Source organism: Sipha flava, unplaced genomic scaffold (assembly GCF_003268045.1).
Source record: "Sipha flava isolate LNK unplaced genomic scaffold, YSA_version1 262_pilon_pilon, whole genome shotgun sequence".
NCBI classification, from domain to species: domain Eukaryota; kingdom Metazoa; phylum Arthropoda; class Insecta; order Hemiptera; family Aphididae; genus Sipha; species Sipha flava.
The window spans coordinates 468186-601864 of NW_020272924.1; the positions used below are offsets into that span (position 1 = coordinate 468186).

Sequence of the window (133679 nt, forward strand, 5' to 3'; positions counted from 1 at the left end):
TTTAATATATTGTTTCCTCTTTTTATTATAATGTGTGTAATCCGGGTTGTTTGTTCATCCTTTGCCCTAGGCAGTGTACGTTAAATTGATTGATTATTATAATTTGTTTTTATAGAGTTTTCGGCGCCTACCTTATTGTTATAAGGTATGTCGTGCTCAAACAATTGGTAGCAGAGCGTGTGATTTTAACAGTTACATGTTCTGATGCTTTGGGTGACCACACCACATCACATTATATAATATACGAATATTTTTGGTTTATTGTTTTATCGGGTTAATCAACCATTATGGGAGGTAATAGTAAGCATGATAATCGCGCTACGGCTTATAGAGCCAAAGTACATGTCGAAGTTAAAAGAGATAATGCCGTCATGAATATTGAAAAGTTGTTTGAGTTATCGTCCAAAGCACTTCTCCGGATCTGATTCCGAAATTTTTATTATCTGCTCGTCATGTTGACACATTTTGGTCTCAATTTTCCGTTGAAAACGATGCATTGCTTCTTCTTCCATGACTTCGGCCTTCAAGACCATGTCGTCCAACAGATTTGTCTCCAAGTTTCTCTATCTAAAGCTAACTCCTTCCAATCCAATCCTGGTCTCACTTTCTCTATGTCTTCTTTGATCCTATCTTCCCAGCGTAACCTCGGCCTTCCAAGTGGTCGTTTTCCTTTTGGTGCATTCTCTTGTACTATTTTTATCAATGACCCTGTTTTTCTCTAAGAATGTCCTGCCCACTTGAGTCTTCTTTTGGCGATATCTTCTTTAATGCTTGGTCTTTGATACAAATCCTGAAGTTCCTTGTTTTTACGTATTCTCCATTCACCTGTATGTTCGTCTTTACATGGTCCATAGATTTTTCTCAATACCTTTCTTTCAAACACTAAAAGAGCATTTTCGTCGTTTTTCCTCATGGTCCAAGTTTCTGACCCATATGTCACCACTGGCTTGATAAGTGTCTGGTATATTTGGGACTTCAGATTTTTCGAAATTACTCTAGATTTTAATAACTTTGTCAGGCCAAAATAACATTTATTGGCAGCTTGTAATCTTGCTTTTATTTCCGTACCTATTTCATTCTGCTGTGTAATTAGTGTGCCAAGGTATTTGAACTGCTGCACGCTTTTGAATTTGTAGTTTTCGACTTCCAGGACCTCGTTACGACAGCCTTTTTGTTCATGTCTTTGCACGACCATATACTTAGTTTTCTCTGCGTTAATCTCTAGGCCTACACGTTTAGCAGCATTTATGAGTTGTTTTGATTGTTCTTTGAGTTTATCTTTGCTTTCTGCCATCAAGACTATATCGTCTGCATATGCCAATATTAGTTCCCTAATGGTGCAGAGATCGGTTGGCTTATTTTTGATCGTTGGCATTAGAAACAAGCACGTGCCCAAAATGGCAATACTTTTGCATTGCTGGCCACACAAATCGTTCTGAAACTAAGCGAGCTGTTGCACGTGAACCGTGGTGATTAAAGTTGTGTAACTGATCAAACGCGCAATGCCGAAATCGTTTTGGAAAAAGTCAACGTCCTGTTGACGTGTTGCAATAGAGGCTGGAGATCCAGAAACTGGTACTTTTTCCAAATGCAAGGATGAACCGCTGTTAATCAAATGTTTGAGTCCTTCTGCGTACTGAGATGCAGCGAGAGTTTGGTAGTCTAGCGGGAAAGACATGGCTTCAATACGTAACTTAGTATCAGCGACTATAATGTGTTCGCCTTTCACGTGTTACACGTCAGTGTCAAATTCAGAGATGAATGTCAATTGGTTGAGTTGCGTAGGAGGCATCTTTACTCGGCATTGAGTGAAAGCATATATGAGTGGCTTATGGTTGGCAAAAATAGTACATGGTTGTGTTTCGACTGAAATACTTCGCCGATTCATAGATGTCGAGTAATTCACGATAATTAAACGGTCTGCGCACCTTGTTTTACCGACATTTTTTTCGAGAAAAATGCTATAAGCTTCCAGTTGTCACCGATGATTTGCTGCAGACATGCACCGATAGATTGACTAGACGTGTCAGTAAACAGTCTGAGACGTGCGTCCGGATGAGGATGGGCTAAGAGTGTAGTTGTCGCAAGACTGTCTTTGCAAACAGTGAACGCTTCTTCCAACTCTGGAATCCACTGTATAAATTGGGATTCTTTTGCTTTCGGGCCTTTGAGAATGTCGTGAAGTGGTGCTTGCAGGTCGGTGGTCTTGGGAAAGAACTGACGATAAAAGTTGACCATTCCCAAAAATCGACGTAATCCCTGTATAGACTTTGGCAATGAATACTGCCGTAGGACGCTAACGCATTCCGGTGGCAGGCGAGTGCCATCAGAAGACACTAGGTACCTGAGAAACTTCACCTCAGTAGTACACAAAACTGATTATTGCGAATTAACGATGACACCGTAGTCAGTAAGTCTTCTGAATAAAAGGTGAAATTGTTGTGTGTGGTCCTCTTCCAATTTTGAGAATACCAAAATGTCATCAATATATGCCTAACAGAAGTCCAACCCCTTGGTAACTTTATCTATGAAACTTTGAAAGTTTGTCCAGCATTTCGACATCCGAATGTCATATAAGGGAATTCGTAAAGTCCGAATGGAGTAGTAATGGCTGTTTTACATATTCCATCCGAGTTAACAGGTATTTAATGGTAAGCTTTTACCAGATCAATTGTGGAAAATTTCATGCAGTTAGCCAGATTGTGCGAGAAATCGTGGATGTGTCTCACTAGATACGAATCTGGTATAGTGCGGGCGTTCAGCGCATAGTAATCCCCACAAGGACGTCAGTTGTTTTCTCCTTTCGGTGTTAAATGTAATGGTGAAGACCGCGGGCTATTTGAAGGTCTAGCGGTACCCACCTTGATCATTTACGTGAACTCCTGCTTGGCCATTTTTAGCCTACCTGGAGCTAAACGACGCAGGCGGCAGGCTATTGGCTGTCCTGGTGACGTCAAAATATGGTGCATAGTTTGATGTTTTATTACTCTGGACAATCCGGCGTGTTTTTGTGAGTGTTCACGTTGACGACAATAAAGCTCCATGGGAAACTGCGTCGTAGTCCTACGTCCAAGTCGGGGTGAAGTGTCCCGTAAGCTTTTATGGTACAATTGTTGGCCGCGCTGAGGTTGTAATTGGTGGCTTGTCGGCGATCACGTAGTAACCGTCGAGGGTAACTAGAGAGGTCGGATCCCGAGTCGACTAGAAACTGGCGTTTTATTATTTTATCTGTAACAAACAGGCGGATACTAGAAATTGGGCGATCTGTTGCCGCCACTACTGATTGCCGTTGGAGTTTACCTGGTACTTACAGGGAGCCTTACACTTGGCAGCCTTTTCTCCATAAGTACTATGATATATATAAGAGCAGATTCAATGTCAGATAATATTGACTTTTTCATAGTTTTTTTCTTCTTAGATGATAATTCTGCATAAGATATGAATTTGAAAATTTCATTTTTTTATTTGATTAAGTCACGAACTGTCTGTTGACCCACGCTAAACTCATTTGCAAGTTTTTATACAATTTTCACTATGCCACTGGATGCGTCCCCAGGTTTCGGATAGGGGAAATTCCTACAGATATGTAGGACAGTCCCGAAATAAGCCATACCTTTGGGTTGGACGAATAAGCGGTCGCTGACAAGTTCATCACCGGAGCAGCGATCGACCCCCGGTGCCCCGAAAGATCAGGACCACGGGCGCAGAAAGGACAGGCGTTATGAGGCCAACGGTGCCAGTGGAGGCTAAGTCAGAAAACTAAAATATAATGAACTCTAATAAAATTACAGACGTTATCGTACCAGGGGATTCGGACCACCAGGTACCGGCGGCCTGGTGTGGGAGCACATTCCCGGGTGTCATCATCGCCTGCAATAAGTTACCCAACAAACACGGAAGAAATGAGGCAGGCTTCCGATGCCAGCAACAGTGCTGGTAAAGCAACCATTGGCAGTGTCGAGAAGCAGGGCACTACTCTCGGACGGAAATCCAAGTCGGAGACTATGACTGAATCTACTGGAGAAAACGAAAAGGACTTGAACGCTCGATCGGATTCAGACTCCCTTCAAAGCTCATTTATCTACCTTCACAAGTGCATAGATACCCAGGATAGTGGCTACAAGCTTCTTCTCCAGAAGGCTGTGAAGCTAAAAAAGTGGTCGGTAAAGGTAAGAAGTCCGGAGGTCAAAACCGCCATTGTAGAGGTACTTGATGTGATCGAAGGACTCAAGGGCAGCCGCGAAGACGTGATTGGAGCGTTCAGCACGACGTATCATTGCGTTCTGAAGGGTTGAAACTAGCCCATTTAAAGAACATCGAGATCGGCTGGGCAAGGTGCCGGATTAAGGAGCTGATGCCCAAGCAAGGTTGTGTCAAATGCTCCGCATCGATCATGCAACAGGAGAATGTAGGGGCGAAGAAAAGAGAAGGTGTTTCAGGAGCAAGAAGGTAGGGAAGGGACCCTCATGAAATTGAATGCTTTGTTGGTTTTTGATATCAGTTCTTGAATATGTTGGACTAGTTCATTCTTAGAGCTTAAGATTGATTTTATAGCACTCAAAGAGTCGCTTATGATGGTGAAAGAATTCGAGTTAGAGGAAGAAGCGATTCTTAATGCTTCAAAGATGGCATAAGTTTCCGCTGTGTATATTCCGGTGTCGGAGGGAAGTGAGAATTTGTGATTCTCATTTCCTATGACTACCGCAAAGCCTGTTCCATTGGTGTTTTTGGATGCGTCAGTATATATAAGTGTATTACTGGAGTATTGTTGAGACAGTATTTCAAAGAAGATAAAGCGAATGATAGAGCAGTTGGTGGAGTGTTTATAGTGTTTGGTGAGTTGTGTGTTGATATGGGGAGACCACAGCCAAGGGGGGGGGGATGAAAAATGAATTTTGCTGAATGTTTGTGTTTGGCCAAGCTTTACATTGATCGTTTTGAAGTGTTCAAAAATTGTGTTTCTGTTGTTGTGTGAGTTAGAGGGGAAGGGATTGTGAAGTATACTATTGGATATTTGATTTGGTGTGCTTTTAATTCTTGATATGTATTTGAGAATATGATTATGACGCCTTAGTTCAAGAGGGAGTTCACCGGCATTTTATTGTGTAAATATTTCAAAATTCAGCATACTAATCATGATTTTTCTTCATATATTTGCGCGGAAAAAGATTGCAATAGGTCCTTTCGTTTAATAAATTTTTACAAGAAACATTTGACTACTCACACGTTAACCAAACATAAATTGATTGAGAATATTCAACATTTAAAACATTCAACTTGTTACTATTAGTAATTCTGTAGATAATATAAGTACAATTTCAGAGACAATTCCATCCAGATCTCCCATGCCAGAATCTAGTCCTAATAATTGTTTTTGTGAAAATACTATAGAAAAATGTGTGGCTTCATTATACGCAAACCCTCAAATTCCTCGTAATGTAGTTCAAACTGTAGTTGAAGATATGTTAAATATATTTGATAATGTACATAAAACTTTAAAAACTAAAACTGACAAATTACTTGTAGATGGTCACATTTCTAAAGAATCTTTTGATCATTACATTAATATTTTAGATGAATTTGGACATCCTTTTTCTAATCTTGGTACAGAATACAAACGAATTAAATATTTCACCGAACTTGGCTCATACATTGCACCACGTTAATATGTCATAGGAGAAAGTATGAATGATGTTAAAAAAAAATAATTCTTATTATTTAGTATCTGTCATTTGTACAGAACAAATGATTCCTCTAAGATACGTTTTAAAGAATTTTTTTTTAAATTGAAAATGTATTAACTGATACATTAGAATATATGAATACATGTAAACTTAACGATATAATATTTATAAATTTTGTACAAGGTAGTGTGTGGAAAAAATAAAATTAAAAATCATGAATCTCAAATCGTGTTTCCCTTATTTTTATTTTTTGATGATTTTAAAATTGAGAACCCTTTAGGCAGCCATTTTGGCATACATTAACTTGGAGCTGTATATATATATATATATATATATATATCAATTATATATGTATCAATTCCTTTCATACCTCCTCATCAACAGTCCTCTTTAAGTACAATTTTTTTGGCATTGCTGTTTTTTTGGCATTATTACTGTTTCATACATCAGATAGACAAAAGTTTAGAAATAATATTATTTTTCAACCAATTATTGATGAGTTAAATTTTTAAAAAATGTTGACATTTACATGTATAGGCCGGTAAAAATATTCGCTGCCCCCGACTTGAAACTCTGCGCACGCTTATGCTCAAACTGTTTGAGACACAAAAGAGAATGTGTTTAATTTATTTTTTATATAATATTTAAGTTACCTATTGACTTCTTTAGGTTATCATATGTACAAAGATGTTTTTGAAAACCCTATTTGTGTTCCAAGTAAAACGTATTGTAGATTAAATGCTCAAAAACATTTAAACACATCTTAGGTACTGTTTCATGTCACCCGAAACTCAAAGTGACTTGGAACATTTATTTTTATTTATTTTTTAACCAAGTTATAGTTAAAATTCATTTTTTTTTTATGCAAATGTAGTAATTTATATTGCGCGCCTATACTAGATTTGTTTCAGTTTTAAAAAATTAATATTGAAGATGTAAGAGCCTGGGAAAGTTCAAAATCGTGTTCATTTCACCCTTGTTGACGGTATTTAATATTTATATAGGATAATAATTAAACTTAGAGACTTCTAGTATTTGCATACTTTTTTTAATTATTGTTAAATATAGCAGAGTGCGAAATAAATTCATTTCTCAATGCCATGATATCAGATCTAAAATTTGAATGCGCATATTTTTGCATATTGATAGATTTTGCATGAGAGTGCTTATTTTAATATTATTATGCTTATTTTGCATATTTTGACAAATTTTTCCAAGTTTATTATTTAAAATTAAAAACTATAGATACATATAACTATATATACATCGATCAAAAAAATAATATACTAAGAGGACTTCCAGTAATATGCTACCTCTCATATCTCTTTATAATTTTTGTGTAAGTATAAATAATACTATAATCCCGTATTGACCGTATAACCCGCTGGATATTGACCGAATGTCGATAAAGATAATAGTCGATATAGAATAATAAATTATTTCTTTAGTGTTCAGTTCAGTCGATTATTATTTGTCGTTGTTTTTGCGTCTTGCAACCACACCAGTGGCGTATACAAGGGGGATGTTTGGTGGATATGACACCCCCCTTGAGCCGTATCATATATTACATTATTATAGGAACATAGGTAAATCGTAAATATAATATGAAATATAAAATAATGCACAATACTAATTACATTCAGAGTGATTTTTTTATCGTGAACCAGTTAATATCTAGGGAAGTATTAGGAATTTAAAAATATTTTTTTTTTTAACTTTCTAGGTTTTACTATTCTACACTGTGTTACAATTTTGATAATTTTAACTTCCTCCCTTATTTGATAAAACACATACAGGTTAACATTATCGCGATTGTTGCAGTAATGCGGTATTGTGAATACGCTTTCGACGACGGGGACTATGTGATAATCACGCGTCCGTGGCGACCACATAATAGGTTGCGTAACGTAAAGTGGTATAATGCGTCCGTTACCGCCACAAGCACATAGATAATAAAGCATGACTTTTCATTTATAACTGAGATATGGTTGTATAACTCATCACGGTCTTCAGTTTCGAGTCTGGACTGTGCAGATATATGTAAATCATGACGTCAAATTTTATTTATTTGTTTATTTTAAACTTTAACAGTGTATATTTGAATATTCGACCATTCGAATATCAGTATTCGATGCTAAAATATAATATGTGACGAAAATTATTCGTTTAAGTTTTCGTGCAGCACAAAACGTTTAATAATAATAGGTATTATAGAATTAAATACTGATATTCGAACAGTCAAATATTTGAATTATTAACGGTGAAGCTATTCAAATTCGAATATTCGAATATACATTACATCTCTATTATAGACATTATGTATACATATTAATTAATTAAAATAAAAGTTTTAGTTTGTACATATTATATATAATATTTAATATTTATAATTAACACCCTCCTTCAGAAAATTCTAGCTAGGCCCTGAACCACACAACGTCGAATCATACATAAAACGTCGTACGCGATAATTTGTAACATCGTGTTATGCCGAAATTACAACAGTTTACTAGTAGCCGACTACAAAGTTTTGTTTCGGAATTTAAAAATATATTTAAATCCGATGAACACGTTTTATTTTGTGTACTATTTGGTCATTTTTTTTTTTTTTTTTTTTTTCAATGCATATAAATGGATATTATAATGCATATTTTAATGATTTTAGAAGTATATTTGCATGCATATTTGTGTATTTTTTAGAACTATAAGTCCCTAAGCTTAATAATGATCATAAGGTAAGATTGATAACAATTTGCTTCATCATTGAAAATGATAATACAAGTTTCAACAATGTTTAAGTGTGAAATATCCATTGAACTATATGATAACTGGAATGCTTACTAGCCATATGAACAATATAAATAAAACCGAGCGACCGTGATAAACAAAGATAACAAATATATTAGGTAATGTTTTCTCTCTCTTTGTATATTATTCTATTCAATAATTGAATGTAAATCAAAAATCTTAATTTTTTTTAATTAATTTAATCGGTTTTAATTTAATATTGTATTTTATAATTTGTTTAATACCTAATCAATTTATATATACGAACCTTAGGTTTCATATAATAAAATGGTTAACTATTGTAGTGCCTATATTGCACAAATTCAAGCGATATTAATAAAGGATTAATTTTCCATAAGTTCGTACTTAAATTATTTTAGAATATAATACCTATTTATTATTTGCTATTAAGTTTTTTCATTTTACTTAAAACTTCAATTCTTAGTTTTTTTAATTAAAATACCTGATTATATATTAATACTAATACATTATTATATATTATACAAAGTAAATTATTTTAAAATTACCATTTTGTATTAATTTAAATATTAAAATAAATGTACGTGTGCACCTATGCAGACTGCTTTTATATTGAATAATAATCCAATGTCTACCAACAGCAAACATAATTTTATCCTGTTAAATCTAAAAACCTTTATAAAAAATATATATTTATAGTGATGTTTAATATATTTAATATGAGGGAAACATCTATTCTCTCCAATATAAATGCCACTAACGAATGTCTGTAATTATTAATAATTTTTAGTTTTTTGGTTCAGAAAATTATTTCTATCACTGACACTACATACATTCATTAGTACTTGATATGTGGTAGTTTAAGCCTTCAAGCTTAAAAATAATTATTTGATAACCAGTTTTGTTTTCAAACACATATTGCAACAGATTCACGGTTTTAAATACCTTAAAAATTTTGTTAAATCATTTTTAATTGAAAGCAAAACGATTTTTAAATATATTTTCCTATATAGCAGTACATGTTAAACAAAGAAGGAAACACCTGATTGATATGCTATCTTTTTTTAACACAATCGCTCGGGCAACACTGTCTAGTGAGCGTTCCAGTTATCATATAGTTCAATGGAAATATCATGGAAATAAATATAAACTTTTCTAAAGGGCGCCAATAATTGTACACTTTACCCTATCATTCGAAATAATCTTTCGGGTATATTATCGAATTATTATTTTGATAATCGAAATATCACTCGAAATAATCTCTCTGTTATAAAATAGAATTATTATTTTGATAATCGAGATATCTCAATTACGCTCATCACTAGTTGTCCCCTCGGACTATAGTCACTATAGTGAAGGGCGATTTGAATCGATATTTTTCATGCGATGAATCGATTTTTGGAATCAATCTCTATGGTCCTATCTTTTAAAAGATCGAATCGAACCATTAATTCGATCTCTTATGTGAATAGAATCGTTGATCCGATATTTTATGCGCATTGATTCATTGTTATTTATTGATTCGATTATGAAATACAAATTAAAAAATATTACACATAATACTCGTATATTTTCATCAAATTTTCACCTAGAGCGCAGGCAAAACTGAAAATAATGCCATCAACTGATTAAAGAAAACCGCATATAAAGTGAACCGATCTTTTCATTACGATTTAAATCAATTAACACATCGATTTTTTTCCATGAATCGCCCATCGTTATCACCAACCACGTGCAGACGACGCGTTCCCCAGTCAATTTTCATTCTCCTGCCCTCGCCCCACTATACGACGACAGGGCTAACGCAAACGAGCCTCGTGCAGTGCGTGCGCCATACCAACATGTGTGTCGTCCTATTTGCGCCATTGTCGCCGAGTATTCCTCTTCGCCGGTCGCACGGGCCCACGTCATTCACGACAATAACAGAATAGTGTCGCAGACGTCCGTTTAACCATCGACCCGCCTTGGTCCGTTTGCGGCAGCGCAGTGATACCGAGTGCTGTTGGAAGACTTTCGCCCGAACACGGTTAGCGACTGCACTGGAAAGCGGTTCTGAACGGTGAGCACGTCGATTGACGTTAACATTACTATTACTTTTTTTATCATTACTGCGTTACTGCAACGTGGTTCGCAGCAGTCGTACTAGTATTAGAAACACGATCGAACCGTTGCGTTATTATTTTTTTCACTAAGCGTTACAAAAACAAAAACTTATAATCAAGTTTCAGACATTTTAATTCGTTACATTATAAAACATTCAACAATGTGTATTCAGAATTGTGAGTTATATTTGTATATGAATTGATGACCCAATGTGAATTAAATTGAAATTATCAATATTTGTAATGCTATGGTACAATGTAATCTGTTCGACGTATGCACGATATGGTGACATACTTTTATTTAAATTTATCAATGAAAATAATATGAAATTGCTGTTATAGTAGTGACCATTCTTGTGGCAGCCCCCATTTCCTTCTTGTGATGCATAGGTGAACGGGGTGCAATAACGATAGGTACTGTAAGCTAAAGGCAAGTGGTTGTCAAAAGAACAATGACAAGTTTTACCAATTTACATTAGTTTTTACTTGTATAGCATGATTAACGAGTTTCACATAATCATATAATACTCAATCTTCTTATATTTTTAATTTTTCTGCAACTCTAAAAGGTATTGATTCATAAAAGGTTGGGAAACGTAATCAAAAATTACAATTTAAAGAATTTCTTGCATCCTAAATTCATTGATAAAATGTTTTAAAGTAGTTTACAGTTTAGAATAAAATTACTTTTTACATTTTAGAATTTAAATTATTTTAATTTAATTTATTTAACTTATGTAATAATATCTTGATATAATTGCATATATTCACTATAAATAAATTAAGCTTGTGCACCATCCAATGTGCGTATACTGTTACAGAAAATATTTTTCTTAATCTAGTTTACACACCTAATGTTGTATCTGACATGACATTGGCTACATCATATGACTAAGCTACTATAGGTAAATCAAATAATTGTGCATTCTTTATAGTTAGTAAAATATTATTCAAAATATGCTCAGCCCTTTTACCATTTAAAAAATTATTAAAGCAAAGAAAACATTCTTGTACATTCAAACTGTTGACATATCTAACTCAAATAGATAATTGTTCTTACTTGTAACACGTATTAGTAATACTTTATATTACATAAAAAATAAAATAATTTTTAGTTGAAAAATATATTATTTAAATTATAGAATTTGATATTGGTGAAATAAACAATTATTAAAAAGTAGTTTTTAACCCAAAAACAACATGAAATATAGATTAAAAACAATAAAATTATAACTTGGCTTTATGGCGTATTATTGTATACATTCCAGATTCTTTTACTTTTGTTTAAATATAATCAGTAATGCAGTTAGTATTTAATTTATACAGTTTTGTTAGAGTAGTTAATTTTAGTGTTATAAAATGTCTTAAACTCAGAATCTTGGTCTGAAAAGACTTTACAAATCTCTTTGAATTTTGCTATTAAAAACAAGCTAATTAATAAAATACAATACTAGAAAAACAAATTAGTATTAAAATAAAAAGTAAGGAATAATTTGAACCCTTTTAATTTCATGTTGTTTTTTTTACTTATTTAATAACTATAAAATTACAATAAATAACAACAAACCTTAATTAGAGTTTGCAGATTTTTCATCATACCCACAAAAAACAAGTCCTTAATGGGAGAAAAATGATATAATACTAATTATTTTCTTCATATAGTTCCGATTATTAAAAATGTCTTGCTTATAAGCAGTAGATATTTGAGTTGCTGTACACCCAGTAATTGTTGAAGCTTTATTTTCTTAATAATGCTTTATGCTAGTAAGATGAACAACTGATTTGTTTTGTTTTTCTTACTTAATAGTCAATCTGACAATAGATATTTTTATTAATTTTTATAAATCAATACAATACCTGTCATAAATTGTTTATATGAGAGAGCTTTTTCTAAGCTAAATATTTTAAAGTCTAAACTTTGGGCTAGTTTAAATCAAGGAACGTCTTGGCTGCTTACATTTTATGAGTCTCGAACAAGAAGTATGTATGAAACTTTAGTTCCAGAGAATCGCTAATTAATCTTATGACTGTTTTTGTATGATTCATATTTTTATTTGTTATTTTAAAAATTCCTGGGCATGCCATTGATAATTACAAATACTTTTTGTAATTTTAATAATATCATATTTGAGTATATTTGTGTTTCTTACCTTCATATATTTATTTTGTATGAGTATAAACCAGAAATTTTAAGAAGTATGTTTATAAAAATTATTAATTTTAATATAATTTTTTTTTAAACTTTTCGTAGTTTTTAACAAATCATTTTATTAATAGTAACTTTATTTATGGTACAATTGTTTCTTTGAAAAATATTTTATATATTAATAACATTTTATAATTTCAAGAAAGGCCCATTAATTTTATTCATACACGTACCATACCATATAATTGTAGTCGCGACACTGGGTTAGTGTTTTATTTTTATTAGGGTAACCTTAATTTTTTTTAGTCTTATTAATTTTATGAAATTTTTTGTTATAGTTTTGGAGTTTTAATAAATTTTTATTTATCCACACATATACATGCTACTAATATTAAGTATCTATAAATTAACCATGTTTTTTGATACATTTTATTTCATTAATTTAGATCATTAATATTTAGAATTGACATCACAAATATTTTTGCAGAACAATTGACACCTCAGGATGGAATGCTACGTACGGGTTTGTCTGAATATTTGAATACTAATATTTGTGTTAAATTATGTTTTAGTTTAATAATATTTTGTTACAGAAACACTTAAGAGGAAATGATTATTCCATGATTGAGATAGACGATATGTACTGTAGCAATGGCGATTTAAAACTCACAAACAGAGAAGAGAATTTAATTAGGGGTACAGATATGTTGGCTGCACATCTTATGGAAAAAGCTATTCGGGAAAAAAGCAAATGTGAACGTCAAAAACTTTTTGAGGATATTGAATTTCTGTATTTGAATGCAAATAAAATTGTTATGAATCACATGGTAAATCAATAATGATAATATTTAAATGTTTTAAAAATATATCATTTTAATTTAAAATATTTACAGAATCATTTATTAGGCAGGGCCTTCGTTTGCTTATTAGATAATGAAACGATGAGTGCAGCTGATTTAAAATTATCTAAAATGTTATCGGATGGTTTAGATTGTATACCGTTTACATTTGGAAAATCAATTGATGAAATTGATGTAAGCCGATGTAAAAATAATCTTATCAAACAATGGAAGTTATTGCGTGAAAACAAAGAAAAATCTGAATATATTCGAACAGATATGTCGTATAATTTCTTGCAATTAGGAGAGATTGAAAAAGCAAGATTGGGATTTGAATTAGCTTTAAAGTTAAACTCAAATTGTGTGCTTGCATTAGTAGGTCTTTCGATCACACTGTTAATTAAATCCAGTAAATCCCCACATACTATTAATCTATTTGTAAAATTTTCAAATCAATTGACCATTAAAACCATAAAAATAGAAACTTTATTCAAAATAGCTTTTGATTATTTCAAGCAAGGGAGAAGTAATAAAGCCATACGATATTACAACATTATATTGCAAAGATCAAGGAATTTATTCCGAATAACTAAATGTCTTGATTTTTTGGGTCAAGCTTATGAATTAAAGGTATTATTTGTTATTTTTAAAAACCCTTCACAAAACAAAATTTTAATTTATGACATATTTTAGGGTGACTATAATCGGTCGTTTGAATATTATTATCGAGCAGTTATTATGAATCCTAATGACATTGGATATTCATATTATGGTCTCGCAAAAATGTATATCATTATTTGTTCCTTTCAGAAGGTAATATCATTAAGAAACATATTTTAATTTTAAATAGGTACAGATATGATCAAAATATTTGTGAATTTTAGGCTGAAAAGTGCTTGGAAACATATTTACGTGTGAACCCAAAATGCAATAAATCTAAGGTAAAGCTTAGTTTATTGTATGTGCATTCAAATGTTGAAGATAAAATATACAAAGCTCAGACTTATCTAAAAGAAGTAATTCTTTTAATTTTTTTCTCTAATGTATATACTTTTTAACTAATTTGTTTTCTATATCTTAGGTAGTAAATGAAGTTCCAAACTGTCTGGACGCCTGGGTTGGCTTAGGTTTGATAGCCATAATCAATAAAAAAGAGTTAAATAATATTTATCATAATGTTGTGGTTTTGACACATGGTTACCAATTAACACGCTTCTCAGTTGACTTGATTATTGATATGGCTCTTATATATTTTAAGTAAGATAAATGTAGAAAAAAAATCATTGTATAAATTATAAATATTTATTTTAATTAAAGGTTTGGAGAATATGACTACAGTTGCTCAGTACTTGAATTAGCCGTCAAATTCTTAAAACAATTATCTGGAGTTACTCCTTGTTTATATTATATACATTTGACAAATGTAGCTTGTGGTCGGTTGGTCAATGTTTATTTAGAACTTAAAGAATTTCAAAAGGCAGATAAATTGTTGAAAGAAATGATGCAGAAAAATCCTAAAGATGTTGAACGTATCTATTTAAAATATTTTATCACCTTTTAAAATTCTCTGAACTTGTATAAATGTTATGCTTTATTTTATAGCAATCATAGTATTGGCAAAATTGTTTCAAGTCCGTCACCAAGATAATGAGGCTCGCGAGTATGCTAAAAAAGCATTGCAATTTAATCCAAGATGTCCTGAGGCCCTGAAAATACTTAGAAAATTGAATTTAGAAGATGAAATGGACTTATCTGAGTTTAATGTATGTTTAAAACGTTTTATATATTATTCCAACAACAATATTATTTTTAACTATATGTTTTAAGGAATCTTCATTAAAAAACCTTAAAGATATATTTATTAATTTGAAAGACATGGCAATAGGATCTACAAAAAATATAACTGTATTTAACAAAGATACAGAATTTGATAATTTGGCATTAGAATTTTTTGGAAAATTATTGAATTCTGATCCGGTACGGATCTGGGGCCCTGATATGTTGGGTAAGTAAATATACCTAAAATTCATCTAAAATACTTTCTTCTATTAAAATTAATTAACTCTATGTAAAACGACTTATTTTTCTCAATGAATTCCTTCCTTTATTTTTTCATATACAGTTGCAATTTTATTTTTTCTTATTTAGTCACAACTGAACTTAACTCTGTAGGACTAACTTACCCCCTAGGATGAATTTTTAATTCGAAACCCGTCATACTTCACAAATATAATAATAATTACTTCAGACTAAGCTTTTATTTATTTGTTTATTTACTTAATTATATACATGAAATATTTGATTACATATTAAAAATAATATCTTATGCCATAAGAAATACATTATAGTACGTGATAATTTTTGAATCGTAGACTTGAAATTCTATAATTTTTATTTTTAAATTGTAGATATAATATTAAATAAAAATTAGGGGTTGACTAATATTAATTAACTTGTTTTAAAGTATATTCTAGTGTTAAAAAAAATTCAAAACTATTTCTAAGTTCAATTTGCAGTATTTCTCCTAAAAAATTTAAAAATTAAATAATTTCCCTTCTCAAAATCTTGATGGTAATATTATATTAGATTTTTGGTGGTATTTTGTTTTACTACTTGAAGTTTTACAGTATTTCACTTCACTAAGAATTTGTGATTTATATTCTTATATTCTAATACTGTCTTTATTTTTTAGGTCAACATCTAGCAAACGGTGACATTTTAAGTAAATTGAAAAATACATTTTCTATCGCCGAAAAATCTAATATACTATGCAGTACTTGGATATATTATGCGAAAGATTGCGAAAAAAAAAAACTCTACAATCGGAGTATTAAAATAGTATGTTAATTTTCATAATAATTTAATATACTGTGTTAAATATTTATATAATATGATTTTAGATGAAAGTATGTTTGAAATTATTTTTCTTACATGATACTTTTAAAATTTACCCATTAATCGGATATCAATATATCTTAGCATACAATTTTCAAGATGCCTATAAAATGTTTTTAAAAGTAAGCAAGATAATTAATTGGTGATTATATCTATTAAGAAATATGATTTAATTATATATGAAATTGTATTTTAGGCTTTTATGGCTATTCCTGGTGATTTTAGTATAATTAATTGTATGGCTTTTACAATACAACAAATAGGCAACTTGATTTTAGAAAAAAAAAAATGCACTATGAGAGATGTCCATAAAGCTATGGAAAATATTAAATTAGCAGAGAAGTATGAACAAGTATCTGTTTTTTTTTTTTTAATGCATACATTATTAAAAGGACAAATTTCTTTTGTATTCAGATATTTTACTTTTCTTGTAAGACAAAATGATGTTATGATTCATGGTGTTGCCAACGAAGGACTAGTACTTTGTCAATTAAAGATTAATTTACTACCCATTTATAAACGCCGAGTACGTCTAATGGAAATTAAATTGATGGAATCTAATTCTTAAAGAAGATTGAAAAATTGAGAAACCATTCAAATTCAACAATTTAATATTAAGTTGAAATATTGCAGCTCTTTGAGGACTACACAAAACTCATTTTGTCGAGACACCAAAATGAAAAAAAAAAATTAAAGTCTTCATAATTTGTTCTATTCTAATTATATATAATTGAATGTACTATTTTAAATAATAATAATGTATATAATATAGAAAATAGATATTAATGTATTTATTTATTTATTTACATATATTTTTGTAAATAAAATATTTTAAGAGTATGACAATTTACAATCGGTAGAATAATTAAACAGTTAAAAAAAAAACAGTTAAACAGTTTAGTAAATTTAAAAAAATGTTTAGATAAATATAAAGACATATCTTAATTTAATAATTCAATATCTATTGCGCTTGTGTTTAATTCTGCGTGACAGACTGTTTGAGAAATAATGATAGATGTAAGAACAGGACATAGCCCAGGGCATATTTTTAGGAATAAAAAAAATAATGATATATACTTATACACATTTAGAAAACTGTAGAGATATTTTAAATTTAAAAAAACAGAAAAATAATTAAATAAGTGCAATGTCTAAAAGATGATTTAGATAACGTTCTTAAAATTTATTAGAAATTATTTTAACTCTGGAACTAAAATATCTTGCTCAATCTTGATGGAATTTTTAGAATCCCCTGATAGCTATTTTAATACCTTACTTATTTTATTACCGAAGCGCTTTAAAGTTAAGTTTCCACGTTTGAATTTTCGACAAAAACGTTTTATCCACTCGAGAAAAAAAGCATGGGATGCCGACCAATCTTACTAATTCATGTTATTGGAATAATGTTATAAACTAAAAATACATTTAGTAAATAACATTGCATTGTCAAATTGATTAAAGTATAATTTTTTTTTACATAACCTAGGATCATGGTCAACTGTGTTATAAAAGCGATTCTGAGCATGGCTTGAATCAACAAAACAAATTATTTTTTTCATTATTAATTATTTTAACGTTATTCAAGTTTTGTGTTCACCATTATTGGGAATTAAAACATTATTTAAGATTTAAGTTCAACGTAATTAGAAATTTAAACGTTCGTTTCGTAACAAAATGTTACCCTTTATTTTTTGTATTCCATTTAAATTATTATTGAATTTCATTGTTTAGAGTTAATGGCATCGAAAAAATATTAAAATAATCGGGCAAGCATTCCAAAGTAGACAATACTATCCATCACGAACCCAAAAAAATTTTTTTTTACAAATTAATGGGGGCTCTGCCCCCTATACCTCCTTTAATATTCCTCTATTTACAATAACACACATTTTTTTTATATTTATTTATGAATTATTTAATTATATTATAAAAATGAATGATAGAATTTCACAAATTATGATTAGTATTAATTATAATATAATAAAATAGATAACTTATAAATTCCACGGAAGCAGTGCGAAAGCAGTTCTTCCCGTGGCGTCTTCAATTCAAAAAGGAAAAAATAAGAACTTATAAATCAACTTTAACTTTTAAATAAATACTCTTATTTATTTTAATGGGGGTTCGATAAATTGTGTCCCATAAATAAAATGTAAATATACAGCTAGGTGAATTGCGGCCCAGGTATCTAATCGTTCTAAGCAATAAAACAGCATTAAAATAGATTCAACACATTCATTCTTATCGAAATAACTTATCGGAGTATCCAAGTATTAAATAATTATTTGCGACGTCTTGTTTGTGCGAGTACCGAGTGAAAGACCCGCAAAGCATTGGCAAAACATTGAAGCACACGGGATATTTTTAGATATTTACTTATTTTTCTTTTTTTAATTTTATCTTATATAAGAGATAAACAAAACTTGGACGGATTCCATGTGTGGTACCAGAACTCGGTTTCGTTGAAGAGTGTTCGTCTTTTGAATAAAATATTACAAAAATGAGACAGAAAAGTAATAAAAATGATGGGCTACGACCGGGTTTATCTTAACAAATTATGATTATTAATAATAATGGTAATTTATGTGGTGATATGGTGTCCGAATTGCAGTTGTCTATCGACGCTGGGAAATCACATCCGCGGAGTGCACACTAAAATTTTACACACTGAGATTATTAATATTGCTAAAAAGATCGAACAGATAATGTAAACGTCACAAAGTGATTAATTAATAGATTATATGATCAAGAAGTGTGACATAATTTCTATGCATTTTGTTTATTAATTTAACATAAAAATTGATGAATCGTACCATATGTGGGTTAATTTTGTATTAAAATTCTTCTTGTTAAAATTTATGTTTAAAATGGAATTCTTTATTAGCGAAAAAAATTAAAAAAATAGTGATTATTGATGGTTTTAAGTTTCGATTCCAAGAGCTTCTAAAAAATGATACACAACGTTGATGTTGTTATTTAAAATCGTAAATTTTAATATAATAGAAGAATCTAAAGAATATAATCACCCAAAACCAGAACAAAAATTATTAAATCGACAAAAAATTAGTAAAACTCTTAAAAGATAAACTATTAATGATATTTTGTTAAAACCGTCTATACTTTTACATGTAGAATTAAAAATAATTAAGTAGAAACAATAACTACTAGCGATATGGTATTAATTAAATCAAGTGTTCGTCCAAAACTACCAAATAGCATTTTCGAACTGCACGATTTTGTGTGTATATATGAAATAAAAAATAATAAACAAGATAATTTTTTTATTAGTGAATGACAAAGCTAATGACATAGTTGGATTTTCAACGATATCAAATTTAGAGGTATTTTGCAAAGTACAAAGTATTTATATTGACAGTAAATTTAAATCATGTCAAAAATCATCGTGGAGGTATTAACAAGAAAAAAAAACTAAATAATAATAGTCAAACATCAAAAATCACGACGGCACAATATACTACAGTATAATGGTACAAAAAGAAGGATATATAATAAAATCAAAGACGCCACACGTTACAAGGTGCAACTATAATACCTCAGACGGCTGGGTGTTTGATTGGTTGCGCCCACGCGACTGCCCTTAGGCACGTGCGACGAACACTAGAAACGGTGGTTGACTTTTTCGACAGCAAAATGTAAGTTGCTCGCGAATAAAGCCAGCAATCTTCGTGTACAGCAGACTGATACTGGTTCTCAGCATTTGAATGTCGACTACAAGGAGTACGCAATGTGGTCGCATAGCAAAAACCACATTGAAAGTTGCAGGTGTACTGTCAAACATTTCGGCGACGTAGTAGCTTTTCCGGTCCGACCATATTCATAAAGGTGGTGAGGCCGTAGAAGTTTCTTGAAAGATTGATATATTTACGCTACTGGTCGGACCGGTCGTCGTAAGACAAATTTATCGCTTGAGGAATTAGTAAGACGTTTGCGCGAACAACCAGATTCGATACGTCAAAATCGTTTTGTTTAAATTTTTACCTGTTTAAAATATATAATACACTATTACAATTTTAATATAAAATAATATATATTATACTAGTATATTTTTTTTTACATAAGTGATTAACAAATAATTGAGTAATTATAATATATATAATAAAAATTATATTTAATACTTTTTTTTTATAATAATAAAATTACAATAATGTTTTTTATCAAAAATATAATTGTTTACCTCCAAAACATTTAATTGAATAGATTCACAATTTTCCATACACAATAGTTTATCCTTTTTTATACTAGTAAATGCCTCTAAATACTCAATATGTGGTATATATTCAATATTTCTCTTTAAACATGCAAGGTCTTCATAAATTGCAAACAATTAATCTATCATAAATGAATTTAAAGAATTTATATAGGAATTTAATTTCCTTTTTTAACACATCAAAATTGAACGTAGAAAATAAAAATTATAATTAAATATGTACTAATTGTATCTATTTGTAGGCAACAATGATTTAAAATAATTAATTATGAATTCAATAAAAGCAGTATAATACTGTCGTATACATCGATTGAAACAAAGGCATAGACGTACACACAAAAAATAAAATAAAAGTAAGAAAAACTAAGAAAAACGCTGGCTCACTACCATGACCGTATTACACGGTCACCATAAGATTCCACTTTATTACACATTTCTCTTCTTTTATATCATCAAACTTAACTTAAGAAAATTATTACATACTAATTTACATTTGTTTAATTTTCGCGATATTGTTTTTATGTTATTTTTTTTATATTAACTCTGTTCTAGTAATTATTATACCTCTCGGTTTGTATAATAATGATGAACTAATATTTCTTCTAAAAGCATATACAGCATTTTGAGGTGTCTAGTTTAATAATTGTAATTTGTTATAACTATTTCATTATTATTTCATCTACTACATTATTTTATATATATATATTAGGGTAGTCTAATACATTTTTTTTTTTGAAAACTTAATCTTCTACACTTGATAATTGTTCTAAATAGTTTCAAAATTAGCTCACAAGAAAAAAATAATTTTTTTTTTTTTTGAATCATTCCAAGTCAGTTGAATAATTTAAATAATTTAATTATTAGTAAAATATTGAATAAATGGTTCATGTATAAAATCTTTTTTCTTTTATTATACTAGGCTCGCTGAATCCTGCACCATGGAACGCGCTTTTACAATTAAATTAACATGATATAATAAGATAAAATATAAAAAAAAGGAATTTGCATTGGCTATTAACAGTAATTGCCTAAAAGGCTCATTTTTAATATAATTATTCAAACGAATAAGAACAAATAAACCATGAATGGAAATTTTGTGACAAGGAGGGACCTTGAAGTTCAGTATTGATAATTAAATGATTCGATATGACGAAACAGTAATCCTTTTAAACAATGTATACAAACCATACCCCTGTGTTAACATAATAAAACAAGATCTAATCTCGTAGCAAAGGAGAAGAGTTATGAGGAGGATGTTCAATGTCTCATAAGAAACTAATAGATCTCCAAATAACCATATCATATTCGTATAGGTAGGACTAAAGTTTATAGTTTAAAACAATCAAGAAATGAAGAAGTGTTCAATGCAATTTTAAAAGACTGTGAACATTTATTACCTGAAACCGAAACTGAATCTCCAAAACGCAAGAGAAAGACTACGATAAAATTGAATGAATATATTTTAAGTGAATCATCTGGTACTTATACAAATTATGTCAACGACGATATTAATATTTCATTATTATCTACATTTTATGAAGTTATTGATATAATTATATCTGAGATGGAAACTCGCTTTGAAAAAAATGATGAACTTATTAAAGCTGTTTCTAACATATACGAATTGAATTACGATGATTTTAAAATATTTAATGATCTTAAAATTAATATTCCTTCAAAAGAAGAAATAATTTGTGTGAAAAATTATTTAAAAGAAAATAATATATCTAATAAAAACATCTTATTAGAGCTTTATCAACAACGTAAAGCATTTAAAGCTACATATGAAATGATAGCAGCAGTTGAAGTATTTGGATGTAGCTCGGCAGTTTGTGAATCGACATTTTCCTGCTTAAACAGAGTTGACGATCCTCAAAGGCAATCAATGTCACATAACCGGCTTTCCAACTTAACTTTATTGGCGTTTGAGTCCAAACGGACAGAAAACTTAAACATGGACCTATTATTAACGAACTTCAACAAGCAGAAGAATAGAAAATTGAAGCTGTATTAATTAATATTAAAATGTTCAAAATTTAACCCTGTAACATCAGTGAATATGATGAATATTATAATTATCTATGTAAACTTTAATATAAACTCTAATATAAGTTTTATTTTTATTATTTAGTATTATTCGTTTTGTAACTTTAAAACAAAATATGTTTCATTGTTAATTTATTTTGTAATTCATTGTGTTAATTTAATTAGATGTCAATGTAAATAAATTAAAAATTGCATTAATATTTAATACATTTATATATAATGCCCCCCCAAAAATTTGCTTTGCCCCTCCTGAAAATTTGGTCTGGCTACGGGCCTGGACTAAACTAAAAAATAGTAGTTTAAATGGCAAATCTAAATTAAAATCCCTAGCAAGTCTACTGATAAATTCATTTATATTAAGATAATTTTCAATTAATTATTTAATATATAGTAGAAGCCACTTATTGAGAATAAGGATAATTGATAAAATAGCGTTATTGTAACAAAATGTCTAGAAACGGATCGGCCCTTACAAACATGTATATTAAAAACCCCAAAACCACTCAACAGATCAACCTTGTGTTTCGTATCGAAGTATAAGAACCAACTGAAAGATATTTGAAGTATCAGTGGTTTCATCAAACAATTATGGAAATAAATTCTGACTGTTGAAATTCATTTACTATTATATTTTGACATACTGATAAAATAGAATCCATCAAATCATTTTGAATTGTTTTAAAAGTTCCTCTAAAAATGTAGATTTTTCTTAATAATCACGCAAACTAGAGTCTAAATTAGTACAAAGGTATAGAATTTCATGAAAAACGCCCTGACTTTTTGAAGATATTTTTTCATCACGACCTAATAGTGGTAATTCGTGTTTACCACAAAATTAAAGACAATTTAGAATTTTATCTAGAACATAGTGATTTTTTGTCTACTAATTCGTTATGGCGTTGGATACTTATTTTACAACCAATATCAATTTGATGTCTTATATCGACTTTGCCTAACAAATTCAAGTTTGTCGCATTGTGAATTTGTTTGAATGAATTTTTATGTTTAACAATTTTTGCATTTAGATGTTGCAAATCAGTGACTCCTATTTTAGTCTAAGCTGTTTCACCACCAAAAAGTAAACAAGAAAAAACAAAAAAAAGCTTGTTTTATTTCACATCCACATAACCATTCATTTTTGATATATAATGCTGGATTAAAATTCTAAAAATATTCAATTTTTCCTTTTTTATATTTGGTCTTTAAATCTTTTAACTATGGTAAAGGTCTGCCAACATTTTTCAAGGTTAATTTTTTTTCGAATGATAGTGAAGAAAATTTAATATTTATTAAATTATGAACAGAATTCGACATATTTAACTATTTAAAATTAAAAACAATATATTTTATACATTATATGACAACAATATACGTCTTACTAGTCGCAGGTAGCAGTAGAAAATATAAATTAAAGTAATAATCGCGATAAATAATTGGCAACGCTGTTAATTACTAATAAATTATTAATGATATAGAATTAATATTTTACTATATGGACGACGCTGCCGGTCGTCCAAACCCAAATATAAGATCGCAGCTTAAACGTACCCGTACGCACACGATTCAGCACCTCGCTTTTGCATACGTATTCAGAATATTGCTCGGACGACGCTGCCGGTCGTCCAAACACTGCTCGTGTGTATGTGTGATTAATGTTCGCACACGACTAATGTATTATAATTTAAATATGTTACCATTTAAATTTGTTTTTTAAAAATGTAGAATTAATAATATACAAGTACAATTCATTTTCTTCATTAAATTAATTTTACTAAGGGGTGCGATCGTCCCATCGTCCAAACCACGAGCCGCCACTGGACACCTCCGTATTGTATAAGCTTACATCTTTTTTTGTTTAACATTCAACTCTTGTATTTCATACCACTTTCATCTTGTTATTTTCATTTTTTTTTTATTCTACGAATAAATACTGTAAGATCGATTCTCCAAGTATAATTTGTGTTTACTTATTCGTTCGCCACTGTGTCTGGTTCAGCACACTGACGATTATTATTATTATATATATTTTTATTTTATTGTGCGTCGTGCCGTGTCATCCTGGTCCACGACAATTTCAAGCATAAATTAGTGAAACACATATACTTATGTTAACATTAGGTTAATTTTATGATAAATATTGATTAATAATAATAATTGTATTTATTATTAAAAATGTTATGGTTTAAACTAACAATAAGCATAGGCGTAACTAGGGGGGACTTAGGGGACTAAGCTATGAATTTTAGTTCCCCCTGTCATAATTCTTAGTTTTGCTAACGGTAGCTACATTTTTAATTTTAATTTAAAATATCATTTTATTTTTTTTATTGATATCTTGGAAAAATATTTATTTTTTTTTTGTTATACGTATCATTGTAATACAATGATTGTATGTAAGGTTTTACTACATAAATATTACTTAGAAATTATTAATAAATTAAACATGAAAATAATCGTAAAAGACGTATTATTATTAATAACTTGTGATAACGATTAACGAAATATTAATGAAACGGACTTAAAATCAGAAATTTTGGTAGCAAAAATTGTTATGACAATCAATACCGCTATCGCGATGCAAATTAATTCGGTATTATTAAGATACATTTTTAAAACAATGATAATTTATAATTTGTAGCAGGTGGTAAATGCTAATAAATTGATACGCATTAACACTGCGTAAACTTAACAACACCTTTATGACCTGGCCAACGAATATTTCTCGACTGAATATTGAGCAATAATATTGAGAGTTTTGGGTGAAATGAATATTGAACAAAATATTGATATCATTTTATTGACTCAATACATTGATCGTGTAAGGGCCGCTTAAAGCAAAAATATATTATATGTTCTTGTGAATTGTACATTTGCCATTTTTCACACATTGTTTTTACTCGTGTTAAAAAATTTAAAAAAATCACGAAATCTGCCTATTTTTGGTAGTTAAAAGTGAATAAACATTACAATATGTATACTTATGTAATATTTAAAAAGTTAATATAGTGAAGTAGCTCTTTCTAGCGAACTAAAAAAGTTTACCGGAGCAGCGCTTGTTATAACGTTATAAGCGTTAGAAAATTATATTTTGATTATTATTATATTTTGAAATCAAGTGTTTCCGCGATAAAATCCAAAATCGTTAAAAATGTACTCCACCTCTAAAGAAAATTCATATAAATATTTAGTGAACATTTCAAGTTCCTTACGATTATTATTTTTTGAATTGTATACATTTAAAAAGAAAAATCGTCGAAGTCGGCAGTTAATAAATATTACCGTTTTATTTTTTATTTATTTTTTTTTTTAAATTTTTCATTACTTTTCCGCAATTATTGGAAAAACTGTTAAGAAATTCAAAAAATGACTTCTCTAATCTCCAATGAACCAACTAGACAACATTTTCTATCGAAAACCAACCCTAAAGTTGTTGATGGAATAATTTTTACTTGGATATTTGACATACACAAAACAAATCATGCTAAAATTAATACATTTCTCGTTTCAATCGGAATTTAAAATTATTTTACGAAGTAAAAAATTCGTTTAGTCTTCAAACTCAAATGTCAAACTATCAATTCGTGTCTCGTAAAAAAAAAAAAAAACAATATATATAGCAGTATATCGTGATAATTTATAATAATAATTTAGAAACGATAAAAAAATACCTTAATACACATACATATATAAATACACAATAAAAGGGGGATACCGGCCAAAGTAAAAAAATAATAAATAATAATAATAATACAAACCAAAAATTCATATCATCCTACGCCCGTGTCTTGAGACGTGGTCCCGGAGACACATTGGAAAAATCTTTTCAGCCGCCTATGTTGTTGTTTCAAAGAAAAAAAGAAGACAGACCCGTAGACACAGTCGTGGTGTCTCTCGCCTCGACCACTCTATTTTTGTTTGCATAAACCGGTACCCACGTACAGTGGACATAATTATAATAATAGCGTGCAATTTCGGTCAATTACGCAAAAACGGGTATGGAGATGGCAAAACAACGAGTCAACCGGAATACATCATAATACGTTCGGAGGTGTCTTGATAAAAACTTTTGTGGCTAACTGATTTCTCACCTTACAACGTATTTTAAATTTTTACGGAACGTTTTAAAACTAATTATGTCTTTCTGCATAGACAATCTGCGTAGTCTTTTATACTCACCTTTGACAGTCTATACAAAAGGATAACAAGAACGCATCTCCCTAACTAAAAGAAACTATACTCCTTATATATGATTTTGTGTGTGTTTGTGTGTGCGCGTGTATGTGTGTACGTGTGTATGTAATGTCTTATCTTAAATACTTACGACTTATTATTATATTTAATGGCTATCGAATATTATAATTATTTAATTGTACCTACATTCAATTTTATAAAAATATATGAATGCTTAGGCGCATACAGGTATCATTACACTTATTATGAGACTATTGTCTCATACTCAGTACTCACCAGTCAGAGTAAAAATAATATTTAATATTTATTAATAATATTTATCACAAATTATAATGTTGTAAGTATTATATAGGTAGTATATATTCTAAATAATTTATAATAAAATAATCAAATAATAATAATAATATTAATAGTATAATACTAAAGTCTAAATTAGTATTACCAAGTGCCAACCATATACATATTAACCCATATTTATTAACCTACAAACTACTTTTTTTAGTGAATTATCTGTAACATGTATCTAGGAAAAGAATAAAAAATATAAAAGAACAAATATTTAATTTAAGTATTTAATTATAAAATATAAAATAAATACCATAACATAAAATATTTCAAACTGATACAATATTAATAACTAAATAATAATAATATATAAAATAAATATATTAATAATAATTTGGAAACTGCATCTTGCGTTGAGAAAAAAAAATGTCAGTTAAAACTGTTAATTTATAAATTTAAATTTACATTACTATTTAAAAATACAATATAATCTAAATTTTTGGGGTAAAGTCTATTCCGACGGTCGTTCGTTATTTATCCCGTTTTTGAAAACACGCGTTCTGACGGAACAGAAGTCGCGGGAACACATACATATTTTAATTGGAGCGAATAAAGTTCAGGAAATGTATTTTTGTGTTGTTTCCAAAAGTCTAAAGGGTTTTTTGTTCGATTTAAATAGGGCATTTCTAAATATTGCCGTATTAAGAGAGAAGCCGAGATTCCAGTTGATAAGGTTGTTCTAATTTGGGAAACTTTACTATCAAAGTGTTCCCATAATAAATTAGGTTCTCCGTTGATAGGCATATTAGATGTTTCGTTCTCTTGAGTATTTTTCATTATAGAATTGATTTCATCTGTTATCCATTTCTCCGTATTATTTGCATTATCCACTAACCCAAATCCTGTCTTTTTAAATCTTGGATCTAAAAATGTAGCTTTTGCTACTATTTTATTGCATTCTAATATCCCTAAACGCCTAGCTAAAACTTTGATTGCTGTTTTTTTAAATAAAGTACCTGCTGCTGTTGTAGTCGTTTTGTTTCTCAATGTATATTGAAGTCCTCGTATCAAAGGAATAACTATGGATAGTGTTGGATAATTTTCTCCAGATAACTCAACTGTCATTATTTCAAAAGGTTTTAATAACAGAAGACAGTCAGATATTAATTCCCATTCTAATGCGGTTAAGAAATTTGGAGCATGAGGAAGAAATGTTATTGCGACAGATAACGGTACTTTAATTTGAATTAGTCTTTCTAACATTATCAAACTAGAATTCCATCTAGTACTAACGTCTTGCTTGACTTTTAATTCGAGAACATTCATTTGGTTTTGTATTTCTTTTAATTTTGTAGACGCGGAAACACTATGTTTAAAATGGCCAATCAACGCTCGGCATTATTTTAGCACGTTAAGTAACTCTTCATTTGAATTAATTGCATCATTAACAATTAAATTTAATGTATGCGCAACACATGGATGATGATATTTATGAAGGTGTTCATTTATCGCATTTTTTATATTCGGCCAGTTATCTGAAACTATTGTTACTATTTTGTCTAAAATACCCCACTCAATTAAAATAGCTGAAATTGAAGTAGCAATGTTTGCACTAGTATGTATTTTAATAATTTCTCTTGTTGCTAAAACAGGCGAATATAAACGATCATTAAATACAAAGTGAACCGTAACTGTTAAATAAGCCCTATTGCTATCCGATGTCCACATATCAGTCGTAATTGAAACATTGTTGACACTTCTTAACATAGATTTAAGAATGGTAGCTATCTTATTATATTCATCGGGTAATAATTTCATAGTTAACGTTTTCCTACTATGCGGCTTATACAAAGGCTGTAATTTTTTTGAATACTCCAAAAAACCAATATTATCAACTAATGAAAGTGGTTGATAATTAACAGAAATCATTTTGATTAGACTTTTGTCTATCGAACTTTTTTCTACTTCGGATAATTCATTACCTCTAATCGAACCAAAGAATTTTAATTGGCGAGAACGTTTAGGTATAGGTGAAGTACAGGGGTGCTGTGAACTCGTATTAGAACCTGAATGTTCTGATTGTAAATTAGAACTAATAGAAGGACCGACCGATAATACATCTGAATCTAATTGTTCTTCAGTTTCTATAATAGGGTTAAGGTGTGCAAGATGTTTTTCTTCAAATATTCTTTAGATAAAACAAAAATAAATGCAAGCAAAATAAATAAATTGGAATCAATTAAACGTAATAAAGTAAAAGTGAGAAAAGAAAAGCATTCAATTATTTTTACCATAACATGATTTTTACTACTAATTTTATCATTCGAATGTTTTATTCGATTATTTTATTATTCGAACGATTTTTAAAATAATCGAATTGATTCGATTATTTCATTCGATTATTCCCATCACTAAAATCATTGGTAATACCTACTTATCGTAAAACAAAAAAACAAAAAAATGGAATGTTAATGATCGGTGGATACTGTGGTATAATTAGAATTCCTACTTAAAATTATTCTCCGAATGCAAGACCTGCAACGTTTCATCAATTTATTCTTTATATCATTTATTGATGATTACTTCCAGTATTTAATTTATGTAACCAGGCATACTTAAATAAATATCCATACTAAGTAGTAAGTATGTGGTGTTATGGGCTGGTTCGTTTGAATTCGGTGTTGCTCGTACTTTTTTGATTGTGTCTCAGATTGTGTGTGTTAGCTGAATATGTGCCGATCTCGTTTTTGTTCGAACTTTAAAGGTGCGCCCAAACTTGTTCGTGATACCCACGCGCTGCCGGTGAACGTTCAACCACTGCGCTACGTTTCCGTCCCCATCGATAGTTAGTGTGAACCAATAGCCATTCTATAATTAAAGTATGCCTGATAGTAATCGTTTTGTTTTTCCCTTATGTCACTCCGCGGTAAATCTCAGAGACAGAAACAAAGAGTCGACGGTGTCTTTGAAAACAAAGCCATCAGAACAAGACGACGATGGAACATGATGAGTCACATATTGGATTATTAAAACAACACTATTTGAAACAATAAGGTACTAAGTCATCGAAAAATTCTGGTTATTTGACGATAACCAATGTGTTGTATGTAATTACAATATACTTTATCTTCTGTTGTTACAATCGAAACCAGTCTAACTGTCGGAAGTGTACGAAAATTGAATCAATGTAGACTCACTCACACCTTGATGTTACAGAGATTCCAACAGAAGAAATCTGTAATATGGTTATGAATTCTCAAACAATTTTACACATGCTGTCACTGACGATGAAGAAGAAAAAAGTGAGGTATCCTCATGAAGTAAAGAAATTGTAGAAGCTCTAAGTGTTCTCAGTAGAACAGCCTTGCATCGTGCGGAGGAAAAAGGCTATGGGCAATATTATTCTTACGAAACCATGATCATAAAGTTACTCGACGCAAAACAACAGATAACGATAAATCCATATTTTACTTAGCATTTACATTTTTTTTATAATAAATAAAACGCTTATTAGAAACATACAGTTATATGACATATTTCACCTTGATCCAAAAATGTTCCTAATAAGTGGCTTCTACTTTAATATATATGTATGTGTCCTATCTAGTTAATTTGATTATCATTATTTTGAAAAATACGAAATTATATTAGTCAATACGTGAGCACGGTCTTTGTTAGGTCAATTCAATCAGTACGGCGTAGTTCGGTAATTTTTTTTTCTGCTTTTTGAATTTTTCTTTTTTTGTTTATTACTGTCCAATGACATAAAAATTAATATAGAAAAACAAATTATGTAGGGATAACTTACATATAAATAATAAAGATAAATCTTTAATATATTCTATAAAAAATTTTTTTTTTTATAAATATTTCAATATAAGATTTGTTTTGATGTTTTAGGTATAACAATGATTATTTAATAATAAAAGAAAAAAAATATTTTTGGAAAATGCATATAAAGTTACATTGATGACAATAAATATAAATCTAACTTAGGTTAAAAAATCCAGAAGTATTTATAATTAATAAAGCAAAAATAAAATAAACATAATTGTATTTATCTTAAATAAAACATTGTCAATAAGTATGTTATTGTTAAATATCAATATAAACTACACGATAATTAAGTAAATATAAATAAATATTATGTCACTAAAATCAGGAACTAGAGAAACATGCATGAAGCTTTTCTAGGCAAATGCAATAATTACCTACCTTCAAAAATATATCGTTTAGGCTGATACTTATTTTTTTTTTCATTGGTATAGTTGCCTTCTTCTGAATCCAAAACTCCTATAATTAAAATAATATTACGAAAATAATTAAAAATAAAAATAGATAAGTATGTAGTCAATTTTACTTTTTTCAATAAGTTCAGTGATGCCACTATTATTAGTGTCTAATTCCTTTTTAAATGATTGTAGTTCGTGATCTAATCGATTTAAATATTTTGTCATAAGTTTTTGCATTTGGTTAGCTGCTTGAATTTTATTTTCTAAAAAATAACAAAATTAAAATATAGTATTAACTCTTCATCAGAGTTAAAGTGTTATTAAAACCCAAGTGATACATTTTTTCTGATACTATTAATAATAATTACACTAGGTCAATTTTTTTTTTTAATCTTCAATATAATACACTATTTATAATTTAAAATAGTTTTGGTTGATAATTAACCCTACATTTTACTGTTATTGTGTTATGAATGATTTTAATAAATGGGTATTTCAAATCCTAACACATACCTACATGTATGTTTTTAAATTATTCTATTATTTTTAGTATGTAAAATTACATAATGTAAATTATTTAATATAGATATTGATACACTAGATTAATCAATGATTGCAGAAACGTCAGGAGTCACATATTTTATGAAATTGAGATATTAGTAAAATATGTGACTTGTGGCGTTTCTGCAATCATCAATTCAAATGTTTATTTGCGAACATTTTTGTGATTTCAAATTAAATTACTGATAACGAGTTATTGGAAATCACAATACAAACAATGATATTGATTTTTTAGTAAAATGTTTCCAACTCTGACTAAGAAATGATTTTCAGTTCAGATACTCAATTCGTTATTGCTGATAACGGTACAGACATTGTTGAGCTTTTCTTTAGATTTCTTCATAATTTATTATTAAGCCTTATTGTTTGTCTAGATTTGTTATCATTGATTAATTTAAAAATAAATAACTTTAATATCAGAATTCTGAAACCATTTTACCCTGTATTTTCTAATATAAATTATAATTTAAATTCCCCGGAAAACCTCTTGAAGGTAGCTGGTGACATGTATTCCTTTGATTTTATATAACCTGTCTTTTATCTTTATTATATACATACAACTAAAGATGTTAAAATACGGTATTTTATTTATTTTTTGTATAATACCATATTATACCATATAGAACTTTGCACTACCTTAAGTTATAAGGAATTTGACAAAGGTTATAATCCCATTGTTAATTATGAAACATAAATTATTTTAAAATAGAATAAATGAAAAAAATGGATAAAAAAATAGAAAAAATTAATAAAACACATAATACAAAAATTATTCACCAAATTAATATTTAGTCATGGTATCGATTTGCAATTATGATATAGATAACATACGTATGTATGTTATACATAGAAATACATCTTTTTTAAATAGAAATAAAAATAAATCTATACTTAAAACTTCTATAGTTATATACTATCTCATTGTACCTATATATTTAAAATATTTGAATATTATAATAGTAGGTACAATAAATTGATTTTAGTAATTTTTAACACCTGAATTCTAAATTAACACAATTACAATAATATTGCATATTTTTAATTTTTTTAATAATAGTGTACTTTATTGGAGATCCATTCTATAAGTATAACTAAAAAATTAATAGTTGAGTTACTAAAATAACGGTTTTTTTTTTTTATACTGTTTGTATAAAATAATTTTATACCATATGTATAATACAGTTCTATACCACTGTATAATACAAACCCACATCACTACATACAACATACTTAAAGATTTTTCTTATTATATTAGTTTAAACAGTAATAGGTTATATCATAATTAAAGACCGGATATAATTGCATTAAAAATTTATCAATATTGCAATATAAATATGTTGAAATTGCAATGAAAAATACATTAAAATCATATAGTAAAATCATATCAAATATATTCATTAATTACTTGCTTAAATAATATTATGGGCATTAATATAAAATTTACAAAATATATCATTTTTTTTAATTAAAATTAATAATTATATACATCTCTAAATCATGTTCTTGAAAATTGTATCGTCTGTTACTTAAAATATGTTTATATAATGAAAAAGTATGTTCAACATCTAGACTTGTTATCGATGCATATTTAAAATAATTTAAAAAAGTTGGTGTTATATCTAAATTAACACTTTGATTTCTTGTTATAACCTTAGGGTAAGTTTTAATTGTTTTATATCCTTCATTTTTTTCTAAGGCATATTTTAATTTATCTTTAACTATTTTCCTATTGGGACTAGGAATATTTATCAAAATATTTTCAATTTCACTAAATATGTTTACAATATTAAGTAATTGATTATTTGATTCTTCTAAATTTGTGAATTTTGTGGATAACCCGGATAAATATAATTTTAAAAATGCTAAAATACATTTAAATACATTTAAAAATGTAAGTCATAGTTTTAGTTTTATTTTAAAATTATTTTAGAAATAATAATTTGTATATTTTATCAAAAGAAGTATACAAAATTGCAATAATTGCAAAAATTGTAAAATTGTTGAAATTTACAAAAATTGCATTAATAAATTAAATAGAAAGACTATAATTAATCCGATTCGTATACATATTTGATCAAATTTAATTTACTTGGTATCAATAAAAAGTTGCAATTTCAATTAAATCCGGTCTTAGTCATAATTCTGTATTTTGTTCTTTCTAACTAAATGTTTGTACACATTTTTAACTGTAATAAGACTCTTGTCCATATATTGAATAAATAAATAATTATTTTAAAACAATGTATCATTGATAACGATTAACAGTGGTTATTTTGTATGATTTTTGCTCCTCTTGTATGATTATTATCAATTAAATAATTAAACAAACTTTTATCAATTATTGATCAACTGACGTTTAGTTAACTGTTACATAATATGTTAAATAATAAAAATACAATTTTAAATTAAAAAAAAACGCGAGAATTCAAGTATAATAGGTTTATTTTAAATCACTATTATTTCTTGTGGCAAACGTCCTTTTAACATTTTCCATATGAATATTTTTTTTTCTCTTAGGGCTTTTAGGTTTCTTATAACTGATATACAGTGAATAATCCTCAATATTTTTAATCACCATTTTTAAAGATTATGCGCCTATTTTTTCTGAAATTGTTGATACCAAAAACTCATTTTTTGATTTTTTTGTGGTATACGCCCTTTTAATAAAACACCATCGACATGGTAAAATAAATAATGTGACAAATAGTGCTAAATGATGTCTGAATGCTTGGATTTATTTTTTCACCTAAATATTATTAGTGATATTATGTGTTAGATGTACAAATTTAAAGAATTAACTAAAGAGTTAATTTATTAACAAAAAATGGGTTGAAAAATATTCTTGATAAATTTGGTGTACACAAAAAGTTGATTTTTTTTTTTTTGTTACCTTTTCTTATGCAAACAAGTGAATACTTCATTTTAATAAAAAATTATGTAGTATATAAAGATCTATAAAGGCCAAATACACAAACTTAAAACAAGTTTTGCTTACCAGATTTTTTAATAGCATTTTCACCTTCTTTCATTATAGCTTGAAACTCAGATTTTAATACTCTTGAATTCAGTTGATCTGCATTTGAAAACAATGTTTCTACATCACATTTTACATGGTTCATAGTATCTGAAAATAAGCTTGAATTATAATGAGCATTTCCCGAGTATCTTAAATTTAATTGAGTTTATAATATAATTGAAGGTAAAATGGTTAAAATTAGTCAATACCAATTTACTATTATTTAGCATTTTCTAACTTTTGTAGACTATAACAGCAAGAAACAGTTTAACAAATTAAAATTAAAAGTATAATACTTTTTAAATACAGAAAACTAATTAGTAAAAATAAAAAGTACTGAAATACAGTTATAATTTTACATTATCAATTATCTTTTAAAATTAATAATATAATATTTATTTGGTATATAAATATATGCATAGGCGTAACGTGGAAATGTATTAGGGGGGGGGGGCAAAAATATAATTTCATATCTAATGAAAAGGGTGTCCGAGGCTAAACGCCAGGGTCAGAACCTTTGTGGAGCAGTCAAATCAACAAAAAGAAAATATCGGGAACATCCAACGCCGCTTTAGTGTAGGCATTAATTAAAATTGTATTTAGTTAATATAAGAATGACTTTTAACTGAGATAATAATAAGAATATATGTGAGAAATTGTGAAAAATTGAAATAAATGAAATAAAGAGAATAAAAATATATAATAAATATAAAAATAATAATATAATTTTTTTTAATTTATTAATAAAGTATATGTTAATACAGTAGGACTTGACATAAATAAAACCATCTCCCTTGGAAGTAGCTAATCTATTGTAATTTTAAGTGAAGAGTGCATAGTTGAGTTATTGAGAATTATTGAATTTAAAATGTTATTGAGAATATATAAGATTAATAGAGATTTATAAAAATAAGGAGGTTTATAGTTTAAAAGTACTATTGAAAATATTGGAACGTCACACGCCGCCTTGTGTATAAAAGAAATAAATAATATTTGAATTGAATGAGTATAAAAGAATAAATAATTAAAAGAGAATTATAATTGAAAATTAAAAGAGTATCTCCCTCGTAGTATTGAATTAAAGAAAATAATAAATGAAAATAAAATATTGAGTTATAAAGAGAATAATAATAAATGGGAATAAAATATTGAGAATATTATATGAGAAAATATATGGGAATAATTGAAATAAAAGATTTATATGAATAGAGATAGTGATAGGGAAACACCGTCTCCTTCGGAAGTAGCTACTCCATCGAAAGAAAAATTAAAAGAGAATAAAAAATTGTTAGATAAAGCATTGAAAAATATAGATAAAGAAATAAACTCAAAAGAAAGAATAGGAACTAGAAGTCAATTAGATATTGAACATAAAAAATTAACTTTTGAAAGAAAACCTAGAGAAATAATGACAGACTCAAAGGAAATAATTAATAAAACAAATTCCTCGCTAGAAGCAGCAATAAAAATGTACCAAAATGTAAAACAGAGGAGTATATTTATAATTTTATAAATGCATGTGATTTAGCGGTAAGCGCGGTAGAGGAAAAACATGTATCATTTTTAATAAAATATATTATCACTAGAATAAAAGGGAAAGTATCGCAATTAATAAAATATAGAGATGTAAGCAAGTGGACATACGTAAAAAAATATTTAACAGATTCCTTCAAAGCTCAACACACAGCATCATCGCTGCAAGTAGAGTTAAATTCGGTTAAACAAAAATATAATGAAAGCATTAGTGACTATAATAAAAGAGTAGAAAACTTATATTTTAAATTATGCAATGCAAGTAAAATAGGGAAACAAAAATCAGATATACAACCAATTTGTGATACTTTTAGAGATTTAACTTTAACAGCGTATATTACCGGATTAATTAAATCAATAAAATTAATAGTTAAAGCTAGAAATCCAGACACACTTGAATTAGCAAAACAAATCGCCAAAAATGAAGAGTTAGAATATAAAACAGAAAAAGAAACATATGAAAGATTAAATAAAAATAAAAATAATAATAATTACAAACGTTACAATAAACAAAATTCATATCAAAATAATAATAATAGCATGGTAGGAATAAATAATAATAAAAATATTAAACGTTGTTTTTATGCAATCGGGCAAATCATTTAGCAAGTGAATGTCGAGTTAAATCAAATAACAGCTATAATAATAGACCGCCAAATAGAAATAATTTCACGCGACCGGTTACTAATCATAATTCTAGAATAAAAACTTGTAATTTCTGTAAGAAAAGCGGGCATATCGAAAGTGAATGTTTCACAAAACAAAATAGAAACAAACGTAATAATGAAAGTAATCAAAATAATTCGGGAAACGGATCGGGATCGAATGTAGTTCGCGGAACTCATTCGATAAACCAGATAATAGCCGCGGAACCACCTATCAACATTGCTTCCACATCATCTCAGATATAAAAAATAAACACATAGAATGTTATTCCACTGCTAGTAAAACTAATACTTTAAAATTATTAGTAGATACTGGGAGTGAAATAAGTTTAATAAAAATAAATTGTTTAAAAGGGGAATTAATAGTAGATCAAACTCAAACATTAATATTAAAAGGCATAAATGATCAATTAGTTGAAACCGTAGGAAAAATAACAATTTCAGTCCAAATAGGTAATAAAATTTATCAAGTGGATTTTGATGTAGTATATCCAAATTTTCCTGCATTACAGGACGGTATTTTAGGTAATAAATTTTTAAAGAAAAATAGTGGAACAGTTAACGTATACAATGATACATTAGTGTTAGGAAATAAAATTACGAATGATGAAACAAATAAAATAAATGAAATATTATTAAAACCGAGATCAGAAACAGTAATAGAGATACCGATAGCTGACCAAAGTGTAGAAAAAAAAATGTGTATTTTATTATTAAAAAGGAATGGGTAGTACTTAAGAATACTAAGTATTCAATAAAACAAATTTTGTAAACTTAACATAAGAAATTGAAATTAACATATTATAAATGTATAATTAACAAATATATTATATTCATAATAAGAATGTAAACTATTTTATAGTATATTATTTAATATTATATTCAAATAACTAGTAAGGTTAACTTCATATTGTACTCAATTATCATATAAAAAAAATATATTTATATTGTCAATCATATTATATAAAATGTTTTATAGAAATTATAAGAAAACTAATAATTATGTAAAAATTTCAAATGTTATATTTCAAATGTTATGTGAAATTTAAAAAAAAAACTGTATTAATCTTAAAATAATGTAAACTATATAATATCATGTAAAATGAAAATTAGGGCAGATTGTAAAAGATTTTTATCTGAGGACAGAAATCTTGCTTTTTGCGCGGAGGTGTTACGGACATACATACGTGGTATGTATACGACTCTTACAGATATATATAATGTAGGTTATTGTATGAGAGCATTATATAATACAGCATGTAATATAATATATATGTCCTTGTGAATATTCAGATTTACAGAGAAGACACATAAAACTAAGTGGTTGTTGCAAAAAGCCGAGACAACATAAACAACATGCTATGTAAGGTATTATAAAATTAGATAGTTGAAACTGTTCGAAGGGGATCTAGAATATTAACTATATCCGGGTCAATTATTCCATAAGAACGGGGTATATAAGGTAGTCCGAACAGACCACTCTTTAGATGTGTTTTATACTTGTTTTAGCGAGCACCTCCACGCCAGACCATTTGTTGAATTAATTAATTGTACTTAGAGAAATTTTAATAAAACAGTCTAACTTAATTTGAGCATTTTTATTTGGAACATTCCTAAATCAACACCACCTTTACGGTTGAGCTGACGGCACGCAACAATATAATAAATATATACAAAAAAAGTTTTCTTTTTATTCATCATATATAAAAAAAATAAACAATGATTTTCAATTTAATAATCTCTTCTAACTTTAATTTTCTATTTAATTGGTTGACTATTTGGTATTATATGTTGCTATTATTATATAACATTCAAAGATACAGGGACAAAGAAATATTAGGAATATAACAAACATGCAAAACCAATTATAAATTTCAAAATTATAAACAAGACATTGAAATTACTAACAAAAAAAAACTATTAACTTTAAAAATTAATAAATTATGTCATGAAATCATTTAACCATCAAACAATAATTTTTCATACCTCTAGTAAATTAAAAAAAAAAAACAATGAAAAATTTCTTTTTCTGATATTTAATTTATTTGTAATAAATATGTGTATGAAGAACATTAATTAATTTTAAATAAGGATCATTTATATAAATTGTGAAATTGTTGAATTACATAGTAGTAATATTATCAGAGAGGCCAATAAGGTATATTATTGATATACATTATATATATATTATATGCAGTGCTTGATTATGGAAATTTTCCGCCCTGGGATATTAAAAATGCAGCACCCTTACAAAATTGAAGGTACAGGATGTGTACAAGACTTTTTTTATTTTTCATAAACTTAAGAGCGCCTGGGGAGAGCATACTCACTTGCCCCCATTCTAGATCTAGTACTGACTGAAGGTAGTAAATTCAGAAATAAAGTTGAATAATAAACAAAAATAGTAATAATAATGTACATCATAATAATAATAATAATGTAAGAGTAAAGGTAAACAACATTTCATAGCCTTGAATCCATTAAATGTGTGAGACGCAATGGTGAAAGGGTGGTAAAAAAAAAAAAGACTTAATCGAGAAAATAATTATGTTCGTCGATCAGTGGCGATGTACAAAGCAATTAACGTAACTTTGAAAATCGAAATTAAATAATGAGAAATTCGGGAAACGCAAATGTATTTTGGGTTCGGAGTGCTGAACGTGAAGAACGTCCAATCGTGATCCGTTTGTCGGGGATCACAATGACAGTTCTTGCCGTTCGCGTCACACGTGTCGACTGCGGTCGCGCGCGTAGACTCACCTTCGACTTGCGCGTCCAGGTCCCGTATTTCCTTCAAGCGGTTTTGCATCTCGCGTGGCATCAGTTCGAGCTCTGGCAACGGGCGGAAAAAGCGATAATGGAAAAAGAAAATCAGAAGAAAAAAAAAAAATTGAAAAAAAAAATACTATCAAACACGTCCGCGAGCGGGCTCCACCACCGCCCGCCGTTGCCGATCCCGGGGCGACGACGAGCGAACGCGACCCCCGCCCGGCGGGAGGGAACCACTCACTTTCCATGAAGTCCTCCAGGTAAAACATGGCGACCGTGTACGGGCGCGGCGACGGACGAGACGATCAGCGATCGACGGGAAGTGCTGACTGCGAAAACCGTATGAAACTGCACCCGCGCGGCAGTGCGGTCGAGAACGGAAAACGTGCGGTTTTCCTTATCAGCACCGCCGACGCGACGTCGGCGTACGATCACGTACGCGCGGAAAACCCATTTCCGTAACGACAGCGACTCACTGGCGATGACGTAATTTCGTCCGTAATCCTCCCCGATCATAGATACCGTCGGCTAATAACGCAATGTTGGCGATATTTTTAACATCATTGTCACATGCGATTTCCCTAACGCGGACGCGTACGACTCGTAATTCTAAGTTGTTCATTTTTTCTTTTTTTTTCTATCGATGTGAAACCGTTAAGTGATATTGCGCTCGGTGCGTGTACTCTATTTGTAGCAAAGTTTTTCGATTTAATTGGATGCTTCGTGCGATTAAATGGAACATTTAGTGCAATTGCGTGCAATCGGGGCTCATGATTTGTGTTGGACAAAACGTTGACTGCGATCAAATCGGTTGCTGTATATAATATAGTAAGTGTTAACCGTACGAATTTCTGTTCCCGTCAATGTAATGTTTTACAATGTAGGTACCTAATCCGTTTTATTACCACTGTGTAAACGAGACATAAAGTATACAAAATTGTTATCTTGAACTTATTTTATTTAAAGAATAATATTTATTAGTTTCTGATTTTCGATTGCACCTGTATATATGTGCGGAACTGCTTATAATGTTTTCTACTTGGCAACAACACACAGAGTAATTTTAAATTTTGGAAAATTTCAAGTACGAACCTAAAATAACTATTTCGAAACCATTAAATGTTTAATTAAATTATTACAATCGTTTGATGGAAATTCGTTGAAATATCCAGGGCCGTATCGTAATACGTCCTATACAGTGACAAACCAGGGCCGATTTTGGGGTTTTAACTTCCTCCAATAAAATAAAATTATATTAGTTTTAAATAAAATATTAGAAATTCACACATATTATTTAAACTGCGCATTTAGAATAGGTACACATAATCAAAGTTCAGAGATTCTACGTAATTTGTTGGAAAAACTCATGACTTCAATTATAAATGTATAATTTTATATCGTTTTTTTCATTGAAAAACTGTTGTCTCTAAAATTTTTTAAAAAGGTACAACCACAGAATGTACAACTGTACTAGTACTTTAGGTAAGAATAGTGTTTAGTATAAATTATTATTTATTAGTTATGAACCATATGGTTATTTTTGCTTAGTCTTCAGCCGAAAAGTGAAATATCAACAACAGTTAATATTCAAAATTAATATTTTATATTGTTATGGAAGAAAGCCATGATTTATTTTATTGTTTAAATCTGTGATTATCGCGGCTGGTTCACGACGATGCCGTGCCGCACTATCGCACTAATAATCAACAATAATTGTTAAATATCTATTTTAGTCATTGCACGCCGCATTTCTTCAATAATTTTTATTTCATTCGATAAGTGACCCCACATTGGACACTAGGGACGGGAAAAATTGTTTGAACATCAATATTCGATGAATCTATACATCGATTTTTAAAATATCGATGTGTTCGTTGTATTGATGAAAAACGGTCGATGTTTAAGAACATCGAGGTTTAAAAACATCGAAAAAAATTTTCTTCTCTCTAGAGCTACCATCTGTTGCACACCTTATTATCTGTACAGTGTACTATTTTCTTGATTAAATAATAAATTTAAGAGTTAAAATACTATTGTTTAACTTATATTTTTAATAACATATTAAATACTTATAATCAGGTCACGTAAGTTCATGCATTTGCATGTTTTCTTTGCTACATCGGAAAATATGCTAATCCGTTTCATAACAATGATAATAAAATCTGAAGTTTAATATAGCATGTATTTGTATGTTTTGTGTATATTGGCATATTTGGAATATAGTTGATTTTTTTTGAGTTATTAGTCTTAATTAAGTCTAAATTAATTTAGTTTTTAACTATAATTTTTAATGCTTTTAATGCATTTTTTTATTTTTTAAGACATTTTTTGATCTATTTCTGGAATTACGACTAAAAAAATTGACTTCATTGAAACATAAACATAGTATTAACATTAATTCATTAATTAGCATTAACAGAGTCTATATATTTTATAGATACGTTATGTCAAATTAAAATTTTTACAATTTTTTTTATATATTTATATATATATTTATATATTATATATAATTTTATATACATTTTTATAATTTCACATGTTAATCAAACATTTTTTTTCTGAATTTTTAAAATAATTAATACAAAAATAAAATATTTTAATGTAAATTAATGTTTAAATTAATCTTTTGAATAGGCATTTTTCTAATATTATTAGGATATTTTTTAGACTTTTTAGGTCATAAATGTATTTTTTGATACAGCATTTATTTATCTTTTTAGAGCATTTAAATCCGAGCCCTAATTATAAAATAAATAACCCGAGTGGGTGGTTAACCCCCCCCCAAAAAAAAAAAAAAAACGGGGAAATGTATATTAAAAATCAATAATTTTATGAATTAAGAAAAAAAAAAAAATTTAAATTATGCGGGAAAGTATATAATTTATAATTTTTTTCGTACAAGAAATTTGTAGTTGGTAACATCGTTGGTGACATTAACTCGAATTGTGTGGCAGAAGACCAAACAAAAATTATTACCAACTCCAGCTAATTTCCATTACGTTTTCAACTTAAAAGATTTATTACGAATTTGGGAAGGAATGTTACAGATATGTACAGAAGAGTGTTCAAATAATGCTACCTTATTAAAATTGTGGTGTCATGAAATACAGCGGGTGATATTCGATAAACTCGCGAGTACTATGGACAAAAATTGGTTCACGGAAACTGTCAAAACCAGCTCAGGAGATTTTCTGATACCAGAAATATTTCAATTATTCTCAGATGATATGAGTGCAAATTTGTTTGTGCGTGACGTAGCCGAAGAAACCGGTGATGAGCCTGATGATTATGTATCTGAAAATCCTAAAATATATGAACATATTGACAAGTAAGAATTCAATATTAACAAAATTATTTTAAAATACATTTATTGTATCAACATTTCTGTAAATATAGAAATCTCGAATTAGATAAGTAATAGTTTAAATAGGGATTAGTTGATAAAAAGTGATTGATAAACATTAAATTATACTACACTGTTAAACTATGTAATATTTACATTTTTGAATACTTAAATTTTTAGTTTCGAAGTATTAGAAGCTAGAATGTTAATGTACATGAATCATATGAACGAGGTACTACAAGGATCTTCAATGGATTTAGTATTTTTCAAAGATTGTTTACTCCATCTTGTTATTATATCCATATACTATGAATACCCCGTGTAAACAGTTTACTTGTGGGTGTTGGTGGTTCTGGACGTTAATTTGATTTTTGAAATTCCAAAGTGAAGATGCCAAGGAAATGGAGCTAAATAATTGTGAACCCCGTTTTAATAGCGTCTATAATACGTGGATTATTCTCCCCGGCCCCCTCCGTCCAACAAGCCAAACCATTATATGTTACTGTAACTTACATGTTACTACTATTCATTGAAACGGCGACCGTCGTTGAAATTACTAAAATAGTGTTTCCATTGAAATAACTTTTTATAGGTTTTATATTTTGTGGTCTTAAATTTGTAATAATAAATATAGAAAACGCTATAACATATGTATTTTCAATAAAAATAAAATTATTTCTTTACATTTTTAAATTATTATTATTTATAAGTAGCTGTTTTTTGTTTAAGGAGAGACGCAATATCAAAGTTTCTCCTGACGAGCCGCTCCTGACATCACAAAATTCTATACTTAAACTTTCCAAAAACCGAAATAGAATTCGTAGTTACTGAGAAAATCGTGAACTCGATCAAAGATTTCCTTTTATATTATATATTGAAGAAGAATATGAATATACTTGCATTATAAGCAACACCTTCAATGGTTTAAATTAGGTTTACCACTAATTTATAATTTTGGATATGACCTGTCTTTACACAAGACATTATTGAAATAAACCGTAGGTTATATAATATATGTTATATTTTTTCAGAATTACTAAACGCTATAATATAATATGAAATATTTTATTTTAAATTAGTTGGAATATTATACAGTAAAAGATAAAAAAACAATAAAAGAATACTAAAGGTGGAAAAGATTTTTTTTATTTGTTAGAATCGAATTATTATGTACCGGTTTTTTTTTTTTTTTTTTAAGTGACTCGGTTAGACTAGGGTGCATATTATACCCATGTGACCATTTATCATTGTATGCATTTGGGCATATTTGTCCGTACAAATGGTTGCTGGTAACCTGTATGGATTCACATTTCATTACTAAGAAACCATGAATTTATTTTCTCACTTAGTTTACTTTTATTGTACCTGTAAATCATTCTGTTGTACAAAAACACATTACACGTTTGACAGTTTTTATCCTGTGTCTTTAAATAATATACGATTGAAAAAATATAAATGGAATCTTACGACTGAAGTTCTCATTCTTAATAATGGTCGTCCTGCGAACATAAAATTAAATGATATGATATGATTTGAAGTAAGTAAAATATAAATTTTAATTATAAAAATAAATATTTTTATTTTTTTTTTGTACATATACGAGTATATATATAAAACTTTCAGTACAAGGCTATTACAGCCCGAAAATTAAATAACATATACAATAATGTGAAAAATATTACATAATAACTTATGAGATTAGTTTGTTTGCATAATAACAAAATATATAGGTATAGTGCGATGAACAAATTGTGATGTATTTGAATCTGTCTAGTGGAGATTTGTCAGAAGTAAGGACTTCAGCATCAAAAAAAAAACATAAGTATTAATGTTATTTATTTTTGAGTAGAAACTAATATATTCTGCCTCTATTTTAGACCCATATTTGTATTAAAACAGTGGTATTCAGTACCAGGAAAGTCATGTTTCGGCGTACCTTAAGTATTTACTGGTAGAAATAATATAGTAACATAATAAATAAAAAAAAAATACTTCATATATATTCATAAATAATTTAAAAACTAGTTAGTATCTATTCTCAAGTCAGGGAGGGGGATAGGGGCCGTGGCCCTCTCCCAAACTCGTACCGTATTTATAAAAAATGTATATTATAATATGTACTACCATACGACACGCACAAGTATATAGATAGAGCCATAGAGGTATGACGGTTGAAAGAAGTTTCTCCACACTTTAGAGACTAAAAACCTGGCTTCATTCAATGATGACTGAAGATAGACTATCAGCATTATGTATAATTAATGTATATATTAAAGTAGATATTCTAGATCAAATAGATCATATTATTGATATTTTTGCCAATTTTAAAAATAGACAACTTTAATTTGTGTTGTAAAAATCGTTGTTTTCTTTTTATTATAAGATTTTTTAAAATTATAACTTTGCCCCCTCCCTAACCAAGGTTCTGGAGCCGCCCCTATCTCAAGTGTATTTTAATGACGTATGATCATTTCGCACAGGTAAACGCCGATGCACAAACGATAAATAGTATGGCACTGCGAACGAAATACGTAATTTTGGCGCAAGTGGACAGACGATGCGCAAAAGATGACCGTCCTGTTTTTTGTCCTTTGTGTCAATGATTATTTTGATCGCACATAAATATAAAATATTAACAGCCTATATACTGAGATATGTAGATTGTTCGTAGTATAATAATAATGAAAGATAATTCATTGTAAATAATAGTAACTGTGAACAGGAATATTAAATTACATATCAAATATAGTTAATACATGCTAAGTGAACTTTACACTCCTTTTAATGATTGTTTTACTAATGCTCTGAGATTTCGTGTATTTAATTATTGATTATAATCGCCATAAACACACATTTAACGCATTTATTGATAATAATAATTATTAGGTAGTGATTAATTTTCGGCTTAAAAATACGTACGAGTACGTTTTTCAGCAGGTAACTCGTACATTTGTCAGTAAGTAGTATATTTTCTTTTGAAATGTACAGATAACCTTTTATCCGATACGTACGTAAACTTGATGATTAATCATTACAACGATAATATAATATACATTGTTATATTTGTAATATTTTATGTTATTTATAAATAGTTACTTCCTGTATTTAGTGCGTTCGGGCGTATATCTCAATAAATAAATAATAATATAAATAATAAATAATATTGTATTGTACAATTTGCATTTCAGAAGAATATTGACATTACCATAACCATTTTTTTTTGTGATTAATCGACAACCAAGCGATACTAGCGATACCTGCTTGCGCAACGCTTCCGCCTGACTACCATATTTTATGGTATTTCTTTTTCGTAAATAAATTAATAATAATAGAGCCCATAACCAATGTTATAACAAGATCAATAATTTAATGCGGGTTTGAGTTTCGGTCCATGTGGCTTCACGGCTGACACCTTGTCTTGTTCGTTCATTTGCCTTTACCTGCGGTTTTAGATACATTAGTCTCCTGTAGTTATCACGATCATGACCTTATTTTAATTAGATGTATATGATTTGGTTTTTTTAAATGTACGATTATAATTCCATAGTATTCGTTTGGAGAGAAACAAATGATTTTTTTTTCAATACAATAAAAATACATTTTTATTTCTGTACAACCAGTATGTAGAAAATAATTCTGATTATTGGAAACAATTGTAAAAACATGAATTTTCATGTTATTATCTTATTTCAAATGTATACTGTTTTATCAAATTAGTAATAGGAAGTCATACAAAAAAAAAAAAAATTCTAAGTGAGTTTTTTATGTACTTATCTATTTTTTCGTGTCATTTTTGTAACATATAATTTATTGTCGACTTTTAGTTTGATATTTTTCACTTTGTGACTAATAATATGTTTAAAACTCAATAAGTGTGATGATATACTAATTATTAATTCACGCATTGAATACGCTTCATTTATTTGGATGAATAACTCTATTTCTCATACTCATGATGTAGAATCAATTCAAAATAACTTTTTAAGGTATCTATTCTATAAATACCATATCCAAAGAGAACCCCATTCTGCTTATAATGGAGTTTCTGTTTTTTCTTATTATGGATTATTTACAATACAGAAGGAGCACTCAAAATATAAAATTTTTATTTAAACTTTTTACTGGTATGATTAATTATCCATTCCTTGTCGAGCGTGTACAGTTTAAAATACCCTCAATTAATACGAGAATTAAGGATTTTTTTACTTATAAAATATTAAAAAATATATATATTAGAAACCTCCCCAATAAACATTTTAATGGTAGCAGGTAATAAAACTGAAATTGATATTCTTAATCATGTTAATGTCGATACACTCAAATCACATTTAAAATTAAAAAGAAAATAATTCAAATCTTATATAATTCTTGTTATTTTTAAAATTGTAAATTATTGTGAATATGTTTTTTATTAATTATTATATTATACTTTTATTTTCTTTCTTTTTTTTATTATTTTCATAAATATTTTTGTAATGTGAGTGATATTGATTTTTTATTTTTTTTAATGTTGCAAAGCTTAAATTATATTTAAAATCAAAAAGATTATAACTCATGTTATTTTTAAATTATTGTATCATATATTATTTATTAATTAGTATGTTATACTGTTATTATAAATATTATTGTAAATGGAGTTGATTCCGTAATAAAGAATATTGTATTATAAAATATATAATAATTGGATGAATTGAAAAAAATATGCAATTTCATAAACATCCGAGCCTTACTCATTACAGATGAATCGTTAATTAATCATTAATTTACTCATTAAATGTTTAGATCCACTGAAACAACATTTAAGGCCTTTCACACAATAGGCGAATTTTTAACGCGTGGACCCGATTTTATAACACAACGTATTTCTTTGATTTGCACAATCAATATGACCCGTAAATTAAAATATTCGAACTTTATGTTATGATGAAAAAATTTTGATTTTTTAAATGATTTACATTAATAGATACACACAACTCATAGTTTTATATTAATGGTCATTAATACTATAGTATACTAGTTATTATAGTAATAATAATTAGTTTTTACATGTACACAGAATATTCTACAATCGATATGTTCTCGAATAGAATAATATAAATAATATGTGCAATAGTATCCGGTTTTTATTTATGTATGCATTTCGCCTTCCTCCCGCCTAATTACAAGTTTGTTGGCTTACTGGTGCGTACGTACGTGTGTTCATGAGTACCTGTGTGTGCGCGTACGTTCGTACGTACGTACGTGTGTGTGTAGATCAGATCTCTAGTGTATGAAGCTAATTTTCCCATACTAGATCTGAGAATGTATTTTCATTGGTCGCTCTATCCCCGATGCAACTAGTTTTGTAAATTACGTGCACTCGGTCTTATTCTTCAGTTCTGTTTCAGACGCTTATGTATCATCAATAGATTTCTTTCATCGTTGCATACATTCAAATACTTTATAATATTTAAACTTGAGTTGTCGTTATTATTTATCTCTCTCTCTCTCTCTCTCATTGTGCAGTACTGTTGTTATCTTGTCATCGTCTTCGCTGCCATTTTAAACACTAAATCTCGGTTGCGCCCTAAGAGCGAGCAAAACCCGCAAAAATACAAAGTAAGAATACACATTTAACATTTAATCTAATAATATAATTTAAAGAAATACCGAAAATTGATTTATATTTTTTAATTTTTTTATTCCTCTTTCATGCAATTATTTTCAAAACTGTTTTTGGTGATGAGTCATCCAATGGAACTATTGTCCTCGATTAAGATAGCAATAACTACTATACCGATTCATTTGAAAATGTTACGGGTATGTAACGCATAAGCAGTATTATATAATGCATAGTTAATATGTAAATACTTAATTTAAGAAATGTCTACGCATGTTAAATGCCCAACTGTCCTTTGAGCTATCAGTACACGCACAAACTTCCAATACGTTGACAATGAGCTATTACAATAATTGTAACACGCTTATTATTGTAATTTAGACACTTAATCTGTACACTCTAAGATACAAGCTATTGACGTACATCACCATTAACATTATTTTCACAAGTGTAAAGGTTCGGTGTATATACGGGTAATAACAATATTTAGCGTACGGGAAGGATTAAAGGTGTAAGAGTAACAACATATTACACCGTTTCGGACGTACAGTCCTTTATTTCGTAAATTATAATAAAGTTTTGAAGTTAAACTCTAAAAAGCTTACTCTATAGGTATTACTTTTCACGCATTTAAAAACACTAATCGACGCCCGTCCTCGAAGATAGAGTCTTTCTATCTTTCTGTAAGGCACGTATGGAATTTATTTGTATTACTAACATGTTACATGCCCACAGTAGACGTGCTAAGGCAAGATTTTTCGCATTCTTAAGGGTCGAAACAGTTTTGGCCATTCGTCACGACAATATCGCGCCGATTTCCGCCGACCGTATCCCGACATCGACCCCTTCGAGACCTGTCCACAAACCGTCGATGCTGTAGACCACCCACTCGTAACCGATGTCGATCGCGCCGCCGCCACCGTTGTCCTCGCGGCGACAGGTGCTGCTCTCGGTCTCTCCGCGGCTCTATCTGTAAAGGATACGACACGTCGATCGATGAGAGCTTGGTGGTTTCCACTTTGTAAACGGTCAAGTGATCACTGTGCGGCACTTAAACACACAGACGCCTTATCCACGACGTCTCCCTTCTCGTAGTACACTGTTATCATGTCGCGCGTGTTATTTGTATAGTATCGGTTTTCAATTGACTGTCAATGGTATCGCGGGACAATCGTCTTCAGACCCCGTTATTATCAGTGACAGGCGATAACGGTGTCATCGTATAACTCTCTTCGGCGAACAGTCGAACCCCGAATTACCATATCTACAGTTAAACAATTTAATTACGATGGATTAACAACAAATATTATAATCGTTAGTTGTATACATTTTATATGATAAAAATTTAAATTTTAAATATTTTTTTAATTTTTTAAATATTTTGTAACTGATACGTTTTATATCATAAAAAATTATTGGTTAAAATGCATCCATCACTATTTAAATGTTTATTTTTTTATTGAATATAATTAATATAAATGATTTGTTTAATTTATTTAATGATTGTGTTATATTATATATAATTATTCCGAACCACTAATAATATAGCTATCACTTATTAACCAATAGCCAACTTTTTGTATAACAATTAGAAACACAAATTGGAGTTCAATAAGTACCTCTTGCACTTTAAAATTAAAATAACACAATTAAACACAAATTAAATCGTAAGAAATCCAAAAAAATGTATGAAAAGATTTTTTTGATAACTTCGAATAAAATTTTTTAATAAATATTTGCTACAAATCATAATGTTTTATACTTATATGTCTAAAAAGTAATTTTTGTTTAATAATTTATTTATTAAATTTATTTATTTATTTATTTATTTATTAATATTTATTTATTTATTTATTTATTTATTTATTTATGTTATTAATTCTTTGCAATAATATTAATAGCATCACTCGTATCGAAAATTGTCATGTGTGAAAATGTAATAATCAATAATTGTATAAATGGCACTTGCCAAACATTTTCTACATTTTCTACTCACTCGTCTAACTCTTAGTATTTTATTAAATTATCAGAACTTTAAGATTTACTGTGCTCTTTATTGAATGTAAAAGTCATAGTATTGTTATTCGTCACTTATATTATTTTTATTATTTATTCTAAGCCATCAAATTATTGTTATCGTATCTGTCTCATGTGTGAGTATATTATATATTCCGTGTTCACATGGATCATCAGTACCACCGTGGTTAAAGTTAAAATTGAAACAGTTTACGAGCATCCATACAAATATTCGTAAAAAAAAATAAAAAATAAATAAAAAAAATGAAAAAGAACTCTAGAATTAACAATGTTGTAATGATTTTCAGTTCTCATTCAATAAGGTAGTTAGTTGAAAAGTTCTAATTAAGCTGCGCGTTTATTGTGTACCTTCAATATATTGATTATTTAAAGTATACTATTATTGTATTGAAACGTGATTTATTATTAAACTTCTTTGATATGTAATATTTATATATTTTATATTGTGTGTGTATATTTGTCGTGAATTTATTATTAGACCTATTTTATGTGCTCACCCTTTAGAATTTTTAAAATAATATTGCTGCCCAGTGATTTATAAATCGACTACTGTAAACCTGAATAGTTATGATAAATGTATGTACCATAAATATTTATACAGTATTTTTTTTTTTTTTAGATCGTAAAAGAATTGTAATAATTAATGCTGTCCACATTGCTTCGTGGACCAAATCGTGGATAAGTCGTTGAGGCGATAAAAATGTTAAAAACCATAAAGAAAAATATACAAATAAAAATGAGTCAAAGAAAAATTGGATAAATTATTATAAAAAACTGTCAAAGATGGTATTCTTAATTAATACTGTTTTATTTCCGTTTGAAATCATACAAATAATATTTTCAACATAACTTTTATCTTAACTATGAACCAATTTGTAACATTATAACAAGTAGTAGTTTCTTATTTTAGATAGTATACTATTATTTTTACAAAATTCTTCGTAATAATTAGACCGCGGATTTGTATGTATTTGCATATTTATTCTGGTTAATCATATGATATGCTAAGTGAGCACAAAATTTGTTTCATAACATAACAATTAAAATTTTTTTTAACATTTTAGTGCATATATTTATGCATATTTAGGGTTTTTTTTAGCGCATATTTGGTTGATTTTGAATGCATATAAATCCGTGCTCTAGTAATAACTTTATTTTTTTATTTATAAAACTATTTTACTAATGCACTCAGGATACCTATGTCTCGTCAAGTCCCGTAACCTATTTCCTCCCAAAGACACAACTTGATTTTTTTCGCGATTATTTTTTTGGCCTATTTGCATTTAACAACGCCATTTGGTCTTTTTATAAAATTATTTATATAGGAATTATAACAGAATTAACCAATTACAACAAATTATAAGTTATATTAATAATGCATTTAATTTTTAAATTTTTAAAGCTGCTTTCAATTTTGTTTAAGTCAAAAAAAGTCTGCACAAACATTATCTACGAACTAAAGGTATTTTTTGCAAATTGAAGAATTAAATCTCATTCTCCTAAACAGACTTCTTCTGAGTAAATAAATCCTGGTTGTTTCACTGACATCTTACAATTACAGTTATTATAAATATTAGATATTAATACAGAATTTTTTACAGCTCAAAAAAGGATTATGGTAATGAAAGTGATCATCAATATTGCTCTATGGATCGCGGGAGAGATTTATCGTAAACGGTGTATACACTGTACACGAAAAATGAAAAAAATACAGTCGACAATCATCAGGACCACTATTAATAATATAATATAAATTATTATATAATATTATGGTATGTTGTTTTTAAGTACAAAATTAAGTCCATTAAATTTTCGTTTGAAATTGTACAAACTAATATTTTTAAAATCACTTATTCAAAATATAAGTAAAATAACTCGATAAAAATGTATTATCTATTATTTTAGATTATGTACTTTTTATTTGAAATTGTTCGTAATATTTTATAGTTAATATTACTTTAGACTAGAGATAAAATTCCGCAAAGATATTCTGAATTGGTTATCGAAAAAGGTTTGTCCCACATTCAGAAAAAAATATTTGACTATAGTCCATGGGTGTATGTGTGGTAGGACTTTGCTCGGCTAATCCATTGCATTTTAGTTTACCCAGGATAATATTCAGGATCTGAGAAAAGTACAAGCGTCCTCCATGGAATTGTTGAGTTGTATTTTAGTTGCATTATAAAAGTCAACACCATTATAGGTATAGTGTTTACATAAATAAAACTTTTTTTTTTTTTTTGAAAAACAGAAGAGCTGGGTGGCAACCGCCTTAACTGTTAAGGTCAATCGTCTTCGTGAATCATGTCAAACCCACATGGTTGAGATTTACATATTAGCCTACATTGGTGAACCGTATAATAAGAATTAATATTGTTAATTATTAGTATAAGATGTTCTTTTGTAATCATCTACTGTATTATTATTATAGTGTAAGTTAAATTATATAATATGAAAATGTATACTATTTCGTAAGAATTTCCGCTATATCTCTCAAAAAAAAAAAAAAAATTGATCTATCTATAATCTATAAAATGTATAGACTCTGTTAATGTTAATTAATGAATTAATGTTAATACTATGTTTATGTTTCAATGAAGTCAATTTTTTTTATTAAATAAATCCGGTTTATTCGTAATAATGTAATGTTTTGTAATGTAATAATAAAAATTTAAAGTCCTCGTATGCTTATGGTTATGCAGTAATTAACTTTATAAAATAATGTGATTAATTAATTAATACGATAAGCAGTAATTAAACTAGGATCTTTTCCGTTAATTCACTACCACTACTATTTTCGGTTTCCGTTACCATTACCATTAGATTTTTATGCGAACAAAAAATCCTGGATGACATCTGAAATTTTTAATTTGTGGTTAATGAAATTAGATAAAAAAAATTATCACTGAGTAAAGGAAAATCTTATATATATTTGATAATTTTACTGCAAAAAATTTAACTTCAACTTTTAATGCTATTCAAGTGGAGTTTTTATATCCTAACACTACGTTTGTATTATAACCATTATACCAAGGTATAATAAATAATTTTAAAATATTTTACCGAAATTATTTATTTAAACCACCAGGTATTTTAGAAAATATAATTTAGAACAATGTATTAAATAAATAAAAATATACTTTTTAAAAGTTTTTGATAAATCGAAATTTTTAAGTCATTACTTTCAGTAGAAAATATCTTGTCCTCGATAAAAAGTAATGTATGATCTGCATAAAAAAAACTAGTTTTTTCATGTATATTCAAATTATTTATTGATTCTTTATTTTCACGTATACTTATGACAAAACTAAAATCAAATAAAAAAAATTACTTAAACTATTTAAAAAAAGTAAATTAAAAATAAATTAAGAATCATTTAATTGAAATTTGAGATTATTCCAACTTATATAATAAAAATTTTAAAAAAATTTAAAAAAAAAAAAATTAAAAAGAATAAGACAGTACTACTCGAATTTTAAAACTAGAATAATTTAAAGTTTATTAATCAAATTAATTTGTTTACACTCAACATGGTATCGAGGCATATCAGGTATAAAAATTAAATCCATGGACTGAGTGCACTCTAAAATAAATTATTGTTATAGTTTGGTTTCTATGAATGTAAATTATTTCAATTTTATTGTTAATGTAACCGTATTTAAATTATCACGCAATTAATATAAGTATTTATTTTTATACACATGTGTCAATGTTTTAAAATTAATTATAATTAATGCATAAGCGTGTTCAGATTTTGATCGTCAAAAGGAAATATCAAATTTTAAAATCATTAAACCTATTTTTGTTTTGAGATATAAAGAAATATTAATTTTTTATGTTAAAAAACTCACTGTTTACGCCGATGGATGTAGCCGGCAACCGGTATAGAGTCGAGCGATAATCAATTGTGCACGACAACGCTGCGACTCGTTTTTCCTTATCTGTTTCCCTCTTTCGGTTCCCTATCTGTATATATGTGAATTTTAATTACCTGTTATTTTCTTATTTATTTATTATTAATTATTGTCGTGTGTTATATTGTGCAAATTATTATTCTTTCTGTCGTTCGTCGTTAGCCATTGAGGCAACTATTGTGATTTTTTCGTTGTTCGGTCGTCGTTCGTTCGCTATTGAAGCACCATTTATTATTATTATTCTTTTTCTTGTTTTTGTTCGCCATTGCGGCAACTTATTATTATTATTATTCTGGTCGATGTGACTTCAAGTAATATTAAATTGTGTTTTATAATAATATATTATTTTCACCACAGTAACGTTTTACCAATAAAAACCAAAAGATCTCATTTTCGTTATTGTGATTTATTTTTGTCTGCGTGACCACAATCTACCTAATTATCGTTCAGGTCGTCATATCGTCCACCGTCATACATAAATCCATCAGCGTCCGGTGTGGCAGGTGAGAGACCGTCCAGAACGTCGATTGCCATTATCACAGTTACTGTCAGTTACCATTTTTGTTCAGATTCACCATAATGTCGTCAAGTAATTTAAGTTGTGATTGAATGTTTAATTTATAAGGTTTTCGTCCGATTTGTGTGTGAGCTCTGTGGTCATTGCACCAGAACGATTCGACCACAGAGACCCCCCCCCCTTATAACTAAACTCAACTTCCCCTTTCCCGTGCTAGTGTTAAGTTATCCGTCCTGGTCGCAGTCGTCGTCGTGCACATTGGGTTGCCGACTCTATACACTCACAGGCGGCACGACGTTGAGTTGCCTATACGGTAGATAGAAGGCGTTTAATACAAATTTAATTTTTTCGTTCTTGGTCATACCAAGTGGTCCCTCGACTGTCTACGATTCATATCGAACACTCACAATGATAGAAATATTTTATATTTAAGACCAAAAAGTATAGCATATTAAAACAATAAAAATACACACATTATAACACTATAATATACTATATACCCTGTGGAAGGGGGAGTCAGTGCCCACCCGGCCACTTGCGTAAACACGCCTGTCAATTAATGTGCTGTTAATTTAAGAAACATTATTATTTGTGCAGTACTATTTGAGAAATAAATAATTTAATCAAACTCTAATAAACATCATTATATGAGGTTTTAATTTTCGTATTCTGGATTAATGATGGATTCCATTTGAACCTGTAATCAATCATACATAATTCTTAATAAGAATGTATTTTTAACACGCATTTACGTACTTAATTGTAAATTAAATTCTTACAAATATGTACAGTTACATAATACAATAAATGTATTATATACTTTAAGTATTCTTAAAGTCATGCAACTCTAAACTAAGTTTTTTATGTTAGCCATTTGGTATATTAACCGATACCACTATGTGATATTTAACTTAAGACGGGGTATAATTGTATTGAAAATATCTGAAAATTGCACTAAAAAGATGCCAAAATTGCAATGAAAATGTATCAAAATATATAAATATGTTAAAATTACAATGAAATACAATAAAATTACATAGTAAAATCATATAAAATATTTAATCATTACTTACTTACTTAAATAATATTAAGGACATTAATATAATATTTACAAAATATATCAATTTACTGAATTAAAATTTATAATTATATACATCTCTAAATTGTGTTCTTGAAAATTGTATCGTCTGTTACTTAAGATATGTTTATATAATGAAACAACAACTTGGACAAGATAGTGTAATTTTACTGTATTCGATTTGAATGCAATGATCGTATTCGATAAAAAAAATGATCCTGAGCGGACAAGGGAATCTTATTTATTTAATTTTAATCGTTTCTATAGTGATAAACAAAGCATTTTAAGAATAGCTTAAGAACGATTTATATAAATAGGTAATTTATATAATTATAATTTATAATTAGGAAATATTATAAAAATGAAAAAAAAAAATTTAAATAAAAGAAAAACCTCAAAAGTCGCTCAAATGTTTTGAAAATTTTACTATATTTAAGTAAGAATAATATAAGCAAAAAAAAACCAAATTTCAAGTTTTTACCAATGTTTTTAACCGAATTACAAAAAAAAAACTCCCAAAGTTAAAATATCTATAAATAACTCAAAAAAGGCTAAAATTGTTCGAACTTTAAACCGTAAGAAACAAAATCCAAAATACAATAAAAAAGAACTCATGTCATTTGTCATTTGAAGTAATATTTTTGGTAGAAAACGTCGTCCGTAATTATTTAATATTATAAAATCGTGAAATCGTACTTTTTTTCTCCTTTAACCGCTTTTATTTCGAGTACCAGTTCGAAAATCGAAAAATTACCAGTCTAAAGTACCAGCTCAAGAACATTACCTTTCAGAAAATATGCAACACTTGATACTTTTGAGCAAGTTTAGAGGGAGAAAAAGTGTTTACAGAATAAAAAAGAAAAAGAAATAATTATTGTAAAACCATTACATACCTCGCTCAGAATCTAAAAGTATGTTCAACGTCGATACTTGTTATCGATGCATATTTAAAATTATTTAAAAAATTTAGTGTTACATCTAAATAAATATTTTGGTTTCCTATCATAATCTCAGAGTAAGTATTAATAGTTTTATATTCTTAATTTTTTTTCTAAGACAAATTTTAATTTATCTTTAATTATTTTTCCATTGGGACCGGGAATATTTATAGAAATTTTTTCAATTTCACTAAATATATTTAAACTATCAAGTAATTGACTATTTGATTCTTCTGAACTTGTGAGATAAATATAATTTTAAAAATCCTAAACTGAATTTAACTACTTGTAAAAATTTACGTCGTAATAATATTTTTTGTAGATTCGCTTTAAAAATAATAATTTTTATATTTTATCATGTAAAATATACAAAAATTGCAATAATTACAAAAAATGCATTATTCAATTAAATAGGAGGACTGTAATTAATTTGATTCGTATAAATATTAGATCAGATTTAATTTACTGGATATCAATAAAAAGTTGCAATATCAATTAAATCCGGTCTTTAGTTATAACATATAACCCAGTAACCAAATTGCGCATAAATACCACTGACATAAGTTAAGCATACAAATGCAATAGATCGGATGTACGAAATAACTAATAATCAAAAATGATGAACGCCAAGGAATAAAACGACACACAAGTTCAAAATAATTAATGAAATAATGTATGTGTTGGTCGTGCTACTCTTACGTAGATTATTTGCTTGGCTTTTTTCCGATCGTCTAAGTCTTTAGCGTGACGTGTTACTTCCGTTTTTTCCGCTTCTTGCATCTTTATTTTGAGTTGTTCCATCTTCGCAGTTGTTTCAACTAACTCTGCCTCTAATTTTTCATTTTGAATCTTCAAATTTTCTCTTGTTTTCTTCAAATTGTACATTTTATCTTCTTGCTACGAAAACACGACAGGGTTTACAATTATCACAAATATTTGTCCGTGATGTCAAAAGTTATTCAACCTAATGCTTGTAATTCTACATTTGATTGTAAGTATAGTGGTATGTTTACGTTGCTTATGAATATTGTATTATCATTTAAAAGTGTTATCTCCATTATAATACTATAATTTGTTGTATGTTAAAGAAGTTTACGGAATGCGAATTTAAATATATAAAAAATATATTTATAACTTAAGTATTTATTTTTATTTATTATTATATCCTAAAACAGTACACCTCTAAAATAAGAAATAATGAATGTTAATATTGGCTTACATATATAAAGAAACCTGCGATTACGATAAATTTAATGACTGATTTGATTTCTGATGTGGAACGGAAATTGAGCAGAAGTATATTACGTAAGAAATGCGTATAGTATAAATATATAGTCTGAAAATATCTGTATTGGGTCGACAACATTTTTTTTTATATTCATTATTATTAAATAGTATATTTATTACCTATACGTACATATAGTACAATTAATTTTTTTTTCTTATATATTTGAGACAGGAGAGAGGTGAAATCTCAAAAACAAAATTTGTTAGGAAAGTATATTTTATGGAAAAAGTTCTCGCATGTTCCATTTCAGGCATTTCAATAGGTGACTTGTGATATGTCATTCATACTATTTTTTTACCCATTGAGATATAAATATGCATATTATTAAAGACTGTGTAGATATTGTACTACTAATTACCAACAACGATTTACGCATTCCAAATGTTAATACGCTCTCGTTCAACTTTTGATAACTGTTTATATTTTTTTTTGATTTCATCACGAACCCGAATGAACATGTTGCCCCGTTCTGGATTGATCAACGTAATTTGTCTAATGATTTCGTCTACATACATAAGGGCATAAATAATATTAAACTCAATTAAAATGTAATTTTTAATTAATTAACAAATATGTGATCAATATAATATCAAATTAAAAATGTGAATCAAACTATATATTTAACGAACTTTGGTCAGGTTAGATTTAAGACTCAGAAGAATACTTAGCAATATTGCTGATTCTAGAGGATTTGATATAAACTTGATTAATCATCTCAAGTTCATTGTTATATTATTAATTTTTTGTTACAAATGCATTTTTTTCTATTATAGTTCTATACACAACAATATTTTGTTTTATTTTAGGATATAAATCATAATATTTATTTTTGAAATTTTTTACTCATAAAATTTAAATTAATAAATAAAAATATGTAATAATTAGGGCTCGGAAGTTATAGGAGTTAAAAAAGGCAAAATATGCACAAAAAAATTGTAAAATATGCATGAAAATATGTTAAATATGCAAAATAAAATTTATTAAATATGCAAACAAATTTACTACGTATATACAAAAAATTTTTTTATGTTTGGCTTAATGTTTTGGCTTGTATTTCGTGTTTGATGGATTGTAATTTTTTCAATCTAAAAATATATATAGAATACAATTTATTTGAAAAATTATATTAATTTTTTTTTAATTCATTAAACATATAGATTATTGTTACCGTCATACCTGTAAATGTATTGCATTGAATAACTAAAACTTTTTTGGTATTTTCTATGTCAAACGAACGACGGTTGTCTGTATGTACATTTTTGTAGCGCGAAAAACTTCTTTCAATATCCGATGAAGTTATGGGTGCGTATTTAAAGTGCGCCAAGTCATTCCCAGTTAAGTCTTCTGGTAGTCCTTCCATTGACGTTGCTTCACCAGTTAAAATGCTGCATATTTTTTTTATCATAATTCATTAAAACCACAGTTTTTTTCCAAAACATTTTTTAATTTTTCTTTGATTGCAGTGCCTGCCTCGTCAATAATGTGCTCTAACTTATTTTCGACGGATTTCACTATCGCTATTGACTCATGTAACGGGAGTTTTTGTTTTTCAAGTTGTGTTATTGTTGTCGGTAAAAAAACCATAATTTGCATGAATGAAAGTTAAGTTCATTTCCACAGAACGGTCACTTACAATTATTTTAGCTTCTCTAATAGAAACCGCATCGCTCGAATCTAGAAGTTGTAAAACTTTGTATATTTCTTTAAAATGTTGACAGTAGTATGAAGCTGCTTGTAGCCATGTTCCCCAACGTGTTAGTATGGGCTCCGGCGGAAGTGGAATTCCAGGAGCTTCAGTTTTAAATAATATAGTACGAGACGGTGCTTTCAAAAACACTTGTTTTACCCTCGATATTAATTTATCTACCTTTGGGAAATGACTACGTATTTCTTCTGCTATTCTATGCATTCCGTGAGCCAAACATGTGACATGTATCATTTTTGAATATAATGCTTTTATAGCTGTACCGGCTTTTTTCATATACGGAGCCGCATCACTTACAAATAAAAGTACGTCATCGTGCCGGATTCCATCTGGCCATAAAATAAACATTGATGCATCAAATAGCTTAGCTATTGTTGAAAAATTAACTTTATCGAGAACTTCGGATGTTAATAAAAATATGTCACCAGGTTCATCTACCAATAATGTTCCGACTATTAAGTTCGCAATAAATCTACCTTCGATGTCAGTACTTTCATCGATATATACCCAAATTTTATTCCCAACGACATGTTTTCTAATTTTATCGATTGTTTCTTCGTAACATTCATCTAAATACGTTTTTCTAAGTAGATTCACATGGAATTTCTTTAAGGGTATATTTTTCTAGGAATGACCGAAATTCAGTATTCATAATTTTATTAAGAGGAATATTAGCACACATCATCGACTTACATAAATCTTTTGAAAATTCACACTTTTTGGAAGTACTTGAAGAGAAAAACTGTTGTGTAGTTGATACCTTCATACTATTTCGTTGACGATTTAACAACCGTCATGTTTATTCGTTTTTAAATGCTGAGTAACCGTAAATCGTTTTTCGCAATTCACTTTAACTTCACATATCTTACAAAATAGAATAGTACCGTCTGTTGAAAAAATATTTTCACCAAATTCTAAAACGAATTTTCTAGTTTGTGAAATTTTCGGCATATTATAATTTTTTTAAACACGTAGGTAGATTTTACAGAACACGGACGAATTTATTACACGCGACAGTTCACACATGACTGACGGGGAAAATATACTTGCCCATATAATTCAGTCATACACCTATAAATACACTATTATATAGAACAAATCGCTATTAGATTAACGATAACGTCGATAGCATAGACGTTAGTGCAATAAAGATAAATACGCTCCGTTGATACGTCGTGACTGTTAATTTAATCGAAAATAAAATAAATAAAATAATTATTAGGAAAAACATCAATTTGTTTAGAAAATATTAAATGAGCATAAAAATCCAATGAAAATTGAAAAATATGCATAAAAAGCATATGAAAATTGAGAAATATGCACTTTTTTCTAAAATTGACAAAATATGCAAAAATATGCACTTTTAATTTTTTTATTTAATCTTGTCATTGTATAAAATGGATTTCTAGCTTGGTCTACTATAAATTAAGGGCATACAGAAAAATATGCAACTCCTACAACTTCCGAGCCCTAGTAATAATATATTGTTTTTAAACTTACTGAAACATTGAAAGTATAGATGCTCTCTAATTGGACAAATACCCACCTCTTTGGCATTGAATTGTTTCAAATACATATCCAATTTCATATTAAGATTTTTCATATCTGATTTAGTACCAGGCTGATTGGATAGCTTTTGACGGTATAATTTCCCATCTTTTTCCCATTCCTTTACTGGTAATATTCGATCCAAAACGTCATTGCATTTTAGGCGTAGGTTAATATTTACATCATCTTCTGAAGTTAATGTGGAAACATTTGATTTTGTACATTTACTCTGATAAATAATTTAATATATGGCTAAAAATTAATTTATAGCTTATAGCATATATTTTAAAATCCATGCTTATTGTGAACTTTTAACAGACTAAAATTATTAGGCAGAAAATAGACGTATTATTTATATCGAGTAACCACTAGCTAAGAAAAAAATAATATTAAACTTTTCATTAAAATTTCTGTTTTAGAATTTCAAAAATGTTATTTATTTTAAATTTTTTGTGTTCATGTCTTAAAATTTATCTTGTACGTCAATTTATTTTTAAGATGATAAAAATAATATGTATAAATCGCTATTAACAAACAAATAAAATAAATAATAGTAATTTGTATAATTTATTTACACTGTTTACAAAGGAAGGGATATATTTTTTGTTTATAATTTATCGGAATAAGGAGGATTGAGATTTATTAAAATCTATCAGAGGGGCGTAGAATAAAAAAAGATTAAGAACGACTGTATCATAGTATTATATTACATCATTATATTACATTATTATATTACATCTGTTTAGATTTCTTTAATTTAACTAAAGTCCTAGATTAAGACTACGTGCTGTATATAAATATCTGAAAACAATAAACATTTATTTGAAACATACTGAACAAAATATCCCATGGGCCATGATTAATTGTATATTATTATGTAGAAATTAAATAAAAAAAACGAAATCGTATAAAAAAGGATTTAATTTAATTTTAATAAAATGTTCCTTAAGCTATAATAGTTTAATTAAAGATAAAAATATGCTATATGATTTGAGTAAAATATTTTCTATGTTATAATTAGTTATAATTTAATCCTATATACATTGTATAGTATCTAATTGATAAACATTATTTAAATTGACAACACTTAATAAAATAAGATTTAAAAAAAGTATAAAGTATTAAAAACTATTACTGAAATCATTATTATACTATAAATGTAAATACAAATGTACATAATAAATATATATTATGTATTAAAAATATCGTATTTTAAGTGTATCAACACTTAATATATATTGTATAGGTATCAACAAAGGTGGGCATTAACTAGTTAAAAAGTTAAAGGTAAGTTTAAAAGTTAATTTCGTTTTAACTTTTTAACTTAACTAGTTTAATTGGCAGTTGATGTAACTTAACTTTTCACAGTTAATTTTAAAATGGTCAATCATGATTTTTCGTTTATACGTAATTATTAACATAAAAATCAAATAATCATGTAAAGTAAAATGGTCGCATACACTGTACATCAGATGTCATATTAGACTTTGTAGGTTGGGGGCCCATCTTTGGGTATTGGGTTCTGGCCGTGAAAATGTTATGAATGAAGAATTTCAACTATAAAGATAAATAAATACGATAGTGAGTTGCCCCTTGATGTACAATGTCATAGTATTTTTCAAACACTTCGGCCCCACTGCTTTTATGATAAAAAATTTAATAATAATTTACGAAATTAGATCTTTTTAAAGAACGCAGTCACTTTTTATCTGATCTATATACTGATTAAAAAAAGTAGATGACATTATTTAAACTGAGTTAAATTAATATTTTTTTCCTTATTAACTTTTAACCTATCGATCTTGTGTTCTGTTAACTTAACTTAACTCGAGTTAATTATTTTCATTAACTTGTCCGCCTTTAGGTATTAATATCGTTTTGTCTAAATTTCAATACAATGATCAATGATCATTAATATTTTTATCAAATGTTAATATTTAAGCTATGTATCTACAATATAGCCTTGATAATATGACACATATAGGGAATCGTAGTACTGCCGCATTATCAATAAAATATATTAGAAATTTCAAAATAAATGAGGTAAAAAACATTATTTATTTACTTACTTAATTACTCATACATATTGAATTTATAAATATCGACAACTGATAATGAAAAGGTCCAATTTACTCGGGTATATATAGTTATTACCACCAATAGTTTCTAAATTTTTATTAAAATTCTAACAAACTCATAATCGAAAAATAAAATTATAGTGAGTTGAAGTAAAAATATGCCGGATTACTGATGGTACACAACTGACGTAGTGTCGGATTAACAAGAAACAAAATGTACATTATATACACTGCGTGTTGCTTTCTCATTAAAATTAACGAGAACAATGACGTTTTCAGAGGTTTTCTATGGTTTAAAAGTATTATACACATTTTTTGAAGCTTTTATTTTTAGAATAAAAAATAAGTTATAAATTATAGACCCATTTCATGCGCTGTATGGTACACAAATATCCTTAAACAAAATTTACATACTCAGTTAAAGTTAATCCCAATTAACTCCCTCCATCATTATAAAATTAATATAAAGATGCCAGTAGACAGCAATAGTTAAATCTAAATTCTAATGTTTTTACTTGTTTAGCTTGCGTTTCACGTGTCACTATTTCTGGTATCCCGAAACGTATTAAATTTATGTCAGTTGGAAGTTCTACTTCTTCATTTGAGTCCATTTTCATTAGCTAGCTGTATACGAATTACAAAATTAAATTAAAAGATATTTACATACTAAATAATAAACAATAAACTATCTATGTACCATAGATATTATCGATTATATGAATAATAAATAAATAAATTTATATGAATAATAAATAAATTGCTGGAAATGTGTATCTAACGATTATTATTATTATTTTTTTTTTTACTGTTTTTAACTACTAAGACTATTAATCCCTCGTGAAGATTTTCAGTACGGTAGTTGATATTTTTTTTGTTTTCAGGGTATAGCAGGAATAAATTTGGTATAATTATTTATTTTTTCTTCAAAACGTAAAATAATCCTCCGGTGACCAGGTCCAAGCCGAAGAGGATGACTGTGCGATTAGACGTATTCGACCACGACGCGCTGACTGATTTTATTATAAGATACCAATAAACTAATCGTACTTATAAACTATAATAATGTATTAAAATTACTCTATTTTAACTATTTTTTTTTTTTTTTTTAACTTAAATTAATTTAGTTTTCAGGTTTTTCTTTTTAGTATAGTTTTTTTACCTATCAACTATGTAAGAATATGTGTTTTAATAATTCGTGTAGTTTTCTCTACATATTAATATGTATTCCGATTGTGGGTGACGTGTCACAAACTGCCGTAGAATTCGCAAAAATGGAAGATTATTTTTGATTGTGTAAGTATTTAATTATTATAATATATTTAATTATGAGGAAGCTTATGGGAATTAAGTTTTCATTGACTCACAAAACACTTTAGAAGGTTCTTGCAAGTTACAATAATAGTTTATTTGAGCTGTAATATTATTATTTAATTTAACTGGATTCAACTTATGTAAATATTTTTTTATTTAATGCAATTTTTAAGCAATAAGTATATTAAAAACTAATTTGATTTTATTCCTAATATAATTTAAGTTAATATACCTTTTTAACACATATTTTTATGTATAAAAATATAATATACATACATTGTTTTAAATTGTATTATAATATTATAATATAAGCAATTTATATGTTTTAAGATTATACATTTATTTGTTGATTTCAGCAACCAACACGATTGAAGGCAACATTTTTGGTACTTATGTCAAAATGCTCGATTTCAACTTGAGCAGTCGAGATATATAATTTTTATTAGACTTTAACTTTTACAATACGTTTATTAATAACTCAAATTGTTAACAAAATTCTGATATAAAGAAATGTAAACTTGCTTGCAGTTCCGCGACTAGAACTCATCTGAATTGTGATAATTTCCAGCCCTCTTTTATATGGTTTGATTGACGTCATAAAGAAGCACCTGTTGCATAATATTATTTTTGGTAAATGGGAGCCCATAACAGACAGCAGGTAACGTACGTTGCATTTACGTTTCAAGTATCAATAGTTACAGTGATTACTGTGTTTGAAGCCACATGCAGAGGTAGCTGGTTTTAATACTACTAGTATCGACATTTACCGGTCCCCAAAAAAAAACCACAGGCGATTGATTGAAGTTTATTTAACAAGCATTTACAATTAATCTACTATGTGTTTACATAGGTCCATCTACAGGGATGATAACTTAGGCCCGAATTTTTATGCAAAAATATTATTAAACATGAACATATTTACTTACAAAAAAATTAAAAAATATACAAAAAAAAAACTCCTTATTATAATAACAAATGTTGAGTAGTTAAAAAAATGTCGAGTACTCAAGACTTTTAAAGTTATGATTATCAATCTGTACTAATTTTGTTATGATAATAAAATATCTAAGCAATAACAATGTATTGTTATTAATTAAAACCAATTGTATTAAATGTTTCTTTTCTTTTTTTAAAGTTTATAATTGTATTGTTTATTGAATTCATTTGTAAATCACTTTGAATTTCAATAATTATGTCGATTACTTATTGTATGTGTGGATGATCAGTGTAGAACTGACTATTAAAAATTGGGGGGCGAGTGAAAAGGGATACTAATTCTAAAAATTTAACATGGCAATGCCTCCTTTGGTATTTAGTAAATTAAGTAGAAAAATATTACAGACAAGTTATTTTATACTTGTAATTAATGTAATATTTGAACATATGCGAACGAGTTTAATAATTCAACGCGACTAATGGTTAATAAATATTATTTTGCCACTAATTAACTCTTTATTATTGAAAATTAGTTGAATGTTTTTCTTAAAACAGAACTTTTTACGTTTACGAATCCGCTAGTTAGTGAAAATTAAATTATATTGTTAGAAATAGGCGCTTTTTCCTGATCATGAAATAGATTTCTTTTTTTTCTTCAAATATTGTTCTTTTAGCATTTCGTGTAAATAGAAAGTTATCCATATAAAATCATCACATGTAATTTTCTTTAAATGAATTGGTTAGTATACATTTCTGAGCACTTGGTTTAACTTAAAACTTTTAACCAAAAGCATTTCCATAAATTTCGAGTTAATCGATAATAATCTATAGTTGAAATTACGTTTCGTATTATGAAGTTGTTTTTCTGGTATACGGTTGAATAATATACTTATCCAAACAAAAAGCTTTAACGACCATAACCATACGAGGCACTACTTTAATTAATTTAATTTTTAAAGCAGCTAATATTTTTTGATAATCACATTTATATGATAATAATTCATGTAAAATCCAAACGATAACGAACACATTAATTTACAGGTAGCTAGATATATTTTAAAATTTAAAAAAAAAACATTAAATTATGTCTCATTCATAAACATTTTAAATTTATCCTAAAGTGATATCCTATCGCTAAATTTTTTTTAAATGCAATTTAATTAAATTTATATTACTTAGTGATAAAGTAATTTAATTTTCATTGATAATAAATAAACAATTATATTAATGAGTATACGTTAGAAAAAATTCGATAACGTCATGTTATTATTTTTTTAAATGTCTACTAATTAAGAGTTCGTGAAAACTTTCAATGTCGCAAAATCTAAATATACAATCTATTCACTAATTCTTTAAATGAAAAATATCAAATATTCTTCATCCAATGACAAGGTAAAAATACTATTATTATTGATGTACATTCACATATTAGTTATATTCCATATTAGAAACAAAACTGTACTAATTTTATTTATTGTACCATTAAAATTAAAATCTCCTGTAAGTAAACTGTATACATCCAACTTTACATGGACATATTTTCGAGTGAACTGAAAACACTTTGTACCAAAATCTTCGAGTCATTCCTTGGAAAACATACCTTAACAGACCTTGGTACGTAAAAATAAGCTGAAAAATGCTAATTTCTAATCCTAAAAATTTGGTTCTAACTAAAGCGCTTGTCTTGATCCTATCTTTATTTAGGAAAGCCGTGACGCTTTAAATGAATATTGTCAACAATGATGGTTATATTAAACATTGGTATTGCGAGTGCCTACCCAGATTATTGAAATCTGAACTTCATAAAGCCATGTTCGACTTTTTTTTCATCGACTTGATCACTCGTTATCGTTTTGAAAATTCAACCGCGAAAAAACATCATATACCTACATTTGCTTATTATTTTTGATAATAAATAAAAATATTTTTTTATAATAATGTGATGATACCAAGAATGTTGAATTTCAAATCGAAAAAAACATAGTCAAGCTAATGAGAAATTATATTTAAGAACAAACATTTTAATACATATATTTATTCTACAAATACAATGTTGTTCCCTTAACTTGGGTTATTTACATAATTAATTCACAAATATTATGTAGTTAATTCGACTCAAGCGTTTTCGTTTACATACGAGAAACAGTAATTCGTTGCAGTTAACAGTATTATTCAAAATTGATGGTTATTAGATGATATATAGATGATAATTTTTTTAATACATTGAACAACATTTAGAATCAGCCGTTTTTAATTTACATAAAACAAATGACATCTATAGCTATATATCTAAGGATCACCCTGATATAATATATAGTACGTACATAAGTCACAATTCCGATAGTACTTATTATAATAATACCTATCAATGATAGGTAGGTACGTAAGTTGTATCTCATATTTATAAATTTAAATATAAAGTTCTACATAAAAATTAAATTTACAATAGTGTAACTTAAAATTCAATGCCAAATGTTGTTTTAAATGTGCATGCACGTATCTTAGATATAAAAAGATAATTCAACTGCCTGAATTCAGTCACAGAACTGTGTCGATTCACCTGAAGTGTAACGTTTAATCAAAACTCCACGCAGAGGGTCTCTCGAGGTATTAGATCGATGGCAATCTATTTTATCATCGTAGGTTTGCACGCAGTGTTAGCGAGAACTTTTGGAGGTCCTGGGGTTGATCGGTTCCAGGTTCCCTTTACTTACTCTTGTTTGGTCAAGATAAACATACTACTTGTACACAATTGTACATACTTAAGTAAAATAAAAATATTAAAATTTGCATCTTATGCTACGGCGAATGAAATTATAAAATGATTTTGTATAAAAGGCTGATACAACGAGCCGCGGGACGAATAGTATAAACACAGGTCGAAAATAGTATGCTCAAGTATGTTTACAGCAGAAGTGTGACATTGCGATCAAACACTACAAAAACAGAACTTGTAGCGAGTCCGAAACGTCATTACATCACTACTGGAGACCCGCATAGTGTACCTGAATAAAGAAAATATTATACCGGTTATACCGAATATGTTATCGATCTAACCGACCTGTGTTTATACTATTCGCACGAACCATTTTTTCGTTTTTTTGTGGGTCCAAAACACGCCAGCGCAAAAACTGTTTATAACCGAAAATAGAAATATTATTATTATTATTATTACTTTTATGTTCTAATTAGGCTCAGAATTTATACACTAAAAATATACAATCAAAATTTATTTTGTTAAAATTTAATTTGTACATTTATTTCTTTCGCACTTCCGAATATGATAAATAATTACCCTAAACATTAAAAATACCCATCACTATATTAGTAACACGATTTGGTTAAGTAATATTTCATTAAAAGAGAATATTCACAGTAACATTTTAATGACAAAATCAATACGACTATAATATACTTTTATTCTAATTCTCCCTCTTCCAAAAACTCTTCGTCCTCCCCGTAGACGTGTTCCTCGCCGTGACCGTTTTCCTCGGCGTCCGTGACTACCTCTTCCAAGTACGACTGCTGCTTCAACCATAACTTCACCTCGCCTTCCATATGGTCAAAGTTGTGCGGGAAAAACTTGGTCGCGTCGTCGATGCCCACTTCGCAGTCCGGACTAACGTAAATGGGCCTGAAGTTGATGAACCGTAATAGACTCTTGTCGTTGTCGTCTTTGAGAACGGACAGCACCAGTTTACAGTCTTTACTACAGGAAAACACGACACGGTTTACTATTACTGTTATCACTGAGTTACCTATTTATTATTATTATTATTAATATTATTACGGATTGTTTATAAAGTTTTTCAATAGACTCTAATTCACAATCTTTGCTTAAAAAAAAAAATGTTAAAATTATATCAGATAAATTGATATCGGTATAATATTTCTTTATTCGGGTTCATTATCCGAGATATTCAGTAATGATGTGCTAATGGTTCAGACTACACTTAATTGAACAAGCTTACCCAATTTTGTCCATGCCATATGTAGTTAACAACTCATAATCTTTGCTCAAAAATATAGGGTTTTCAGGATCAGCGTTACGAAAAAATCCGTAATGGTCGATTTTTTCTTCAAGCTCTTCAATTATTGGTAATACATTGTTGTATTGATCGATATCAAATATTATGATATACTGAAAATCATAACAAAAAATGTAATCATGTGAAGTAAATAAAATTACTTGATAATTGTTTTTAAAAACGTGAACAACCAAAGAACTTTTTTAGGAAGACATTCTATGCACATAGTTTATGAAACAATTTAGTTTTAATAAAAATATTTTCCTTTTAAAAAAAAAACATTCAAAATATAAGCTATATTTTAAAGTGGTAATTACTTATTTATTATATAACAGTAAATACCGTATAATACGCTTATAATGCAAAATAGTAAAATCAAATGTACATAAATATTTGAAAACATTATCTATCTTAATTTAATAATTATTAATTTCTTAATTTCTATAAAATTGTTTGGACAATGATAAACCTTTATTATCAAAATTGATTTAAGGTAACAAAATTGCATTTTAAATAAACCTCTTAAAGTACCTCTAAAACCCTCTTTAAGTAACCCTCTCTTATATTCAATCTTATTATAAAACATTATCCTTTGCTCTTACATTTAATAATTTTTCATCACTGTATCGGAGTATTCTATACTTTTATGTATTGATATATCGTATAGTACGAGTATAGTACCTACAATGTACTTGGGTACAGTACAAGGTAAGGAAGGAAATTTACTCTGTGTAGATTACTCGTATATTGGACGAATCGCAATAAATATTTCCCGAGACACTCAGCACGGGAAAATTGAATAAACGGTCCTTCCCGTATATAATATTTTTTATTATATAATTTTGTTGGTACTCTAACCTGTGGCAAAGATGGCTTGGGTGGGACATATCCATTGTTGAAGCAAAATTTCTTAAATAAAACAGCAAGTGCAGCGGCTTTACTCAGTGGATTAGTAGGCGTATACAACGAAGGTATTTTCACATTGGAACTATTGACGATCATATGTTTAACTGCTAATCTAAAAAAAAAAAAAACAAATAAATAAAGTAATAAATTCAGTCGTATCTAGTCATAAGTCACATATAATATTTTAAATATTTTTAAACGGACTCGTTATTATATAATACACACACGCACCGATAATTTAAAAACGATTGTATTTGTATCGATCTATGTAATTACATTGCATATTGCACGCCATTTGGTATTTACGTTACATTAAAATAATAACATACAAATAATGAATGTTAACCATAACATAATGGTAGGTCTAAGTTAGGTGATACACAGAAACAAAAGTACACTCTTGATATTTAAAATATTATTGAGAAAATTTTAAATTGTTATTGATTATTTAAAGCACTTACGAATCTGGACTTGGGTTCAACGGGTTGCCGTTACCGTAAATGATCGTGCTCAACCTCTGCTCAACTATCCCCGTATATTCAGTGAGGTCGGGCGGTATATCATTATCTATCTCTGTTTCTTCAAAGACATCTTCTTTTTCGAACACAGGCATAGATAACATCATCGAAAATACTTTTTTGCTCAACAACTGATCGATAAGTTCGCTCGAAAAACTTTCTAAAATATCTCTGTCCATAAAGAACATCTATAACAAATTAATTTAAAATATTATGTTTACGAGTATATTATATCTATTATCATACAATTTTTACTGTTTGAGTATAGTACGTATATACTTGAATATTCCTTGATATTATTATAAGACATTCGATGTACCTAAATAAAACTATTTAACATTACTATTTTATAAATCCTATAACAAATTAATTAACTAGTTAATCTAAACGTTTTTAAATATAAACAAAGAAAATTTTAATAAAAATGTAGAGTTGTAATACATTATTTAAGATCTTAATCAATTAGATCATTAAGATCATCAATCAATTTGTATTAAATTAACATTATTAGAATTATAAAAATATAAAATGTAATATGTTTTAAATATATATTTGTGCCAGGTTAGTACTCAGATATTCGCTTACTTGATCCAACTCGTCTGCAGTTAATTGAAATTCTATAGCCTCGTCAACCATGAATTCTGCGTATTTAGTCCAACACGCGTCGGCCACTTTACATACCATTTTTTCTTCCATCACCGGTTCGGTAGGTTCTTCGGATACTTCGGGGTTTCCTCCTTCGGTATGCTTTTCCACCATAATGTACTCGATGGTATGAGGGAAATACACAACACACGTTTGTAGTGGAATGTTAACTGAAAACCGACGCAGAAAATATTCTCTTGCTTTATTCATTCTGTCGTCTGAAAAAATTAAGCAAAACGTTATTATTTCCGATTTATCAGATCGTTGTATCAATACGATTTAAAATTAATGTTATACGATTTTAAAGACATTTATGAATATTACGCAAAAACGAGTTCAGTCAAGAATGTAAACTGTAAAGTCAATATAATAATATATTTAAAAATAGTTATTATTCAATTCATTATATTTATTAAAAAAAAAAAAAAAACATCCATCCAAAAATGTACCACTACATTGTTTATAAAGATTAATAATTTTATACATGTATTATTATACATTATTTATAATTTACATTAATAAATAATTTAAATGTTATTGAAATTAATACCCACCTATTTTTTTTTTTTCATTTTTAATTTTCTTATTTTGATAATTTTCATATTCTATCTGTTTTTTTTCTTTCCTCGTCAGTTATTTGGTTCATAGGTATCTTAATTTGTAATAATTTTAACATAATGTCACATCATTATAATTTAGTATTATATTCAAATATAACCCGACGCTACTATAACAATAACATCTATTCAACAATAGCTTATATAGTATCTATACTCACAAACTCTCTTTGGATTTCTCCATTTTTGAACTTAACGTATTTTTCTACCTCGTCTACTATTAAATTCATTAATCTTGGAGCATCGCAGCCAATAATAATATTAACCAAGTTTCCATCCTTGTTTATAAATAGCAATGAATAAATATTATTTGTCTATAATTTTATCTAAATAAAAAAATTGTATTAACTATCAACAATCAATACTTACAAAAAAGAATAACCAATGAGGTTCACTTTTCTGTCGAAATCTTTCTAACGGTGTAATGTTATCTGATTTTGCCTAGAAATTGTAATAAATCAGAAAAAAAGTAGGAAGTTATAAATTAATGTATTAAATATGATATAATAAGAATTTATTTTCTTATTTTTAAATAATTATGTGTTTTACGAGTGAAATAAATGCATTAAAATAATTTAACTCCATACTCGTATTCAACGATACTTTTCTAGACTAAAATTGTACTATTATAATAATAAAATGTATTTATTTTAAATTCATATAATACTCATGCAGATATTTATGCATTACAAATACTAAAAATATAATTAAATTTTCTAAATAGTAATTTAAGATATTCTAGACATTTTCGTCTAAACTTATAAACTAGCCTAGAACTCTATATGAGTATAATAACTATAATAATAATTACTCTCTATAACTCTATGTGAGTAACTTAATTTAGTTGATGAATATTTACTGCTATAACCGTAGCAAAGAGAGTAAGAGGTGCATTGTTTAACTATTATATTTCAAAGAACTGTACTAAAAAAATGAAAAAATCTTAGTAATTTATATTAACATATTAAGTTGACACCTAACAACTTATAAGCCTAATCTAGACATACCAATTTACTGAAAATAGATTAAAAGTTATAATAGTGATACTTTTGTGTTACATTTTTTCGATCACTAAATTTTTTTGGCGAATAATATTATATTTTAAATTGTCTACTCAAATAGTGTTATTTGAACAATGAGCAATATACTCGGTAAATATTTTTACTTACAACATTTAACGTTTACACATCGTTCAATCTTATTAAAACAACCTAATTAAATATACAATAAAAATCTTAAAATACTTACAATGGCAAAATGTAAATTATTGTTTCCTATTTCTAGTTTGGTTTTTTTTAAACTTGCTATCATAGGTATACAAGGACCACACCATTCTGTATAAACGTCAACGACTATATGATGAACAACGTAATATTTACAAATATGATTATTTATTTGGTTGTCTCATAAATTAATTTTACCATAAATTCCACTTTTTTCTAACATTCTAGCCCAATCATCGTTATCATTGATTTCTTCTTGGAGCGCAACTTGCGCACCTTTTTTAGCCATCCGACCGGATCTCTAATTCTGATTACCCTGCTTATAACATTTTAAAATATGACAGTTCAATTTTTGACAAAACATGTAAATATATAATACATATGTATTGAAATATCGATGCAAATAAATAATGTATCTCGATGTAACATAAAAATGTATCCCAAGTTAGTGTTTAGGTAACAAAAAAAAAAAATGAAAACTAACATTTTTGGCGCATCATTCTTACCATACGACAAAACAATGAAACGATTTATTTTAGCGATTCAACACAAGATAACAATATTATTTTAGATGGTTTTACAATGTTTTGCATTAATGAGTTAATGCATTCTACTACGACCGTGTCCGTCGTATACCGCGGTTACATGCACAGTTAAAACCGATTTAACTCAATTCGAATTAGTTAACTCCTGGAGTTAAATGCATGTAAACGACTGTTAATTCAGTTTTATACCAATTCGGTTTACCTAAAACGGTTTAGTTAATTCACATTTGAAATGCGCATTGGAAATAACTACGGGAGTTCAAAATGCATATAAACGGATGATACTACAACAACCGAATCAGGATTGCGGTAATTTGTTGTGATAAGGTATAATACACGAAAATTTTCGATCCAGTCTTCTTTTCTAAACTGGACATTAACTATTTCCAACCACCAGTCACTAGAACGTTTTTTCATCCATAAACTTCTTATACGTGGTCCATTTAATAAAGGTCCAATACTTAATCTATAGCTATCAAGTATTTGTTGACGATAATGTAGATTCATTTTTTTTAAGTCGTCACATAACTTAATTTTGAAGTCCCTTCGCTTTTTTATAACTAAGCGTCTCAGTTTGTTACGTCTTTTATTTTGTTGTTTTAAATTCATTCGTAGTAATTCCATCATTTGTAACAATTGTAAATAGTTAGAAGAAGACATACTTCATAGAATTTTACAAAATGCTACACATTAAACAATAAAACAAAGTTCTAAAAATTTTTTACTTTAACGTCTTTAACTAATAACTATTAATAATAAATATTAAATTATAATAATATTATCACATAATTGTTATCAATAGAATATCACTGAATAAATTGGAGGGAAAAAATGAAATTATTAATTCGAATATTAAGGTAAATCGGTTTAAACTGTGCATGTAAACGTTGCCACGTAAACTGGTTTGGTGGAAGTGTATTATCCTAATACGGTATTACTATAGTATGTATACTTGTGACCTAATTCGAATTGATTCAATACGAATCAAATTAATACGAATTAATGGATGCATGTAAACGTAGTAGTAGACAGTGCGGTCCGCGCAGTACCAATAAAATCTCGTTAGCCGATTGAATCCGTCGTGAAATCCAGTCACATTATCGTATACGCACTTGACTTTGGAGCGGTGGGACGTGGTCGTGTATAGCGATTGTGTCCAATAATGTCACTACTGCGCATATTTTGTCGTTTGCAATGGCCGCGACATTGTAGTGAGTTATAAATAAAAATATGCAAATTCAAGTAGATTACATGTAAACTGATATATTGGGAGATTTTGAAAAGAAAAGTAAAAACCAAAAACTGTCAGGCGAATTGGTAATGCGAGAAATCTATGGAAATGTATAGAACTTTTGCGACCGTTTCATAAGGGCATAGTTTTGAACAGAGATTGTCAACACCATAACTCTGTCTTCGACAAAGTACAGGCACGAGTTTTACTGACCAGCGAACGAGCGAGTCATGTCACGACAACAAATCCGAACATTTCCGAAGGGCCGAAGTGCGTGGGGATTTGGCCGTCCACCACTGAAGACTTATGCCGAAGAGATTACGAAGCGCTGCCATGCCGACACTCGGTCCGAGGTAGCTCGACGCGAACTATGAACGCGAATCGGCCTAGGGGCGTTCGAATCCGATGGACTAGCGATTTTCGAACCGTGAGGCGCAAGTGCTCGTCAGGGGAGTCGCGAGGCAAATATTAATACTGTACATTACGCTATCGTATATTTACATTTTAGATCGACAACAGTTTGATAGCGATTTTAAACAAATAAAAAAAGTTGCCTTATCAATTCCTCGGGAGACGCGTGATTACGTGTTTTTTTTCCGTTTCGGAGACGCGCGACCCGAAAAAGTCTAACTATAAAACCGGATTCACAGCTACATCGTGTTGATCAAACTGCATTCTTATTGGACGTTTAATTTTTGGTATGGTGGTATAACTAAATGAAAACCTAGGATATCAAGAATTGAATACAGCTCAAATTTTATCGTTTCTGGTATATGCGGTTAAAGAATGGTTAAATATTATTAATTTACTATCACTATTGTTATTGAGTAATAATAATATGCAGTGGCGGCTCGTTTGCTTATTAATGGAAAGTATCGAACACAAATAATATTAATAACAGTTATTTAATCAAATCCATTTAATACATATAAATAATTGTATATATTTTAAATTGTCAACACCAATGTTATCATCGCCCAAGCTTGCATGCGCTGCTCGTGAGTCCCGCAAATTGTTATTAATTATCGTTTCTCATAAACTACAGCGTTGAAAGGTTTATTTTTAAACTCCCATTATTTGATAATATTTACATAATATTTATTAATGTAAATATAGGAAACACAATTTTTATTTTTAACAATATTATACTACAATATAAATTTGAAATTTGATATTAAAACTTATAAATTAGTAATAAATGATAATTTTAGAAGGGAGCGATCACCCCACCGCTTCTATCTACGACCTGCCACTGATAATATGATGTGATTGTGATCTCAAAGATGAGTTATCATTAGACTTACGTTTTTCTTTTATTTTGAACTTATGCCACACATACAATAACTAAAACCGGATTAAGGGGGGGGTCTAGCCGGGATGGCAGCCCTAAGGCATTCTCAAGTACCCAAGTTAAAGGGGCCCAAACAATTTTAAGCTGATGCACATTTTTTTATCATTCTAAAATTAGTAGTTTTATAGACATAAATTGTATGTAAGTAACTGACAATTTGTGAAATAGTTAAAAAAATGTATCATTCTGCGAGCGTAGCGAGCATCTTTATAAAGCACCTCTTGTCAAAACAACCCATATAAAAATTCAGTCCCGGGGACAATAGGTTCTTAATCCGGTCTTAACAATTACACAACTTTTGTTCTATATACTACCATTTCATGGTCTTATATTTCATTTTGACGTTTTATTTTCAATCACTATTGTGTATTTTTATAATAAACTCACAATACGATGGTCCTGAAAAGGACCGTTTTATGAAGTAAAAAATATAAATATACCTACTTCGTTATTTACGAATACGTGATCCTCGGTAATCAAAATATAGCAAATTAGCACAAGTCAAAGCAGTAGTCAACATACAATTTTAATCAGTAATAATAACCGTCATTAATAGTATTTTATAATACCGAGTCAATTAATTTAATTTTCTTAAAATTATCGGGTTCTATGGAAAACTAAATACCAGAGTAACCGATATGGTGCTTACTACTCGTAGTTGTAACCATAATCGCACTACACGACAAATAGCGTAGCTGTGAATGCACCTTAACGGTTAACCATAATCTAACGGCCGAACGGCCGGGTCGTGGACGTGGCACAGGCGACGAGTGTACTCACGAGGTGTGATGTCGTCAGAACTGAACCGAATCGATTAGGACTCGCTTCCGGATGTGTTTTCGTTCTTGAACTGTGTTCCAGAACTCTTCTCTGACGAGTACCGAAACACGTTTTCCAATTCGATGGACTCGACTAAACGCGCGTCCGTTACCACGGTACCGTGGGCGCGGTTTAAAAACGTGTTCGTTTCGAACGTTTTTCGGCCAGCACGAGCTGACAGGGATTGAAAAAGATTTTTTTTTTGTTCTCGCGTCGCCAACCACCTCCGATTCGGCTCGTTCCAGTGCCTTCGTTACCTTTTGCGAGGCCCTGGGCAAAATTGATTTTACCCACAGCAATAGCAGTGGCGTATTTAGACTTACTTCTAGAGGGGGAATGACTCAATTTTTTTTTTTAATTCAGGCTCAAAATTTACAAGTCAAATTTTGATAATACATATTTAAATCGAGTCAATCCTTAATATTTGTGGTTCTTTTTTAATCTAATGTTGGATCCACTGAGAATCGACTTTTGTGTAGTTCTTTTTTAACACTTGTCTATGTTTTGAAAGTTACGCTTGTGTTTTATTTAATTTTTCACTAAGTATGGACCCAACAAAAAGCCCAATTCAATATTCACAGACACACATAATTTGATTTCATTATAAAATGATCCACATTAAAAAAATTTGTAATGTGTATCTCACATACTCGTATAATCGATTCCTTAAATGGGGATTCAGGGAGGAGCGATCGCCTCCTTCGCCCCCCCTAAAATATGCCCCTGAAAAATAGTCAACTACAGCCTGTAAGCCGCAATTATAGGCGATAACATGTAATTAGATCGGTGACAGCTGCAAGCGATATCGGGTAATGACTGTTATAATATGATTGTTAATAATCAGTTGATTATATTTAAGAAATGTAATAAAATAAATATCCTATTTATCCCAGTTTTCATACTGTGCGGCGTCGTCGTCGTCGGTGCATATCTAACATGTTAAATATAATATTGTTGTTTTGTTAATTGGTTTTTTTATTACACGCCGACGGATTTCTCTAGAAATCGCCCTCGCCAGGCGAACTACACAGTTCACATTTTATTTTATGAGATTTCCGTACAAAATATTATTCGAATATTTTAAGCGCGAGGCCCTTGAAGACGCGAGGTCCTGAACAAATTCCCCGTTTTGTCTACCCCTAACGCCGGCCCTGGCTCGTTCTCGGACGATTGAATCTACAGATCGCGATACGACGGCCGTGAGACGGATTTCGTCGTTACCGATTTTCGCACGGTCCTCGCGGAACACGCGTTATCGCCGAATCCCGCATACGGAAAACACTACACGTTCCGGACAATCCTGTGTTACCCACTGAACCGGACGACGAGTCATCCGTTGCATTCCGATTCCCGTCCTTACTTCGCGAGCTCGTGCAGCAAACCTTCGATCGGCCCTACCGTATAGGAGGCCATAGGGACGGATTGGCAATTATTTTCGGCCTAGGAAATATGAAACAAACCGACCCATGAACCGCAAATTAAACTATTTTACCCCTCTTCCCTACAAAAAAAAAGCTTTATTTTGCATTAATTTCAAAATTTGTTTAATTTCACCCCTAAATTAGTAAAATCTACAATAACTTTACTATGATTATAGCTATAATAGTTTTGGGTAAGTCACATGATTAATCAGTTACAACTTAAACTTGAAGTGTGATCTTAATGCATCTAATATATATTTATTTTTTTAATGATTTTTATTTATTTTACAAAATAAAACTTTGGTAATTATATAATAATTTAGAGTGACCCAAACAAGCACCAGCCCACCGGGAAGATTCCCGATTTTCCGATAGGCCATAGCGCGAGCGTCAACAACTGCGTTGCATACGGTTTTTTTTCGACAATTGTTAACGTGATACATTGTTTTGTAAGTTTAAGAAGAAAAGAAATCGACGAATAATACATGCATGTTCATCGATTAGGCTAATTATATTTTTTATCCAACGGTTAATAAAACGATTAAGGAACATAAATGGTTTAAGTTTCGTCATTTTGCCATTTAACGCTATGAGCGGTACATAATTAATACATTTCAATGCAAATATCACGTAATTTCTATTATTTATTTATTTTGTTTTTCCATTGCACTGTAGTTGACTGGGATTGCGATTTTACCTTCGGTTCGTCCTCAATACTACTTTATGTTTACTACTGGATGGCATCATTCGTCATCCGAAAAAATATTATTTCATTTCGGCACCAATCACAAATGAAACGCACTGCGTATATTCGGTAAGCTATACGATGTAAGAAAAATCAAAAACGTTTAAGATGTCATCGGTAAGGAGGCCGAAAGAATGGCGTAGACGTACACGTTGACCTTAAACGTGCATTTACACGTGACACGTAGGGCCAGGCAGAGAGCCTGGAAAAGTGAACGCCTACCAGGAGCGCAAAATATCGAGTGAAAATTGAGGCATAAAATTCGATGAAGTCATTAAATTAGAGTTTAAAATCAAAACCAAATTATTATTATTTTAATAATTTAAAAACTATTATTGAATGGAAATACGACAATGGATAAAGTGTGACCTACCTAGTGTTAAATAATAATAATGTATATTAATTTCCATATTAAAAATGTTATATCATAAACTAATCTCATATAAATAAATAAAAAAATACAGTGTTCATCTGGGCGTATCCGAGTTGGGTCCCAGATAATATTTATGATAAAGATAAACAACTAATTGGGTCCGATTATAAAAACGATAACATACTTGATCGGTCCGACTATAAAAACTGTAACATATCTAGTTCGGTCCGACACTACGACAATAAAACCTGTAACTTATGAGAATTGATACATTTGATAATGTCAAAAATTAATAGATTTGAATTTGTAAAAGCTCTATCATTTAAATTTTCACTAATTGTGTATATTTTTTAATTTTTTAATAATTTTATTTATTTATATACCATATACCAGTATTCTAGTTTTCAACTAATAATTATATACTATATATTAGAAACTTAGAAAAATAAAATTATACTTGTGTTCTAATTTATAGGTAACTTGCAGTCCTAAGTCTATAAAAGTGAGAAGCAAAAATTTTTTTTTTATGGATCCCACTAGTGTTCTACCTGAAAAACACTGGGACCTAATAAGATTAAATAAGGGTCTCTGGGACCCAACTAGTAAAAGTCGATTTATCTTTACTATATTTTCGGAGAACGGAAATTTAAAGCAAAACCTGTATTTTTAATTTATACTCATTAATTACGCCGATGCCGATAGACAGTAATACATAGAAAATGGTCAATCAGCTAATTAATTATTAAATAATCTATGCTGAAATCTTTTATCAACCATTCAAGAAAGTATTATGTTAATAATATGTAATACATAAATAAAAATGTTAATATTACATGTACACTGTCTTAAATTAAATTCTTCATTGTTAAATTATATTTTATTGTGTGTCCTATTAATTATATTTCATTTGTATGTATGTTCCAGTGCCTAAAATTCCTATAATTATTTGGCTACTGCACACATAATTCCACTTACCAAAATATTTTAAGATAATGGACTTGGTAAAGTGTATAACTTTAAATGTTTTTGGTATTTTTCAAAAATTAATTATATAATTTTAGGCAACCTAATGTGTAATACTTATATAATTAAATTAATTTAGTTAAAAAAACATTGGTAATTGTATTTTCTGCAAAAGAAATAGTTTTTGAGGCTTCAAAGAAAACTTAAAACCATTTCTACCAAACAACATTATGGTGTATATTATCATGAGAAATAGTCATAAAAATAAATAACTTTTAAAAAACCGATTTCTTTATATTGAATAAAAAATGCATGTATATTAATGTATATTGTTATGTATTATATTTTCAGGTTAATAGTTTTTATTTGACTTTATTTATGTATACGCTTTGAAAAAATTAAAAACTATAAGTAAAATTGATTTTTATTACTTAAGATTATTATAATGATATTATTATAAAAATGGTTGAAAACAATTTTATAATTTTTAAAATAATTATGATGACAACCCGTTCAGTATTATAAAACTAACACTGTGGTTCCGGTGCATTATCGTCTATACATATGTAAACGGCATGATTAGTATACTCAATATATGTGTTTTTTTAAGTTAAAGAACACATAATACCACTTACGCTCCAATAAACTATCAGTAGATAGCACCGTAGCTACGTTAAACTTTGTTCGTTTGTATATTAAAAATCATCGATAGTCATTTACTATATTCGATTTCGATGTAAAATATCAATAAATATAAATAATTCACTTATTCAATGATTTTCATAAGTCAAGTGATGTGGATAAAACTGTTCGGCCCCGTAAAATGTTAAAAAGAAAGACTGGAAATAAATAACTGGTTATTGTTCCGACGCCGTCGTAATTAAAAGACACCCCTCGTGTTTTTTGTGCCGCTGACACCACAGGATATTCCTGATTTCTAAGAATTCAAAAATCGAGGCGCACAAAAAATATCGTTGCATTGAGAAAAGAGGTGGTTTTACAGAAATATTATTAACAAGCGATTAGTAAATATAACAAACGTACATATATATTTTTTGAAAAATATTTATTTTTATTCAATTATCTTCAGAAAATTATTTCAAACTTAAATTGTTATCTAAAATTGAATACTCGTATGAGATATCTTGAAAATTTATAATAAAAACGTTTTTTAGCTTGTTGCGCATTTTTTATGCCCGATCCGCCAAAGTAAAAAAAAAATGTAGTGCGACGTAATGATTTGTATGAGAACTCTAAAAGATAACAGTGATCCTTACAATTTATTTCACGTCATTTAACATGTATGATTAATCATCACAGTTTTTACAGTGGAAAATAATCATAATTAAACACATTTTATTTTAAAATAAATTTATTCTACAAAATTAAAAAATACAGTGGAATCCGCTTATTACGTTACCGTATATAACGATATTCCGATTAAAACGATTCCTAGCCATGTATTTGGTTGGTTTTATATTTCACGTAGATAATGTTTTTGTCAACCGGATACAACGAATTTCGGATATAACGATCTGATTCTTTAGGTCCCTTATAGATCGTTATAAGCGGATTCTACTGTATATAGTAAATATTATACCAAATTGAACACTATTTCATTTCCCGAAAACCATAAGCTATAGTACGAGAAATCGAATAGTTCCTGTTGTGTTGTAAAGTCTTGAAATATTGACCTATGTAAATTGTTAATTATTAATAAACATAAACTACGTAAAATTCTATCTGTACACACTTTGTACAATAATGTAATATAAACATTAAACGCCCAAAAATTTTGGTTTAGATAATAAATCATTTACAATTTTTTTTTTTCATATTTAAGAAAACAACAAACAACACGAATAATTTATATGAGAACAGTATTGAAGGCCGCATGTATATGCTGTGTGTGTTTACGATTCATATCATATATCTCACCAATCCCCTCTACATCACGAGGCAAATGTATGCCATCATGCGCCCCACTACGACTGCGACTCTACACGTCGTTATTTTTTTTCCCATTCTGTACTACGAATGGATGGACGGGTCTTTTAGTCGGTTCCGTACATGCGTGCCTGATCGTACGACTGTACGAAATCCATTTGTCCACCGTGACCAGAAGATCATAATCTCGTGCTCACTTAAGTGCCATAGTCATTGTTTGTATCTGCTTCTTCGCCTTCGTCATTAACTGCGCCAAGAAAATACGTAAGAACACATATTTATTATTATACAATATTAAACGGGGAAACACATAAATAAATGTTTATTTAAATACATTAAAACGCGAGCGTTTTTTTTTTTTCCGATACCGATTACTAGATCTATATGCATATTAGGGTGAAAACATAAACTGTTAATAAGATGTTGCCGATTAGATTTTCCAAAAGTCTTTTGCATACTTCGCCATTATAGCGGGTTTGAGCACTTTGAAGTTTACATGTTTTTGAGTATTTCTTTAAACGGATACTGGCGTAGCCAAAAAAGAGGGGGTAAGGGGACTAAAGCCCTACCTTATGTGTCGTGTTTATGTGTATGTATTAATTTGGTAAACTACTATTTAGTATTTAAATTGTTTAAAACTTGGGTACTAACTATATGTTGACTAATAACGGGTGTTTGCCATTGGTAAATACATAAGCGTACCTACTACTTCTACCGTAATTACTACTATATTTTTGGTGGTTGTTGTGCACGTTGTGGTGACCTTCGTCTAATATTTTATAATCACTATAGTTTCTATACCATGTTATGTCGTGGCCATGTTACCACAGCTGACCACCGTTAATTTATTATTATTAGTATTAATTCCATTTTAATAAATGTTATTAAAATTATTTTAAAATGCTCTAATTACATTTTTAAATTTGGTGGTATTATTTATAATATTTCTAACTTAACCTGCTTAAATAAGTGTTTAGCTTAAAGTATTATCCTTTGTCCATCGTAATATCGTCACAAAATAATATTCTGTGGTATCGAACCGACAAAACTATGAATACCATTATCACCATTAGGATATTCATTAAATTCACTGTAATAAACTGATCAGGAATATAATATTATATAATGAATATTTTTTTATTATCTGTAAAACAATATCTATGGATTATTCTTTAATTAAAATCCTTTTATAAATATTACTTTACTTGGAATAAAATATTGATAGTTGTAATAATCTTAAAAAACTATCTATTGCATATCTTATTCATATTGTTCCGTATTATGAATGGTATAATTAAAAGGAAGATTGATGAAATATACTATCAATATCTTGTGCTACTTGGGTAATAAATGAAAATATTAATGGAAAATAATAATTTGAAAATTATATATTATAATATTATAATTTCAAAATAATATTTTGAAGAAATGTATGTATTTTGCATGTATTTTTAATTTAATCCTTGTACACTTTATAGGTTATACTTATAGTAAATCAGGGACTGAGACCGGACCGAAAAGAACTGGATACAGATCCAATAACATTGTATATATTAAAGAACCGAAAATAACCGTAACCTGTATTTTACATTTTTAAAAAACCCTGACCAAAAGCGAACTCCTTATAAGAAAAAAACTAAAAAATACGGGTTTTTTCGGTTTTCAAATAGAAATAAATCACTCTATTAGAAATAAATAGTAATATTTAACATTTTAACTAAAAAAATATTGTTTAGAAACAAAAATTATATTATATTTAATTAGTGTAATAACTAAGTAATGTTATTTTCGGCCGCATCGCCCGTATATTGGGGACCGTCACAGCCGACAGACGGTCTTATGCTATTTTTTTCTGAAAATATTGTTATTTTTTTTGTTAAGCTTCTTTTTCTCTCTCAGTATCAATGGTAGTGGATATTTTAAGAAATTTTCTTTGGGCGACAAAAAAAAATGTCCATGCATATAATCAAAATCGATAAAATAAACATCGACAAACTATGAAAACCCTAAAGGAAAAAGAATGTCCGTGTTAGAAAGTTATTCAAACCTTAGAAACTCCATCCAAACTCGTAATGGTTTATACATACAATATAATACAATATCGTATGGTTTTTATCGGTTTTCCATTATAAATATTCTGATTATCAATATAATTAATGTTTTAATTTTAAACCGTTAAATGAAATGACAAACAAATAACAAAATAAAGCATAATAAATGACTAGTAAATAAAATTATAAAATTATTAAAATATCTTAATTTTCGCTAAAACATCGTTATCGCCTAGTAATTAAAGATATTATCTTTTAGGTGACAAAAAATATTTACCAGGCGACAAATATGTCGCCCAGTATATTGGTTAAAATATGCGCTGATCAATGGGTATAGAATATGATGGACTTAAAGACTAAAGTATATATTACCTTTATCTAACAGTGTTCGTTTCCAAGTCACAGATCTTTCTTTTGACTATCAGGATATTTCTTTATATAATATTCAATATAATTTCATGATATAAAATAAATATTATAAACAGTTAATTTTTTTATTTCAGCTTAAGATTAAATGTGTTTACTTTATAATTTTGTATAATTATAGCAACATTTTGCTGGTCCTAATTATTGATTTGGTTTTGTATAATTTTAAAAAATCTCTATTGATAAATAGAAATAATATAAATATGATATTAATTAAGTTAATTTAGTTAAAATTATCAAACAGTATGTACTAGTTCAGTGGTTTTCCACTAACCTTTTTAACAATGCGACACACATCATCACAACAAAATGTTCGTGGCACACCAATCCATGTAATATGTGAACAATATTTTATATACATATATGTAAACTACTTACAATCTACTCTATTAAAGGTTTAATTATTGTGAAATATTTTAATACAATTGATCGATCGAGATGGCTGCGACGGGCATACTTGAGGTGGGATCACACGGCGCGTGGTGCGTCGTGAAGAGTGTGGAGTGGTATAACGTGGTACAGTTAACCTAACCGCGTTAAGGTTTGAATGAGCGACGCACGTTGCTTCCCGACAATTGTCGGTGTTTGTATCACGTGTCAAAGGAAAATTTTTGGCGCGCGTCTTATCAATCTAACGACGCGTCGGTATTAATTGTTTATCGATGTATCTGTTCACCATTTTTCATACTTTGAAATTTGAACTAAATTTATAGTATTTGAATTTTTGATATATTTTTCATAGTTCATACCTACTTTTTTAGTATATCAACAATCAAAATACTGATCAGTTTGACATGGTTTATACAATTATACCTACACACTACTTATAGTACTAATTAGTAACTATATTACAACACTATAAAATGGAATGGTTTAATAAACAAGTTGTACAATTTTTAGAAATGTACGAAGATGAGCCATTTATATGGAATCCAAGTGATCCATATCACAAAATTCGGAACCATGTTGATGATTCCAGAACGAGACGTGCCTAACTTGTTGAACCATGACGTACCGTCTGATCACACAGGCGCGCCAAGTTGTCGTGCGGAACCTGGCGCGGGCTGTTGCGTGGTATATACACGCTCCACACTCCTCGCGACACGCCACACGCCGTGTGATCCCACACGTAACATGTAATCTATACGTGTATTAACATTTTTTTTGTAAAAATAATACACAAAATTAAACCGTTTTTAACCAGAACCTAAATTTTGAACTTTATGAAATCCCGAAATTTAACCTAATTTAACCCCTAAAAAAATATTTTAAAGACCCAAACCTTAACCGGAACCGTTAAAATCATTAAGGCTACAGTCCTTGTTATAAATACTTATTATGTTATTGATGAATTTAGATTGATATTTAGATTTGATTTAGATACATTTAGATTGTTCATTTTGCAATTTTTGCGTTTTCTGTGTGTTTATAATCTTTCGCCTGATTTTGAGTCCGTTATAATGTTATTCATGGCCAGCCAAATCATTATTGATATCGATAATATTTATTATTATAATTATTAATAATTATGTTCAATATAATATATATAAAATCGATTGATTTTTAATTGTTTACCAGATTTATTCTTTGTTTGAGTTAATTCAACATATGATTATTATCAAAATTAAACATTAAATACAATATCAGTATACAGAATATATTTGTGTTTTGTGCAATTGTTTATGTCTTAATGTCAGAAAGTAATTTTGTCTATAGACAATGTTAACTCAATCGTACAAAAATTTTATAAATAAATCTTGTCATTCTTTTCTCAAATACTTATGGATACATTTTTGTTTTTATTGGTATTTTTTTTTTATTGATGTCATATAGTCATATTTATTTAATTGTTTAAATTAGTAGATATTTTTTATTTCAGAGGCGGTTTTTCTACACAAATGTCGATATAGTATACAGACACAGGCAACATCCATCTGACATCACATCGTCAGAAATTATAAGTAATTGTAAAATTTAATTAAAAGAAAAACGATATGACAGAATACAAAAATTTAATAAATAAATAAATTTAATTAAATATCAATAAATAGCGATGCAAATGTAATTGTCTATAGGTTCTTTTAAGTATATATTCTAGTGTCAATGTATCTGACAAATAATTAATAATTAATAAATAATTAAATTCCATTTTTATTAGATTTTTAAATCATTAAAATCAATGTTAGATTTATAGTTAATACATACTTGTTTTTTTTTTCGAGACAGGGTCTAGAAAACTGCAGTAGTCTTACCTCCGACATACATCAAGAAAAAATGTTTTCTCTCGCCAAATTAGCTTATATGCACACGAATACACAAGAAAAAATTATGTATTACAGTTATTGTGTCCCAATAATTAAGGAATCTTACTGTTGCAATACATTGTTGCGAACAATAAAATTGGGCACCACAATTACGCAAAATCAATACAACATTATATGTTTTACAGCTATAATAAACGAACACATGGATTGCTTGATAGGTGTACAAGTTTTTGGAAATTCCTGTTCCAAGGCAAACATATGCAGTTTTGCGGCGTTTATGGAAAAAATAGAATTTTTAAAATATGCCTTTGAAATTGGATGTCCTTGGAATGAGAAAGTAATGCTTCATTCTGGAATAGTAGGTAACTTAAATTGCATGAAGTTTGCTTACGAAAATGGGTGTCCATGGCATGAATCTACATGTTGCATTGCTGCGGAATACGGACACCTAGATGTTTTAAAGTATGCACATGAAAATAATAGTCCTTGGGACCAAAAGACGACTGAGAGTGCAGCAAAGGGTGGGCACTTGAACTGCTTGATCTATGCATTCGAAAATGGTTGTCCGTGGGATGCGAAAACCATCTACGCAGCTGCAATTAATTCCAATATCGAGTGTCTGAAGTACGCTCATTCGAATGGTTGTCCTTGGAATCCGAATGAAATGAAAGGATTCATTAGAAACAGTACCAATGAAATTCAAAAATACGTAAAGGATAACATGTCGATCACCGGTTGATTTTTTAATTTTTTTTTATTGATCTTATTAAATCGGCTACTAAGCCATTAGTTAACATTTTAAGTTAACATTTTATTTACATATATATTATAGTTAAGTTATACTGTTTTAGTTTTATTCTCGTACAGAAGTGTGTTTTTTTTTATTTCTCAAATAGTATTCTGTGCTGGTATTCGATTATTCATAAATTGTGCGACAAAAGTTTTAATATACTATTTTAATGATTTTAATTGTGTACACGCATTTATTTTATACTTAAAAAATTCTATACAAAATATTGTCAAAATATATTCATGTACATTCAAATTAACTAAATATATAGGGGTTTTTGTTTTTAACTAAAATAGTTAAATAGTTATAAATGGTAATTGGTAATAATGATAATACAGTATATATTGTATAAAATGCTATTGTTGACATTGTTTCAATTTTCCCTTTAGATATAGCTCATGCGCTTTGTTTAATGGATAGTTAAGATACATTTGAATACATCTATACCTCATGCAAGGTACATTAAAAACTTTTAATATAACTATTGTTTACATGTTAATGTAAAAGTAGTATAATAAAATATTTTTCTATCTCTATTCATAATATGCTCTTCTTGTTCCGGCTGAGATGTATATAATGTAATGAGTGATTATATTTATAAGTTGACCTACTGTTCTTCTAAAAATGATTAACTCATGGTTACAAAATATATTTATATATATATATATATGTATATAACTTTAATTTTGAACAATTATTTTCAAAGGTAATCAGTGACAGGTTAACGAATATGCTACCTGGGGGCAGATTTTAAAATATCGCCTTTTAAAAACCTACTGTACCGTTGTATTTATCATTAAATCGTATACATAAGAACAGCGTTAAAATTTATTAATTGATCTATATTTATATATATTTATAATATATTTATATGTTGTTTATAAATATAAAAATATCGTATAAATGAATCGTAAGATTGGCAGTTTTAATATAGTAGAACTATTAAGATTTAGTATAAACATTCAGCACCACTTCACTTTATGTGCTCTCAAACCATATAAATTAAAGAAAAAAAATCAAATCCGTTTGTTTTTCAGTCAATTTTACTTAACAGTTGACGGGACTATGACTACGGCATACAAAAGACGAACAGACGATAGAATTATAAAAAAAAATTGCTCGATAGTTTACAACGAGATCATTTAAAACTATTAATATCAAATTTAATAATCTAATGGTTCTAAATTATAATACAGCCATACGGGTGTACAACAAACACGATTTTGTGTCAGTGTGTTTACTGCTGTAAACATATTTTATACAACTCTAGAAAATAGTAATACGATTATATGAACGAAAATAGAAAATTCTAAGCGCTATAACAGTAATATGGTCGTATTAATGATGTATTGAACGCTCACTCACCTGATAATTCTGCTGTAGGCGATGTTATACTATATTACTATTTTTATTTGTTGTACACATTTTTCAATGATTAAAGGCGGTTTCTGCCAAGCCACGAGTCAAATGCGCTGGCTGGGTATATTACACGTAGGGCCGGCATTAGGGGAGACAAAATGGGGTATTTTCCCAGAGCCTCACGCTTAAAATTTGATTGAAAAATATTTTGTATGGAAATCTCATAAAATAAAACGAGAAAATCGTGAATCGACTGGCGAGTGCGATTTCTTGAGAAACCCGTTGTATATAACAAAACAATATTATATTATATTTATTATGTTATGAATGCACAAACAACTACCCGTATGGCACGCCGCATGCTATGAAAACCGGGATACCTAGAAAGTTTATCTTATCGCATTTCTTAAATTTATTTAAGAAATAAATAAATAAATACATTTTTTAAATTTAGTTATTACCCGATATGGCGTGCAGCTGTCACCGAGTCTTACATATTATCGTATTTAAATACGGTCTACAGGTCTACAGGTGACTATGGTTATTGGTAAAATAAGTTCGTTTTTCTCAGGGCCTCGCAAAAGATAGCGCAGGCCCTGACTACATGCAACGTGGGAACGCTCTTGCTCACCTAGGCGCGGTATAGCTCGGCGAGGCTCTTGGCTATTCGAAAACTGTCGGTCTATTGATTCCGAGTCAAAGGAAACGAGCCGTGCGTTTAAACAGCAATTTGGCGAGCCTGTATTGTATAAAATAGTGAATTTTTATTTTATTACATTTTGTGTGCATTTTGATTACACATTCGACATTGATATACATTTTTTTTTGGTTTTTTTCTTTTTTTTAATTTAAAATATTTGATTAGCAATATGATAAATAATAAAATATTTATAATATTTGATTATAACCAAACTAAACTAAAAAAAAAAAAAAAAAACATGGAATAGTCCAACGATGAGGTTCTATTCGTTTTTTGAATTATACGAAGTCCAACCACTAAATTTGTGTTTCAACTAAATAACTGCAAGACTATAACCAATTTTGCTCATCACTAGTGGTGAGTTATTTTATATATATATTTTTTTAATTTTATGTAATAAATATGTGTGTATATTATTTATATATATAAATTATAATTAAATTAATACAATAAGCAATCGTCTAGTAGAAACAATCGGTTAATTGAAATATTTCACGTGGGTAAAAGTATTCCTAACGAGCGGCTTGTACAGTATATGTGAAAATATTTATTACATTCGAATAATTATAGTCCAGAGTTACTATTCGTATTTTTTATTTGATCAAATCGTATATTTTTATAATTTTTGTTTGGTACAATGATCATAAAATGGCTTTTACTTAACTAAGTAGGTATCTAAAATAATCAGTTATTATACAATAATATCTACATAAAAGTGTATACCAAGGAGTATTATTATCATTTTAATAACTGTCTACTTTATATGTATATAATATTTTTCGCTAATTAATGCATCCTAGGTTACCACATGTGAAGGAATAAATAAAATCAATATTGTTCTAGAAAAAATAGTACACAAATATATCGTAGTTTTATACATTTGTTTCATATTTTCGTATCTTCGTCAAGAAAGTTGTTGAATGAAAATTACTGCTATATGTGGAACGAAAAACTGAGATTTTCTTGCAGTGTTGTTGCTTTGTAATAGTTTATAAAGCTACTGTTTAACAGAACTGCATACAAATTTAAATATAGGGTAAGTTCTAATTAGACTATTAAAAATTGTATAAAACACTTATTAAATAATATTTCTTAACGATTTACTGTGGCATTGCTCTTATTACTTGGTTAACTGGCATACCTGACATATTTGTTTTCAGTCAAAGTAGTTACTCTCATATATTTACATAAAAATACGTATTTTTTCTATAATTTACGAAATATTTAATATAACTTACATTATCATTAAATACTAGTCAGTAATATTACTATAGTTCTGATAATCTAATTACATAAATAAAAATGCAATGGTTTTATTTATAGTTAGAAAAAAAGTTATATAATGTACCACAATTATGTATTTATAATAATAATGTTTTTATAAGTCATTGAGAATAAAGACAGGGCCACATTTACGTAGAGGAGTACAACGGGTAGAATTGTATAGGGTGGCCAATTTTTTGAGGGTGGCTATAGTTTTGAGGAGCGGTAGTATAAAGAGGTACAAAGTGTGAATAATTTTTGATAATTATGATGAAAAGAAAAACAAATAATTTAATTGCTTAAAACCTTTTTATCCTTTAAACATAACGCGGATGCCGCATTGATAATTGATAATCACTGTTCATTGTTTATATTATTCAGTCACCAAGGATTATTCGATTTCGTCTAATATTATTTTACCGTGTGATAACTGATTCCATTTATGATTCAGACATTGACTTTATAATAACATTATTATAAAATCCAGTGGCGTATTTTCAATTTTTTCTGAGGGGGGGTCCACAGTTTATATATAATTAATATAAACTATATATTATATTGTAATAGTTACGTCCTTATGCAGTTTTTGGAGGAAGTTGAACTAAATATATAATGTAATAATCGTATAGTCTTATGTAATATTATATATATATATATACCTATATATTGTATTTAGCATTATAAATTATAAAGTATTGTTATAAAATAAATTCTAGTTGTCTCGATTTTTTAGCCAACTCCTGTATCACTTCATCAACAGTAATTTCAACTTCCTTGTGAATGTTTAGCATAGCCAATTCTGCAAACATGTAAGAATTTTAGTTTATTTTTTATTTTTTGGAAAGGTTCTGGGGAGGGGGTCCAGTACCCCTGGACCCTCCTGTAAATACGCCACTGATAAAATCACTTATTAATAATAATATATTCATTTCTCGAGAAAACTAATATATTATAATATGAGTTATGATTTATATAATTTCAGTGAAGTGTAAATGAGTTTACTATTATACGTTATAGGGTAAGTGCTAGAAAATTATAAATTATGATTATTTTATTATATTTTAATGTATATATAAATATATTATGAGGATAAAATGTTAAAATTCATAATTTATTTTTTTTGTTTCATTAAATTATTCCTGTTTTATAAATTTTGAAAGTTATTATATTAAAGAGTATATTTTAAATTGTCACGGGGAGGAGGGGCATATACCCAAACATATTTCCCTGTAATAGGCCCTAGAAGTAGGGGCGGTGAATGATTTAATTTGTACCTGGCAACAAAATCTTAAATGCGGTCCTAAATACAGACCATAATAATTGTTTAAAAATCTTAATAACTATTACCAAGTGTATACCATAGAGAAAATCAAAGGTTCATACACACTAGTGAGCGTCAACAACCACCGAGATCCCTTTCGACCTTTTAACCGTAGTAATCGGCTACTGCACTCCGTGAATGTTTTTTTAATTTTCGTCTTCTGACGTAATCACTCATCATGGTGATGTCATAATAACTTGTTTAAAGTAATTTTTAATTTTAATAAAAATTGTTTAGAAAAAATCACGTGTGGTTCCCAATACGAATCCGGGCGAATGGCCGGGTTTGTGGGATTTGTCGAAATTCTCTTTTTATCGTGTATTTTTACGATTTCGAAAAATTGTATTCCTCAGCGGGGGCCCCCACAACCGTGTACCGACCCCTTGACCGCTGAATGTTTGATCAGGACTTCACCAAGTATCGATAGCACGTGCACCGTACCTACGATGGGCGGACAACATTTCTCGTGCGCACGCGCTTCGGCGTGGATTTCGTTCTCGTTGAACATGAAAAAAACGGTGTAATGGACGAAACGATCGCCGTACGGTTAGGTTCGCGCGTGCACATAACGTGGTTACCGTCGGACGTACAACGGTGGGTTTTCCGTGTTTAGACACGAGGAGAACGTCATGTTTTCGCTGGCCAAACTGGCGTACATGCACACGGACCAGGACGAAAAACGGCGGTACTACGATTACGAAGTGCCCATGATCGACAGCAAAAACTGTTGTTTTGCGCTGCTGGACAGAACGAAGGAACAGTCAGGCAGCAGCGATTCGGCAATGTCCGTCGACTACAGCACTATATGTGTGCTGGCCATCCAGAACGGACACGTGGAGTGCCTGAGGAACGCGCAAGCGTACGGAAGGCCCGACGACGAGAACCTGAGCATTAAGGCCGCACTGGCAGGCCACACCGGGTGCCTGGAGTATGCGTTCCAGATCGGCTGCGCCCGGGACGTGGTCGTGTGCTTTGCAGCCGCGAGCACGGGTCACCTGGAGTGCCTGCGGTACGCGCACGAGAACGGGTGCCCGTGGGACGAGCTGACGTGCTCCGAGGCCGCGAGATCCGGTCACCTGGAGTGCCTGCGGTACGCGCGCGAGAACGGCTGCCCGTGGGACGAACGCACGTGCCACTACGCCGCGACAGGCGGACACTTGGAGTGCTTGCGATACGCGCGCGAAAACCGCTGTCCATGGGACGCACGCACGTGTTACCGAGCCGCAAAGTGGGGCCACCTGGAGTGCCTGCGGTACGCGCATGAGAACGGGTGCCCGTGGGACGAGCGCACGTGCTCCAAGGCCGCGAGGTCCGGGCACCTGGAGTGCCTGCAGTATGCGTACGAGAACGGCTGCCCGTGGGACGAGCGCACGTGCCACCTGGCCGCGGCCAGTGGGCACCTGGAGTGCTTACGGTACGCACACGAAAACCACTGCCCGTGGGACGAGCGCACGTGCTTCGGGGCCGCCAGGCGGGGTCACCTGGGTTGTCTGATTTACGCTCATGACAACGGATGTCCTTGGAATGGAGCTACTCTCGAGGCAGCTTACGGTGGAGGTTTTGTCGATTGTGTGGACTACGCGTACGAAAATGGCTGTCTGTTGGTAGAGTTTTTTGACGATGAACAGTGATTTTTTTTTTTTGTTCGATGAAAACATATAATGTAAATATAGATTTGTTTTTACTGAATAATAAATGTTGAAAAGATGAATATTATAAGAATTATTGTTTGTTTATCATTATAAGGATCTTCACTGAGCCCGGTTGGGCTTTCACTAAGCCAGACTATGCTGAGGATTTTATTAGCCTATTCAGGGCTGGGTAGGCTTTACTGTACAATTTCCAATTTAGGAGTGTTTGGGTTTCAAAGATTAGAACAATGGAGGGTTTTAATGGGCCATTTTTTTCATATCGGAATATAGACCGGGCTAGACTTAAAAAAAAATTGGCCCATGGAGAGCTCCAATATGAATAAATTCTGACAACAGTAAAGAAAGAAAGATCAATTGAAGACAACAAAAAATTAGCGTAATACATATATAAGTAAAAATAGAAAAACAAATAACAGTAAGATAATAGCTAAAACAAAAATTAAAAAATTATACAAGTGTTTAAATATTTGATTTTTATACTTAAAATAATAATAATATGTATATTTAGCAAAGTCATAGATTTTATATTAAAATATAAAAATTAAAAATACAATTTATGCAGCACCCTCGATAAAGCAAAACTTGTGCTGGGGGAGCAGTTTTTAAGAATTTAAATTAGAATAATATAATATAATACATTTGGTATTAATAAAAAACAAAAATAGTACGTATAGTAAAAATAAACGAATATAATGCAATTTTTCTATTATAGTTAAAGAGCAGATTTAATTGATATTGCAACTTTTTATTGATACCCAATAAATCAAATCTGATCAATTATGTATAGGAATCAGATTAATTACAGTCTTCCAATTTAATTTAATAATGTAATTTTTTGCAATTTTCAACGATTTTCCAATTTTTTGCAATTATTGCAATTTTTGTATATTTCACGTAATGAAATATACAAATTATTATTTCCAAAGTGATTTTACAAAAAAAAATATATCTACGATGTAAATTTTTACATGTAGTTAAATGTAGTTTAGGATTTTTAAAATTATATTTATCTGGGGTATCCACAAAACTCACAAGTTTAGAAGAATAAAATAGTCAATTACTTAATAGTTAAAACATATTTAGTATAAATACTAAATAAATAAATAAATAAATACTAAACAAATACTAAATAAAAATATTTAGTTTAAGTATTTCTATAAATATTCCCGGTCCTAATGGAAAAATAGTTAAAGATAAATTAAAATATGTCTTAGAAAGAAATGAAGGATATAAAATTATTAAAACTTACTCTGAGGTTATGGCAAGAAATCAAAATGTTTATTTAGATATAACACCTAATTTATAAACTATTTTAAATATGCATCGATAATAAGTGTCGACGTTGAACGTACTTTTTCATTATATAAACATATTTTAAGCAACAGACGATACAATTTTCAAGAACACAATTTAGAGATGTATATAATTATAAATTTTAATTCAGAAAAATGATATATTTTGTAAATATTATATAAATGCCCATAATATTATTTAAGTAAGTAATTAATGATTATATTTTTGATATGATTTTACTATGTAATTTTAATGTATTTCATTGCAATTTTAACATATTTATACTGCAATTTTGATACATTTTTATTGCAATTTTGGCATATTTTTAGTGTAATTTTAAGATATTTTTAATGCAATTATATCCGGTCTTTAATTATAGTATTATCATTGATTGTTTTATAAACAATGGTGTTATATTAAATAACAGAAATAATTGTATGTAAATTGAATACATGTTGCAGTAAAGAATTATAGCTTAAATAACTTAAACATTTTAGAAAATAATAAAAATTACATAAAATAACCTTTTAACCATAAGCTAAATTTAAAAAATGTATATGATTATAATTTTATATGTTAGAATACTTCATATAATTTTCTTTGGAGCCAAAAAAAAAAAAAAGAAGAATTTATTAGAAATTCGCTAAAATGATTCACAAACATTACAACATTGTAGACAAAATTGACGATTTTATTAAACGTTATTAATTATTTAATTCAATGCATTTCATAGTTTCAACTTATTTTAATGAATTTTGTGTTGCTTATAAGTACATGCAGAATAATCATTGATTAATCCGCAACTCCCTCTGTCACATTAATGCGAATACTCTACTGTATATTCAATTTGTATTATGTGTCACAACGTGACGTCTATAACAATATACTGAACCCGAGCTGAAAATTTGTACATATGTTTATTTTTGTAAACAGAGTCGTACCGATCCATTTTTTATCCTGATGCAGAACTGAAGCAATGTGCCCCCTAGGTTGTAGGGTTGTTATACTAACAACTTTTAATATGTAAAATACGATTCGGAAAAATCTGAAAAATTGTAATTAGGTTTTTAGCAAAACAAGAAATACCAATAATAATTTTTAGCCAAAAGTATATAATTATTAATTATTATCTTCTTATATTATGATAAATAAATAAATTTGATATTTGCAAATTATTAGATGTTTGAAAAAAATAGTTAGTAATAATAAAATAATTTAAAACAATTATTATTTATAATTTAATTTTCCTTGCTTTTGTGTCAGCAAATATAATGTAGGTGGTATAAAGCAGGTACCCACAATAATTAATACTTTTTCTTAAGTTGATCCTTTAATATTTTTGCTCCCTCCCCCAGATTCTGGCGCCCAAGGCAAGTGCCTCGCTCGCCTCACCCTAGTTACGGCTCTGTAAATCACTATTGTTGTATGTCTTTGTATGTATGCGTGCTTGTATGCGTGTGTGTATATGCGGGCGTGTTTTTCGTTTTTTTGTTTGTGCAAACATTCGGCGCGATTTTTCTTATTGCCTTTATATCATGTTTCGCAGTGACGTACGGTCAGTTTTTGATTTAGTGAAGTTTTATTTTTTTCTCGCACAGAAACGAGTGAATACATTTATGATGAAGTTCTGATGTCATCGGTGCAATTGAGACCCAAGTTATATGGGACAAGACATTAGACATGTACAAGTACCGAAACGCAACGATAAACGCTCGGTAAAAGACAAAAGTACAATAAAAAAACACTATACCGTAATAGACAACTTTTTTTTAAAATAAAATTTAATGTAAGAATGATTGAGCATAAGAAACAGTGATAAGGTTAAGAACGTCTACGAGAAAAAATTGTGTGGGACGCGAGCAACAGTTGACGATGAAAAATCGTACGGACAAAATCGATGTGTGCGCAATGGAACCAAACCCGCACTATTACCGTCATGAACACATTTGGGTTTGAAAAAAAAATAAAAAAAATTAAACGTCTAAATTATCGTGGCACGAGTCTAGACAACAGGTACAAACGTGCACCGTTCGGACGTCGGGTCTATGACGTCACGTGCATATTTTTAAACACTTGTCGTCCCGTCAAACGGATTCCTGTACAAGCGCCCATGTTCCTGGCGTATGTCAAACCCGTAGCGAACTCGTTGTCGTATCATCCGGGAAGGGAAAGAAAGAAAAAAAAAGGCACGAAGGTGATACGTAAACGTGCGTTCGCAAACACCAATGACCTGGTTCGTTCCGCTGCTCGGGTACGTTCATTTGTTCGATGGTCACCGCCGTTAGACCCGTCGGCCGAAAACGTCAGCGGGTGGAGGCCTTAGGGACTACTTTCATTTTCCTAGGAATCCATTTTCGCGTCGAGTATGACGTTATACGCTTGACGCAGTTCGTCATCTACTTGTTCTTTTGAAATTTATCACACTGTTTTCCTACGGAGCGCAACGCACGTTCCGTGTCAGCGCCAAGGACTGGTACCTTTAAGTTTCTACGGATTCAGTTCCGATTCCGGGTTTCAATTATTTTATTAAAGAGTTCGGGTTCGGGTTCCGGTTCCGGTTATTGAAAAATACAAAATAAGGGTTCGGGTATTATAGGGTTCTAAATAAAAAATTTTTAAATTTATTCCGTAGTATTTTTTGATACATATTTAAAAATTACATATATGTTATCGGTATCATGGCATTATACTATGCAATATGGCATAATATATGAAAATAAATGTCTCAAAGTGACACTCTTCGACTAATTTATATCGCAATAAGTTTTTTTTAATAGCTATATAGTATAGTTTAATATTATAGTATTATAGTATAATATATATATTATCCTAAATATACAATTTAATAATATGAGAAAATATGCAAAATAAAATTTCATTTTTGAACTCATTATGTTGTGATTCAAATTTGTATCTATAATAATAAATAATAATAATTTATTTGGCCAAAAACAGTTTGTACATGTCGAAGAACAGTAATATGTATAAATTAAATTAAGTTTTAACTATACATAATAGGTATGTTGTCTAATTCACCATTGAGTTAACCCTCGTATTGATGAAATTGGAGTATTAATCGGTTTAGCCTTTAGTCGTCCGTCTGTCAGCATATAATATTAAAAATAAAATTTTTAAAAAATTATATCTCAGAAATTGATTTGTGCTTTGAATTTTTAAGAATAAAAACATAATCAATAATGTTTGTTACATCCGATATTTTTCATTTTATAATGAGGGTTCCGGTTATTTGAATATGTAAAAAATTCGGTTTCGGTTCCCAATATTTTAAAGGTCCTTGAGTTCCAGAACTGTTTCTTTTGGGTTCGATTCCAGCCCCTAGTCGGCGCAATAAGCTTGGTGGCAGAGTCTATTGCGTTGCGCGCAGCGTTCTACGAGTTGTTGGTTTTGATCCTGCTTTGATTTGCTATTTTTTCGAACATTTTTTAAAATTAAACTATAGTATTAATGTATTATTGTTGATACCGTATCTGTTTTTACGTAATAATATGAAAAAAATAAATAGTTCTGTTGGGCCGAACGTTCGTTTTTCAGACGACGACGACGAATGGCTAATCGAATTCGTTAACTATCGTAAAACACTTTAATATAGTGTTCCACGATTATTCAGATTATATTATGATCTGAATAATTACTCGTTATAATCGCCTTTATCAATTACAGTATACGATACATAGCAATCAACTGAATTGTTCGACGCGCTGCCACTAGTTTTGTAGGAAAACAAACGTTATTTATAATACGTTTCGCTGACGCCGACGTGATACACGTGGTCGGTAAAAAAAAAACGCGGTAATAGGAAAACGTACCTTTACAGCGAAACACGGCGCGGTACTATTGGTCGTCCGTCCGACCACGGTTGCTCCGGCGACCCCGTAAAGTTTACAAAACATCGACGGCCGAACACCGACAGACGCGTACGCTCACGCACAAAGTGTTCATTGCGCAACGTTTCAACACTTCACTCGTTCTACCCATGGCCACCCGTCCCGTAGTGTGACGACCACGGATCGTCCGAGACCACCCGGCGGCATGTGCTTGGTAACCAGCGGAAAACGTCAGTAAGGCGTATTCGTAACGTTCTTGCGTTCGATGTCGCCAACGCGCGCTTCGCACAACCACCGGGGATCGTTCGCGGACGATTTCACCAACCGTTGGGGCGCCATTCCCGCGGACCAGTTGACGGCGCTTTTCGCGTGGACCGTTCTCGTCTCGCTCGTCGTCTTCGTCATGATCGCGCTCACGTACCTGGCGCTGGACGTGTGCTCGCCCGTGCCGCCGCCACCGCCGCAATCCTGCGACGTCGCCCCGGGCCCATCGTCCGCGCTGCACGTGCAGAAACGCGCCGTGATCAACGTGACCACACGCGAGTACTGCTCGATCGTGTCCAAGGATCTGTTCTCGCTGGAGCAGCTGGGCTACGTGGACGCGAACCGCCGCGTGTCCCGGCTGCTGGCGCTGCAGGACGTGAGCGCCGGCGACGTGCACTACGTGCTGGCCAACGACACGCACGTACCGGTGCTGTTCGCGTGCTCGCTCGAGTCCGTTCTGCGTACCGTGGACAACCGGAGTCGCGTCAACGTGTTCGTCGTGTTCGGCATCGAGTTCGAACGACCCGTGCTCGACAAACAACGCCCGGTAAGTGGGTGCGCGCGCGCGTCGATTCGATTTTTCCCCGTCGCGTTCGCCGCGGCTTTGGTAAAAATCGGGACCGCGTTTTCATCGGATTATTTTACTTAGCGAACGCACGCAACAAACGGTATAACGTGTTTTGCGGTGTTCGGAAACAATCCGATGACGGGTAGAATAAAACTGATTTCGCATTGTTTTACTACCGCTTTTATTAGTGCTGATGTATAACTGGTACGGTTCAGCAATACTTTTTTAATTCGTCGGACAAGTAATTATAATATAAAATACAGCGATTAATAATTTCAAATATTATATTACGTAACACTTTTAATACGTCTGAATAAGAACGAAACGTTTTTAAAAAAAAAAAGGGATTCGAACGTGAACGAGTTCAGTTTTTAAGTGCACTTCCCAGTCATCGAAAACATAGGTTATGACAAAACACCACGCTAGACGACAGCAGATATTAAGGCGCGGTGCTACACGATTTGCCGAACGTGGACTCCAACATTGACGCGCAATCGTTGATTGAACATTTGATCCAGTGTCATGTTGAAATTTTGAATGCATATCTCCCTCCAGTGTATATCTGCGTGTGTGAATTTATACACTCCTGGGGTGAAATTAATTTACTTTAAAAAAGTAGTTGGAAAAGAAAATGGACTACTTGATTGCAGCTGCTGCCATTGTAATTTTACAATCCTATAGATATCATAAAACGTATTTCTGTATAAGAATAGAAGCCATTAAACACAACATTGTATTAAATAATGTATTAAAATCGAAATTTTTCAAGTCCCTATAACTCATGTGCATTTACGTTATAAAATTTATTATTGATATTGATTACAAAATACTAAAAACAAAAAAAAAAAAAATACTTACCAGTTATCGATTAAAGTAATGACTAGTAAATGCTAAAAAAAAAAAAAAAATAAAAAAAAATATTAAAAATACTTCACATTGTCATGATTCCAATCGAAGACACTGGATACACAGGAAGACACATGTCACATCGTTAGGCCATACGTGCCAAACTCTGGTTGCAACCAACTGGACGCAAACATTTGTCGTTCGACGTACAACGTACACGACACTATCGTGGTGGCCAACGTTTGAAAGCATTGGACGCATCGAGCAGCACCGGCCCTTAATTATACATACATACATATATATATATATATATATATTTGGCGCGAAAACCTGTTGACCACGTCTGACATTTTCCCAAACAGGTGTCGCTGTCGTCCAGCCTGGCCCACCTGCGGGCCGCGTACGGCACGAGCCGGTTGAATGTGGTGCACGTCGACCTGAAGGAGTGCTTGGACTGTTCGCCGTTCCAGGGCATGGATCTGAGCAAGAGCCCCGGGTTCGCCAAGTTCGCGGTGCAGCTGGTGCTGCTCTGGCAATTCGGCGGCACCATGCTAGACGGCCGCGTGATTGCGGTCCGCGGACAGGTGTACCGGGCCACGGGCACGGCGGTGCGGTACGGCGAGCGCACCATGAGCGCGCCGGTCGCGTGCCACGAGTTCGTGTACGACGCCATGTCGTGCGCTAAGTGGTACGCGCTGCGGTACAGGACGTTCACGCCGGACACCGTACGCCGGATCGTCGACAAGACCGTGGCCGGGCGGCGATGGCACGAGGCCGACGCCAGGCCCGTGGACGACGGGATCGTGTGCCGCGGCGGCGTCATCAGCGGCCGCTGCTACTACGTGGAAGCAGACCGCGCCGTTTCCGACCCCGACTCGTACGTGTACGGCTTCTGTCCCGCGGTCGGCGGCACCGCGATCGACCGCAAGCACCGCGGACTGCGTTCCGCGTAGTGCACGTGCTTACGTACGACTGGTCGTCCGGACGGCAGCCGCAGTCTTTGTCCTTTTCTTCTTTTTGCCACGGTAAGTAAAAGCATCGTTAGGTTAGAAACGGCCGAAAGATTAGTTTTTCCATTAGGTACCGGCCGTAACTCACGCGCGGTACGCCGAACAATTCCGTTATGTTCGCGTGCTTATTCATTTCTTATCGTTCGCATTGTTATTCGTTTGTTGCGCATTTACGCCAAATGTTCAATACGAACGAGTTGTCGCGGTCGATACGTTCGGAAGAGATTACTACCGAGGACGTTGAATAGGTACGTTTTTGTCGATGAATCCACTGTCGTTCAGAAATAATATTCGTGTCCGGTCATCGTCGACGGCGGTTAAATGTTTATGAATTTAATAAATTAAATTAAATACTATAACGTAAAAATTATCCAGAAACTCGATTTCACGATTTAGCCGTTTACGGGTAGGTCATTATCTACTTCCTTTCCATCCCTACAAACTCTCTCTAAACGATTCTCCTTACTGTTCTAAACATTCTGAAGAGATTATTTGCGACCTCTCCCATATTATCTTTAGCTGCCCTTCTTTATCCTCTAATCGTTTAACTTTTTTTAATTTTTTAAAATATCAAAATATCCAACTAACTCGATCTTCTATTTTTAATTCCAATTCTGAGTTTGTTATAATTCGATTATCATTTATCCGTGAGACTGGTCTATCCGTTTAATTATATCTAAATTATTTTAAATGAAATTTATGTCTTAGTATTCTAACTTACATCAATTTTATTCTGTAAATATTGAAATAAATTGTAAACCTACAAAGTTTCAATAAAAAAAAAAAAAAAAAAACGTAAAAATGAAAAGAAAAAAAACGGTTGCGATAAAAGAAATAATTATGTATAAATGTTATACGTTAAATTGTATAAAATGTTTATTGACCACACATGACTAAATTCATTAACATTGATTAACTTTTGATTAACTTTCGATAATCTATGTTATCATAAACGATCATTCAACACGATAAATGAACGCACCCGTTAAATGTTTTAAAATAACCGTACCGATATTCGGCGCACAAACATGTTTTGGTAAATAACGGTAACGGAGCTTTTACTAGTGTGGGTCCAAAAATTCTCTGCCATCATACGCACGGTCATCGTTATAGTTATTCGGTAAGATATTTCAATAGAATAGGACAAAAGGCATGAAGAATCAAATTATAAGTTATTTTATACGGTGAAACTCGTTTCAAACTCATTACAGTATTATGAAAATAAAACAGAACGATGGGTGATTGTCAAAGTTGGATGTAATCGATTAATCAATCACTAAATTACGAAATCGATTACGATTAATTTATTAAATTATCAACATTAATTATTAATTGTTTATCATATTTTAAAATGAACAGAGTAGTCATGATTACATTTGTTTAATTGTTAATCATTGTTGCCAAAAATATTGCGTAACTACAATCTGGTATTAAGTAATATACTATATATTATTAAAATTAAGAGTTTACAAAACGTCAAATATTTATACATTTTAAAGCTCCGTGACACTTATTACCGGTCAAAAAGCTACAACTACTCGTATATTTGCATGTACTCCATTTTTATCCGAATTTATCTGTAAATTTACACTAAAAAATCGTGTGGATTTAGTTGCTAAATATACATGTTGCATTTCGTTGTTTTCCCTTCTATTCCGAAGACAATTTTATTTGTATACCTACGTATTATACTACAATTAGTGACAGTGAAGAAACTTCTGTATCAGAAAGCAATAGAAATTCATCAGCATCAGATTATCCATCACCACTCTGGTGATCAATTGATGGTAATTTTTTTTTAAATTTTTTCTGAAAAATCATACGAATCTCAAAATTAAACTATGGTTCAATGCGTCAAATGTGAGCCGAAAATTGTAGAACATGTTTGTTATGAACATTTGTCATTTAACTTTGTTATTCATTTAAAAAATATACATGGCTCTGATGCTGCTGAGGAATATGAAAATCATTTGAGATTAATTGGATCAACAAATAAAATAATTGAAACTTCTGTCAAGCAATTAAAAATTAAAAAAGTACTAAAAATCTTCGAAAGCAAAATTATGAATTTTTTTTACATTCAATAATTTCTTTGAGATGCATAGAAGACCGATATTTAAAAAAAAAGATTTTATACTTTTAATATATCAAATTCTGGACTTTGTATCTCGAGCTAGTGGTCGCTTTATCAAAAATTGTTATCAATTATTAAAAAAATAGTTTTTTTTTAATTTTTATATTGATAATCATTATTTTCCCATAATAAATTTAATTTAATGCTCTTTTTTTTTTTTTTTTACAATATCCTACTTGTAACCAATAAATATAATATAAATATACCTCATCAGCCAATAAACTGTATATTTTTTAAATTTTTATTTCTAAATAAAGTTATTATCCAGCCCGAATTGTTGTTGAAATATATTTAAATAAATCATTTAAAATTATTCATGATTACTAATTAACTTATTTTGTAATCGTAATTAAGACTATAATTACTTTATTACTTTAATCGTTTAAATTAATTTTTAAATGTCATTATTAATTACATAATTTGCGATGACATTTATCTTATGATTAATAGCTAAAAATTGTAATCGTAATCTTGAATCATTTTTCAAATTCCGATTTGCCCAATACTGATAAATAGTATTGTGTTTATATTGTTTTGTCAAAATATAATGTTTAAATATTCATAATTTTCTTTATAAAATTAAGCTTTTATTTATTGATAATAGATATGTATAAAGAACATTTATTATATTGTCAATACTTTTTGTCAAACAAAAATTATTTTGACGACGTTTTTGAAACATGAAATATTAAATTATTTGTGTATAGCTCATGCGAATATTTTAAAATTATATTATCTATATACAATCATTCAGAAAAATGTCAAGTCTACGGTTATTTTTTGTAAGTTATGATAAAAAAAAAAATTTTGAAGAACAATGTGAAATTCCGGTTCACTGTAAGCGTGGCCGTTTTTTATAACTTTTCTTCAGTTTTTCGCAGCTATTATAAAAACTGGTTAAGAAATTCAAAACCAGACCTCCTAAAAATACCAAGTAAAATCCATTTCTTATATTTTAATTTTTGTTCGATGATGATCAGAGTACTTCTGGTGAAAATCGTGTACATGGACACAAAAAAAAACACATGTTGAAACCCGATACATTATTTATTTCAGTCAGAATCCTAAATAAGAATAGTATTTAATACTTTAATTTGGATTAAAGACTTTAATAGTTCCAAAGTTGTAACTAATATCTATTTTTTTGAGGTGGGGGAGCTGTTATACATTTGAAAATAAAATAAATTTGGTAGGTGTTCGGCGGGAAGAATAAGGTAAGGTTGAATTAACTACATATTTCGAGGGAATAGGTCAGAACGCTCAAACCTCCTCCCTTTAGAATCTAAAGTTTAGATGCTCCACTGAATAGAGCCATTCAAATTTAAAACTTGTGTAATTGGTACAGTATAATGTATTTTTATTGGCTAACGTATCTAGAGATCTGAATCAATTTGAATAACTGTCATTCAAGCTTTTTTTAAATTTATAAAAATTTAATATAAAAATACAATATATTATTTAATAAATTGACGATTTATCTATATAATACGTTAGTACTATATTATGTACTTTTACTATTGTACATATTATATATACATTTTTTTTTTTTTTTTATCAAGAAAAGAAAATCTACAATCTATACAATAATTTATACAATAATTAGATTTAATAAAAATATACATACAATATATATTCGTAATATAAATATAATATATTTTATTGATTATTTTTATATGAATTATTTTCAATTAAGTTAAATGATATATTATACCTATTATTTAAATAAAATTGAATAATTTCTAGGAAATAATCGTAATCAATATTATCCAAATAACCAAACCTTTATTTTAAATACAAGGTATCCATTTACAAGCATACAATAGCAAATTAGTTAGTAGTTAGTTAGTTAGTTAGTTAATAATGAATAAAAAATAGTAATTTTTAATTTCGTATATACATTTATACATATTTTTATTATTAATCTTAGAGTTTAATATTAAATAATTTAAAATAATAATTAATAATACAAATTGATACTAACATTGATTTCCAGGAAAAATTAAGAATGTCAACTGAAAATACCGTTGCGCGGTGGCAGTAAAATCGAGCATGTTTTTATAAATATCGCGCGGCGATATTTTACCGCTGCAGTATGCGGACTCCCATTACAATATAAGTGGACAGTTTTATCACCCCCCCCCCACTCTAGTGTGTAGGGACATATTATATATATTATGTTACATATTATATGTTATATTCAGAAGAAAAAAGTATTAAATAAACATCGGGTACAAGATTTAATTATTTATTGTTGACTTTACTCTTATTCATAGATCATTAACCGGGGGTCCGTAGATACTCGGGTTACTCGGGTGTCTACTGGACGGTTGTGAGTCTTTTTTTAAATAATTCAAAATAAATTTGTTTTGATTGCGTTTTTAAGATAACAATAATAATGTTTATCCCGCTTTTCGTCACTTGGAAGGCAACAATGTTTTTAAATATCAAACTTCGATATCAATAATCTTATATGCCATATAAATTTATCGTGATCGTAAAATAGTATATCACAATACAATCTAACAAGCTTTTCAATTGAATATAGATTCGAAAATATAGATACGGAAACCAAAGCTAAAAATCGACGATATGTGTGTTGTTCTGTCTAATACGATCCCAGATTTCAAGGCAATATTACAATCAAAATAAAAGCAAATGTCACATTGAGACTTATTTTTAAATATAAAGAAAATGTGATTATTCATAATAGTTTAATATAGTTATAGTCTTAGATTTATCATTAAAAAATAATATTTTTTTGGGGGGGTTATAATTTTTCCGCGTTTATATTTTATACTTCAAAGGGGTCTATGACTCACAAAAAGTTAAGAATCTATGCTCTTATTGATTCGGAATTATATACGTTACGGGTGCCATACAATTTCACAGGACTATCTAAACTCCGTTGTTTGTTCCTTTGTATACAACAAGGGCTACCAAATGGTGACTCACGGATCGCATCTAGCCCGCAGATAAGGAGTGAAAATGTCTGTTAATTTCCTCAATGAAAACAATGTATAATATTAAAATATTTCTGATCGTTTTACATATTCATTTCGGTTGAACGATTTTTTTCGTTCATTACATTTTTATCGTACAACACACATGTGAGGCATTTTTTTATTAAGCGATAATATTAAAAGTTTAGATCGACTGATTTTATTATAATAATATATTATTGTATACCGTGTGTTCAATTTTAAAGGTAGCAGGAAATATTTCGAACGCAAAACCTTGAATTTAATTGAGGTTTTTTTTACAGGATATAGGACTTATAAATACATATGTTTTTGATAAATTCTAATTTTTAACTTTTTTTTTTTATTTGCGTATGCGCAGTAAAATTTCGTAAATAGGAACAACTATTTTTGACACTGAATTTGGTTTGCTCTATTTTTTTTGAGCAACTTTGATCTTTACAGTTTTTTGATATACCTAATTTAAAACTTTCGACCGTCTTAAAAATGTCAAAACATGTCAAAAAACTGTAAAGATCAAAGTTGCTCAAAAAAAATAGAGCAAATTAAATCCAGTGTCAAAAATGGTGGTTCCTATTTAAGAAATTTTTATTTTACTGAGCATGCGCAGATAAAAAAAAAGTAAAAAATTAGAATTTATCAAAAACAAATGTATTTATAAGTCCTGTACCCTGTAAAAAAAATCCGAATTAAATTCAAGGTCTTGCGTTCGAAATATTTCCTGTTAACTTTAAAATTGAACACACGGTATATCAAATACGTATTTAGGGTTTTGATTGATCGCGAGAATTTCCCGAACCCTTAGAAAATAATAACAGAACGATCACCCACTATGTATACATAGTATAAATTAATATATGAATTTGTACGTATCTTGATCAGATTATATAACGTGTTGTATAACGTATATTATGACGTATAGTATTTAACGATATTATACTATTTCGTTTTATGATCGCATATCGTTTATAATTCGTCGTGATCTCGCACTATGTCACTTCAATTTTTCACATTAATATTTGTAGAACAATTCCCTCTCGTTTTAAGCTATCCTAGTGTCTGTACGTACAGTGCCCATTGTTGCCGTAAGTGTAGAACTAATTTGTTATTTTTTAATAACGTATACTTGTGACGATCCACCTACGATGTGCTTTTTCTGTTATATAATTATTGTTGTATCATAAGTTAGTACACAGTATTGATAGTTGATAGTATAATTTATTGTACGGAAGTGGTATGAATATCATGATTGATGTTTTTCTATATTGCACAAAATACAAATGTTAATTTCGTACAGCGTTGCAGTTTAATTTTTTTTTTTTTTCCATAAAGGTTATCAAAAATATACATAGGCGTATTTCAAGTTAAATTAAGACAATATTAACTAACAGAACACATACAACACAAAATCTTTTAATATATATATATATACATATATATATTTATTTACCTAATTAATAATTTGAATATCTAAAATATATCATTGTATTACGATTAATTTAAATATTTTTTTATTAAATTATATTCTAAAAATGTACAATAACATATTAGAACTTAGTAAAACGACTAAAAATATATAAGACTTATTTTAACATGTGGTAAAAATAGGTACAACCATAATTTTAGAGAAGTTTATTCATCTTGAATCGACTGATAAGCATAACCATTAATTAATACATGCAATAATATTATAATAATTTTTTTTATTATTATTTGGTATTAGGCAAGAGCACAACTAAAATTATACAAAGCAAGATTAACATAACATAAAATAAAATAAAGATTCAAAGGTTAAATATTAAATCGAAATAAAATTTTAAATATACAATCAGACAACGTTAAATATTTGTATAGTTAGTTGTTCGTACATAATCGTTTATTGTTCAAACTCATATATAAACAGTAACTTCTTTGAGCAACCGACAATCGCTTGCAATAATTATGTATCAATGGAATAATATAATTGTTATTAATAATTATAAGTTTTTTTTTTGTTCAAAAGGATAAAAATTTTCTAAATCATTGTTGGTATCACTGCCCGAAATAATCTAAATACCTTTATAGGAAAATACACCCATTACTCGTCATTACGTAGGTGTCGACGGTTATTGTTATTCTATCGCATAGGCATTCGCACGGGTAGTTAGGACAAGCGCGCCCGCAAGATAAAATCCCACCCGGGGCAAGATTAAAATTCTAAGAGTCACAACGTGTATCTAAAAATATATGAGAACAAAATCAAATACCATAGAAATCGGTACTCGGGAGAATTTATAGTCTTAAGAGATATGCAGTCTTGCGTAAATATTGTAAACAAATAAATACATTCAAGATTATACATTTTAGAATATCTAAAAATGTGATAAATTTTACTAAACTTCATAAATGGATCTCAATAAAATTTTGTTATAATTAATATGCGTGGTATTAAATTAACAATAGTTTAGAAACAAAAATTCCCAGTAGGGGCAATGGCCCCTTTGCCCCCCCCCTGCGGGCGCCCATGAGTTAGGAGCCTTCAGCAAGTTGAGTCAAAACTGATATAGATAATAATAATAAAACATATTAATATGTTATGCAATTAATAGTGTAAAAACGCATCAAAGTGTACACCCACTATAGTATTAAGACGTAATAAATTGTAAATGTAATATAAATGTATTTACAATATAAGCTGTATAAAATAAATTTAAATATTAAAAAACTATAAAAAAAAAAGTTTAAAAAGTGTTGTTTCTTTACTAGTTTACTCGCTAATAATATGTAGTTTGAGCATCATGCAATCCCTCCCCTCCAGACAGCGCCGGTTTAACAAATATGCCGCATAGGGGCAGTTTTAAAATGTCGCCCTTTCCAAATCTATTGTACCATTGTACCCATCATGAAAAAAATTATATAAATAACAACGGCATTATAATTGTTTAATTAATTTATATTTATATGTAATGTTGGTGTATTAATATAATAAAAATTAGTATGTGTACTCTAAAAAATACGAGAATACGAACGAAAATGTAAAATTCCGAACGCTATAATAAAAATATGGTCATACTATTAATGCGCTGACCGCTCATTTACCTGATAATTCTGCGGTAGACGATATAATATTGAATTACTATTGTTTGTTATACACATTTTTCATCGGTTAACATTTCTTTTAAAAAATTATAATACATTAGAAAACTTTGGTTTTCGCCGTCGAGACATTGCCGCCGTGGTCAACTATCCCCTTGGTCTCCCACCTAAGCCCGACACTGTCACCAGATTGTTACGCATCTCTACAACATATTATTGCGTGTTAACAATTTTTTTTTTTTTTTTTAATCATTCTTCATGTCCATAATAATATCGTTATTATTCCGTATCATATAAGAAAACGTTTAACGGTATGCAATACATATTTTACGTTACAGGTATGGTGTACAGGAATAAAAGGTGCGAGCCTGAAAACTGTCACCACCATCGCATGGCGGCACGAAACGGATAACTATACATTTATATACTTATATGTGTATAAATATATATCTAAGAGTGATATGTCTTTGATATATCCATGATCAGCAATTCGAAGGGTCAAACCGACATACATGCGCACACAAAGGCAGTGAAGGCGTTCGGATGGTATTGTAGGGACAGTACGGTCGGTGCGCATTTCAACAACCCACAGAACACCTACTGGACCACGGCGACAGGTCGGTTGAAACCGGTTTTATGTTGTTTTCTAAACGCGCTTGCGCACGCAAAACGAACGAATGACATTAAACGACCCGAGAGAAAACCCAGTTGAACGTATGCGGTGCACAATCGATGATAAAACCACTGGTTGGTTGCTAATAATGGTGATTAGTTGTTCGATTAATGCGATGATCTGTACAATGTAAAATTGATTTCGGTTAAAAATAATATCAAATTGTATGAAAATAATAAAAATAGATTTAATTTTTGTCAACTGAATACAATTTTTTTACCACCTCCTTTTTTTTTTTAACAAATTCATTAGTTTTAATTAAGAAGTTTATGTTAGACAGGTATTCACAAACGCCTGGTTCGTGATACAAATTTTCAATAAAAAATATTTTTCAAACGACATATTAATCACGTTTTAACTAGAAATTAGAAACTATTTAAAAATCTTTATATGACGTCAACGTTTTGATGATTATTATCTACATTAGATTTCTATTGTATGCAGGCTTTTATATCAAGAACGATTTTGGTAATTTTGAAAAACGTGTTAAATATTTTTAAAATAATGTGAACTGAATTCATGAAAGGCAAGTTAATGTAAACACCGATATCCGGTTTTAAAATGGTAGAATATTTTCAAAAACACGACTATGCATCGTTAAGGGAGTAATAACATACCCCAAATGTCTGTATACATATGTATGAACATATACACATATACATGCGTGTTTTCTTGGAACTCCATCAGATACACCGTACACAATAACCCCATGTATGTTTTTATGGATTAGTGTAAATGTATGAAAAGACCATAATACTAGTGATGGTAAGTTACGATTTTTTTTCAGTAACAGCAGCAGTTGCTACGGCTATTGAAAAAATAACAGTGCAAATAGCTAGGCGCTGATTTACGCAAATGCAGATGAAGCACATGCACCTGGCCCCCGATTTCTGAGGGCCTCCTGTCTCCGTAAGCCGTAGAAAATAGATCTTTTAAATTAATTTTACAAACATTTATTTTGTAAAATGTAATACCAACTATCAATGTTTAGAGTTCAGTATATTTTAATCATTAAATTGTCAGTTGACAATTTCATTTATTTATATGATTATTGATTGATGATTTATTTATATGGCTATTTTTATGATTTCACACCCCAGTGCTAATCAGTTACCATCACAAAATATCAAAATAATAATAATATAAAATTGTTTGAACAACGGAATTATTTAATACCTTAAACTATTTATAAATTTCTTCGAGTCCAGTATTCACAGATTAACCCGTCGTTAGTGACGCTGTGAGTTTTTTCGCTCATACAATTACCATTTTTAGAACCACTGGTTTATATTTCATTCGATTTTGACAATCTTATATGCTTATATGCTTCATTCAGAAATTCTATTCACGGAAATGAATACGGAAAAACTAAAAGCAACCTGTAATATAACACTGATAAAATACAGAGTTATACATAGTTAACACAAAAAACAGCACACGTGCGAAGCAGAGTTATTCAGCTAGTGTTAGATAATATTGCAAATAACTAATAGTAAATTTGTTTAAAAAATAAGATTATACTGTAAACACATTATATGTTCTTTGTGATAATTTAATTTCTGAACTAGTCAAATGTAATCATGCTTATATAGGTACTGTTGGAACAAAAAATTGGTTTCTTATATAAAAATATAACATGCCCAAAGATTGTTAACTTAGTTAAATTAATACTGCAAATGTATTTGGACGATTTTGACTATGAACTAGTACAGTGTTTCCTAAATAATGGGTTGCGATCCACTACCTTGCTACGAAAATAAATTACCGGGTCGCAGAATTTAATAAAATTCTCATATTAAATTTGCTACTTATCATTTCATTTGATAATTTGAACTTTTTAGTAAAAATAAATTCATTAATACGAATCAACTATTATTTACAACATAAATAATAATTATTGAGATTATTAACTAGACTTCATGAAAAACCCTTATAGTATGGCATTCGCCGTATCTATAAATACAGTATAATAATCACAAATTAACGCTTCAATTTTATTATAAAATTCTATGTGGACATTTAAATGTATTTTATTTTGCCTTTTTTTCTTACAATGATAAATGTAAAATATTTTGGTGGGTCACGAAGGGAAAAATATTTATTACCGAGCCAGTCTAAAAAAAAAGTTTGTAAAACGAACTATTTCTTTCAGTTCTTTAAATTGTAAAACTAATAGATGAACTTATACAATTTCAAGGACTAAAATAAATAGTTTTTCTGGAATCCACATGTAAAATAGTAGACCCTCAAAGTTAATTAAAATATTTACGTAATATGGATAATATCCATTGGATATACTTCATACATTTACTAATATTGAAATATTATTGCAATTATACTTGACAATTCCGTGTACTAACTATTCTAGTGAGAGATCTTTTTCTGCATTAAAACGAATTACAACACGTTTCAGTTCTTGTACTATACAAGAACGTCTAGACGATTTGTCTTTGTTAACTATTGGAAATTATATTACATTATTATTTGATTTTGATTCAGTTATTGAAACTTTTGCACAGAAGAAACTAAGAAAGAAATCTTTGTAATTTTTAAACTTTTTATGATAAAATGTTATAAAATAGAAATGATAGAAATTGATCATTTTTTATTTCATTTTAATTATATAAAAAAAAATGTTTATTAATAAATTACTTACCATTTTTATAATTTGATGGAAAATTGAAAATTAATTACATTAATTTAAATTTATATAATAAAATCCTTAAGTATTTTTAATATTTTAATATATTATAATTTTGTTATGTTATTTAATTAGTATAACCTTTTATTGTACTTAATTTACTAGACCAAGTAACTAAATTGTATTTATAGTACACGAAATAATGTACAATTATTTTATGAGTTTTGAAATAGGTATTTAATACTTTTAACGTACACATTTTTTTTTCCATCAACATTATTATTATTTTTTCTAGAGCGTTTTTTTGACTTGGGGGCCCTAAAAAAAATTGTGTACTTGGCCCTAATTATATTGAATCAAGCCCTGAAAATAGCAGTGATTGCTACTTCGTGTACCTATTAAAATGTATGGTAAACTGTGATTTTTAACAACAGTTACTCCCATTGATAAATAATAGTGATTGCTTCTTCATGTATAAATATGATTATTGTTATTTTAAAACAACTGTGAAATATATAGAAGCGAATTCCCATGCAGAATATTTAATCACGTTAAATTATATCTTTTTTAAATTCTTGTAAACGATTAATTGTTTATTGTAATTGATTTTTTCTCGGTAATTAACATAGCTGGCAATGAAAAATGATTTTTTTAACAAGTACTCACTTTATGGTTTTGAAAGAAGTGTATTTAATCGGCGATAAAATTGTACTGGTACAATAATAGCGCAATACAGTGTGCATCGGTTGGATGTACTTCCATCGTTCTATAATTTTGTTGAAGGGAAATTGTACAGGTATACAGGTATAACGTATATCGTGTATCAGTGGCGACTTGTGTGTGATTGGGAACCGCTGACCTATAATAACCTTTGGGTCAATACAATAGTGTCACGCACACTATGTTGGATCGACTAAGGTATTTTTCTTAGAATACGGTCGACTGGAATTTCTTCAAAACAGATTTACATAGATATATACAGTGATAAATCGTCAGGCTTATAAAGACATAATATTTAAGGCAGTTTTGAAAAAATTTTATTTAATATAAACGGTACAGGTTTACAATTCTAGTACATCTTTGATATATAATTAATGATAATATCTATCGGTAAATAATATTTATCAAAATCATTTATTTTAACTTCGAAATGGAACTAAATTTTTTTAAAAATACAACACGCATTTCATATATAATCCATAATAATATAATCTATTTTAAAGATATTCCTGAATTATTTTAGAAATACTCGTACTAAATGCAAATAAGAAGAAGACTAGTGTGGAATATTAAAATGTTTAAATAATTCATTCATATTGCTAGTATTAAGTAACCTTCTTATTTATTATAAAACTATAGAAAAATATAATAGTTTATAACTATTTATAATTTTACGAATATTTTATGAGCTTTTATCAACTTCGTGAAATCGATTGAATACTCATAAAATATTTTATGTGAGTACACTATATTTTTATGCAATTACTGTTAGTATTGTTATCAATGTAGCATTTGCAATACATGTAAAATAAACTTATGTTTAACAAATAATTATAAATTAAATGATCCACAGAATATTTTACTAGAAAACTGCTAAACATTTTTATGATTTTTGAAATTGTTGACCATAAAAAACCGTTATAGTTTAATAATGATGAACATTTAAGGTTAAACGGCCTTGAAAATATAATTATTATGCAAATAAATAATTATAATCTATTAAAAAATAGGTATAGGTATAGGTTTGTCAATGATTAAATGTCATCAATATTTTCGCGATTTTCGGTTTTATTAAAATTTAGTACTCGTACGAGAACCAATTTGATTCGGGGGATCACAGACGTAAGGATTATATTTGTTGCGATTTATAGTAATTGTCAATTTGCGCCAGTAATATCGAGTATAGGCAATAACGAGGTTAACACCTGAAGTTTGGTGAGTCTGTAACTGGTTAGGCACGCAGTAGCTGCACGATTTCGTGACGATGGCTGTGGCCACGGCAATGGCACCGACGTGGGATTAAGTAGGCATGTCAAACACACGGCCCACAACTAATTTTTCTATGGCCCGTGGTTACCAATATCAATCGAAAAAATAAAAAATGAATTTTTACATAAATTTCGACCATAAATTGTTGCCAAAGCTCACGATATTGTAGAATAACGTTGTCCTGATCACGTCTAATCATCAACCGATATGCATAATAATCCTTCGAACTAACATTCTTGTTTATTTGGCTATTGTTGTTTAATATTTATGAAATACCCGTCATTTAATACCAAAAATAAAATTAATAATTTTTAAATAGTTTTTAATAGTTTTTTAATAGTTTCATTTAATAATTCATTTTCTATTGCGCAATTATCGACATGGTCAAAATTATTAAATTAAACTACGATTTTTTTTAAATAGCACTTTTCCAAAATTTTTTTTTCGTAAAAACCTTCTCCTGGCAATTACGAACAATTAAAAAAATTTGGAGCCAAATCGGCCTAGCCGTTCTCAATCGATGAAGTGTTATACATTTTTGACTCCATTTTTATATATATATATAGAAAATTATTAAAAAAAAAATTTTTCGTTAAATTTTTGTGTACGGCCCGCATATTAAATTGTTCAATATGTTTGACCCAATTGATACTTTGAGTTTGACGCGCCTGGATTAAAGGGACGCCGGAAAAAAAGGAAACATGTTAAATTATGCACGGAAAAGAGGAGAGCGAATTTAGTTATAGTAGGGGAAGGGTCCCTGTGGTCGGTTTTGTCTGGTTCAATGATCACAGGGCTCACAGTAGCCAGACAATATACTTATGATGAAATCTTCACCGGCTTCGGCGCCGGCAATGGCTGTGTGGTGTGTCTCAGTGACTACTAACTCGGGGCAGTCACTCACACAACTCAGCGAAGCAACTTTTTATTCTACTGATCGCGCAATGTGAAACGCGGCCGAATATCGACCGGACGCGATGACGAACACAAAATACTCCGTGTTAACTGCATTAACCGGACGGCGAGTGGTTGGACTTAATGTCAACTTTTTCGTCAATGAAGGCTATATGGTTGTGAAGAATACAATAGAGAGTGGTTTTTCCAACGAAAGAGCTTAGATGAACAGATTTGGCGATATTTAAATGTTATATGCCTCAATGGTGTAGATGATAATAAGGTTAGTTAACCTATAATAATGTATATTGTACCCTGTATTATGTACATTCGTCGGCTGATGCGACGGCCTACGTGACTGTGGGAATCGAGTTTGGCAGTAAATTTGGGCTTGAGCTGGCGAACGGCTCCCACGATCAGCGCGAGCGAGTCAGTCGACGTACGGCTTAAAGTGTGACAGAACATCTATAACGTTTTTCATAGTCTTAAGTTAAGTAAGTAGTCTAGTGAAATAAACTAATATTTACAGTATATAAATTATATAACTTTAAATTATGTGAAAATGGTTTTAACAAAACAGACTTTCCCTAATTTATATATACAAGTTGCTTTAATAATTCCTATAAGTTCCTCTTGTGAAAGGAGTTTTTCGGCCATGCGTAGAATTAAAACTTGGCTTCGAACTTCTATGCTGCAGGAAAGGTTCAACAACTCCTCAATATTTTATATTGAAAAATAAATTACTAAATCTATTAATACTGAAACAGTTGTTAGTATATTTGCACAAAAAAAATAGATATACAGTGTGTTCACGCTAAGAGGTACCACGAAATATTTCAGTTGGTTGACCTTGTATTCAAATGGGGTTTTCGGGAAAAGAAAGGGAGTACCGAAATACACAATTTCAGATAAATTTCAAATTTTTAACTTTATCAGTGCGCGCATGCGCAATACAACTTACTTTTTTTTAAATGGCAACACCGTTTTTTTTCTACAGATTCGGGTGGAGAATTTTTTTTTAAACAGTTTTTGTATAAAAAGTTTTTTTATAACTGCAAAATTGGCAAAGTTATAGTATGTGGAAATTTAAATTTTCGAATAATCTGTTTTTGAAGAAGTTTGAACTAAATTAAACTTAATGTTATTTGAAAATCAAAACAATATTTCCGATATTATTAAATACCTGTTTGTAGACAGATAAGATAAGAAAAAGATCTTTGTCGACATTTGCCAGTAATTAAGGTAGTAAATTCAGTTCGTTATACATTTATTTTATAAATAAATGTTGATAAATTATTTTCACTGACTAGAAATAATTGTTTTAATAATTTGAAACTTGTCTTGTGAAGATACCTATTCGTGTAACATCGTGTTTTTAATCCTAGCTATGCATCACACATTTTTTTGAACAAGTATTTACCTATTATTTTAATCCATTGTTTCACATAAAATAATCTTATTAAAATGAATAATAATGAAAAAGTCGAACTTATATTAATTTTTGGAGAATGTAATCGTAGTTCTCGACAAGCAGCTCGAGTATACGCAGATCGGTATCCAAATAGGTTTCACCCAAATCATAATTATGTCCATAGACTTCTTCGTGGATTAAATGAAAACGGTCAATTTCCTAATAATCCAAATAGACAACGGCAGCCTAGACCAAATGATTTTGATGAAGACACTGAATTACAGGTAATAGCTTACATACGTGCTTATCCACGTTCATCAATAAGACATGTATCTCGACAAATTGGTATATCAGTTGGTGCAGTTCATAAAATTTTGAAAAAAAACAAAATGCATGCGTATAAACCTGAGTTTATCCAACATTTAAGAATTGGAGATCCTGAACGTAGATTACAATTTTTGGCATGGTTTAGTATTCAATTTGAAATCGACAATTTATTTTATAATCGTATTTTGTGGAGCGATGAATCTAAATTTACAAACAACGGTATAATGAACAAACAAAATAATAGATTTTGGGACGATACAAATCCACACTGGTCTCGAGAAACTAACTTTCAGACAGTTTGGGGTATAAATGTGTGGTGTGGATTAATCGGTGGAAAACTTATAGGTCCTTATTTTTATGACGGAACCCTTACAGGTAGAAGATATCTAGATTTTCTTGCTAATCAGTTACCGTTACTGTTAGAAAACATTCCATTAGCCACTCGGGAAAATATGTATTTTCAACAAGATGGTGCACCAGCGCACAACGCCATCATTGTTCGACAACATTTAAATGAAATTTTTCCTAACAGATGGATTGGTACCCACGGAGTAATTCCATGGCCGGCAAGATCTCCAGACTTGACCCCCTTGGATTATTTTTTATGGGGGCATTTAAAAAATATTGTATATGCGGACCCACCTATTTATGTCCTAGATTTAAAAAAATAAAATACGACTGTCTTGTAATAATATAGGAGAAGAACAAATAAATGCTAGCACATCAAGGGAATTTCTAAAACGTTTGGAATCATGTTTGGAACATCAAGGTGGAAACTTCGAACAATTTATTAGATAGAGCTGTAACTGTAAATAAATAAATTTTGATTTAAAATTCATAGTATGTACATTTTTATAATTTTTATTACCTTCAATTGGCTATCTTATTTCACATTAATTAATGGGAAAACTGAGATTAAATTACCATAAAAAAGTGTTTGTTATACATTATCTGTCTACAAACAGGTATTTAATAATATCGGAAATATTGTTTTGATTTTCAAATAACATTAAGTTTAATTTAGTTCAAACTTCTTCAAAAACAGATTATTCGAAAATTTAAATTTCCACATACTATAACTTTGCCAATTTTGCAGTTATAAAAAAACTTTTTATACAAAAACTGTTTAAAAAAAAATTCTCCACCCGAATCTGTAGAAAAAAAACGGTGTTACCATTTAAAAAAAAGTAAGTTGTATTGCGCATGCGCGCACTGATAAAGTTAAAAATTTGAAATTTATCTGAAATTGTGTATTTCGGTACTCCCTTTCTTTTCCCGAAAACCCCATTTGAATACAAGGTCAACCAACTGAAATATTTCGTGGTACCTCTTAGCGTGAACACACTGTATACAATTGAAATAAAAATAATTTAGTAGCTATTCAATATTTTATTTTTTTATGTTCCTATTACCTATATATATATATATATTTGGTGCCTCAGCTAGAAAAAAGTAGGAGTAGCACTACAGTTAGTAGGTGGAAGCGTCGGAAGCGACTAAAAATATTTTGGTGGGGCCGATAGCGTAAAACAATATTACGCGCACACCGGTCACCCTAAATACACATACACTAAATGTGATTTCACCACTGACCGGCTATAGTGTGTATGTGTGTATATTTGTGTGTAGCTTCATTAGAATGGTTGGGTTCGCCGCACAAATCTGACGAGCTACGTGGTGAGGCGGTGTGTGTATGTGTGTATTTTTGTGTTGATGTGTTACTTAAAACTAAAGAAAACGGGAGGTAACTAATAAATTATGCGAAGGTATATGGTAATTCTGTTGCTATTTAATCGTTGTAGAACAATAATAATTAAAAGGACAAATAAATAAATCACTGCAAAAGATATAATAAATAACAATAAGATAAATAGCCCCTTTGGCTCAATAATCTTTTGAATAAATTTTACAAGTATAAATAAAACAATAAATATAAATAAATAAATTACTCACTATTTGGTGAAGCGTAGACTGGCCAGCTGTAACTACCTAACTACTATAATAATATGTAAAATAATAAAAAATCGGCGATTCGCGCCTACAAAACAATTTTCACAAAATTGACGGCGATTAGCGCACATAAAACTATAAAAGTAAAATAATTATAAAATGATAATTTCGCCTATGATGGCAACACACAATTGTATTAATAATAATAATAATAATTTGGCCTACGACGGCAATAATAAAAACACAGAAAAATGTGCTAATGGCGGCTACAAAAAAAATATAATTAAAATGCAGTCGATGTGAACACGACAGTTTGTACGACAAGAAGCGACAAAAATAATAAGGGCACCGGGCCTTTACAATTACATAACTCACACACATATAGACGAAAAACGATAACCGATAATAATTAAAAGTATAAGCAATGTGTGTGCGTGTACGTGTGTGTCGTGTATCGGTGGTGAACCGAAATTGGCCGAAGACCGTGAGATTGATAACGGCACGGCGATAGGTACTGTGCGCGTAATATTATTTATGTATTTAAATTATATGTTTGCGTTAGTGGCGCAAACATATTTGTTTCCGCTAATGAATAAGACAAAAATGTTAAGTTTCCCCCACAGATGAAACCAAATATCCGTCTATGCAACCAGCCTCTGGAGCGCGTGAATATCGCGTCTTCTATCTTCTCTATATCTATTGTTCACGGTCCTGGTTCGTTGTGGTATAGGCAACTAAAAAAATTTGACTGCAAAAGCAAGTTCGACCGCAAGTTTTTCTTGCCAGCAGTTCCCACGCGTACTAAAAACAAATTTCGCTAAAATTAAATTTAGCATATTCAAATCATTAGAAACGATTAAAACTAGTTCACTAGTTCACTTTTAAATCGTTCATCGTTAATTTTATCAAAGCGACAAAACGGTAAATAAACTCATCACCGACGATATTAATTGCGTTTCGTTCAATGATAAGATTGACTGATAAGAATAAACGAAGTTCACCGGAACAAAAACGAATGAACGGATTTGTATAAGTGTGATAAGCCCGGATTATGATAATTTGGGGCCCGAGGCCAAACAATTTTAGGGTCCATAACCATAATCAAAGTATTGACGACCCACACATATATATTTCAGAGACAAAAAAAAAATTATATTCTAATTTATAAATTTTTTACTTGCTTTTTTTAATATAAAAAATAAAAATGTTATTTATATAAATAATTTTTTCTTTCTTTTTGGGAAGCAAACCCTTTAATTATATCATCGGTATTAATTATCTCTAAAACATTACTCCCCAAACACAAAATCATAAAACTATATACTATATAGGGGCTTGATTGTGAATGATGAGCTAATTCAATTTATCGAACGGTTCATCGATGAACGAACGATTTGTGAACGAGTGATCGAGAATTCGCATCGCTACTGCATACGTGCCGCGTAGAACGTGTCCGAAGGCCGTGGAACGAAAACGTTTTCGCGGGCACGCAAAGGCGGCGAGGACGAGGACGATCGACGGGAACGTGCGCGGGTCAGGATTATCACAACCATGATAAAATATTTTATCATGATCACAACAATGAGAGGTTATGTTGCGCACAGGACCGCACCAGCGCACAAGTTCGAATCATTAAACGCGATATCAGCGTGCGGGACGATCGGCATATGCAGTCTGGTCAACGTGACACGTCCACCGCCACTAGGGCTCTGTAAAGACCTATTGTACACTTTTCCGGAGCATATCACGTCCTGTCCATACCACATACCGCGTTGACGGCGGTTCTTAATTTTACGACATCTTCACGCGTTCTTATTATAGTGATTCGCCGTCTCTTGTAACGAAGCTGATGGTAGTTCTCTTCGCGTGAATGCCAACTATTGATTGTCGTACCTTTTTCATTTCTGTGCAGAGCCAAGTCGTCGGTAAAAACTACGATTCTCAACAGTATTATCGAACACCAACTACTCTCGTTAAAATTATACGGATAGAATTACTTTTTCTTACTGCCAAATCACTCGTTTCGTGTTTGTTATCAACACAGGTAAGCTTTTATATGTTAAACAGGCTATTATTTGTTTTGCATTTTGAAGCGACTTCTACACGCACGCTGAGAGTAAATTTTCAAAGCCGCGACACACGAGCCGTAAGACGAAAATCCGTCATGATTTATAATACAAGGCTATATAGCAGGGACTGGAACCGTTTGAATTTATCGGTATCGTTTTCGGTACTGGTTCTCAGAAAATAAAAACTGTTCTGGTTCGATTCCAGTTCTATGATGAAAATTAATATAAGTCCGATTCCAGATAATTTCGGTACCGGTTCCTGTTATCAGTAAAATATATTATTATTATAAATATAATAATAAATATAATTAATATAAATTATATTATTTCTTATCAATAAAAAAAATAAAAATAATGAATATACCATATAGGTAACATCGTGCACTTGTTAATGTAGTATAATTGTAAACTAAAAATGATTTTAATATATATTGTTGGCAATCAACGATACCCCCTATAAAATAAACAAAACAGTAATACTGATATAAAATCAAAAATTACAGTAACCAAGATATTATTTTCAATTGACTCAATGTTTCGCCTACACATCGTTTTCCATAATATTATCAGTAGCCGCATAATGTATTCTGATATTATGTTCGGAAACAGAATGATAGAAGTTGTATCATAGAACATTATCGTTTAGATGTTTACGATTTGGTAATCAATTACCACCTATTATTCGTATACTCGTATCATGGACTTCTATACTAAGATAATTATATAATTATAATTCTTTCAGTCGTCAAAAAATATTAAATAAATTTTATAATAATTTAAGCTATCTCTAATATTAACTCTGTACATTTACTACTCACGTCAAAATCGATCATTGTATACTCACAAAGTTCTCATTTTGTAATATTTTATATTATCACATTATAAGCCCAAGGTTATAGAGTATCGATTTTTTCTGTTATTCATTTCTTTCGGTCGTTATGTAAACTATACCTTTGTTAAAACGTACTGGAAATTCAATAAAATATTATGCAATTGAATGTAGAGCACACCTATTATACTGTTATAAGCTCATTCGTTATTTCTTCCACGTATCTACGACTAGGATGTTCATTTTCATTGTTCATTATAAGATTCGTGATGCTGCTATGGGTTATTTCAATTTATTTTTTCAATAATTTTTAATTCATATTGTAATATATTTATTCAATGATTTGTTAAAAAATTCTGACCAAATATCTAATCATAAAAAGGAATTTATTCATATTTTATGTTAAATAATTTCTCATTGTTAATTTATAAATGTCAAATTCAACATTTATATCATTTCTACGTTTATATATTCTTAAAGTGTGTTATATTCAACATATTATAGATAGTAAAACAATATTAAAATTATTTGATTGATTCATACCTTTTTATTTGTAGGATGAACAATGTTACTGGTAAAATGCAGTCATTATTTTTTCTTCACACGCCAAGAATGTCCAGTTACAATGTATTTTACTGATGTTGAATTTGCTGGTTCCAACTTGACTATCAATAAGATTCTATTGATTGGTATATATTATTTTTATTTTATTTCTTTTCGATTTTTTCAATATATATGAAAATATTATTCAACAGGATTGTTAATTTAAATAAATAGAAATTAGATTTTATAAACATTTAAGCTATCTCTAATATTACCCCTGTAAATTTAATACTCAAGTCAAAATCGATCATTGTATATTCACAAATCCTGATGGCCCTTTTCTCATCATCAAAAAATCTTATTCCAATAGATAATTGCTCTGTACCTAAGATATCGGCTATCTCGTCAGCCATTATACTAACAGCTACAGTCTTTTTGACATCATTCATAATATAATCTCTGATTACTTTTCCATTTATATTGATGATTTCATTCTGAATTTGTGGAGATATGTAGATAGCATTTCGATTGACTTTTTCAATATGGTTTTGGAGATACTGATCACCAGCTTCAATTCGCATTTGAATTAAATCATCGAAAATGCCTACATAAAAAAATAAAAATGAAAAATACATTATTTAAGTAATTCAATATTTTATAAATTTAATTATTTTATTCAATTACCTTTACTTTGACCTTTTCCTCTTAAAGGTAGATCATGGGTTTTGCAAAATAGCACACTTGAAATTATAAAAATATAATATGCATTGAAATAATTGGTATAAACCTTAAATGTGTATTTTAAATAACATACATAATTTAGTATTTAGTTAAAACGTATTCTGTGGTTAAACGTTCAAAGAATAATAAATAGTTAATAATTTTTATTCGATGTTGGATAATGGAAAACTAACATTAACGATTAACCAATAACCACATGTTTTCGGAAACAGTTAACTGGCATTTATTATCGTTTATCTACTAAGATAATACTTGATAATACCGTATAGTATACGGCGTATACCATGAATTATTTTTAAGTTTGTATTGAAGAAAAATTAATTTCGCCCCCCCCCCCCCGGCCTCAACTCAACTACGCCCTTGATACTGTAAGTGTTCAGAATAAGTCTGAAATAATAATTACGTATATTTTTTACCAATCGTTATTTTACATCATTAACGAAGCCTTTAGTGTTAGATTTTAAATCATAACACGGTCTACACGTACGTGTTTATAGCCTCCCTTTTACATTTTTAAAAAATAACTAAAAAAAGATAGGGCACACTTAAATTTAAAACTCTGGGTCCGCCTATGAATGTATTTACATGATCAACAACTAATAAAGGCTTAAATAAATTAACAAATTATACAACATATCTTATTGAATATAAAACAAGCATAATATGTATAAACTATAAAGTAATGGTTTTTTCCAAACTGACAATTTTTTATATCTCTGTATATTTATTATATCACCATAACACAGAATTGATTGAGTGATAAATATGACCATTGATTATTATTGGATAGTACTATCCATAATCAATGATATGACATATTTCACACAAAAAATATAATTATATCTATTTACTAAATTTATAGTATTATTGGGTTTTCATATTGTGTCGGTTCTCAGTTGAATTATAAGTGATAGGACCGTATACCATGAATTAGTAATCAGTGATATATTATGTAACCATGATGGTAAATTGTAATATGTTATTTTTATACTTTATAGCTGATACAGCACTGCTGCAGGCTATTCGCTCACTGATACACGGTGTTCTGGTGGGAGTTTTGATGGGATATTTTTTTTTCCAACAGTATTGTTTATCTATCTTGTTAGGTATTCAAGAGTTATTATCGATTATGACCGTTATGGGTATTGTTAAATTGAGATATCATTCCGTTTTGACTTCTGGTTTTTACCGTTGAGTTTGATAAATTGCACAGTAGCAGTAAATTGAACGAATATTTAAACGGTAATAAGTCGCAAACGGATTACTAAAATTAAATTCTGTAAATGTTAAAATTATTTTTTTTCAGTATGTTTATAAATTTTCGTTATAGAAAATAGGTATTGCCATTTGAAAATCAAAAGTTGATAGTGTTTTATCAAATAAGGGAGGAAGTTAAAATTATTAAAATTGTAACACATTGTAAAATAGTAAAACCTAGAAAGTTTAAAAAAAAAATTATTTTAAAATTCCTAATACTTTCCGAGATATTAACTGGTTTACGATAAAAAAAATCACCCTGTATATATAAATAGTAAATTGTATTTTTGGAAGTTTTATAAAGGGCCCGGACAAAAATTTAGTATAGGGGCCCGAAATTGTATGTGGGGCCCCTCTGAATATATAATGTATATACTACAGGATGTTATTGAGTGTATTTTGGAAAGTGGTGCATTGAAATTCCAAGAAGAAATGTGGACTCGCCATGAAAATTGCTATTGGATTTCTTTTTGTATTTATAATATTCTTGTTTCACGGGGTTACAGTTTACAATGGTCGTCTCAATGTGTACGATTTTTATTTATTTACTTTGGTGTTAAACAGTAGGATTGGAGAATGACAAAATAATTTAGGCGGTCAACAATTTAACATATACGTATCCGTCACATTCATATATGTACTTCATACAGAATACACAATCACTTAAATTAGAGCATTAAGTGATTTATCAAGCGTTAATAAACATTTTTTGATCAACGTTTAATTTATATTTTTCTTAGCGTTTCTCGTTTTAAAGTAGATCGTTATCAATGTCGCATTAGTTATAACCGTCTACCTCACTAATATCACCCACCAATCTATTAAAAATACCATACATCGGGTAGACGAAAATATTTCAGTTTTGAGTAATTACAGTGCAACGACTAACGACAATAATAATGCAAGACAAATGGTTTTATATATCATATACTTATATACATATGCGTTACAATATTGATACGGCGTCATGGTCGATGAAGCATTCACGATATGTAAGCTTATTTTTCTTAACAATAGTTAAACACGCTGGGTAGTGTAGTACAATTGATTATTGATAAAAATTTTTTTTCGTCAAAATTATTTTCTCCATTAGCCTTCACTTTGATAGAAATAATCGTTTGGATGATGTACTCGTGTATAATTATTCTCTTATTCGTTGCGTTGTGTGCCGTTTAAAGCGCCAGTACGTAATAAATTATCTTACTATACCTTCAATGCCTATAGATCTATCTCTAATCTGTCTGAATGGTATAAGATTTGTTTAAATTTATAGTATTACTTACGACCCCTACCTGTACACAAATAGGTATATGTTAACACGTGGGATGTGTTCATCGTCGCCTAACACCGGATAATATATAGTCTGTAGATGTACTGAATCACCATGTATACGTATTATAGGTGCAACAACAATACATTAGATACTATACAGGGGCAATAGTGTCGGTCCGGGGTGAATAGCGTCAAAGATAGATTCGGTCTCATCTGACGTAAAAAACACGTTTTCTTCAGAAACCCTTTTAATGGGAACCATTAACAATTATAATTGATGAGCTACGGGGAAAAACGATAATAGTTACAAAAATAAAAAATTCTGATAAATAAATCGTCTTACATTTGTTTTAAAAATTGAATTAAATTTTTCTTGTCAATTTTATCAAAACATAACAGCCAGTTTTGGGACGGATTTCATAAAGACCTGTCTGTAAATGTGTTAATGACCCTGTAACTTATTAATTATGTAAAGTTTTACTGATCGATTATACTTAGAAGGTATTGACCTAGATCACCAAATATATTAAATTATATTTTATTTGAAAAATCTAAATAATGATAAAAAAATTGGTATCAAACCAAAAATTTTAAATTTTGGATTCATAAACAAACTACAAAGTTTGCTTATGTAAACTGTTTTTATAAATGTTTTATTGACTATTGAAATAATATAATATTCAAATTCCGAATGAGTATTATAATAATTATAATTACAATTATTGTAATATTTAGTTATTATTATTATTATTATTTTTTTATTCAATTTTTTTTTTTTACAAGTTGTATTTTTAATATTAGGAATGATATCTATGACCCATTTTTTCCCTCCTCTAAATAATATACATACATAACAATATAATTTATTACCCTAATCGCTTCCCGCAAACCAATTCAGCTTTGAATACCAAGATATATGATATTTTGGAGAATTGGTTGCTTCTTTATATTCCAGTAATATATGTGGCGTTGGTTTCTTACCTTTTAAATTGCATTTTTCTTACGAAAAAGAACCGTAACCTTTCTTCAAAATAATATCAATAATATCCGATATGTTAAAGCATTGGATTGGATGAATGATTAAAATAAAAAAAATAATAAACAACCTAATCTAATGTCCATGGTTGGAAAGCAACTATAATTACGAAAATATCGCTCTGAGACATGACTCTTTCGGGGATGTCATTTTGATAATACAATACCGTGATATCCTTCGTTTATCATATCATACACTCGTTATCGATAATGAGGCACAATTCAGTGTACGACGATAATGTTGAAAGATTAATATGTAAAATAAATATTACGCTCAATAGATTACTGTCACATGGACATTGTCAAAGCGAAATAGCCCAAACTAAATTTTATTTATAAAATTATTAAGATCCGAGTAGCATTTGTTTTAGAATTCTATATGAAGATTGTAATATATATATATATATATTAATATTTTTATGTAGACCATATCCCACTGATCGCATTTATATAGTTGCAACCCATCTGGCCGTATACTCCTGTGTGTTAAGAATCACTGAATAATATAGTATTAATATTAGTATTAGCTGTAGATATTATTGTAAGCTGGTATGCGTGTGATTTCGTCATGTGACCAGCCTAAGGAATCTGCTGAACAAACCCTTTTTGCTGAACGGCCGGCTCGTATGTCAATACGAACACACGTAGCAATTAGTCTTTGGGTAACTCTTCACATTTACAGACCATTTAACGATAGTTGTTTTACAAGTATTAAATAAAGAATATAATTTTGATTGATTTCATCTCGTTATTCTTTTATTTTATCTGTTGCGGACTCGCCAAGTGCGTGTCCATAATATTTGATTACATCTGTAAGCAACACAATGACCATAGATATGTTTGAGAATCAAATACTGAACATCCTGCAAAATTACGTACGCTATGTGTCGTAAACAGCACTGTAAACTGCACACATGTATTAATACAATAATTATTTACTCGAAATACAAAGCGTCTCATTGTTTAGTCGTAAAGAGACAATTCTGTCAGTGTTTAAAAGGAAAGCAGACGGATAAGGTTAACAAAACGTCCGAGAGTGTAATAAATTATCTAAGCATACGTATCGGTTTTTGTGTGCTAAGAAAACGTTTCACAAAACCGAAAATTAGTACTTATATTCCACATCATGCATATGATTAGGAGATATGTCGATGTATTATTTTGGTACTGAGTTGAAAGTTTCTATAAAAACGAAAAAAATATTTGATTATAAATTTAATTAAATAAACATGTTTTAAATATCTTTTTAGTGTTGTCCTAAAGCAAAACATAACAGAAAATCGTTTATATACTATAGAAATTAATTTAAATATTTCAAATAATACACCTTCATATTATTTAAATGGTCCTATATAATATATATATATAATAAATTAGGTGATCAGAATTGTAAGAAAAAAAATGTTTTCATTTAAATACGTAAAATACAAAAAAAAATAATGTAGTTGAGTTTATAAAATTTTATTATCTAAAATTATTTGCGAAATTTATTATACATTTTTTTGATACTTTTTAGAAGAGGATTTTAGTAGTCAACTTTTGACTTACAAGAAAACATATTTTAATGGGGAAAAAAATTCAAAATTACAACTACAAAATTCATAAGCTGAAAGTGATTTAAAGTTTATAAAAAAAATTTAAAGTAGCAAACATATGTCCATGTAAAATGTGAATCCCTACTTTTTTTTTTTGTAAATATCACAAAGATATTTTTTAATGCATTTGAATCTATAATAAGATATTTTACAAAAACAAAAAAAAGTTAACATAACTATGTTTAAGTATATATATGTAAGAATTAAAAACCTAAAATTAGGTATTTTCAAATTGTGTTAATATTTTATGATTACTTTATGTCTTATTTGTGGATAGGTTAGCATGTTTCTCAATAAAAACCCAGATTAAATAAAATATAAACAATTTTATAATTTTCTAGTGTAATTACGAACTTGTTTCTAAGAACTCAAGTAAAATATTATATAAATTATATGTCAAAATATTCCAAGTGAAATAATTTTCTGAGTTACTTCACATATAATCAATTCCTTAAATATGGATTCAGGGGATCCCCCCTGCACAAAAATCCTCCTATTTCCTCGGATCGTTTTGCCCATCCTCCGTCTCTTGAAATAGTCGATTAAAACAAATACAACCCACGGTCCAGAGGTATTATTAGAATCGTTTTAGCACTTCTCGCGGTTGACCTCAGCGAAACACGTTGCGCCCTCTATCGGTCTGCGCTGAAACCATTGCGATATACCCGTCGGCCGTTCGTTGCCCATTGCCACCGAGCAGAAGACTTTCATCGGTTGTCCACAGCGACGTGCTCTTTTCCACCATCTGTATAGCGATCCTTCTAAAAACACTCGGCATGTGGCTCTCACTTGCAAGCGTTGCCGGCACATCGAACGGTATATATACCGATACGTCGGCAGTGCACGTTGAGCGCGCTAAGTAGAGGCCACCGTCACTAGCGACCGTAAGGTCCACCTCGAACCGCAAACTTAGCTCGAAAGATTAAGGGCGTGCGGCCGAGTTAGCGTATCATATACTGCGCCGTTTATGGAACGTCATATATCCTCGTTTCGTCCATCATGTTATGGAACCTATAACCATCTATTATATAAAGTAGCAAGTGTTTAATATGTCTTAACAAGTACACCTCCTTTAAGAGGGTCATTTACAAACCCCTCTCCCTCTATCCCCTGATCGGTCCACTGACCCACCGTTGTGTGCGGTTCGGATTGATTGCAACGTGTGCCCGTCTTCTACGCCCGATTGCGCTCCAACATTTTTTGTCGTTTTTTTTTTTTTATTGTTGACGTAAAACAATTATTTATCAAAATGCTGCGTCCTTTTTATTTCCTCGTGATTTAAAATATTATTTAATGGTTAACATATTGATAATTACAGTTTAGTCGAAAACGTTAAAATTCAGAAGTATTAATCATTATGAAGAGCGAGCGTGAAAAGCTTCTGTCATAATATTGTCATTTTACGTCGAGGAAATATTATTTTTTATATCATTCAGTGAAAATGCACTGCCGATGATATCCTGTGAACATTAATCAAAATAAGCGTTTGTTCCAAGATAATAATTTTTTGACAAAATGATGTATACTATATGGGTATGAGTACTTATATCCTAGAGAAAATAATTTCCTCGCGACAGATAAACTTAACATATTTACAAAGAATGGTGTATTTTCAAATATTCTGTGTGTTCAGGTCAAGTTTGAAATTGCGCGCGTTTGCAGTCACGGGCAACGGTCCGACGCGGCACAATGCGTGTGCCCGCCAAGCTTGATCCGATTATCATGGTCAGTGCGTGCGCGTGCGTACATGTCGCGTCGTCGTTGTGGTTATGATTATATTCGTTCTCGTACATGCGGCCAGTTGTGCGTTAGGACACCGCCGTGTTAATGTGCGATTCCTTAGAGCGCGTCTATAGACGCACAACCGATGCGGCTGCCGCAGCGCGACTCTAATTTTAATTGTTTTTCCTATTTTTAAATGAAACCTATTCCCAACACCGCCGTGTGGCTGTTGCGTCTCTAATCGCGCGACCGATTATCGTCAACTTGTTAATTTGATACCGTTTATTTACCGTTTATTTGATTTACCTATATAATTTGAAAATGTATCATGATAACAATGTAGATTATATACCTGCCGGGCGTTTCTTGTGACTGCGTTTTGTAGTTGTACGGAATACCAACTCTGTCGCGTCGCAATAATTCAAATCGCGCCGCGTCAGTCGCGCGTCTACAGACGCGTCCTAAGGAATCGCACCCTTAGCTTGATGTCCGTTCAAAATCGAAAGGCGCTCTTCATTAGTTCCATTGATGTGGCGATTCTCGTGCTTTTATACCGCGATTGGTTTAGTTTTGTTTATATGTGATCCGGTAAATTATTGTTTATGGTTCGCTTTTGCCGCGGCTTATTGCACTCGGAACGGCCATTTGGATGCGATATATGCGCCGACGGATGGCAGCCGTGGTAAATATTATTTGATTCTTGTTGTTATTATTAAATATTTTTGTTGCTATTGTTAATACTGTTTATCGTCAAAAATGCGAAAGTTTTAATAATATCAAAATGTATCAGTTGGTGGACTTTTTCACTTAGCAATTTTAAGACTTATGTTGTTATATATTATAATCAAGTATGTTCATTAGATACAATTGTTTTTACAAGCCGCATACCATTTTGTTCGATTTAATATCTACCTATCTGGTCTATTGATTCTTGTCTTTAATTATATTATTCATCATAACACTGGCTTCATTCAGCACCAAATATGTTGGTAAACGGTGTTAACACTATTATCGAAAAATACGGTCACTGAAATATAGTTTTTTTTAATCGTATTATTACACTAAATGTGTTCCATAGTATATTTGAAATATATGACTCACTGAATAAAATATTGTATTTTCAGTCATATATGGTGTACTTGTAGCCTTTTAAAATGTATAATTCATGATTATATATAATATATTTATCAAAATACTATCAGAATATCAGATTTTTTTATAATTAATGATTTGTTTTTAAATTATATTCTTATTTCAAATGTAAAACAAACCAAATAATATTGTAAAATACGGTCATTATTAAATATCAA

At 29.7% G+C, this 133679-nt stretch overlaps 5 protein-coding genes, 1 long non-coding RNA gene and 1 pseudogene across 11 annotated transcripts; 5 read left to right on the plus strand and 2 right to left on the minus strand.

The window, feature by feature from the left end:
- The first annotated feature begins 10126 nt into the window (after positions 1-10126).
- On the plus strand, positions 10127-17157 carry LOC112685024 (RNA polymerase-associated protein CTR9 homolog). 4 transcript variants are annotated; one of them, XM_025556774.1, is made up of 14 exons: positions 10127-10509; positions 13145-13221; positions 13292-13525; positions 13592-14167; positions 14231-14350; positions 14422-14553; positions 14619-14794; positions 14855-15066; positions 15140-15300; positions 15365-15542; positions 16230-16375; positions 16438-16554; positions 16629-16774; positions 16847-17157. In XM_025556774.1, exons 2-14 carry the CDS (start codon positions 13204-13206, stop codon positions 16998-17000), a joined length of 2370 nt encoding a protein of 789 aa, XP_025412559.1. In that variant the 5' UTR covers positions 10127-10509; positions 13145-13203; the 3' UTR covers positions 17001-17157. The 4 variants fall into 4 exon arrangements, with proteins under 4 accessions (XP_025412559.1, XP_025412562.1, XP_025412561.1 ...); XM_025556777.1 differs by having other exon boundaries at positions 13145-13215; XM_025556776.1 differs by having other exon boundaries at positions 13186-13221.
- A 2696-nt stretch (positions 17158-19853) lies between these two features.
- On the minus strand, positions 19854-40336 carry LOC112685026 (inhibitor of growth protein 3-like). The gene is made up of 6 exons (XM_025556780.1): positions 40200-40336; positions 39950-40021; positions 34971-35099; positions 31543-31677; positions 31398-31475; positions 19854-20431 (listed from the first exon to the last, which is right to left on the minus strand). The coding sequence occupies exons 1-6, from the start codon at positions 40225-40227 to the stop codon at positions 20367-20369; spliced, it is 507 nt and encodes a 168-aa protein (XP_025412565.1). The 5' UTR covers positions 40228-40336; the 3' UTR covers positions 19854-20366.
- A 135-nt stretch (positions 40337-40471) lies between these two features.
- LOC112685027 (dynein heavy chain 8, axonemal-like) lies at positions 40472-43865 on the plus strand. 3 transcript variants are annotated; one of them, XM_025556781.1, is made up of 3 exons: positions 40472-40786; positions 42995-43286; positions 43482-43865. In XM_025556781.1, exons 2-3 carry the CDS (start codon positions 42997-42999, stop codon positions 43624-43626), a joined length of 435 nt encoding a protein of 144 aa, XP_025412566.1. In that variant the 5' UTR covers positions 40472-40786; positions 42995-42996; the 3' UTR covers positions 43627-43865. The 3 variants fall into 3 exon arrangements, with proteins under 3 accessions (XP_025412566.1, XP_025412568.1, XP_025412567.1); XM_025556783.1 differs by having other exon boundaries at positions 43006-43286; XM_025556782.1 differs by lacking the exon at positions 40472-40786 and having other exon boundaries at positions 42867-43286.
- Positions 43866-69667: 25802 nt separating this feature from the next.
- Positions 69668-74476, minus strand: LOC112685034 (annotated as a pseudogene).
- A 9252-nt stretch (positions 74477-83728) lies between these two features.
- On the plus strand, positions 83729-88372 carry LOC112685023. Its single transcript, XR_003148749.1, has 3 exons — positions 83729-83846; positions 87939-88020; positions 88286-88372. It is a non-coding gene; the product is annotated as an uncharacterized LOC112685023 (long non-coding RNA).
- Positions 88373-88525: 153 nt separating this feature from the next.
- Positions 88526-95387, plus strand: LOC112685035. The gene is made up of 2 exons (XM_025556791.1): positions 88526-88973; positions 94711-95387. Exons 1-2 carry the CDS (start codon positions 88526-88528, stop codon positions 95385-95387), a joined length of 1125 nt encoding a protein of 374 aa, XP_025412576.1.
- Positions 95388-100949: 5562 nt separating this feature from the next.
- On the plus strand, positions 100950-103177 carry LOC112685036. Its single transcript, XM_025556792.1, has 2 exons — positions 100950-101357; positions 102587-103177. Exons 1-2 carry the CDS (start codon positions 100950-100952, stop codon positions 103175-103177), a joined length of 999 nt encoding a protein of 332 aa, XP_025412577.1.
- The last annotated feature ends 30502 nt before the right edge of the window (positions 103178-133679 follow it).

What these genes read in the sequence shown, in the direction of transcription:
- LOC112685027 (XM_025556781.1), top strand. Translation starts at nt 42,997, where the DNA reads ATGTTACAGATATGTACAGAAGAGTGTTCAAATAATGCTACCTTATTA. An exon ending in ATATATGAACATATTGACAA is followed by an intron (nt 43,287 to 43,481) that starts GTAAGAATTCAA and finishes TTAAATTTTTAG; the next exon opens with TTTCGAAGTATTAGAAGCTA.
- LOC112685024 (XM_025556774.1), top strand. An exon ending in CTCAGACTTATCTAAAAGAA is followed by an intron (nt 14,554 to 14,618) that starts GTAATTCTTTTA and finishes TCTATATCTTAG; the next exon opens with GTAGTAAATGAAGTTCCAAA. An exon ending in ACAATCGGAGTATTAAAATA is followed by an intron (nt 16,376 to 16,437) that starts GTATGTTAATTT and finishes ATATGATTTTAG; the next exon opens with ATGAAAGTATGTTTGAAATT.
- LOC112685035 (XM_025556791.1), top strand. Translation starts at nt 88,526, where the DNA reads ATGGATTGCTTGATAGGTGTACAAGTTTTTGGAAATTCCTGTTCCAAG. An exon ending in TCATTCGAATGGTTGTCCTT is followed by an intron (nt 88,974 to 94,710) that starts GGAATCCGAATG and finishes TCGGCTGCGCCC; the next exon opens with GGGACGTGGTCGTGTGCTTT.
- LOC112685036 (XM_025556792.1), top strand. Translation starts at nt 100,950, where the DNA reads ATGATCGCGCTCACGTACCTGGCGCTGGACGTGTGCTCGCCCGTGCCG. An exon ending in TGCTCGACAAACAACGCCCG is followed by an intron (nt 101,358 to 102,586) that starts GTAAGTGGGTGC and finishes TTTCCCAAACAG; the next exon opens with GTGTCGCTGTCGTCCAGCCT.
- LOC112685026 (XM_025556780.1), bottom strand. Translation starts at nt 40,227, where the DNA reads ATGTTTTACCTGGAGGACTTCATGGAAA. An exon ending in CCTGGACGCGCAAGTCGAAG is followed by an intron (nt 35,100 to 39,949) that starts GTGAGTCTACGC and finishes GCTTATTTTCAG; the next exon opens with ATACTATGAACCATGTAAAA. An exon ending in CACTGAACTTATTGAAAAAA is followed by an intron (nt 31,476 to 31,542) that starts GTAAAATTGACT and finishes TTTTAATTATAG; the next exon opens with GAGTTTTGGATTCAGAAGAA.